The sequence below is a fragment of the Theropithecus gelada genome, chromosome 11 (assembly GCF_003255815.1).
Source record: "Theropithecus gelada isolate Dixy chromosome 11, Tgel_1.0, whole genome shotgun sequence".
Classification (NCBI taxonomy): domain Eukaryota; kingdom Metazoa; phylum Chordata; class Mammalia; order Primates; family Cercopithecidae; genus Theropithecus; species Theropithecus gelada.
Genome location: NC_037679.1, coordinates 8,821,182 through 8,962,327, shown reverse-complemented (window position 1 = coordinate 8,962,327; position 141,146 = coordinate 8,821,182). Strand labels below are relative to the sequence as shown.

Genomic DNA, 141,146 nt, shown 5'->3' with positions numbered 1-141,146 from the left:
TCAAACAAGATCACATCATTGACTGCATTTTCTTGATATGGCTTATAAGTCTCTTAATGTCTAGGTTTCCTTCCCTCTCTTTTTGGATTTGTTCTTTGCCATATTTTTTGAAAAAAGAAACCAGTTGTTTGAACTTAAATTTTTCTTTCTATTATTAATTGACAGATAAAACCATGTATGTGTCCAACATCTTTTGACGTGTATACACATTGTGGCATGATGAAATCTAGTGAACTGATGTATGTATTATTACCTCACATAGAACTTAATATGATTCAGATTCAATTTTTCCCCCAGGCTGGAGTGCAGCAATGTGTTTATGGCTCCCTGCAGCCTCAACCTCCCAGGCTCAACTGATTCTCCCACCTCAGCCTCCCAAGTAGCTGAGACCACAGGTGTATTTTTGTATTTTTGTATTTTTTTTGTAGAGATGGGGTTTTGCCATGTTGCCCAGGCTGGTCTCGAACTCCTGGACTCAAGCAATTCACCCACTTCAGCCTCCCAAAGTGCTGGACTTTCAGGCGTGAGCCACTGTGCCCAGGCCAGATTCAGTTTTTTTCTTTTTTGTTAAGAAAACTTCATTAGTAGGCTGGGCGCAGTGGCTCACGCCTGTAAATCCCAGCACGTTGGGAGGCCAAGGTGGGCGGATCACTTGAGGTCAGGAGTTCAAGACCAGCCTGGCCAATATGGTGAAACCCCATCTCTATTAAAAATAAAAAAATTAGCTGGGTGTGGTGGCAGGTGCCTGTAATCTCAGCTACTCGGGAGGCTGAGGCAGGAGAATCACTTGAACCTGGGAGGCAGAGGCTGCAGTGAGCCAAGATCGTGCCACTGCACTCCAGCCTGGACAACAGAGTGGGACATCTCAAAAAAACAAAAACAAAAAACCCACACTTCATTGGTAGTGTTTACTTCCATCAGGAGGTATGTGATGTCAGGTTGTCTGTCTCAATATGATGTTAGTGGCCTTTTTTTTTTTTTTTTTAAGACAAAGTCTCACTGTGTCGCCTAGACTAGAGTGCAGTGGCACGATCTCAGCTCACTGCAACCTCTGCCTCCCGGGTCGAAGCAGTCCTCCTGCCTCAGCCTCCTGAGTAGCTGGGATTACAGGGGCGCGCCACCACGCCCAGCTAATTTTTGTATTTTTAGTAGATGGGGTTTCACCAGGTTGGTGAGGCTAGTCTTGAACTCTGGACCTTGTGATCCGCCCCCCTCTGCCTTCCAAAATGCTGGGATGACAGGCTTGAGCCGCTGTGCCCAGCATTAGTGGCCCTTCTTTTTATTTTTTATTTATTTGTTTGTTTTTTGAGAAGGAGTCTTGCCCTGTTGCCCAGGCTGGAGTACAGTGGCGCAATCTCTGCTTACTGCAATCTCTGCCTCCCGGGTTCACGCCATTCTCCTGCCTCAGCCTCCCGAGTAGCTGGGACTACAGGCGCCCACCACCACTCCTGGCTAATTTTTTGTATTTTTTAGTAGAGACGGGGTTTCACTGTGTTAGCCAGGATGGTCTCGATTGCCTGACCTCATGATCCACCCGCCTCGGCCTCCCAAAGTGCTGGGATTACAGGCGTGAGCCACCACGCCCGGCCTAGTGTCCCTTCTTATATTATCATTACCTACCTTCATTATCAAAGGTTTTTTTTGTTTTTGTTTTTGTTTTTGTTTTTGTTTTGAGACAGAGTTGTGCTCTTGTTGCCCAGACTAGAGTGCAATGGCGCGATCACAGCTCACCACAATCTCCACGTCCCGGGTTCAAGCGATTTTCCTGCTTCAGCCTCCGGAGTAGCTGGGATTACAGGCATGCACCACCTTGCCTGGCTAATTTTGTATTTTTAGGTTTCTCCATGTTGGTCAGGCTGGTCTCAAACTCCCGACCTCAGGTGATTCACCCGCCTGGGGTCTCCCATATTGTTGGGATTACAGGTGTGAGCCACTGTGCCCAGCTTCATCAGCGGTTGGATGCAACAGTGCCTCATACCAGCTCTTCAGTAACTGTTGACTTACCCCCTCCATTTCCTACTAGTTTCCTCCAAGTTTCCTAGTCAGCAAAATCTGTTTTTGCAGCTCCTTCCTTGCACTCCCCGTGCTGGAGCGTACCCCTGTCTTTTCTGTTGCTAATCCCTTGATCAGAAACATCCATTCCCACTGCCTTTCTTCATCTCTTCACTTGCCTCATTTTGACTCAAACTTTGAGATTTAGACTTAGCTGAGGTGTCATCTCCAAAACACTTTCTCTGACCCATCAGACCAGGCTATCTCTCCTGCTGTTGTCTCATGACGTACTACGACGTACTACGCTTAACTCCTATTCACACGTAATGTTCACATGTGGCTCTCCAGCGCCGCTCAGTGGTGAAGGACTACAAAGCAGGAACTGTCTTCTACATCTTTATCCCCAGCTTGAACATAATGGATCCCCTCATTTGCTCACCATGCTTAGAAAGAACATACTGTTTCTTGGCCGGGCGCGGTGGCTCACGCCTGTAAGTAATCCCAGCACTTTGGGAGGCCTAAGTGGGCAGATCACTTGAGGGGAGATCACTTGAGGTCAGGAGTTCGAGACCAGCCTGAGTAACATGGGGAAACCCCCTTTCTACTAAAAATATGAAAAATTAGCTGGGCCTGGTGGCGTGCACTGTAATCTCAGCTACTGGACAGGCTGAGGCAGAATTGCTTGAACCCAGGAGGTGGAGGTTGCAGTGAGCCAAGATCACGCCACTGCACTCCTTCCTGGACCACAAAGTGAGATTCCATCTCAAAAAAACAACAACAACAACAAAAACAACAACAACAAAAAAAACCCATACTGTTTCTTCTTTCAACCCAGAGGACCTTCCACTTTTGCCGCCCACTAGGGTTTTCCTTGGTCTAGTTTTGGCCTGCAGGTCTGCTATACATGGGAAGAGCTGCTGTTTGTTATCCTCTTCCATTTAATTGGTAATTGGTAGGCTGGCTGGGGGAAAAAAGACTAAAAAGGTCGCTCACTCTTCTACGTTTCTTTGGTTCAAAGATTTGGGGTGGGGAGATTTTGTTCAAACCCCTTCACAATTTCCCTTTCCACCTTTGGCCAGAGCCATAGCCAGGATGCAGGTCAGGGTGGAAAAGGTGACTCCAGCGCAGCAGGACTAACCTTAATGCTGCTTACATGGGTAAACAGTGAAGGGTAGGGGCTCTGGAGACAGTGTGCCTAGATTCCTTCTGGACACACATCTGCCAGTCACTGCCTGCCGGCATGACCTTGGAAATAACTGGCGGTTATGTAGTAAATACACCATCTTCTTAAATTATTGGGGATGTTAAGCAATCCATCTAAGGCACTTTGTACACTGCCTGACCTTGTAAACACTCAAAACGTGTTGCACCTTGCACTTCTCCCCCAGCAAGGATAAAATGGGGGCTTTAAAGAGTCTTTAAGACCAGTCTTTGAGAGTGTCTCAAAGTCAGCAAGAGAGAAAAGATGCTTAAGAAATTATTTCCCAAGCTTAAGGAAAATGGCTATCCTTAGTTGGCATGGGCACATGTGGAGTCCAAACAGGTCAACTGGGAGTAACTTACATGAACCAGTCAGAATGGTCAAATTCTAACATAAAGGCCTGGGTCTACAATGAATATGCCAAGAACAAGCATGGTAAAATTGAGCAACTAGGCTGGGCACGGTGACTCAAGCCTATAATCCTGGCACTTTCGGAGACCAAGGTGCATCGTTTGAGGAACAGGAGTTGTAGATCCCATCTCTACAAAAACTAAATTAGCTGGGTGCAGTGGCATGCACCTGTGGTCCCAGCTACTCGGGAGGCTGAGGCGGATCACTTGAGCTCAGGTGACTGAGGTTGCTGTGAGCCATGATCGCATCACTGCACTACAGCCTGGGTGACAGGGCAAGACCATGACCCTGTCTTCAAAAATCAAAACACACACACACACACAGAATTGAGCAACCTGATTGTAACCCAAGTCCCAATTGATAATCTCCTATCTAAACTATGAGGACAAGGACTTTTTGAGATGGAGTCTCGCTCAGGCTGGAGTGCAGTGGCACAATCTCGGCTCACTGCTATCTCTGCCTCCCAGGCACAAGTGATTCCCCTGCCTCAGCCTCCCGAGTAGCTGGCACTAAAGGCGCCCGCCACCACGCCGGGTTTTTTTTGTGTGTGTATTTTTAGTTGAGACAGGGTTTCACCATATTGGCCAGGCTGGTCTCAAAACTCCTGACCTCAGGTGATCCACCCACCTCAATCTCCCAAAATGCTGGGATTACAGGCGTGAGCCACTGCACCTGTCCAACTTTTTTTGGAGACGAAGTCTGTCACCCAGGCTGGAATGCAGTGGTGCATCTCAGCTCACTGCAACTCACCTCCCCAGGTTCAAGTAATTCTCCTGCCTCAGCCTCCCAAGTAGCTGGGTTTACAGGTGCCCACCACTATTTTTTTGGGTGTATTTAGTAGAGATGGGGTTTCATCATGTTGGCCAGGCTGGTCTTTAACTCCTGACCTCAGGAGATCTGCCCACCTTCTCCTCCCAAAGTGCTGTGATTACAGGTGTGAGCCACCATGACTGGCCAACTTTTACACTTTTATTAACTAATGCACTTAAAATACAGCCTGGCAGCAGTGGGTCAACAAAATACTTGCAGAATTAGTGGGTATCATTTGCCTTTTTTCCCATTATGCATCCTCAAATTCCAAAGCTTGGCTGCACATCTGAACCAAATGCACATACCACCACAAACAACATACAGCAAAGGTGGCAGCGGGTGGAGAGGACTGGAAACAAAACTGGCCTACATATTTGACAGAGAAAATTCTCAACATTTGTGGCATGTTGGGGCTACAGAGTGGCAGGTCTAAGTGGGGGTCTTTGTCACCATTCATACTTATGACACGAACTCAATTGTGTCCCACTCCCAGCCCCCACTAGCAAACCTGGCAGTATCACAAGTTCCATGACCAGCTGTACCCTTGAATTTAACACAAACACCAGGAAAGGTTAAGGAATTTTCTTTATTTTTTACAAATTAAGACTACGTAGATTTCATATATTTCTGAATCAAAAACACCTTTGTCTTCACAGTATGAGTTAGAATGCAGCCTGAGCTGAAAATCAAGGAACTAGAAAATAAAGTGGTAATTAGAGATAACTGTATTAAAAATCTGTTAGGCATTTTCTTTAAAAGTAGTTTTTTTGTTGTTTTTTAATATCTTGTCATTCTTGGCACTGTTTCTAAAAGAAAAACTCCATTATCCCAAGCAAAAAAGCACAGAAGGTGGAGTTTGGCTTCAGGAGATGTAACTCAAATTTTTAGACCTGGCAGAGAATCACCAAATTTATGGAGAGCTGTTAACAGGGGTTTAACAGGAAGGAAGTCCCTTTAGTAAGTTCTCTAGCCAGAGGCTGGAGGCAGCAGCTACATCAGAGGACAGCATCCTCAGTCAAAGTGAGCCTTTTTGGGTGGCGTGTCACTTCAGGAATAAACACAACTTGGGAACAAATGGTTTCATGGGATAGCACAGTAACATGGTGCACTGTGAACCTGAGGCCACCGTATCAATCTGTGCACTGGTTGTGAATAGAGAGCCAAAAATTATGTCCTATTGGTAATGAGCTTTCAATGGCTCAATCCCCTTACACTGAGGCTCTGTAGAGCAGCTCAGAGCCACAACACTCCCAACACTGGCCCTTCTGTGGGCAGCTGTCTGTGGCAGCCCACAGTGAAGGAGCCGGAGATCCCCATCAGGACTGTCCACCCACACTGGAAGCCACAAAACTGCAGGGATTGGGGCTGTCACTGGTTTGGTCACCTAACTCCCGCCTAAAAGGCCACAAATTTCTGGAAAACAGGTAACAGACCAAAAACTAAAGTGCATCAGTAAAATGAACATTTATCTACTGCCCTGAGTCTCTGGCTTGACACTACCTACTGGTGGTCAGTTGGGGACAGACTAAAATGCACTGAAGGACTATTGGATTGCTGCCTCCTAAGTTATCACAGCCCCATTCTGTTGATGTGAACAAGGAACTGCTTGGTTGGTAAAGGAGATTTTGCTTCCCACCGCCCCAAACAGGTCCTTATCTAGGTTTGTTCCCTGCTGCCCCAAACAGGTCTGGCAGGATTGGTTACAATGAGCTCCAGAGGCTCAACCATTCCCCTTCCCTATCCTTGCTCAGACATTTAATCACAGCCACTTAGTAGAGGCCACTCAGTAAGGGGATAACCAACTAAAAAAACAAAAACAGGGCAAGTTTAGGGGAACCCTACGATGCTGTACCTTGATACACATAATCAGCCTTTTCAAAAATGCCTGACAAGAATTAGTCTTCCCTTTGTGCTGAAGTCTTCCCACCCATGGATGGAAGCAGGCTGACTCCCTGAGGATCAGGCAAGGGATGGGAAAGGGAACACATTACTTTTGTGAAGGCAAAGCAGAAAGGTGTTTGCCAGACCAGCATGGGCAGCTCAGAGGAAGCAAAGCATCCACCAGAAGAGGCTCTCCATTTTCTTTGTAGGGCCTGACAGTTCAGATATGAGGCTAAGTTAACAATGGAACCACTGAATTTCTTTCCAATGGAAAACTCATGGCCCAGTCCCACAGGAACTGTGCGCATACCAAACAGCGATGAGGAAGGAAGGGCCGGGTGGCGCTACCGAACAGTTCAGGTCCACTGGTGGGAAAGCGACTTCTGAAGTTAGCGCCCTCTGCTGGTCCCACTCCTCATCATAGCGGGTCGACTGCCTAAGTAGAGGAAGAGGCTACAGATGGGGTTGACAAAAAAGGGAGTGAGGAGAACCCCAGGAAGATGAAGCCAAACTCCAAACTATATTCTGCTAATCCATTTTTTGATCAAAAAATTCAAAATAGAGGAAACCACAAAGTACAAAAGCTTTTCTGATGCTTTTCATTATCACAGAACACACCACCTGTAATGTGTGCAAAAAGGAAATGAGGGGTGGAAGGAGAGGAAGTCAAATTGGGAAAGGCTGGATGGTCACTTCATTTCTTCTCTTTCTTCTTATCCTAGAAATAGAGAAAAATCACCCAATTAATTTTTGACATTTGACATTCAAGCTGAAACTCTTGAGTGAGCATGTACTTAGGGACTAGAAGTGAGCCAGACAATTAAAAAGAAATGAGAAATGCTTCCTTGGCTCAGCAAAAACTGAATCTTAACCACGTCTTACTGGTGGTTCCCAAAGTTGCCAACAGACCAACTGAAAATAAAGGTTAAGCAGATGTCCCCACCCCAACCCCAGGAGTGCCTAGGTGGGCTGCCTGACCGTTCTAGGCTATTCACAGCCACCACAGCTCAAATCCCAACAGTGAAGACTGCAGATGGCGCTCTATCCTAAAAGAGTGAAACTAGAGGCCAAGACCACCAACCATCCATTAGGCCTGAGAAGTGCTCCCCTCTGCAAAGTGAGCATGACTCTTTGGCATAAACTGACATTCAGAAATAATTTGGTCCAGCAGAATTCTTCATTCAATCTTGGGTGGAAGCCCAATGTATAAAGGAATAAAAATTGGGTTGCTCGTTCTGAAACTAGCACATCTGCCTAGTGCTCAGTCCAACCATGGCACAGCCCAGACAGAGCCAGCAACCCTATCTGGTCAGCTGCTCCCACTACCACTGTGCTATCTCTGAGCTCCATAAGGTCTGTAAAGGAAAGCTCATTTCAGTTGTTTCCCCCACTGCTGAACTAGACTATGTTGGATACTCATTAGCCCCATATAGAATGCTTCCTTGGAAAAAAAACAAAGACTAACAAATGGATAATATTAGTCTACTTCTGAAATTTGCAGTGTCCTCCACAATACCTTTCTGAGTCACAACTATACAGCCTTTAAATTATTCATATAGTAGGTTGTGTTTACTGCCCACTGAAGCTTTTTTCCCTTTTATGCTAAGCTCAGGAATTAGTTTAAAAAAATTTTTTTTTCACTTGTTGCTTTTTCTCTAACAACTGAAGACTTATAGTTTACCTCTTACTCAGTGGCCTGCTTACAGTTACCCTGGACCTAACACAGTGTGTGAGCAAGTTTTCAAATCTGAAGTATACACACATGCTAAGCTCAGAAGCCATTATTCTCTCATCTTTGGGTGACAGGGCTAACAAACCTTTTCATTCATGGCCAGGATCATCATGAGTTTTCTGAAGAGAGTAACAAAATCTAAGAAGAGATCAATGCAGTGCCTGAAAGGCAAGAACCAGATTAGGATCTGTACTTCAGACTTTCTTTTATCCACAAGCTCACAAAGATGCAGAATATAAACCCCACTCCCACCCCCACGAGCCAGCTTCTCCCACACTTTACCCCCAACTAAGGAAGTAAAACTTGGGTTTCTGAGATCCTTTCAGACTCATCGAAGTCATGCAGCATACAGAAAAGAGACTGGGCCGGGCACAGTGGCTCATGCCTGTAATCCCAACATCTTGGGAGGCTGAGGGAGGTGGATTGCTTGAGCCCAGGAGTTCGACACCAAGCTGGGTAACACAGCAAAATCCTGTCTCTACAAAAATTAGCAGGGCATGCTGGCATGCGCCTGCAATCCCAGCTACTGAGGAGGCTGAGGTGGGAGGAACACCTGAACCGAGGGAGACTGAGTCTGCAGTGAGCCATGACAGTGCCTCTCCTACTGTAGCCTGGGTGACAGCAAGCCTTGTCTCAAGAGCTTTGGACTCTGCAGAGGTCCAAGTCTGAACCTTTAACTACCACTAATTAGTCATGAGACTTTGAGAGAATCACTACATTAAAAAAGAAAAAAGTGCCAGGTGCAGTGGCTCACACCTGTAATCCCAGCACTTTGGGAGGCCGAGGTGGGTGGATCACCAGAGTACGGAGTTCGAGACCAGCCTGACCAACATGGAGAAATTCCATCTCTACCAAAAACACAAAATTAGCCAGGCATGGTGGTGCATGCCTGTAATCCCAGCTACTCAGGAGGCTGAGGCAGGAGAATCACCTGAACCCAGGAGGCAACGGTTGCAGTGAGCCAAGATCGCACACTGCACTCCAGCCTAGGCAACAAGAGCGAAACTGTTTCAAAAAAAAAAAAGTGAGCTGGGCATGGTGGCCCATGCCTGTAATCCCACCACTGTGGGAGGCTGAGGAAGGCAGATTGCTTGAGGCCAAGAGTTTGAGACCATGTCCTCAAGGGACAACATGGCAAAACCTCATCTCTACTAAAATTACAAAAATTAGCTGGACATGGTGGAGAGCACTTGTAATCCCAGCTACTAGGGAGGCTGAGGCACGAGAATTGCTTGAACCCAGGAGGCAGAGGTTGCAGTGAGCTGAGATTGTGCCACTGCACTCCAGCCTGGGTGACAGAGCAAGACTCTGTCTAAAAAAAAAAAAAAAAAAAAAAAAAACAAAGTAGCTGGGTATGGTGGCTCAAGCCTGTAATCCCAACACCTTGGGAGACCAAGGCAGGAGGAATGCTTGAGACCAATCTGGGCAATATGGTAAGACCCCATCTCTACAAAAAATAAATTACCCTGGCATGGTCACATGTGCCTGTTGTCCCAGATACTCAAGAGGCTGAGGCAGAAGGACTGCTTGAGCACAGGAAATTCAGGCTGCAGCGAGCTGTGTTCACAGCACACTACTTACTGCCTAGGCAACAGAGTGAGACCCTGCCTCTAAAAACAGAGTGTATCTTCTGCTCATTGTTTAAAGAATACAGAAGTATAGAAAGGAAAAGGATAAAGATCTCCCTCGCTTCTGTCTGGAGGCAGCCACTATGGGTATATAAATATATCAGCCACCCTCCAACACTTTTTTTTTTTTTTGAGACAGAGTCTCGCTCTGTCGTCCAGCAGTGGTGCGATCTCCACTCACTGCAACCTTGGCCTCCCAGGTTCACACCATTCTCCTGCCTCAGCCTCCTGACTAGCTGGGACTACAGGCACCCGCCACCACACCTGGCTAATTTTTTGTATTTTCAGTAGAGACGGGGTTTCACTGTGTTAGCCAGGGTGGTCTTGATCTCCTGATCTTGTGATCTGCCCACCTCAGTCTCCCAAAGTGCTGGGATTATAGGCGTGAGCCACTGCGCCTGGTCCCCACACTTTTTTTTTTTTTTTTGAGACAGGGTCTTGCTCTGTTGCCAGGCTGGAGTGCAGTGGCGCAATCTTGGCTCACTTCAACCTCCACCTCCTAGGTTCAAATGATTCTTGTGCCTCAGCATCCTGAGTAGCTGGGATGATATACATGTGCCACTACGCCCAGTTTATTTTTTAATATTTTTAGTAGAGATGGGATTTTGCCATGTTGCCCAGGCTGGTCTCAAACGTCTGAGCTCAAGCGATCCAGCTGCCTCAGCCTCCCAAAGTGCTGGGATTATAGGTGTGAGCCACCACATCGGGCCTATTAGGCCAGATTTTAAAAAAATGTGAAGTCTTTCAGGAATTGAGGAAGATTACGGTACACAGTTCCAAAACCGTGGGTTTCCTACCACATACACTCCCAAAGCTTGGCCACCTATGTTCAGCCAATGCCAACCTAAGTTCAGCTGTGGAACAGTATGCCTCAACCTTCATGCTTGTTAAAGACTAGTTCCCACACTCACCAGATATAATCTTGATCTCCATTTTCGGCCTTTTCAATAATGAGTTGAGTATCAAAAAGGACAAAGCCACACATGACCACCAGTCCCACATACAGGTTTGCCTAACAAATGTACGAGATGAAGTTACTATATAGCAGAAGTTGCAGTGAAAAAAAAAAAAAAAAAACAGTCATACTTTCTGGCTCATGGCCACTTGAACGTACATCAAATGTGAACCCTATGAACATTACCATTCATGAGAACTGCAGCCTAGGGAAGACCACATTACTTCCCTAGGCACAACACTGCACTGGTCACTGGAAGAGTTTCAATCATTTTAACAAGCAGCCACTGCCAGACTGGCCTTACAAAAATGGTGTCTGAGCAAACCATTCTCTCTTAGCAATGCCTAACCTTGTGCAGCCTGTTTTCACTTGTGGCAGAAGGCTCCATCCTATGAAGGATAATGGGAAGGCTTAGAGAGCACTGCCCAAAGTAGTACAGAAAGAAGTAGAAAGAAAAGGAAAGAAAGAAAGAGAAAAGAAAAGAAGTGTGAGGCAAACGGCTGCTAGCAAGTTCTAGGCAAAGTCTTACCTGGAAAAGCCAAATGGATCCAAAGAAAACATTCCCCACGGAAGACAAAAGCAACAGGCTCAGGGCTGACATCAAGATACCTATAAGACACAGCAAAAAGCTGTCTTGAGAAAAGCCAAAGCAAAGTAAAGCAATTCCATTAAAGCCATTCCTTAACTTTCCCCAGAATGAAGGTTTTTAATCTCAATTCAATAGTCGCAAAGGAGTTAGGGGTAAGGAAGGAGTACTAGTGAGAATTCTGGCTAAAGAGGAGCCCCCATTCCCTGTTTGCCAGTTCACACTTACCTCCCAGAAAGAGGTAGCTACGGCGCCTGGCATAGAGTGCACTGAGGGTGAAGCAGGTGAAGATCATTGCTGTGCCCATGAAAGCGGTGGGAAGGATGCTGTTAGAGAAAAAGACCATTAGATTAAGGGTATACATATTAGGAAGGTATATATATATGAAGGTATATTCATAAAGATAAAAGCACATTAGACATGACCAAAAGAGTTACCTGGGGTTGAGAGCAATACAAAATTCCAGGGCAGGGCCCAGGCCAACTCCTAGAAAACAAAAAACCCAGAAAACAGTATTACCATCAATTCTTGAATAGGATCCTCATCCAAAAGCTGATCCCAAAGTATAGGCATACTTATGCTCTTAACAAACGTGGACTAAAGAGTTAAATCTCTCTCCCCTCTGTAATTGTTTTCAATAAAATGTATACTTGGCTGGGCGCCGTGGCTCAAGCCTGTAATCCCAGCACTTTGGGAGGCCGAGACGGGCGGATCACGAGGTCAGGAGCTCGAGACCATCCTGGCTAACACAGTGAAACCCTGTTTCTACTAAAAAATGCAAAAAAACTAGACGGGCAAGGTGGCGGGCGCCTGTAGTACCAGCTACTCGGGAGGCTGAGGCAGGAGAATGGTGTAAACCCGGGAGGCGGAGCTTGCAGTGAGCTGAGATCCGGACACTGCACTCCAGCCTGGGCGACAGAGCGGCGAAATAAAAAAATAAACGTATACTTGACTGTGTTTGTTTTTGTTTCTTATTTTTTTTAAATAGAAATAGCTGCAAAATTGTGCTTTTAGCTGAAAATCATGAATGACCTCAGGGAGGGAACAGAAATTAGAAGAAAATAAAGCAGGCATGTCAAACATTTCAGAGCTAGAGTGATGTGAGATGGTAATATAGGCCAGATCAGGAATTAGAAAAAAAGGATAAAGAGCAAAACAGTGCCTTGTGGCCAGCAACCTTATTGTCATGGAGGACCGACTCCCCTTTGTAGCAAAGGCCAGACTGGTTTTGTAGGTGGACACCTGCCAACGGGAGGGCAACCTGTTCCAGCTTCAACATTTCTTTCATTCTAATTACTTTCCTCTTCCCTTCTGATAATTCCACCCCTTAATGCCTTCAAAAATTAGCTTGCCCTGATGCAAAAATCTTAATCCCTAAATCTCTTCCTTTCTAAAATTTCTCCAATACTACATATATTAGACTATCACTCAGAACAAGCTGTTCTAATTCAAATGTTGTTTTGCAAGTATTTTTATTACATAGCTTGAGTCTTGCTTCCTTTATGACAATTCTACAGGAGCTGTGTCTTTTTTTTTTTTTGAGAATCAGCAAAGTGTCCTGCACAATGGATCTCAATGTATAGCTTTAATGCACTGTCTGTAAGACTCAGAACAGAAGATAATTGCCAGTGTGGGTGCAACTAAGTCAGATTCTCAGGTCTAGTTTATTAAAAGTTCTATGTCTACTATTAATAGGTTATGCCACCTAAGCTCTTGAACCTCATTCATTCAGGTACACAATGGCTATTTTTGGACACAAAAGTAGAGTCATAGTGGTTACTCACAAAGAGTTTCCCCTAATAGATGGGGAAACAAAATGAACCTATGTGAAATTAGAAAGCAGGCCAGGAAGGCCAGGCACAGTGGCTCATGTCTGTAATCCCAGCACTTTGGAAGGCTGAGGCAGGTGGATTACTGAGGTCAGGAGTTCGAGACCAGTCTGACTAACAGGGTGAAACCCCGTCTCTACTAAAATACAGAATTAGGGCCGGGGCAGTGGCTCATGCCTGTAATCCCAGCACTTTGGGAGGCCGAGGTGGGCGGATCGTGAGGTCAGAGGTTCGAGATCAGCCTGGCCAACATAGTGAAACCCCATCTCTACTAAAAATATAAAAAATTAGCCGAGTGTGGTGGTGGATGCCTGTAATCCCAGCTACTCAGGAGGCTGAGGCAAGAGAATCGCTTGAATCCCAGAGGTGGAGGTTGCAGTGAGCCAAGATCATGCCACCGCAATCCAGTCTGGGCAACAAGAGTGAAACTCAGTCTCAAAATAAATAAATAAATAAAGAAAGAAAGAAAGAAAGAAAGAAAGGCTGGGTGTGGTGGCTCACGTCTGTAATCCCAGCACTTTGGGAGGCCGAGGCAAGCAGATCAGGAGATCAAGACCATCCTGGCCAACATGGTGAAACCCTGTCTCTACTAAAAACACAAAAATTAGCCAGGTGTGGTGGCACATGCCTGTAATCCCAGTTACTTGGGAGGCTGAGGCAGGAGAATCACTTGAACCCGGGAGGCAGAGGTTGCAGTGAGGCGAGATCACACTACTGCACTCTCTAGCCTGGGTGACAGAGGGAGACTGTCTCAAAAAAAAAAAAAAAAAAAAAAAAGGAGTGGAGAGCTTAGAGATACTGAAAATATAGTTCACCCCTCAAAATTAGACAAATCCCTTAATGTACCTGTAAGGAAAGCAAATCCAGCAAGAAGTCCCAGTCTTTTCTGCTCAGTTTCATGGCTATGAGGTGTTGCCATCAGCCAAATCATCAATATCAGGGAGCCCAAGGCAGACAGCAGGCCAGCCTGTCAGAGTCAGAATTAGTCATTAAACACTTGAAAGTTTCAAATTTATTTTGCAAGACATCTTTATTGGGTTCAAATACTCGTCTGAACTTCCTAACATTTGCTTATAACCTGGAGGCAGGAGAAAAAGTAGTGTTTTCTCAGGGATGAGGCTGAGGAGAGAACCCAGAAGCCCTGAAGCACAGAGTCAGGACCATGGTGGATACTGGAGGGTCTTCTGGCTTCAACTACAGTACAACTACCCAAGTCAAACTATGAGTGAGTCCTGCCCAAAAAACAGAAAGGATGAATCAACGTGACAAGTGCTTAAAGTAGATTCCATCTGTAGAAGAAATAGAAACGATCCCTTTTTGATCACTTAAAAAAAACATAGTGGCTCACGCCTGTAATCCCAGCACTTTAGGAGGCCAATGTGGGCGAATCACCTGAGGTCAGGAGTTCGAGACCAGCCTGACCAACATGGAGAAATCTGGTCTCTACTAAAAATACAAAATCAGCCGGGCGTGGTGGCGCATGCCTGTAATCCCAGCTACTCGGGAGGTTGAGGCAGGAGAATTGCTTGAACCCGCGGAGGTGGAGGTTGCAGTGAGCCAAGATCGTGCCATTGCACTCCAGCCTGGGCAACAAGAGTGAAACTCCGTCTCAAAAAAACAGAAACAAACAAACAAACCCCCCAAAACCAAAACACCAAGACACATACATATACAGAAGACTGTAAAGTACTAAAATGTTAACAGTAGTTATTTCTGGATGATAGGATTATGGAAGTTTTTAAAATACTTCCTTCTCATTGCTAGTCTGTTTTCTGAATTTTCTAAAATGAACGCATATTAGCTTTGTAGTAAGAAAAAAGTGTTTCTTTTTTTAAAAACGCAAGTGGGACAAGCTACAGGCATTAGAAAAAAGAGAAATCATTAAGGATGGATGTAGACACTGAAGTTCCTTCCTTCCTTTAAAGGAAGAAGTTTATTCTCATTATTCACAGTGTTTATGTTATAAAGTCACAGTGGACAATGAATTAGTAAGCCCTTGTTCCTGAGGGAAATAAAAGGTAGGTAGGTTCCTGCAAGCCTAAGGTCAAAACATTTTCATCAAATGATCAATAGATACCTTGTTTTATGTGTGCTTCTGTTTAAGGACACCTCATTTGACATTATTTTTTATCCCTTAACATTGAACTCACAGTCACAACAGCAGTACAACTCATGGCGGAATGAAGCTTATCTAATATACACATTTTCTTCATAAGGCACATTACGGTCTTTCTGCACTCAGGAATACTAGACAGCACTTCAGCACTATGCTGTTTGCATTCTGAACAGCAAAATTAAGCCAAGCACGGTGGTATGTGCTTGTAATCCCAGCTACTTGGGAGGCTAAGGTGCGAGATCACTTGAGTCCAGTAGTTTGAGACCAGTCAGGACAACACACCAAGACCTCCACTCAAAGAAACCCAGCAAAATCACCAATTAAAAGCACAAAAATACAAAGAAAGTGGCACTAAATGATCATGAAAAGAACATTTGTTTACAATATGAGAATTGAAACAAGGAGGCAGAACACTGTCTTGTTCAACCTCAGCTGAAAACACTGCATAGCAGGGTGACTCAACTTTTCCACCACTCTGTGCCTGTCTGCAAAAAGTGCCATGAGTATTGATTTTGGGGTTACAAATTTTAATGAGTAGGTGAATTCACAAACATAGAATCTGTGAATAACAAGGACTGATTGCATTTTACTACTTTATTTAAGGGCTAACCTTGCCTAAAACTCAAGCGATCAAAGCCCTATCTTTTGAGTGTCTACAGTAATTTTTCACACACTGCCAGGAGATGCCTGAACATAAAGATAGTTCTCAGCAGTAGCAAATGCCAACAGAGGCCCACCTCTACATTTATGCTAAAAGGAATATTCTACAAAGGGACAAGACTATGTTAGGAGTCTTCAAACTTTCTGGTTATTCCTCAAACTGTACCTTCTACTCCTGTTGACCAAACCCAAATTCTCTCTCAATACAGGAAAACAAATTGTTGAAGGTTTTTTACCCAACCATGCAGGCAACAGTTATCAGAAAATAAAAGGGGTCGATTCCTTAAAAAGATCTCAATCCTGCCTCTCCTGATAGTTAATCACACAATCAGAGTTTTGCAAAGGAAGAATGGTGGAAAAGATAAAAAAGGCTTCTGTGCAAAAGAATCCCAGCATGCACATCATGCGTCTACTCAGTGGGTGGGGGTCTTGTACGTCAGCAGCACACCATTCAGTGCCAAGGTTAAGGCATTCTGTTTTCAGTATCTACAGGGGGCACGGTTGCCAGAAAATTAAAATGGCTTTACATGTCCTGATTTAATGGCTGAGTTTAAATCCTAAACTACTGATAAAGATTAAAGAGAGGAACAGGGTCCCTGGACCACCTTGCTGAGCTGGTTTCTTCCTAATGTAATTTGTACCACAGCAACCAGGAGAGAAAATCGTTCTTACCTGAATGAAATGAGTGACCACATGGACATAGGACCCTGCAGCCGCCACAAACATACAAAGGGCAAAACTTGCATAGACCTTCTTCAGGTGCTGCTGCGTTGAGGGGGTTCTAAGAAAAGAATGTGAGTAAGAGCAATCACTCCCAGACCAATCTCATATTTAAGCTAAGAAGAATCACTTATCTCTTTGCCTTTCTGGGAATATGTAAAAGTTCTGTTACAAATAGTCTGAAATACTTTTAGGAAAGCATATTATAATAAAAAATAATATTTTGAAAATAGGTTAACAGAATCTTAAATGCTGAGGAAGACCAAATGCCCAAGATTATGAATAATCAGTACCCAAACTAGAAAAAATGCCTTTCCAATAACCACACAGCAACCTGTAGAATCTGGACATTTTCATCAGGTCCTCTGGATTCTGGCCAATTTATTAGCTTATACACACAAAAGTTATAAACGCGGAAAAGGGAAAAAGAGATATGACAAGAAATGCTGTACAAAACCAGTTAACGTCAAAACACTTACATATGAGAAAATTTTAAAAGCGCATCAAAGTTGATCTTTCGATCAAATATGTTCATGGTTCCAGAGTCTGTGCAACAGTCTCCACTCTGTAGAAGAAAGAAAGGTTAGAGTTATTGAGTCACACGGAGTCACACGAACAGCTTATTTAAAAAAAAAAAAAGGCAACATATAAGTTCAGAAAGATGAAAACTCGCCTAAAATTCTACAGCCCTAACACAACCATTTTTATTTTTATGTGTCCTACAATGTTATTTGCAATCATAGCCAACCATTTTAAAGAGGACAGAGGAATTGAATGCATCCTCTTCTCCCCCAAACTATTTTGTTACTACCATTTGATTTCTATTCTTTCAGAAGGCAATTTGCCCCTTTAAAAGGCAGAAAGTTTGTAAGACAGATTCTCAATTAACAATCTAGTTAAAAGCACCTAGACATTGGCACATAAAGCAATTTTGTCATTGTTTCAAGATGCTAAAGAATTCCCTCGGTCGGGCATGGTGGCTCACGCCTGTAATCCCAGCACTTCTGAGAGGCTGAGGTGGGCGGATCACCTGAGGTCAGGAGTTCGAGACTTGCCTGACCAACATGATGAAACCCTGTCTCTACTGAAAATACAAAAAATTAGCCGGGTATGTTGGTGCATACCTGCAATCCCAGCTACTCGGGAGGCTAAGACAGAAGAATTGCTTGAACCCGGGAGGTGGAGATTGCAGTGAGCCAAGATGCGCCACTGCACTCCAGCCTGGGTAACAGGGCAAGACTCCGCCTCAAAAACAAAACAAAACAAAACAAAACAAGACTATATAAAGCTGGGTCTGGCACTAAGACTTCCATTTTAAATATATGCATATCAAAATTTCTCACCTAATACATTTAAGAACTGAACTGAAAAGGATTCACAATTTTAATAAAAAGAAAGGTTTCTACCTCCATAAAAAAGGAATTTACGCAGAAAGGATAATTTTTGGGGGGTATTTTTTGACAGTTTCAGAACCTTTCCTACAGAAAGGCTGGAACAGTATCAAGAATTCCTGTACAACCTTCACCCAGATTTCCTAAATGCTAATATTTCACCATATTTGCTTCATCCCCTCTCTATATAGCAATATATAGAGAGATGTAAAAATATTTTTCCCTAACCACGAAGACACGGTGCTCCTAAATACTTCAGTGTGTATATCCTGAAAGCAATGATCAAAATCAGGATATTAATACCGATGCAATACTATTTCTAATCTACAGACCTTATTCAGATTTTTGCCAAGTGTCTCAATGTCAAAAACAGCATTTTTAAACTGAATTATATCCAGGTTAGATCATATCAATACCATAAAGTCAAGTTCTTAAGTTTTGCTCCCTCCCCCATTTCACATGCAATCCTAAGTAAACATGTACAATCTACAGTGCTAAAGATTGAGTCAAGATCTTTCATCTTTTCTAAATCTAAATCCTCCAAAGTCTTATCAGGGCCTTAATGCCCATCCACTTTAAATCTACCAGAAAAGGAGGGGCAGGGAGGAAGGGATTCAAACACAAAAGATAAGTTATGTGAAAGGCCACCTACTGAATGAAGCACTCTAATGAGCACCTAGAGCAACACTCAGAACAATTCATCCAGGTAATAAAAGTTACAGTCCCCAAACAAATTTCCTAAGGAATCCTGGGCCAGTGGAAAGATATAAACATCATTTGCTTCCTGAGGCTCTCTCCCACAAATGAAATACTCACAATGGCTGGCTTGCCTTCTCTGATTTCTCCTTTCCTTCTCTCATCAACATCACTACTCACCTCAGAACTTTTGTTAGTTCAGTTCTTAAGGACAGATACAGTGAGAAGCTGCAGAACCTACTAAGGTTGTTGCTCTCTCCTCTGAGTTACAGGGATCTGGGCCCTCTTGATCTAGATGGTGCAATTATTGCAGGTTGTTACAAGGCCACCCACAGCCTTCCAAAACCAAGATGAATATGAATATGTCCTCTAGAGAGCACACTTACAGCATGGCAGAATTCATCACCTGGAAAGTATCTTTGTTTAAGGTTTCCCATTAACACCCCTAATGACATCCCTAGACGGCACTTACAACAATACTGAAGCAACCTTCAGAGCCAAGTTTCTCAGTATTCACAACAGCAACGCTAAAGAACCTCTTGCTTCCAATTACAAGAATTAAAGAAGGGTGGGGGGTGGAGGGGGTGGATCCTCAAACACCCAGGGGATTCTAAGAAAGTGGCAACACTCAGGCAACCAGACACTGCTCAGTGGAATCTGTTCGAGGGGAGAATGGCAGAAACTCCCCTTTCTCAGATACCTCTCTGACATTTCCCAGGGGGTACTGACTGCCTCTTTCTGGTTCTCTCTTAACAACTGTTGATGGAAAATCCAAAACCATCAAAGGCTGTGTTGGTTGGGGCGGGGGCGCGGATGTGAAATAGCAATTTCACTTTAATAGAAGCTTATGGTTTGAAATCATTAAAAAATAACCAAAGCTTCTGTTTTTCAATATCACTATTTCAAAATTTAAGCAAAATATGTAACTACCAAATATTGTAGATGCAAAAGTGCACACAGCAATTTTAATAGCTTTATGGAGAAAAAAAGAAACCTGGTAAAGCACAGATGGTCCCTGACTTACCAGGGTTGACCTATCACTGGGAGAAATTGATACTCATTCAGTACACTCCTTGATTTGCGATGGGTTACATCTGGATACACCCATTGTAAATTAAAAGTTCATTAACTCAAAAATGACTTACAGGTTGGGCACGGTGGCTCACACCTGTAATTCCAGTACTTTGGGAGGCTGACAGGTAGATCACTTTGACATCAGGAGTTTGAGACCAGTCTGGCCAACACAGCAAAACCCTATCTCTATTAAAAATACAAAAATTAGCTGGGCATGGTGGCATGCCCCTGTAGTCCCAGCTACTTGGGAGGCTGAGGCAGGAAAATCGCTTGAATCCGAGAGGCGGAGGTTGCAGTAAGCCGAGATCACACTACTGTACTCCAGCCTGGGCAACAAAGCGAGACTCCATTTCAAAAAACAAACAAAAATGACTTACAAAAAGAAAAGGACTTACATTTTCGACTTACAATATTTTCAACATTTTCAACTTAGGGTATTTTCAAATTACAATGGGGATTTTCCAGATGCAGCCCTGTCTTGAGGAGCATCTGTATACATTTAATGTTTATGATACAATGTACTGATGACAATTTCAAAAACATTAAAACATGAGAGGGAATACATAGGTCTTAGAATCAAAGAAATGTGATAGTTTGCTCCAGATCTGTTCCAAACAGACAAGAATATACAGATAAATAATGAGATCAAACTGTTCTGACAAGTTTTGCCAGATAAAATAAACTTACCAAGTTTCAATCTTAGCTTCAACTAGTGAAGCTCAGAAAAGATACCTACATTTCAATGGCCGATATGCAAACTCAGCCAAACGAGATTAAGTTGCACTTAACTCAAAAATAGCAGCTCTCATATCAAGTATTTTCCATCCTAGGAGCAATCATCTCTTAACAGGGTTTGAAGTACTACATTCAACACCATTAACCAAGTAACTCACTAACTTCCCACATGAACCCACAGATAAATGAAAATCTTTGTTTTTAAAAAAACACACTAAAATGTTATGTATATTTTACCACAATAAAGAAAAAAAGTAGGCCGGGCGCGGTGGCTCACGCCTGTAATCCCAGCACTTTGGGAGGCCGAGGCGGGCGGATCACAAGGTCAGGAGATCGAGACCACGGTGAAACCTCGTCTCTACTAAAAATACAAAAAAAATTAGCCGGGCGCGGTTGTGGGCGCCTGTAGTCCCAGCTACTCGGGAGGCTGAGGCAGGAGAATGGCGGGAACCCGGGAGGCGGAGCTTGCAGTGAGCTGAGATCCGGCCACTGCACTCCAGCCTGGGCGACAGAGCGAGACTCCGTCTCAAAAAAAAAAAAAAAAAAAAAAAAAAAAAAAAGAAAAAAAGTAAATTACAAGCTGCTAAAAAATTCAATACAGCAGTCCTTTCACACCTCTAAGCCTATTACTTACTAATTCAACCCTAAAATAAAGAGGGGTTATTTACATAGAATACAGTGTGGGTAGTGCCTCCTGGAGTTGTGGAAATTTTGCCTATACTGCACTTGTAATGAGAAGTAAATGTTCAGGTGTTAATCATAACCAAATTCCTCTCATTGTATTCAGAGCCTCCTGTTATGCCTTCATCCCAGGAGAGGAAAACCTGAAGCTGTCAACATGTCATGTACATACTGCTAAAGTTTTGCTGAAGTGTCGTCATTCTGTGGTATCCATGATCAGCCTCCTCTGCCAGAGCCATGCAAAAACAAAAAGCTAAGAGTTTAATACACAGCTCTCCCAAGAAAAAACTCAAGTAAACATAATTATTTTGAGTTAGATATTCCTGTGGTCTGCTTCTCCTCGGGAAAGGAGGGACAGCAGGGGCTGGTAGGAGACAGGTATTCTTAGCAGTGGACACCTAGGTCATGTTAAATGCCTTGTTGTTTTGTTCTAGGTATCTCCCTTACCCTTGTCCTAAAATGAAAGACTATTATCAAGGGTCCAGCCTTAAATTTAAAAAACAAACAAACAAACAAACAAAAAACCAGGCTGGTGCGGTGGCTCACGCCTGTGCTCCTCCCAGCACTTTGGGAGGCCAAGGTGAGCAGATCACGAGGTCAGGAGTTCGAGATCAGCCTGGCCAACATGGTGAAACCCCGTCTCTATTAAAAATACAAAAATTAGGCGGGGCGCGGTGGCTCAAGCCTGTAATCCCAGCACTTTGGGAGGCCGAGACGGGCAGATCACAAGGTCAGGAGATCGAGATCATCCTGGCTAACACGGTGAAACCCCATCTCTACTTAAAAAAAAACAAAAAAAAAACAAAAAAAAAACAAAAAATTAGCCGGGCGTGGCGGCAGGCGCCTGTAGTCCCAGCTACTCGGGAGGCTGAGCCAGCCTCCCAGGAGAATGGCGTGAACTTGGGAGGCGGAGCTTGCAGTGAGCTGAGATCAAGTCACTGCACTCTAGCCTGGGCGACAGAGTGAGACTCCTTCTCAAAAAAAAAAAAAAAAAAAAAAAAAAACCCACAAAAATTAGCTGGGTGTGGTGGCGGGCACCTGTAGTCCCAGTTACTCGGGAGGCTGAGGCAGGAGAATCGCTTGAGCCAGGGAAGCGGAGGTTGCAATGAACTGAGATCACGCCATTGCATTCCAGCACAGGAGACAGTGCGAGACTACGTCTCTAAAAGAAAACACACACACACACACACACACACACACACACACACACCCCCACCCCCATTCTCTTCAATCCTATTCCCACACACCTAGGAACTACAGTCAATATGAAACATGCTGAAGTAGCCAAAAGCTATGCAAAACAAAACTATCATGGATTCAGTTTAGTATGCATTCTACGCATGCTGGAGGCAGGACAGACATAGCCTCAGTGTGTACAGCAACATTAAAACAGCAAGTCAAAGAAACACTGTTCATACATTTAATTAAATATGTTTATGTTTTATTATGAAGGCAATAAAATCTCAAGGTTGGCTGGGCGCGGTGGCTCAAGCCTGTAATCCCAGCACTTTGGGAGGCCGAGACGGGCGGATCACGAGGTCGGGAGATCGAGACCATCCTGGTTAACATGGTGAAACCCCGTCTCTACTAAAAAATACAAAAAACTAGCCGGGCGAAGTGGCGGGTGCCTGTAGTCCCAGCTACTCGGGAGGCTGAGGCAGGAGAATGGCGTGAACCCGAGAGGAGGAGCTTGCAGTGAGCTGAGATCCGGCCACTGCACTCCAGCCTGGGTGACAGAGCAAGACTCCGTCTCAAAAAAAAAAAAAAAAAAAAAAAAATCTCAAGGTTATGTTCACTTCCCAAAAAAAAAAAAAAATTAGGCCAGGCAGTGTCTCCCACCTGTGAGCCCAGCACTTTGGGAAGCCAAGGTGGGAGGGTCGCTTGAGCCCAGGAGTTCCAGACCAGCCTGGACAACACAGCAAGACCTCATCTCTGCAAAAAATTAAAAAATTAGCTTGGTGTGGTGGTGTGCGCCTATTGTCCCAACTACTTGGGAGACTGAGGAAGGAGAATTACTTGAGCCCAGGAATTTTAGGCTGCAGTGAGCCATCATCACGTCACTTCACTCCAGCCTGGTAACAGAGCAAAAATGTCACTGCACCCCAGCCTGGGCAACACAGCAAAACTGTTTTATAAAATTAAAAAAAAAAAAATTAGTTTGTCAATTACATGGTTCTTGTTTCCTGTTGTATTAATTCAACCATCCTGAACCTTGTTCCCACATATCTAGAAAGGACCAAACTGATACTTAGAAGAAAAATCTCACATGGTTTAAAAGAGGGGAAAGGGCTGGGCACGGCGGCTCGTGCCTGTAATCCCAGCACTTTGGGACGCCTAAATGGGTGGATCACCTGAGGTCAGGAGTTCGAGACCAGCCTGGCCAAATAAAACCCAGTCTCTACTAAGAAAATATAAAAATTAGCCCGGCATGGTGGTGGACACCTGTAATCCCAGCTACTCAGGAGGCTGGGAAAGGAAAATCGTTTCAACCCAGGAGGCAGAGTTTGGCAGACAGCCAGCCTCAGTCTCAAAAAAACAAAAGGAGGGGGAAGAACTGTTAGTAATTTTTCAGTAGTTCTTCCTCCTCTTCCTTTTCTTCTTCTGTGTTTTTGGCCAAGAAAGTTTTCCATTCATTAGTTTTTACTACTGAGTAATGTTCATACACTGTATAACCATGTCCCCTGCATAGTGGTTGAGAGTGTCTGCTACTTATGAATCCTAGTTATTTCCTTAGCAGTGGGACACGCAGCAAGCTTCTGGCACATAACCTCACTATACTTCAGTTTCGCCTACCATTTGTAAAACACTAATACATAACATTCCTTACTTCATAAGGTTGAAGATTAGGTGAGATAATACAAATAAAGTTCTTAAAATAGCTCTTTGTACACAGGATGAGTTCAATACATGGTAGCCATTGTTATTACTGGTGTACTAACGTTGTTATTACTGGTGTACTCATTACTACAATGTCTTCAGTAGATTATTCTCTCTTTTAAAAGTCTAGTTTTAGCCTGTAATCCCAGCATTTTGGGAGACTGAGGCAGGCGAATCACTTGAGGTTAGGAGTTCAAGAGCAGCCTGGCCAACATGGTGAAACCCTGTCTCTACTAAAAACACAATAAACAGCCAAGTGTAGTGATGCATGCCTGTAGTCCCAGCTACTCGGGAGGCTGGAGCAGGAGAATCGCTCGAACCCAGGAGGATGTGGTTGCAGTGAGCCGGGATTGCGCCACTATATTCCAGCCTGGGTGACAGATTAAGACTCTGTTTCAAAAAAAAAAAAAAAAAAGGAAAGAAAAAGTCTAGTTTTAGAATACATTTATCCCAGGCTAATTTACATGTCATGTAAATTAACTTTTTAAAAAATTACTCAACCATTAACTCACAGGTAGCTGTATCCTGAAGGCTTAATATTTACCCCAATATTAAGTAAAATTAATTTGGAGGGGCCAGGTGTGGTAGTTCACACCTATAATTCCAGCACTTTGGGAGGTGGAGGCAGGCAAATTGCATGAGGTCAGGAGTTCAAGACCAGCCTAGCCAACACAGCAAAAGCCCATCTCTACTAAAAATACAAAAATTAGTTGGGTGTGGTGGCACATGCCTGTATAATTCCAGCTACTCAGGAGGCTGAGACCAGAGAATTGAGTGAACTCAGGAGGTGGAGGTTGCAGTGAGCCAAGACTGTGCCACTGCACTCCAGCCTGGGTGAGGGAGTGAGACCCTGTCTCAAAAAAAAAAAAAAAATAATAATAATAATAATAATAGTAATAACTTCGGAGGCGGATGGTGGTAAGAAAATTATAGGCTGGGCACGGTGCCTCACACCTGTAATCCCAGCACTTTGGGAGGCCAAGGTGGGAGGATCACAAGGTCAGGAGTTCGAGGCCAGCCTAGCCAACACAGTGAAACCCCATCTCTACTAAAAATACAAAAATAAGCCGGGCGTGGTGGGGGGCGCCTGTAATCCCAGCTACTTGGGAGGCTGAGGCAGGAGAACGGCTTGAACCTGGGAGGCGGAGGTTGCAGTGAACCAAGATGGCACTATTGCACTCCAGCCTGGGTGACAGAGTGAGACTCCATCTCAAAAAAAAAAAAGAAAAAAGAAAAAAGAAAATTATAAACTGAAATGTAAAGGCACTTGAAAAATCTCATTACTAGTTAAAAGTACAGATGCTTGATTTACAATGAAGTTACATCCCAATAATCCCATTGTAAAATGAAAATATCGTAATTTATGCATTTACTACACATAACCTACCAAACATTATAGCTTAAGCCTAGCCTACCTTACCTTAAATGTGCCCAGAACGCTTACATTAGTCTGAAGTTGGGCAAAACTATCTAACACAAAGCCTACTTTATAATAAAGTGTTGAATATCTCATGTAAAAGCATCATACCAGATATCCCTAGTCTGGGAAAAGAAGGAAATTCAAAATTTGAAGGATAGTTTCTTTTTTTTTTTTTAATTTTTTTGAGACAGTCTCGCTCGGTCGCCCAGGCTGGAGTGCAGTGGTATGATCTCAGCTCACTGCAACCTCCGCCTCCCGGATTCAAGCGATTATCATGCCTTAGCCTCCCAAGTAGCTGGGATTACAGGCGTGTGCCACCACGCCCAGCTAATTTTTGTATTTTAAGTAGAGACAGGGTTTTGCCATGTTGGCCAGGCTGGTCTTGAACTCCTGACCTCAACTGATCTGCCCACCTCGGCCTCCCAAAGTACTGGGATTACAGGCATGAGCCACTGTGCCCGGCCTGAAGTACAGTTTCTAACAAACAAGTAGAACTTTCGTATCACTATAAAGTAAAAAATCTTTAAGTCAAATCATCATAAATTGGGGTCTGTCTGTACTTTTGTTTAAATGGCATACCTTTCCTCTAGCACATTTATACTATAGCTCTTCTCCCACAGGGCCATGGGCATTTTGAGACAGCCTAATAGCCACTAAGTGATAATCTGATATGGTAAAGGATTTGATGAAGTAAATGCTTAATAGCTTGGTGCTTTCCCTGCCACTCCCAGGAGGTAGGTCAGTTCAGTTTTGGAACAATCCAAGGAATTGTGTTTCATTCAACTAGGGCTGAGCTTTGATCTTCCCAGGTGGACACCTTAGATGTCCCAGCCTCTCCCTTAACTTGGACCCAAATCCCTGGATTAGCTAATACTGAATCCATCTCTCTAGGGCGCTGCCTCAAAACCAAACCGGTAACTGGAGAGGAAATGTCTACTGCCTTCAATAAATTATTTTTTGTACCAAACTTTGACACTACTGCATCTCCTTCTCTATTAACAACTGTTTGACAGATACTGAATCCTAAGAAGGCCCCAAAATCCTAAATAATCTTCTTCCAGTATAAACCAGTAATCCCTCCCCAATAACACCATATTTAGCCCAAATGGGAGCACACACAGATTAGGACAAACAGCACACCCACTTCACCCTCACTCTTGAAGCTCCTTTTTCAAGTGTTTTGGATTCCAGTTAATTGTGCAGAAACTTCTCACCCTGAGGGCAGAGTCTGCATCTGGTTCAGCTCAGCTATCCCCAAGATATAAGCACTACAGAGTCTCTAGAGCAAATTTAGAACCTATTATCAGATCAAGAGTGCTGTAACCTTAAGTCAACATTCCCCAGCTGGCTCAGAGTGGAACCTACCTCAAGGGGTCACTCAAGTAACCTTAAAGTCAAGGAGACAGGCTTCTCCTTGGTCTCGAACACCATCTTTGGAAAACAAAATGTGTATAAAAACTACGAAGGGCTGCATGCAGTTTGGTTAGAAACTCTGGGGGAACAAAACAGAGTGGCAGAAGACACTTCTACCAGATTCTACAACCAGGTCAAAGTAGTAAAGGAAAACACATTAGAAGTTAGAGCATCAGAATATTCAATGGTTTCCCTAAAGGAAATTAATACCCTTGGGTAGTTCACGAAATAAAATGAAACTCGTCAGGCCAGCAGTAGTACCTTCTATACTAATACTCCTGACTACATTTATATAAAATTTAAAACTTTTAAGGTGCTCTTATATACATATGCCTTTTAATCCTCACACATCAACCCACGAAGAAAGGGCAAGATTAGGCCCACTTTAAATATACATCTTTTTTAAGTTCAAAAAGGCAATGCAATAGTGGCAAGAGGACAGGATTTGGTGTCACAAGTGCTGCCACTTTCTACCACATAACCTAGGAAAAATCATTTTACCTAAGGTTATCTCAGCTTCCTCATCTGTAAGATAATGATGATTAGTACCTGCTCTACTGAATGCCAATAAGAAAATCTATGTGAAATCAATGTAAACTACTAAAACAAACATTAGTATTGATTTGACCAACATCAGAAAGTTAAATAGCAGAGTCAGAACCAGATTTGGGGTCTTCTGACCACTATAGTCTAGTGCTCTTTTTACTATTCCATCCTACAGTAAAAAAATAAGTTTTCATTTATATAAGCTTTCAAAAGTAAGTTTCAGCCATAGGTGAAGACAAATCTTTAAAACAAAAAACTCCCAAAACATACATTGATTCCTATGACATTTTTCCTGTATTTTCAGCGTTTGTATAAAGAGCATGAAGTATATCTTTAATCAGGGAAATAACTTGAAAATGCTAAGTATCTGGATTAATTTTACCTTTTCTTATTCTTTAGGAGAGACGACTCTTATTCTTTAGGAAAGGATTACACTTGTAATCCTAGCATTTTGGGAGGTCGAGGCGGGCGAATCACTTGAGGTCAGGAGTTTGAGACCAGGCTGGACAACATGGCAAAAGCCCGTCTCTACTAAAAATACAAAAATTAGCTGGGCGTGGTGGTAAGCCTGTAATCTCAGCTACTTAGGAGGCTGAGGCATGAGAATTGCAAAAACCCGGGAGGCGGAGGCTGCAGTGAGCTGAGATTGCACCACTGCACTCCAGCTTGGGTAAGGAAGTGAGATGTCTCAAAAAAACCATAATAGTAGTAATAACAATAAATAAATCGCTTGAGTACAGGAGTTGGTCATCCTGGGCAACATGGTGTAACCCCAACTCCACAAAAAATACAAAAATTAGCTGGAGTTGGTGACGTCCACCTGTGGTCCTAGCTACTCAGGAGGCTGGGGTGGGAGGATCACCTAAGGCAGGGGAGGTCAAGGTTCAAGTGAGCCATGATTGTGCCACTGCTCTCTAGCCTGGGCAACAGTGAGGCTCCGCCTCAAAAAAAAAAAAAAAAAAGAAGGAAGGTACTAAGCCATGTTTCCACAACCAGATGAATAACGGAAGAAGGAAACTCTGGATCCAAAGTACAGATTGTATTTCCCAAGGGTTCAACTATTCTGTCCCTACTGGAGGAAAGTGGCAGACAATCTAAACGTCAACATATTTAGGCCAGAACAAAAAATATTAGACAACAAAAAGGAATAAGAAAACACCAAAGAGTGTAATACAATAATTACAGGGGAAAAAAGTGTATACACAGGCCATAAGAAATGTGTTTGTGCAATTCCGATATCGTTCCAGAATTAAATTCTTAAACCACACATACAAAAGAAAAACCGTAAATATCAGTAAGTAACTAGAAAAGTCCATTTACCATTTATTTACCTTTGACCTTAAAATCCTTGTCTGTTTCAAGCACAGTCAGCCCTTCTACTGGGTTACACATTCACAAATTGCTGGAACACAGTCTCAAGTTCATAGTGATTTTTGTTGTGGGGGTGGTCAACGAAAGGCTGATGACCCCAAGCAGCCCAGGCTGGCACGGGATAGTAATTCTACACTTAGTAAATATACAAAGATACCAAAGCCTGTTACCACAGATCCAGCAAATAGGCCCAAGATAAAAACTGCCCAACGACGCCCTTCCTGAGCAGACTTAGACGCCCACAAAAGCTCAAGACCAAACAAACCAAAGCCACCTCACCTGCCCAAAGGTAACCAATCCGAACAGAGCGGGGCCTCTTCGTGGGCCTGGGAAGGCAGCCCCAGCCCCAGCCTCCTCTCGCCTCCCGCCTCTGCCATTGGCTAAGAAGTAACTAAGGAGCCTCGCGTGTCACAGAGAGTGTGACATCACCCGCCCGCCAGGCCCCACCTCGAGACTCGGCTCCAGGCCGCTCACCCAGGGTCAGCCCGACCCGAGGACCCGCCAGCAGCCAAACAGCAATCGGTTAGGTGGGGTTTCGCGTTCCTTCACCTCGGAAGGACGTGCTCTGAATTCGAGCGATCGAAGCTGGGCCAAGGGGCCCTGCGTCTACACTTAGTGGAGGAGGAGGAGCGGGAGAAAGGAAAAGGCGGGCTGAGAATGGTCCTTCGCCAGCGCTCTGGGGCAGAATAGGGGCCTCGACGCCCCCCCAAAACCCCGCAGACTCGCCCCCCCCCCCCCCCCCCCCCCCCGCTTCAGCACTGTTGCGCATGCGCAGCACTAGTTCCCTAGCTTCCCTCTCCGCCCAGTTTTCCCGAGTCTGGTCTCCGAGCAGGGCCTCGTTCCTTCAGGTGCCACCTGTCCGCAGACGGAAGCTACTCCCACTCTTGCTCAGACAGTAACTGCTAACTCCCTTTCCATTTCTCACTCCCAGTTCGCCCAGTACTAACGCCAGACGTACCTTCCTAACCAGCCTCTCCAAGGCCTACAGGCGCTTCTAACACCGGATGTGCTCTGACTCGCCCACGTCCGCTCCCGATCCTTTATCCGGCGTCCGCCTCTCGAGGGAAGCCCCGCCCTGTGGTCCGCTTAAAACCAGTCCTCATTGGCCGTTGACCGCACTTCTGCCTTTCCATTGGCTGTACCTGCAAAAACAACGGCTGCTTAGTTCAGAGGCCTGAGCTTGTCGATCAAGACTCTGGCCACCAACCGCCGTCGAAGCAAAAAGTCTCCGCCTTCTTACCGTAGTAAGCCAGGGTCACGGTGCGCTGCTTCCTCTAGTGGAGAAAGTGAAAATGGGCAGGCTACCCCCCGGACAGCCCCACGACTTGTGAAGGGGTAGCGCTGCAGTTTCGGGATTCTGGCTTTATAGTCTTGTCATGCAGTGTTAAACTGGGAAAGCGATTCAGAGAACACATTAAAAAAAAGCGCCCTCACAGGGGGCGATTTACTGTGAAACCAGTGAAGCGTAAGCTTCAGAGCACCTTTGAAAGCACTTCTCTAGAGTATGCGAGAAGGAAATAGCAAGATTCCAGGAGAACAGGAGGAAAGCCAGAATTTAGGAAACCACTTTCTGGAAAAATAGAACAGTTCTTTTCAGTAAGGAATACAAATATCCAGGGTATGATTCTCAGTACGCAAACCCAGGTATGCAATTAATAGAAGTTAATTTTCGGCCAGGATTGGTGGCTTACGCCTGTAATCCCAGCACTTTGGGAGGCTGAGGTGGGCAGATCACTTGAGGCCAGAAATTCGAGACCAATCTGGACAACATAGTAAAACCCCGTCTCTATTAAAAATTTCAAAAATTAGCCGGGCATGGTGGCGCGTGCCTGTAATCCCAGCAACTCGGGAGGCTAAGGCAGGAGAATCGCTTGAACCCAGGAGGTGGAGGTTGCAGTGAGCCGAGACGGTGCCACTGCCCTACAGCCTGGGAGACAGAGCAAGACCCCGTCTCAAAAAAACCAAAAAAGTTAATTTTCTGTAATACAATCTAATTTTTGCTATAGTACAACCTAATATATACTCTGAACCTCATTCCACCGGAATGGAAAAAAAAAAAGTATTACCAGTTCTTCATCGGACCCTTGGTCCCCAGCATAGAGGTCACTCTCTCAGGCCAAGTGGCAGTTGAGGGTGGACTAGGGTGGGTGGGCTAGGGGACGAGGGCAGTGACCACCAGACGGAGCTGTCTTAGCAGCCCCTTTGGAGACCAAGCCAAGGGAGGTCAAAGGGCTGGAATTCTCCCCAGGGCTTTCGTCAGCGAGAAGCACCACCTGTGCAAGACATTATAGTAAGGAGTTGGAAAGCTGATACTACAAAGTTTCGAGACTATCAATTATTTAAAATCTATTTTTGACTAATTTAGCTTTCTAACATCTCTATAAAAATGGTATAAAATGGTCATTTAGTTGCAAAGAGTATGCAACTAAAAAATGCAAGATGGGTGAAGACTTATAGCAGTTGCTAGGCAGTTATTATTATCTTTTGGACTTTGTGATGTCTGTGGTTTTTGTCAGTATTTCAAAATCTACAATGATTCTTCTCATTCTAAATGTTGACTTTATGACATCATTTAATTCTTTATTACATGTTTATTTACTCTAAATAAATATTGAATTTATTACATAATTTTAGAGCCCCACAATTGTATACGTTTCAGGCTCCACAGAGCATATATCCACTCTTTTTTTTTTTTTTCTTTTTTCTGAGACAGGGTCTTGTTCTGTCACCCAGGCTGCAGTGCAGTGGCACAATCTTGGCTTGCTGCAACCTCCACCTCCTGGGTTCAAGTGATTCTCCCACTATAGCCTCCTAAGTAGCTGGGACTACAGACGCACGCCACCATGCCTGGCTAATTTTTTTTTTTTTTTTTTTTTTTTTTTTGTGGGGTAGAGACAGGGTTTCACTAGGTAGCCCAGGCTGGTCTTGAACTCCTGAGCTCAAGTGATCCACCCACCTTGGCCTCCCAAAGTGCTGGGATTACAGGCATGAGCCCCCGTGCCTGGCCTGATCATATAGCCACTTTTTTTTTTTTCTTTTGAGACAGAGTTGTCGCCCAGGCTGGAATGCAATGGCGCAATCACTGCAACCTCCGCCTCCCGGGTTCAAGCGATTCTCCTGCCTCAGCCTCCCAAGTTGCTGGAATTACAGGTGCATGCCACCACAGCCGGCTAATTTTTTAAATTTTTAATAGAGACAGGGTTTTACCATGTTGGCCAGGCTGGACTTGAACTCCTGACCTCAGGTGATCCACCTGCCATGGCCTCCCAAAGTGCTGGGATTACAGACGTGAGCCACCACGCCTGTCCCCAAGATTTTTACGTTTGTACCAGTGTGGCCCTTTCAGGTGCTGCAGCTCTGTTTTCATGCCATACTTAAGGTTCAATTGACCTTTTGTCAGGCTTAAATTATGTGCCTAGAACAAGAACTTGCTAAGAGTTCTGCCTGCACAGTTTTTAGTGACATAAGTTATTCATTTATTGAGCACCTACGACGTGCCTGCTTTATGCATATGTGGGTATATCAGTGAACAAAATACAAAAATCACTGCCCTCATAGAGCTTAAATTCTAACAGAGGGAGAAAAACTAAATAATAAGCTTAATAAGTAAATTGTGTAGTATTGTTAGAGTATAAGTGCTGTAGAATAGAGTAGGATAATTAGTATTGGAAGTTCAGAGAGATGGAGGCTGAGGCGGGTGGATCACCTGAGGTCAGGAGTTCAAGGCCAGCCTGGGCAACATGGTGAAACCCCATCTCTACTAAAAATACAAAAATAAGCCAGGTGTGGCGGCACGAGCCTATAATCCCAGCTACTCCAGAGGCTGAGGCATGAGCATCACTTGATTCCAGGAGGTGGAGGTTGCAGTGAGCCGAGATCTTACCAGCCTGGGTGACAAAGTGAGACTGTCTCAAAAAAAAAAAAACAAAAAAAGGTTCAAAGAGATGAACATGTAGAAATTACAGAGGTGGTAGGCTTCATTGGGAAGTAAGACTTGAGCAATAACTTGGAGGAGATGAGGGAGGGATTGTGCAACGCAGGATCCAAGGAAAGAGTATTTCAGACAGAGGAACAGTAAGGGCAAAAGCCTTAAGTAGAAACATGCCTGGCACAGGTGAAGAACAGTAGGAAGGCCAGTGCCGCTGCAGTGGTATAAATTAGGGCAGAAGGACAGGAGATGCAGTCAGAGAAGTAGTGTAGTGGGAGCAGATCATGTAGGGGCTTGAAAGACTTAGGACCTTGGCTTTTTTTTCTAAGGAAAATAGGTAACCACTGCAGGGTTTTTAGCAGAGGACTAATATTATATGACTTACCTTCTTACAGTAACACTGGCTGCTGTTTGAAAATAAATTGTGGAGATTCAAGCGTAGAAGCAGTACAGTTAGAAGGTTCACACTAAAGTGGTAGTGGTGGAGGTGGTGGGAAGTAGATTCTGGATATATATTGAAGGTAAAACCAATATAATTTGCTGGCAGATTGGATGTGGGATGTAAGAGAAAGAGGAGTCAAGGATGACACCTAGGTTTTTAGTCATATGTATTATTTATCTACTGTTTTGTAACAGAGCACTACAAAACTCAGTGGCTTAAAACAATAATCATTTATTATGTTATCTTTGAGGCAAGGCATGGTGGCTCATGCCTGTAATCCTAGCACTTTGGGAGGCCGAGGTCGGAGGATCCCTCAAAGCCAGGAGTTCAAGACCAGCCTGGGCAACAAAGCGAGATGCCATCTCTACAAAAAAGAAAACAAGAATTTGAGAGCACCTTGCAGGTAAGTCAGTCAGTCACTCTTGCTGGCCAGCACAGTTCTTTCATAAAATAGTGTGAAATTGGGTCTCCAGAATAGTGTTGACATGCTTATTTGGTGTCAAACTCAAGATGAGTTCAGGTCTCTGAACTCAGAGGGCCAACCCTCAGTCATGACCCATGTGTTGGGGACCTTGTGCTGGCCCTCCCTTGTCAGTGTTCTGACTGTGGAACTGCTGGTGGTCCACAGCAACTGAGGACTACAGGGTGGTAGCAGACATCTTTTATTCCGTGTATGACTGCATGCCATCTCCCTTCTGCCCCATCACTCGCACCCAGGGTAGTTACCCCACCCCCACAGAAGATTCCATGACAGGTGTCAGGCAGTCCTCCCGGGGTAGTATAACCTTTCTCCTCCAAGATGAATGATTTTGGTATTGTTGCTACACAGTGCCAAAGAGCCCTTTCCAACCGATGTCTTCTTTTGCTTCTGACTGATGTGGTGATGCAATGCTCCCTCCATGTTTGTCTTAAGTCATGCCAAATGAGGCATGCAGGAATGGGATCACTCCTCTTGCTGCACCTGTGGGCCCTTCACACATCTTCCCTGTTGTTGATGGTGTCCAAAAGATAGGGATGTGGTCAACATTCAAATAACTGATAGTCTAGGAATGTTGTAATTATGGTTTAAAGTGTGCAAAAGAAGATAGGGTTAGAAGAAGTGATGCTCTATGTTTATTACATAAAATTCTGAGTGAAAATTTAACATGACCATAAAACAAATTATTGTTCACATTTTTGGGCATTCTCTGGATAAGACTTGCATTTGTGATCATAATCAAGAAAACACAGTAATAAAATAACATGAAATAAAATAAAAAATTAAAAAGAAAATACAATAATAATTTTTGAGAGAGTCATGGACAACATCATGAATAATGTATCATGAGTAATGTTGTAACCAAGAGTATTAAGGAACTCCAGAAACAAAAATGTCTATATTGTTTCAATACAAACAGGTTCCAAAGACCCATGGAATTATAATAACAGAGTTACTACCTTTTTCTCTTGGTGGGAGATATGAAATTAGCCAGGAATGGCACATTTGACAATAAAGAACATGAAGAACATGATTTTTGGACCTGAACAAGAAAAGGTGGTACCTGCACACTATGAAGAATCATCATATGCTCTGATATGGACAATAAGCTGATACCTCTTTTCTACCCATTATTCTAAGTCTTCATTGATATATCATTTTGCTATATGTCATTATGCTTCACATAGCCTCATAAACTTTTGTTTACATTTATAATTTTTTAATACATTTAAAATATTTAAAATGTATTTGTAATAAATTTAAAAATTGAGACATAATTCACGTATCATAAAATTTACCAATTAGGCCAGGTGTATTGGCTCACACCTGTAATCCCAGCACTTTGGGAGGCCAAGGTGAGTGGATAACTTGAGGCCAGCAGTTTGAGACCAGCCTGGAAAATGTAGTGAAACCCCATCTCTACTAAAAATACAACAATTAGCTGGGCATGGTGGCACACACCTGTAATCCCTGTTACTCAGATGGCTGAGGCACAAGAATCACTTGAACCCAGTAGGTGGAGATTGCAATGAGCCAAGATTGTGCTACTCTACCCCCAGCCTGGGTGACAGAGTGAGAGTCTGTCTCAGAAAAAAAAAAAAAAAAAAATTACCATTTATTGTTTAATTATTATAAATTACCGGCCCAATTATTTTTTTAATTGAGGTAGGGTCTCGCTCTGTCACCCAGGCTGGAGTGCAGTGGTGCAAACATGGCTCACTGCAGCCTTGAACTCCTGGGCTCTAGCAATCCTCCTGCCACAGCCTCCCGAGTAGCAGGAACCACAGGTGTGTACCACCATGCCTTGCAATTTAAAACATTTTTTTTTTTTGGCCAGGCGCAGTGGCTCACACTTGTAATCCCAGCACTTTGGGAGGCTGAGGCGAATGGATCACGAGGTCAGGAGATTGAGACCATCCTGGCCAACATGGCAAAACCCCATCTCTACTAAAAATACAAAAATTAGCTGGGCGTGGTGGAGTGTGCCTGTAATCCCAACTACTTGGGAGGCTGAGGCAGGAGGATCGTTTGAACCAGGGAGTCAGAGGTTGCAATGAGCCGAGATGGTGCCACTGCACTCCAGCCTGGCGACAGAGCAAGACTCCATCTCAAAAACAAAACAAAACATTTTTTTTTTTTTTTTCTGTAGAGATGGGATCTCACCATGTTGCCCAGGCTGGTCTCCAACTCCTGGACTCAAGTGATCCTCCTGTTTCAGCCTCCCAATGTGAAATTCACCCTTTTAAAGTGTACGTTTTAGTCATTTTTAGAATATTCCCAAGATTGTGCAATCACCACTAATTCCAGAACCTTATTTTCATTTTAAAAATATTTTTAACATTAAAATATTTGAGACAGGGAGTCGCTCTGTTGCCCAGGTTAGAGTACAGTGGTACAATAATGGCTTACTGCAGCCTTGACCTCCTGGGCTCAAGCAATCCTCCCACCTCAGCCTCCCAAGTAGCTGGGACTACAGGTGTGCACCACCATACCTGGCTAATTAAAATAAATTTTTTTTAATTTTGTAGAGACAGGGTCTCACTATGTTGCCTATGCTGGTCTTGAACTCCTGGACTCAATCAATCCTCTAGCCTTGATGTCCCAAAATTCTGGGATTACAGGCATGAGCCACCATGCCCAGCCCTCACAACGTTTTTATTACGCTCCAAAAAAATCCCTCCATTCATTAGCAGGGTTAATTTCCTTCTCTCTTTCTCCACAACCCCAACAATTACTAATTTCCTTTCTGTCTCTAGATTTGCCTATCCTGGAAATTTCATAGAATCATACAATATGTAGCTTTTGGTATCTGACTTCTTTAATTTAGCATAATATTTAAAAGTTCATCTATGTTGTAGCATGTATCAGTATTTCATTCCTTTTTATGGCTGAATCATATTCCATTGTATGACTATACTACATTTAGTTTGTCCACTCACTTTAAATGTCCAATGATGGATATTTGGGTTATTTCCACCTTTTGGCTTTTATGAATAATGCTGCTATGAGCATTCATGTACAAATTTTTGTGTGGACATATGCTTTCATTTATTTTGGATATATACCTAGGAGTAGAGTTGCTGGATCATATGGTAACTTTATTTTATTTTATTTTTGAGACAGAGTCTCACTGTCGCCAAGGCTGAAGTGCAATGGTGCAATCTCGGCTCACTGCAACTTCTGCCTCCTGGGTTCAAGCAATTCTCCTGCCTCAGCCTCCCAAGTAGCCGGGATTACAGACGCCTGCCACCAGGCCCAGCTAATTTTTTTGTATTTTTAGTAGAGACGGGGTTTTGCCATGTTGGCCAGGCTGGTCTCGAACTCCCAAACTCAGGTGATCTGCCTGCCTCGCCTCCCAAAGTGCTGGGGTTACAGGCATGAGCCACCGTGCCTGGCCATATGATAAGTTTAGATTTAACTTTTTGAGGACTTGCCAACCTGTTTTCCAAAGTTGCTGTACCATTTTATGTTCTCATCAGCAGTTTCTGGTCACTAATTTCTCTACATCCTTGCCAACATTCCTTATTACCCATGGTTTTGTTTATAGCTATCTTATTAGATATGAAGTGATATGTCACTGTGTTTTTGCTTTGCATTTCCCTAATGACTAATGATATTGAGTATCTTTTTTTTTTTTTTTGAGACAGAGTCTTGCTCAGTGGCCCAGGCTGGAGTGCCCGTGGCGCGATCTCGGCTCACTGCAAGCTCCGCCTCCCGGGTTCACGCCATTCTCCTGCCTCAGCCTCCCGAGTAGCTGGGACTACAGGCGCCCGCCACTACGCCTGGCTAATTTTTTTTGTATTTTTAGTAGAGACGGGGTTTCACCGTGTTAGCCAGGATGGTCTTGATCTCCTGACCTCGTGATTCGCCCGTCTCAGCCTCCCAAAGTGCTGGGATTACAGGCGTGAGCCTCCGCGCCCGGCCGATGTTGAGTATCTTATTGGCCATTGTATATTTTCTTTGGAGAAATGTCTATTCAAGACTTTTGCCCATTATTTTTTACTTGGGTTGTCTTTTTATTGTTGAGATATTAAGAGTTCTTTACATATTCTGGATACTTATCAGATATATAGCTTGCAAATATTTTTCTCCCATTCCATGGGATGTTTTTTAAGTTCTTCTTAGTGATTCTTTGAAATGAGAACTTCTTTTTTTTTTTTTTTTTTTGAGACAGAGTCTCACTCTGTTGCCCAGGCTGGAGTGCAGTGGCACAATCTCGGCTCACTGCAACCTCCACCTCCTGGGTTCAAGCTATTCTCCTGCCTCAGCCTCCTGTGTAGCTGGGACTACAGGCACGTGCCATCATGCCCAGCTAATTTTTTGCATTTTTAGTAGAGGCAAGGTTTCACCGTGTTAGCCAGGATGGTCTTGATCTCCCGACCTCGTGATCCGCCTGCCTCAGCCACCCAAAGTGGTGGGATTACAGACGTGAGCCACTGGGCCTCGCCCTTTTTTTTTTTTTTTTTTCCCCGAGATGGAGTCTTGCTCTGTCACCCAGGCTGGAGTGCACTGGCACAATCTTGGCTCACTGCAACCTCCGCCTCCCATGTTCAAGCAATTCTCCTGCCTCAGCCTCCCAAGTAGCTGGGACTGCAGGCGCCCACCATCACGCCCGACTAATTTTTTTTTTGTATTTTTAGTAGAAATGGGGTTTCACCGTGTTCGCCAGGATGGTCTCGATCTCCTGACCCCATGATCCACCCACCTCGGCCTCCCAAAGTGCTGGGATTACAGGCGTGAGCCACTGTGCCCAGCCTTTGTTTTGTATTTTTAATACAGTCGGGGTTTCGCCATATTGACCAGGCTGGCCTCGAACTCCTGACCTTGTGATCCCCTCATGTTGGCCTCCCAAAGTGCTGGGATTACAGGCATGAGCCACTGAGCCCAGCCAGAACATTTTTAATATTGATGAAATCCAATTTATCCATTTTCTTTGGTTGCTTGATAAAATCTGTGCTGCTTGAGCTTTACGTGTCATATCTAAGAATGTAATACAGTTTAAATCAAATCATTTATATAGATGGGATCTCATAAAAAAAAATTTGCCTGGGGACCCACACACTGTAAGACTGGCCCTGTTTCCATTACTGAGTTTTGTCTACTTTCGAAGGGAAGGGAATTAGACTATACCTTTTGAAGGTGGGATATCAAAGAATCTAAGAAAATATTTACAGCCACCACTTGAACACCTAGAATGATGGAGTTGCCATCAACTGCAGTTTTTTACACTGATTTTTCAAATGGAAAAAATAAAATACTTGGAAGGCTAATGCTTCCCCCAAATGGGGGAAAGCATACTTCTGGAAATTAAAACTGTTTGAGGTAGGTTTTTTTGTTTTGTTTTGTTTTGTTTTTGTCATTCTATGAGTTTTACACTGATAAACATGTTTACTAATCATTTATCACAAATTAAATAGTAGAGCAAATTTCTAAACAATGCCCTACAGATAATAAATATCTTTTGACTATGCATATAAAATGCTGTACCTCAATTGTTCCCAGTCCTGGTTACTCTCTCAGCAGTAGAATTAGAAGCCACATTTGAGATGGTTTTATTCATTTATTTATTTTTTGTCTTTCTGTGTCTGGTTTATTTCATTTTACATAATGTCCTCTAGTTCCATCCATGTTGTTGCAAATAATAAAATTTCGTTCTTTTTATGATGTGATAATATTACATTGTGTATTAGTACCACATTTTCTTTTTTCACTCGTCTATTGATGGACACTTAAGTTGATTTCATATCTTGGCTATTGTGAATAGTGCTGCAATAAATATGGGAGTGCAGATATCTCTTCAATACACTGATTTCTTTTGGATGTATAAGCCAGCAGTAGTAGCTATACTTATATCACACAAAACAGATTTCAAATTGCTGGGTCATATGGGGTAGCTCTATTTTAATTTTTTTAAGGAATCTCCATATTGTTCTCTATAGTGGCTATACCAATTTACATACATTCCCTCTAACAGTATGTGGATTATTCTTTCTCCATCCAAATCCTTGCCAACATTTGTTATTGTCTTTCTTTTTTTTTTTTTTTTTGAGACAGAGTCTTACTCTGTCACCCAGGTTGGAGTGCAGTGGTGCGATCTTGGCTTACTGCAACCTCTGCCTCCCAGGTTCCAGTGATTCCCCTGCTTCAGCCTCCCGAGTAGCTGGGATTACAGGTGCCCGCCACCATGCCTGGCTAATTTTTGTATTTTTAGTAGAGACGGGGTTCCTTTTTTTTTTTTTTTTTTTGAGGCGGAGTCTTGCTCTGTCACCCAGGCTGGAGTGCCGTGGCGCCATCTCAGCTCACTGCAAGCTCCGCTTCTTGGGTTCACACCATTCTCCTGCCTCAGCCTCCGGAGTAGCTGGGACTACAGGCGCCCGCCACCAAGTCCGGCTAATTTTTTTTTGTATTTTTTTAGTAGAGACGGAGTTTCACCGTATTAGCCAGGATGGTCTCGATCTCCTGACCTCGTGATCCACCCTTCTCGGCCTCCCAAAGTGCTGGGATTACAGGCATGAGCCACTGCGCCTGGCAAGACGGGGTTTCACCATGTTGGCCAGGCTTGTCTCGAACTCCTGATCTCAGGCAAACAAGATTTTTTTTTTTTTTTTTCCGAGACAGAGTCTCGCTCTGTCGCCCAGGCTGGAGTGCAGTGGCCAGATCTCAGCTCACTGCAAGCTCCGCCTCCCGGGTTCACGCCATTCTCCGGCCTCAGCCTCCCGAGTAGCTGGGACTACAGGCGCCCACCACCTCGCCCAGCTAGTTTTTTTTTTGTATTTTTTAGTAGAGACGGGGTTTCACCGTGTTAGCCAGGATGGTCTCAATCTCCTGACCTCGTGATCCACCCTTCTCGGCCTCCCGAAGTGCTGGGATTACAGGCTTGAGCCACCGTGCCCGGCCCCCACAAGATGGTTTTTTAAACATGATCTTCAATGCTTTGACATAGATTTCATTGAGAAGTTGAGTCCATATCCTCTCTCCATGAAGGTGGGTAATTTGTGGCTGTTTCAATGAACAGACTACAGAATAAGTGATGCTGTGTGACTTCCATGGTTGTGTCATAAAAAGCTATTCAGTTTCTGCCTAAGTCTCTTGGAACATGCTTGTTCTTAGGATACTTCCTCTTAGAACCCAGCCATGAACTTGTGAGCCCAAGCCACTTGAAGAGGCCATCTTTAGGTGCTCAGGTCAACAATCCCAACTAAACCCAGCTTTTGAGTCATCCTAGCCCAGATGCTACACATGTGAATGAAAGAGACTCCAGATTATTCTGGTCATCTGAGTCCCTCCAGCTGATACCCTGCTGTGCCCAGTCCAAATTCCTGTTGCGTAAAATCTATGAGCCAAATAAAATGGTTGTTGTTTTATGCCACCAAGTTTGGGGTCGCATAGATATTGAAACAGTGTACTATCTTTTTTAAAAATTGTATTTATTTATTTTTTATTTCAATAGGTTTTGGGGGAATAGGTGGTATTTGGTTACATGAATAAGTTTTTTAGTGGTGATTTCTGAGATTTTGGTACACCCATCACTAGAGCAGTGTACATTGTAACCACTGTATAGTCTTTTATCCCTCACCCCTGTCCTACCCTTTCCCGAGTCCACAAAGTCCAACTGTGTCATTCTTCTGCCTTTGTATCCTCAAAGCTTAGCTCCCACTTATGAGGGAGAATATAACGATGTTTGATTTTCCATTCCTGAGTTACTTCACTTAGAATAATGGTCTCCAATTCCATCCAGGTTGCTACAAATACAATTATTTAGTTCCTTTTTATGGCTGAGTAGTATTCCATGGGGTGTGTGTGTGTGTGTGCGTGTGTGTGTGTGTATTATTTTCTTTTTCCACTCATTGATCGATGGGCATTTGGTCTGGTTCCATATTTTTGCAATTGCAAATTGTGCTGCCATAAACATGTATGTGTCAGTATCTTTTTCATATAATGACTTCATCTGAGTAGACACCCAGGAGTGGGTTTGCTGGATCAAATGATAGATCTACTTTTAGCACTTTAAGGACTCTCCACACTGTTTTCCATAGTGGTTGTATTCAACCAACAGTGTAAAAGTGTTCCCATTTTACCACATCCATGCCAAATCTGTTATTTTTGATTTTTTGATTATGGCCATTCTTGCAGGAGTAAGGTGGTATTGCATTTCCCTGATAATTAGTGGATTTGATTTGCATTTCCCTGATAATTAGTGGTTTTGATGTGCATTTCCCTGATAATTAGTGATGTTGAACAATTTTTTTTTTTTTTTTTTTTTGAGACGGAGTCTTGCTCTGTCGCCCAGGCTGGAGTGCAGTGGCCGGATCTCAGCTCACTGCAAGCTCCGCCTCCCAGGTTTACGCCATTCTCCTGCCTCAGCCTCCTGTGTAGCTGGGACTACAGGCGCCCGCCACCTCGCCCAGCTAGTTTTTTTTGTATTTTTTAATAGAGATGGGGTTTCACCATGTTAGCCAGGATGGTCTCGATCTCCTGACCTCGTGATCCGCCCGTCTTGGCCTCCCAAAGTGCTGGGATTACAGGCTTGAGCCACCGTGCCCGGCCTATGTTGAACAATTTTTATATTTTTTTTGGCCATTTGTGTATCTTCTTTTGAGAATTGTCTATTCATGTTCTTAGTGTTTTTGTTTGTTTGTTTGTTTTTTGAGACAGAGCCTCACTCTGTCGCCCAGGCTGGAGTGCAGTGGCCCGATCTCAGTTCACTTCACTGCAGCCTCCCCCTATAGGGTTCAAGCAATTCTCCTCCCTCAGCCTCCTGAGTAGCTGAGATTAGAGGCACATGCCACGTGCCCAGCTAATTTATTTTTGTTTTGAGACAGAGTCTTGTTCTGTTGCCTGGGCTGGAGTGCAGTGGCACACTCTCTGCTCACTGCAACCTCCACCTCCCAGGTTCAAGTGATTCTCCCTGCCTCAGCCTCCTAAGTAGCTGGGATTATAGGCGCCCACCACCATGCCCGGCTTTTTTTTTTTTTTTTTTTTTTTTAATTTTTAGTAGAGACAGGGTTTCACCATGTTGGCCAGGCTGGTCTTGAACTCCTGACCTCAGGTGATCCACCTGCCTCAGCCTCCCAAAATGCTGGGATTACAGGTGTGAGCTATTGCACCCGGCTATTTTGTTGTTGTTGTTGTTGTTTGTATTTTTAGTACAGACAGGATTTCACTATGTTGGCCAGGCTGGTCTTGAACTCCTGACCTCAAGTGATCCGCCCACCTCAGCCTCCCAAAGTGCTGGGATTACAGGTGTGAGCCACCATGCCTGGCCTGAAACAGTGTTCTTTCTACAAATCAATAAGAAAAAAAAACAAACAAACATAAAAGTGGGCAAAGGGTATAAATGCTCAAAAGTATAAAACTCCTAGAAGATAACATAGGAGAAAATGTAGATGGCATTGGGTTTGGTGATTCCTTTTTAGATATAACACCAAAGGTATAATCCTATGAAAGAAATTATTGATAAAGGTTGACTTCATTAAAATGAAAATTTTCTGCTTTGCAAAAGACACTGTCAAGAGAACGAAAAATTAAGCTACAGACTGGGAGAAAATATTTGCAAAAGACATAAGTACTATTAACCAAAATAAACAAAAAACTCTTAAAACTCGACAATACGGAAACAAACTATCCTATTTTTTAAAAATGGGCCATTTTGTTTACTTGATCTGAAAGAAGATAAAATAAAAAATTTAAAATGGGCCAAATACCTTAACAGACACCTTACCAAAGATGATGTACAGATGGTGGACAGGCGTGGTGGCTGATGCCTGTAATCCCAGCACTTTGGGAGGTGAGGCGGGCAGATCACGAGGTCAGGAGATTGAGACCAGCCTGACCAACATGGTGAAACCCAGTCTCTACTAAAAATACAAAAATTAGCTGGGCGTGGTAGCACGTGCCTGTAATCCCAAATACTCAGGAGTCTGAGGCAAGAGAATCCTTGAACCCGGAAGGCAGAGGTTGCAGTGAGCTGAGATCATGCCACTGCACTCCAGCCTGGGCGATAGAGTGAGACTCCGTCTCAAAAAAAAAAAAAGATGTACAGGTGGCAAATACATATATGAAAAATGCTCTAGGCCTACACAGTGGCTCATATCTTTAAACTCAGAGCTTTAGGAGGCCCAGGCAGGGAGATCACTTGAGGCCAGGAGTTCGAGACCACCTTGGCAACTCTTGTCTCTGCTAAAAATTATTATTATTATTTATTTTTTGAGATGCTGTCTCGTACTGTCTCCCAGTGTGGAGTGCAATGGTGCGATCCCGGCTCACTGCAACTTCCGCCTCCCAGGTTCAAGTGATTCTTCTGCCTCAGCCTCCCAAGTAGCTGGGACTACAGGCACCCGCCACCACGCCCAGCTAATTTTTCATATTTTTAGTAGAGATGGGGTTTCACCATGTTGGCCAGGCTGGTCTCGAACTCCTGACCTCGTGATCCACCCGCCTCAGCCTCACAAAGTGCTGGGATTACAGGCGTGAGCCACCACGCTCAGCCTTTATTTTAGACTTAATTTTTGAAAAATTGCTATCATTTTTGAGACTGGGTCTCACTTTGTTGTCCAGGCTAGAGTAAAGTGGTACAATCATGGCTCACTGCAGTCTCAAACTCCTGGACTCAAGTGATCCTCCCACCTCAGCCTCCTGAGTAGCTGGGACTACAGGTGTGTGCCATGGACCTGGCTAACTTTATTTTTAATTTTTTTATAGAGATGGGATTCCATTTTTGCCCAGTCTGGTCCTCAACTCCTGGACTTAAGCAACTCAAGCAATTCTCCAGCCTTGGCCTCCCAGAGTGCCAAGATTATAGGCATGAGCCACTGTGTCTGGCCGAATTTTTTTTTTTTCTTACCCATTTTTTTTTTTTTTTTTTTAAAGTAGTCAGCATTTAATGAATCTCCCTCCATGTGACCTCAAGCCACCAGGACACAGGCCCCCCCAACACCCTTAATCTTCTCCTCAGCAATTCTGCTGAAGAATTTGGCCTTCACGATGACAGGCTGCTTTGGGAGCTTTCCTTTTCCCAGAACTTTGTAGTAGCCCGATCGCACCACATCAATAATGGGAGCAGCCCCAGTCTTGTTTTTAGCAGCATTCACCCGTGTCTGCTCACTGACCAAAGTCCACAATTTGTCAAGGTTGACAGTTGGGCAGAAGCTCTGGTTCCTCTTTAAGTGGTAATGCCTCATACCAACTTTCCCAAAGTAGCCTGGGTGGTATTTGTCGAAGTTGATCCGGTGGTGATGCAGACCACCAGCATTACCGCAGCCTCCGGGGTGCTTCCGGTGCTTGCCTATGCGGCGGTGGCCGTGGCTCACGTGGCCCCGTAATTTCCGGGTCTTCCTCAGTCTGGATGGCATGTTGGCAGCCCAGACGAAAAAGCACCCATTTTTAATTGAGCTCTTTGTTTATTCTTTTCTTTTTCTTTTTTTCTTTTTTCTTTTCTTTTTTGCAGAGGCTGCTTAATACCTGCTGCTATTGAGTTGGGTGTTTGTTTTCTTTTTCTTTTTTGAGATGGAGTCTCATTCTGTCGCTCAGGTTGGAGTGCATTGGTGCAATCTCAGCTCACTGCAACCTCCACTTCCCAGGTTCAAGTGATTCTCCCGCCTCAGTCTCCCGAGTAGCTGGGATTACAGGCGCGCACCACCACCCCCAGCTAATTTTTGAATTTTTTAGTAGAGACGAGGTTTCATCATGTTGGCCAGGCCAGTCTCGAACTCCTGACCTCAAGTGATTCGCCTGCCTTAGCCTCACCAAAGTGGTGGGATTACAGGCGTGAGCCGTTGTGCCCAGGCAGGTTTTGAGAGTTCATTATATACTCTGGATACAAATCCTTTGTCAGATAGGTGATTTGCAATATTTCCTCCCGGTCCTAGCTTGCAATTTGTTTTTAGTTCTCCTAACAGTAGTTTTCAAATAGTATTAATTTTTAATTCTGATAGAGTCCAATGTATCAATTGCTCTTTTACGGATTGTGCTTCTGGAATCGTAGCTAAGACATTTTGCCTAAACCAAGTTGCAGAAAATATCAAACTGTAGCCTGAAGGAGCTGACTAAGGGCAAGAATCAGAGACTAAACCAGCCACTGAGGCAGGTACTGGGCAAGGGGTGTAGGTGTAGAGGAAGAGATTCAGTTGTGGATGGTAAGACAGTTGGGTGGATTTTCAGACAAGCAATGTGGTAGATATGATTGGTTAGCATTCAGCATCCATTTTCATCTCCTTTTAGCATACTTTCCTGAAGAGGCTAAAAAGCTAAGGATTGTATGTCTCAGAATGCCTTACAGCCAATCACATGTACTTGGGTGAGATTTCGAATGCAGAAGTGAGGCTGGGCTCATACCTGTAATTCTAGTAATTTGGGAGGCTGAGGCAGAATGGTTGCTTGAGCCCAGGAGTTTGAAACCAGCCTGCACAACACAATGGGACCCTGTATTACAAACTTTTTTTTTTTTTTTTTTTATAAATTAGCCAGTGTGGTGGTACATGTCTGTAGTCCCAGCTACTTGGGAGGCTGAGGTGGGAGGATTGTGTGAGCCCAGGAGTTCAAAGCTGTAGTGAGCTGTGATTGCGCCACTGCACTCCAGCCTAGATGACAGAGTGAGGCTCTGTCTCAAAAAATATATATAATAGAATGTAAAAGTGAGACAAAGGCCATCACCCTGCTACTTTGACTATTTCTCCTGGCCAAGCAAGGTTGTAGAGAAGTGTCATGTTTCTATTGCAGTGATACTGTTAGGTCTCTAGCTTTGCAAATATTGAGAGGTGGTTGCATCAGAGTTAGCAGTGGCAATGTCCTGATACAGCTGCCAGCTCCCTGGATCACAGCTGCAGCCCCTTATTCTTAAACCCAATTAGTGGAGACTTTCAGGTGCTTCACCCTCCCTGACAGTGGTAGAGGTAGCAGCTTCCCTTACCATGTTCCGGTGGTTATTCTTGGAGTTTCAACCCAAAGCTAGCTCCTCTAGACTTTCTTTCTTTTTCTTTCTTTTTTTTTTTTTTTTTTTTTGAGACGGAGTCTTGCTCTGTCACCAGGCTGGAGTGCAGTGGCATGATCTCGGCTCACTGAAACCCCTGCCTCTCGGGTTCAAGAGGTTCTCCTGCCTCAGCCTCCCGAGTAGCTGGGACTACAGGCGTGCACCACCATACCCAGCTAAATTTTGTATTTTTAGTAGAGACAGGGTTTCATCATGTTGGCCAGGATGATCTCCATCTCTTGGCCTCGTGATCCACCTGCCTCGGCCTCCCAAAGTGCTGGGATTACAGGCATGAGCCACCGTGCCCGGCCGCTCCTCTAGACTTTCTGAAGGATTTTGTAAGCACTTAATTCTTTGTATCCCTAAGATAGTTGCAGGGGTTTCTGTTTTCTGCACCAAATCCCCTCCAACTATCCTGAGTGATACATGCAGTCAGGATGTATCTGGGAGGAATGATAAAAGAATCCAACATCTTCAGCTGGGCACAGTGGCTCATTCCTATAATCCCAGCACTTTGGGAGACCAAGGTGGGCGGTTCACTTGAGGCCAGGAGTTTGAGACCAGCCTGGCCAACATCGTGAAACTCCATCTCTACTAAAAACAAATACAAAAATTAGCCAGGCCTGGTGGCACATGCCTATAATCCCAGCTACTCAGGAGGCTGAAGCATGAGAATCGCTTGAACCCCGGAAGTGGAGGTTGCCGTGAGCTGAGATCATGCCACTGCACTCCAGCCTGTGCCACAGAGTAACTCTGTCTCAAAAAAAAAAAAAAAAAAAAAAAGAACAAAACATCTTCTATCATGGGAAAAATGGGATTGTGGAAATGCATTCATTTGTTCAACAAGCATGTAACAGACATGGAGTGGGTGCTATAGCTAGATATCAAGAATACCTATCTTCCCTGAAAGAGCTTACATGACCTGATGATTTCATGGTATGATGATAGAGATATGTTAGAATACTATATGCTCACAGAGATGTTCTCAATCAGACTTGGTAGGATGTCATCAAAGAGGTAACCTCTAAGCTTGATTTTAACAGATGAGTAGGAATTGGCCAGCAAAGAAGGAGAAGAGCATTCTATTTTATTTTATTACTATTTTTTGAGACAGGATCTCTGCTGTCCCCCAGGCTGGAGTGCAGTGGTGCAGTCATGGCTCACTACAGACTAGACCTCCCAGGCTCAAGTGACCCTCCCACCTCAGCCTCTTAAGTAGCTGGGACCACAGGTGCATGCCACCGTGCCCAGCTCATTTTTGTATTTTTTGTAGAGACGGGGTTTCACCATGTTGCCCAAGGTGGTCTCAAACTGCTAGGCTCAAGTCATCCTCCCTCCTCAGCCTCCCAAAGTGCTGAGATTACAGGTGTAAGCCACCGCCTGTAATAATTTGCTAGGGCAAATTATTAAGTAAAACTCTTAAATATCTGTGTTCACGCTTCTCCCACACCTTCCTAGGAAAGAGATGGGGAGAGGAGGTGTGTGTTTCTAAAGACTAGGCGCTAGACTAGGAGGTAGGGACAATGTAGAAGCTTCTTCGATGGGTAGGACAGGGGTGGAGGCTGGAGTTTGAAAGTGCTATCAGTAAGGAGAGGGAAGCAGTTGACCTAAGAGCTTCCCTAGAGACTAAAGGTAGGGCATCCTTAACCTGTCCTAAACTCTTCAGTCTTCTTTACTTCCTCAGTTCTCGTTAGATAATCAGATGGCATCGGATTCTGAAACAAAGCCTGGGTTCAGAGCCAGGGATACCACTTACTCACTAGGTGATCTTGTTCATATGACTTCACTTTTTAAAATCTGCCTTCTCATCTATAAGATAAGGATAATGATAATATCTCCATTGTATAGTGTTGTAAAGATCTAATTAGATAATGGATGTGAAAAAATGTTGAAAATTGTAAAACACTATAGTAATACCTACCAGTCACTTTTTTTTTTTTAATTATACTTTAAGTTCCGGGGTACATGTGCAGAATGTACAGGTTTGTCACATAGGTATATACGTACCATGGTGGTTTGCTGCACCCATCAATCCATCATCTACATTGGGTGTTTCTCCTAATGCTATCCCTCCCCTAACCCCCCACCCCCAGACAGGCCCCGGTGTGTGATGTTCTCCTCCCTGTGTCCAAGTGTTCTCATTGTTCAACTCCCACTTACGAGTGAGAACATGCGGTGTTTGGTTTTCTGTTTTTGTATTAGTTTGCTGAGAATGATGGTTTTCAGCTTCATCCATGTCCCTGCGAAGGACATGAACTCATCTTTATGGCTGCATAGTATTCCATGGTGTATATGTGCCACATTTTCTTTATACAGGCTATCATTGATGGGCATTTGGGTTGGTTCCAAGTCTTTGCTATTGCAAATGATCAGTGTGCACACAATAAACATACGTGTGCCTGTATCTTTATAGTAGAATGACTTATAATCCTTTGGGTATATACTCAGTAATGGGATTGCTGGGTCAAATTTTTTGTTGTTGTTGTTGTTTTTGTTTCTTGAGACTGAGTCTCACTCTGTTGTGCAGGCTGGAGTGCAATGGCACAATCCCAGCTCACTGCAACCTTCCCCTCTTGGGTTCAAGTGAGTCTCCTGCCACAGCCTCCCAAGTAGCTGGGATTACAGGTGTGCGCCACCACACCTGGCTAATTTTTTTTATTTTTACTAAAGACGGAGTTTCAGCATTTTGGCCAGGCTGGTCTCGAACTCCTGGCCTTAAGCAATCTGCCTGCCTCTGCCTCTCAAAGTGCTGGGATTATAGGCGTGAGCCACCATACCCAGCCCCACCAGTCAGTATTATTATGTAATAAGCAATGAAGTCTGGTTGATTGTATCTCAGGTATATCTCCTTCCCCAACTTTACTTCGGTTCATCCCCCTGCTCTGATTTGGTTCAGGCTTCTATCTTCTCTATGTCATTTCTGTAGACCCTCTGTATTTTCAAGTGCTCCTAAAGAAATTTTTCCATAGATCTTACTTAAAAACTGTCTAGGACACGCTACTATCTACGTAATAAAGGACAAACTCAACCGGGCATGGTAGCTTGTGCCTATAATCCCAACACTTTGGGAGGCTGAGGCAGGAGGATCGTTTGAGCCCAGGAGCTTGAGACCAGCCTGAGCAATATGGTGAAACCCCATCTCTACAAAAAAATACAAAAATTAGCTGGGCATGATGGCACACACCTGTAGTCACAGGTACTAGGAAAGCTGAGGTGGGAGGATCACTTGAGCTAGGAGGTTGAGGTTGCAGTGAGCAGAGATTACGCCACTGCACTCCAGCCTGGGTGACAGAGCAAGACCCTGTCTCAAAAAAAAAAAAAAAAAAAAAAAAAAGGACAAACTTCTTACCTTAGCATAGGGCTCTTTCTGAACTTGATCTGACCTGTCTTTCTAGATTTATCTCCTCTCTTCCTGCTACACACACTACTCTTCAGCTTCACTGAATTTCTTACTATTGCTCAAACAATCCATTTTCACCTGTATCGTTCCCCCTTTTGGAATGCCTTTTCTCCTTCCTGATCATCCTTCTTTCCATCACCTTCTCATCACACTGTTCTCTCTTTTCCATTTGGCACATCTATTTGCCCGTAAGCACTGGCTCAAGTGTTATCCACTCCCCAGTTCTCTCAGTAGCACTTTGCATGTCCCTCTATGACAATACTTATCATACTGTTTTGTAAACATTAGTTTGAGAGGCTTTTAGATTCCTACTAGGTTGTAAGCACAGGGAAGAAAGACACCTATTCATAGATGGATCTTCCTTAGTACCTGAAACAAAAGAGGTACTGGATATATATATGTATATATGTGTTTAAATAAACAAATAAGCTCCACAGACCAGACAAGACATAGACAAAAAATTAAACAGCTTCGGGAGGCCTACACAGGTGGATCACCAGGAGTTGGAGACCAGCCTGGCCAACATTGGTGAAACCCAGTCTCTACTAAAAATACAAAAATTAGCTGGATGTGGTGGTACACATCTGTAATCCCAGCTACTCGGGAGGCTGAGGATGGAGAATCACTTGAACCCAGAGGTGGAGGCTGCAGTGAGCCAAGATTGCACCACTGTACTCCAGCCTGGGCAACGGAGTGAGACTCTGTCAAAAAAAAGAAAATAAAATAAACAACAAGGAAGTAAAGGAACCAAGAGTTGCATATCTATAAGTTCTAAATGAAAAGTAGAGGAAACAAGAGTCATGATCATTTGAATTTGGGAAAACTCCAGGATGGGATTTGAAACTTGGCACCCACCAATATAATACCAATGATCTTATGTGGTTCCTTCAAACTGGGTCCATACTCCTTCTCTCTACCTTGCCTCCCCTGCTGCAGACTTGGAGCTCTTTTGAAGTTGGCAGCAGGTCTCTTATTCATCTTTTTATCTTGCATTCATTCTTTATCTACTGGTATCTAGTCAGATGTTTTGTACATAAGCACCCAATAAACCTAACGATTGTATTAAGCCTGGGTAGGATTTGGATAGATGGAGTAGAAGGAAGAAGAAATCCAGATCAGGGACGCAGCAAGAATATGTTAGTTTTCTGTTGCTTCTCTAACAAATTATCACAAATCGTGGCTAAGAACAACACAGATTTACGATTTTATAGTTCTAGAGATCAGAAGTCTGAAATTAGGTCTAACAGGGCTCAAATTAAAGTGTTGACAGGGTCATGTGCCTTATAGAGAATTGAAAGGAGAATCTGTTTCCTTGACTTTTTTCAGTTTCTAGAAGCTACTGCATTCCTTGGCTCATGGCCCCACCTCACCCTGACCCCTACTTCTGTCATCACATCCCCCTCCCTCATTTTGGCCTTTCCTCTTATACAGACTGTTGTGATCACATTGAGATCATCTGGATAATCCTTTTATCTCTAGATCTGTAACTTAATCACATTTGCAAAGTCCCTTTTGCCACATAAGATAACATATACACAGGTTCTGGGGATTAGGATATGGATACTTTGGGAGCCATTATTCTGTCTACCACAAAGAGCAAAGCTAGACATAAGAATGAGCAACTAATGTTTGGAGATGGACCTTTCCAGCTGAAGCAAAGGGCTGATTTGATTAGAATACATTAAAGTTTGGAGATAATACAGACCCTCGAATATCAGAGTAAGGAGTTTTAGTTTTATCCTATAGAAAGTAAGCATTTGAAGGTGGGTGAACAGGGAGTTAACAATGAAAGCAGTAATCTAGCAGACCCCCAAAGACCCTAGAGTATATAAATCTGGTGGTTATGCTTGAGGTAAGCAAAAACAGAATTAAAAGGCTAGGGATCAAGAGACCACACAAAGGTGAATACACTGCTATTCGCTGTCCTATCAAGTTTCTTCTTTTTGCTATATGTTCCTTGTGCATCCATGATAAATGACTGATGAATTATTCCCTTCTTGAATTCTCAATTTTTGTCTAGTGGAAGTCTACAGTCTTGGTATAACACCTCTGCTTAGACGAGTCTGCTACAGCAGTTGGGAAAGCACGTATTTAGGCTAAGAAATAGAGAGGAAGAAAGGGGATAAGATGTGAACTGATTAATTTTTTCACTGATTAGAAGAGGCTGAGCTTCACAGAAAAGGGTTTCAATGGTTTGGAAAGACCATTTCTACCTCTAGTTTCTACCTCTTGGTTGTAAACAACAGGAACCCAATGCAGAGTGAGTTAGAAAAAGAATTTACTAGCTTTAATAGCATCTATATGATGATGATTTCCAAATTTACATTGCCAAATTGCAGAAATTAATAAGTAGAGCTGCTGCTTGTCGCAGGCATGATGGCTTCAAGGTTACTTTGCAGAGCTGGAACGCTGGCCATGTAGGCTTTGAGGGCTTGCAGTCCCAGTGGGGTGCAACTGCAATAAGACATATATGAGTCTGAAAAGCAAACTCACATATATCCAGTTGCTTAGTGGTTATCTTTACTTGGATGTTCGAAAGGCAAATCAAACTCAACATGGCCCAAACTTGTTCCTGACCTTCCCTTTCCAATTCCCCTCACCAAACCTACACCTCCTATCATTTTCCCCATTTCAATTAGTGAAAACTCCACCGTCTTTGTTGCTCAAGTCAAATACTTTGCAGTAATCTTTCATTCACCCTCCACATTCAAACTATCAAGAAATTCCATCAGCTTTACTTTAAAGTCTATAAGGAATCTGACCATTTCTTTCCACTGGTACAGCTACCACCCTGGTGCAAACCATCTCTCACCCAAATGATTGGATTAGCCTGCTAACTAGTCTCCCTGTGCATACTTCAGTTGGTTTGTTTTCAATGCAAGAGCCAGAGTGATCCCTGTTAGAAAACATGTTAGATCATATCACTCCTCTGCTCAAAATCCTCCAATGGCTACCTATCCTACTTAGAGAAAACCAAAGTCCTCACACAATAACCTACAATATCCTACACAACATGGCTTCTGGTTACCTTTCTGACTTCATCTTTCACTACTCTTTTCCTTGCTCATTGCACTCCAGCTACACTGGCATCTTTGCTGTTCTTCTAATACATCAGGCATAGTATGCACTTGCCATTCCCTTTGTCTGGATAATTCTTCGCTAGATAGTCATATAGCTTATTTCCTTACATTCTTCAGATCTTTACCCAAATGCTATCTTATTAGTGAGTCCTTCCTTGATCATCCTATTTAAAAAATTTCTTATGAGGGAGGGGAAGAAGGAGCCAATGCAATGGCTAGTCTTTATTGGAGAGAAGATACTTTACAGCACATTTTTGAGCAATTACTGCCAGGGCTCACTGGGCCAACTGGTGGGGCATCAGCTTGTAATGGGTTCACACTTAGAGCATCGCTGGGTCTCGCCTTCGTGCAGCCAGAACCAGTTGACAGCACTGTTGTCCTCTTCACAGATGCAGCTCGCTATTCTCTTGGTGATGGAGGGAGCTGTTAGGGTCTTCCCTGGTGCCTGAAGTTGCCTTTTGGGGTAGTATATTGTATGGGTCCAGTCTCATACATGGCTATCATGACCTCCCTCTCCAGCCCAGTCATCTGCTCGTCATCAGTAGCAACACCACCTCCAGATGCCATGAAGCATGCTGCAACCACCCCATTGGGACTGTAAGCCCTCAGGCCTATGTGGCTGGCGCTCCAGCTCTGAAAACTAACCTGGAAGCCATCATGCCTGTGACAAGCAGCAGCTTTATTTACTTATTTATTGAGACAGAGTCACCCTGTCACCCAGGCTAGAGTGGAGTGGCATGAACATGGCTCACTACAGCCTCAACCTCCTAGGTTCAATTGACCCTCCTGCCTCAGCCTCCCAAGTAAGCAACTCTATTTAAAATCTTAATGCCTCTTCCATCTCTATCCCCTTTCAGTTTTATTTTTAATACCACTGATCACTAACATCTATACATTTTACTCATCTAGTTTATTGTCTATCTTTCCTTCTACACAGATTGTGAATTCTAAGAGGACACAATGTATATGCTGTTTGCAGATGTATCTTCAATGCCCAGAATAGTATCTGGCATAGAATAAGCTTTTTCAAATAAATGTTTGTTGAATAAATCAATGAAAAATCTAGGTGATAACTTCAGGCATGGTTAGATCCAGGTTTTTGGCATGTCATTAGAATTTTCTTCTGTCTCGTAGCCTTTCCTCTGCATTGGCTTCATTCTCAAGCAGGCTTGATGTGTTACAGGTGATGATAAGAGACCACCAGCGGCTGCAGGTTTACATTCTAACAATTTTGCAGCCTAAACGGAGAGAGAGTGAGTGCCTCTTTCCTGATTGTTACAGAGAAAGCCTTGGATATATCATATTGTCTGGGTTTGGGTCAAGTGACAATCCCTAAAACAGTGTCTAAGAGTAGAGGAGGAAAATGTTGTAACTGACTGGGCCTAGGTCTTGGGGCCCTTCGGAACCGGGGATAAAGTTCAGCTCCATTTAGACTGAGAAGAGGGGAGAGGTGGTTTCCTAAAAGAAAAGAGGATGCTATCACTGGAAGAAGATGGCGGCTAGACAACAAATGTCCACCGCATCATCAACGACCCACCCGCCGACTGAGCCCAGAACAGCGTTCTTCTCCCGCCTCTCCATTTTCACACGCAGCCAGATGAGCCTGTGACCATGGTTAAGCTCCTCTCCTCCTAAATGTCTTTTCCCCTGCCTCTGTCGGGCAAGGGCTTCCTCATCCCTCAATGCCTGGTCCAACCATGATCTCCCTCACCCCGACTCTTTTTTTTTTTTTTTTGAGACGGAGTCTCGCTCTGTAGCCAAGGCTGGAGTGCCGTGGCCGGATCTCAGCTCACTGCAAGCTCCGCCTCCCGGGTTTACGCCACTCTTCTGCCTCAGCCTCCCAAGTAGCTGGGACTACAGGCGCCCGCCACCTCGCCTGGCTAGCTTTTGGTATTTTTTAAGTAGAGACGGGGTCACCGTGTTAGCCAGGATGGTCTCGATCTCCTGACCTCGTGATCCGCCCGTCTCGGCCTCCCAAAGTGCTGGGATTACAGGCTTGAGCCACCGCGCCCGGCCCCTCACCCCGACTCTTAACGGATACTGTCTCTCTCCCTCTTCTGAGTATCCTGCTTGTTTCTACTTCTCTTGTAGTTTTGTACGCCATGCCTTGTATAATATTTTACTTACTTGTATACATCATGAGTTCCTTGTGAAAAAGGGTACGGCCCATTCCCGGGGTGTCCAGGCCAGCGCCTCACGCCCTCTGGGAACCGCGGTGATTCGATCCCGGCTGAGGCCGCCAGGGAACGCTCGGCGCCCTGCACGAGGCCGTCAAGGGCGGGAGGACCTGTGATTGGCAGAAGCGGCCGTCAATCGGGCGCAGGCGGGTCGGGCCGGGTCGCCTGGGAGGCCTCTGGGAGGGAGGCGGGGCCTGCATGAATGGGGCGCGCGGCGGGCTGGCTGCAGTCGGCGCTCGCGGGGGAAGCCCGAGTCCCGGCCGGGAGTGGGTGGGAGGAAGCGACGTTGGGTGGGGGGAAGGGAAAGAGCGCGGGGGGCGGGGAGGGGCAGCGCCCGGGCAGCTAGCCGAGCGCGGCGAGGCGGCGGGTGTGAGCAACAGCCGGCTGCCTCCGTCCCCCTCGCTTCGGTGCGGCTGTCCGCTACGCTGCCTTCGCCCTCGCCGCGCGCCGCCTCCTGAGGGACTCCAGGGAACCACCGGCGACCCCGACGGGGCCGAGGAGTCGGGACTAGGGGAGCCGGCGCTGAAGGAGGAGCCTGGTCGGAGCCGCAGAGCCGAAAGCTCCGGGGCGTGGAGGTGGGGGGGCCGAGGCCCCTGAGGGGGCCCCGCAGCGATGGGCAACCTGGAGAGCGCCGAGGGGGGCCCGGGAGAGCCGCCCTCTGTCCCTTTGCTGCTGCCGCCCGGCAAGATGCCGATGCCTGAGCCCTGTGAGCTGGAGGAAAGGTTCGCCCTGGTGTTGGTGAGAGCTGAGCCCAGCCCCTTCCCCCGCCTTCCTCAGGTCCCGACGCCCGAGCTGGGACTTTGTCCTGAGCCCCCGTCCCGCCCACCCTTTCAGTCGGGGTCCCGGACGGATCTCAGCCTCCAGTTTCTTCCCAGGAACCTCTGAGCAGCTGCTGGCCGGCCCGGACAGTCCCGTGGGGGATCTCGGGACCGACGCCTCCACCGCTGGACGCTTAGGAGACGTCCCCAGCTCGAGACCGTCCTGGGAACCAGGCTTCTCCCTCCTTCTTCCTCCCCCTTCTGCTGCCCTTCTGCAGTCTCCCTGCTTCCTCGCCAGGCTCCCTGTCCCTAGCATTCTCAGCCAGGAGCCTCTCACGGTGGGGGGAATTCAGAAGCGCGGCCGGGTTCTTAGCAGGCTTCCCTGAGTGAGGACACCGCCTCTCCTGCGAACATGGAGGCTTCCCAGGGAGTGGGTCCCGCTCCCAGCCCAGACCAGATGTTTGGGGGGAGAAGGGTATAGGGAAGGGGCTGGCAGCTCCTGAAGGGGTGGAATAAGGAGTGTGCCATTCTGCTTATTTTCAGAACGGCCTGCAGGCATCCTGCTAAGTTATAGTGGATTTGCCTAAAAGGCTGAACATGTGGATAAACCATTTCACTGGGGTATTTTTCCAAGTGAAACAATACACAAACCATCCCGCCTCCTCCCCCACTTTTCATGTTAAGCCACCGTGACTGGTTTGTGTTGTTTAGCCTGTGCTTTTTAGTCTTTCTGTAGATTTCAAACGGTCTGTGTAAATGGATTTTTAGAACTGACTTTGGGATTCTTCTTTGGTATGGGAATTGGACATTGATGTCAGTGGCTCTATGAAGCGAGAGGTTCTGAGCTGGTATCACTGGGAAGAAGCCAGAGAAAATGTTGCCGCTGAAAATGAAGTTTTGCAGAGCGAAAACATTGGTAAACCAGGGTTAATCTTTGAGAAACTTGGGGAAATAGTTCTCAGTTCCCCAAATAGTTATCTGAGAAGCAGTAATAATTCTGGCGTTATTGTTGGTATGGCCTGAAGGGCCGACTTTGCCTTTGCCTCTGCCCGTGAGGAGGGATAAGTTGTGGACTTAGCAGCCTTATTGGATTTCATCTGCCTTGGAATAAGGAGATTAGATCTATTGGCAACAGTGGAGCTGTCTAGAGATCTTGGCCTCTTCGAGGGTAGAGAGCCTGACATCAGCCCACTGGTACCAGAGCTGGCTCAAAGAGGGTCTACAGTGTTCCAAGGGGAAGTGGTGTCGCTGGCACCTCTCTGCCTGCCAGCTCTGCAAAGGGCCAAAGGGATGTGGGCCATACATCCTGTGGCCCTCTGCATTTCCCCTAAGCCTCCTCAGGGGGATCGGGTGAGTCAGTGATTACCAATGTGCTGTGACCATCTCACAGGCTGAGGAAGAGACGGACTTAGTGGCCTTGAGAACAAGAGCCCAACTGTTGGGGAAAAGAGTGGGAGGGGATCTGCACTCCAGTGGGGGTGTGAAAACCCCCAGCAAGCTGACACAAGTTAGCTATAGAAATTGGGGAGAAAGGGATGGGGTGAGGTGGATTGGGTGGAAGGCTGCCTTAGGTAGGAGCTGCCAAGCCATTTTTTGTGAGAGCTCAGAACCAGAATCCATCATGTTCTCATTGGCCCTTGGTTGACCAATTTGTTTAGTTAGCAAACGAATGGCTTAATATTCACAAAATGCACGTGGTGTCCTAGTTAACCAGAACACCAGAGCACCAGGAGAACCCAGGTCAAACGGGGGACTGGACCACCCACTTGCCTGCCTGCTTTTCTGTATAAAATTTTGATTTGTTTTCTTGTGCCTTTTATTTTGGTCTTGTTTTTGTGTGCCTGAGCTGCTGCTGATGAAGGGTTGGAACAGGGCAGGCCAGAGCTAATTAGTTGTCTCAGGAGACGAGATTTCACTTCAGTTTTCCAATACAGGGAAATTATCCCTTCTTGGGGATTTGAGTTCTTCTCTGGGGGCCCTTAAGTGTCCCTGTGTCCACTGTTCTGAAAGGTACCTTTTCTACCATGCTTTGGGAATAGTACTGACTGTGAGTTAGATGTTTGACCCAGGTACAGGCTCAAGTGTATTTCCTGAACAGTCAGGAGAAGCATAGTGTAGTTGAAAAAGTAAGGACTCTGGCTTAGCAAGTATCTTAACTTCTCTGAGCCTAGACTTTTTCCTCATCTGTAAAGTGGAGGTAATCTTGTTCTGGTGAGATTGTGAGAATTAGGTGAGCCCCTGTATATAAGGTGCTCAATGTAGTAAGTACTCAGTAAGTACTCAATATAGATTAGCTTTTTTTTTTTTTTTTTTTTTGAGATGGAGTCTGACTCTGTCACCCAGGCTGGAGTGCAGCAGCACAATCTCAGCTCACTGCAAACTCCGCCTCCCAGGTTCAAGCAATTCTGCTTCAGCCTCCCCAGTAGCTGAGATTACAGGCGCGTGCCACTATGCCTGGCTAATTTTTGTATTTTTGGTAGAGATGGGGTTTTGCTATGTTGGCCAGGCTGGTCTCAAACTCCTGACCTCAGGCGATCCACTCGCCTTGGCCTCCCAAAGTGTTGGGATTACAGGCATGAGCCACGGTGCCTGGCCAGATTAGCTTATTTTTGTTGTTGGCTTGAAACAGTCAGATAAGTTGTTCCTTTATCACCTTTTTCTTTCCCGGATTGTCAGCTTCATTATAACTGGTTTGGTTTTTTGAAAAAGCTATTTGGGAGGTTTGTTGAGGTGACATAGTGGTGTCCTGGTTAAGCATACGGACTTTCAAATCAGAGTGGATTCAAATACTGTTTCATCCATAGTCTTCGGTTAGAAGAGTGTTTGACCTCAAGCAAGCTACTTAATCTGAGTCCCAGCCTCCTCTTATACATGGGGATAATAATAGCATTTGCCACATGAGGTTGTTGTGTGGATTTAATGAAATTGGAAGTCAAATACTTAGCAGAGTCTGGCATCTACTATATGCTTAGTAAATGGTAGCTTTTAAGTTTGTACCTCTCAGCAGTGACTCAGATCTGAGATCACTTGTGTTCCCAAAAAGGGGTTTTAAAGTTTAAAAATCTGATAAAACCAATTACCCTGTTGTGTATATCCAGTCTCAGAATATGGCTGCTGCTGTAAGCTGGAGGGCTTCCTCAGCCCCCGTGTGTCTGTGGAAAACCCCCTGAAGAGTATCCTCCGCTGGGGAAGTTGTATCAGTGCTGAGTCAAGACCACAGGCTCCCAGCTTTCTGTTCCAGACATATGATCTGTCAGCCCAAGTTGAAGAGCTTGAGATGACGGCTATGAGAAGATTTGATGAGGACATTGATTCCAAGAATCCTAACCCAGCCCAGTGCCTTAATTCAGGGCTTCCCTACTGGTGTGTTGCAGATGGGTCACAGGTGTGCTGGGATACTGATTTCCCCTTATTCCTAGGGGCAGCTAAAGTTCCCAGTCAGTTCCCTCTGGATGGGATCAGCTTCTACCCCATGTACTGTACAAACAGTATTATTTTCTAGGTGTGCCTCGATGTGAAAAAGGTTGTGAAGCTGCTGTGTTACACTGCTTCTTGGCATCCTTCCTTACCCCCTATCTGAGCAGCACTTCCCATTCTGTTGGGTATTGAGAAGTTTGGGGTTGGGGCAATTAATGGAGTTCATCTTTATGAATACCAGAATGAGAGCCAATCTCTGGTCTGATACAGTCCAAGTCTGTGTTTTGGTCCAAACTAGATTACTACCCAAACTCAGTTGCTCAGAAGCTAGTATTCTGGCCAGTACTGGATTTTCCCTAGAGAAAGGAGGCAGAGGGCTCTAAGGTCTTTGAAAGGATAGCTCTCTGTCTTTGTTGTGATTGTACTCTGATTTTTCTCTTTGTTGATTTAGTACAGATTTGAAATGGAGTCTCAAAGTTCTGATGCCAGAAAAAGCCCTGCATATCCCTCAGGAGGAGGCTTTCAGGGCATGAGGGTAGGGTTGTGTGACAGGGGCTATCCCTGCTGCAGTTCCTCCTCTCACATTTCCCTGGTGATGACTGACAACTTGGGGGTTTTTCTGTAAATGTAGCATTGATGTGGGAGCTAAGTTGGCCTGGGTGCTAGTTGTCTAAGAGGCTTTGAGGGGCCTCCTTTGACACAGAAAGGGGCTGGGAAAAACGGACTAAATATCAGGTTCCAAATCGCCATGGTGGAAATTTTTTTCCCAGCCCTCAGGATTGTGGTGAATTAGTTCAGGCTGGAATAGAACTTGGGAGGGGGCGGGGAAAGGGCCTTTGACAGCAGCTGGTCAGAGGAACCTTCTTCTTGTTCAGAGACCCCACAGAGAAGACCCTAGGCCACAGAGAGGAGTCTTGTTCCCTTGACCTCCTGATATGACCCTGCTTTAGTCTGGGGGAAGCCTGCATGTTGGGAAGGGACTGATAGAGTGGACTCTGTCATTTGGGAATGTTTTCATTGCCCAGAGGGAGATTCAGCATTTTTTGTTTTTTTCCTCTTAAAGTAATACTTATTCTCTAAAGAAAGTATGGGACAATTCAGAAAGAAGAAAAGACTAAAGATTTAGGTTAAAGAAAAACATCCATATTTTCTCTAGTTTCTTTACCAAATGCAAATATTTTCTTAGTTCATTTACCAAATGCAGCTGATGTGCTTTAAAACCTTTATATTTTTTTCTCTGCATAGAGTTTTATACAATGTTTTGATACTTGATTTATTTACTTAAGACAGAGTCTCGCTCTGTCACCCATGGTGGAGTGTAGTGACATGATCACGGCTCACTGCGCCTCACTGCAGCTTTGAACTCCCAGACTCGAGCAAGCCTCCTGCCTCAGCCTCCTGAGTAGCTGGACCACAGGTGTGCACCACCATGCCTGGCTAATTTTTTCATTTTTTGTAGAGATGGGGTCTTGCTTTGTTGCCCACATTGGTTTCAAACTCCTAGACTTAAGTGATTCTCCCACCTCAGTCACCCAAAGTATTGGGATTTTAGGCATGAGCCACCATGCCCTGCCGGTATATATGTTTTTTATCCTGTTTGTTTGTTTGTTTGTTTTTTGCTTTTGTTATTTCATTAGTTTTCCCAGGTTAGTAATTGTACATGTTTTGTTTTGTTTTGTTTTTGAGACAGTCTTACTCTGTCACCCAGGCTGGAGTGCAGTGGTACTATCTCTGCTTACTGCAACCTCTGCCTCCTGGGTTCAAGCGATTCTTCTGCCTCAGCCTCCCAAGTAGGTGGGATTCCAGGCACCTGCCACCACGACTGGCTAATTTTTGTATTTTTAGTAGAGACGGGGTTTCACCATGTTGGCCAGGCTGGTCTCAAACTCCTGACCTCAGGTGATCTGCCCACCTCGGCCTCCCAAAGTGCTGGGATTACAGGCAAGAGCCACCGAGCCTGGCCTGTAAACATTTAAATGCTTGTATGATGGTCCATCAAGTCAATGTACCTTTGTTTGCTTACCTATACACCTTTTCTTAGACATTTAAGTTTTTTGCTTCTGTTTGCCATCATAAACAATGCTGTGATGAACATCTTGGCATACAAAGTGTTTTCAATATTTAGAGTTTTCCTTGGGATAGAAACTCAAAACTTGCTAGATTGTAGGATATAATGGTTTTTATTTCCAAATAGTTTTTAAAAGAGGGAATAATGTATGAAAGTGTTTTTAAAAGAATGGAAGAGGATAGAGAATAGCTTCTTTTCTCCTGATTATGAAAATAATACATGTTTAATAGGTAAAATTGGAACTTACTGAAAATTATAAAGAAGACAATAAAACCTGTAATCTCACCATCTACTATTAATACTTTGATGTACATGTATATATATTTTTTAACAATTGGGACCATACTGTGTATATTGTTTTGTAAACTGATTTTTTCATTGACTATTTTAAGCATTTTCTCATTTGCTTACACATTCTTCAGTATCATGGTTTTTTTTTTTTTGTTTTTTGTTTTTTTTTTTGAGATGGAGTCTCACTCTGTTGCTCAGGCTGGAGTGCAATGGCCCGATCTCGGCTCACTGCAACCTCCGCCTCCTGGGTTCAAGCAATTCTCCTGCTTCAGCTTCCCAAGTAGCTGGGATTACAGATGCCCACCACCATGCCTGGCTAATTTTTTTGTATTTTTAGTAGAGATGGGGTTTCACCATGTTGGCCAGGCTGGTCTCAAACTCCTGACCTTAGATCTACTCACTTTGGCCTCCCAAAGTGCTGGGATTACAGGCATGAGCCACTGTGCCCGGCCCAGTATCATGATTTCATTACTGCATAGTACTCTGTAATATTTTATCACTGCCTTATGTTGCTTTTTTTTTTCTTTTTTTGAGATGGAGTCTTGCTCTATCACCCAGGTTGGAGTGCAGTGGTGCAGTCTTGGCTTACTGCAACCTCTGCCTCCTGGGTTCAAGCAGTTCTGCCTGAACTTCCTGAGTAATTGGGATTACAGGTACGTGCCACCACACCTGGCTATTTTTTGTATTTTTAGTAGAGACAGGGTTTTGCCATGTTGGCCAGGCTGATCTTGAACTCCTGACCTCATGCGATCCACCAGCCTCGGCCTCCCAAAGTTTTGAGATTATAGGCATGAGCCTCTGTGTCCAGCCTATCTTACCCTTTTAAAATCTTTTTTTTTTTTTTTTTGCTGTTACAAATAATGCTGTGTTGAACATCCTGTGCATAAATATTTGTGTCCATCTCTGATTATTTCTTTAGGATAAATTGCTAGAAGTGGAATTATTTGGGCCAAAGGGTATATGGTTTTTAAAGGCCTTTGAGACATATCTTCTGAAAAAGTTTTATCAGTTACCTTTTCCACTCTTAGTATATGTGTGTCTACCTTTCTCTGTAAGCCAACCATTACTGAGTGGATTAATGTTTTTAAAGCCTTTGCCAGTTTGATTAATTAGACATGGTATCTTGTTTTACTTTGCAGTTCTTTGAACAGTTCATTGCAAGTGTTTTGGCCATCTTTTATTTGCGCTCTTTGCTCTCTGTTGGAGATTTATTATATACATATGTCAATGTAATAAATGCATACATTTCCTATGCTTTTTCATTATAAAATATTTTTCACATATGAAACCATTGTAACTATTATGTAAAGTTAAAATAATAAAATGGACACCAGTGTATCCACTGTGGAGTTCTTAGAATTGCTTCCTGCCCCTTATTTTCTTCCTGCTACTTTAGGATAAAAAAGCCCTTTCTCAGGACTCACTGGGTCTGTGTTCTGCAGCTGGGACAGTCCAGGTGGCAGCCACACCAGTGCTTCATAATTCTGTCTGTGGGGAAACAACTGCTACAGCTGGTGAGAACAGGAACTGGTCTTGGTGGAAATAACTAATCTTCAGTGAAGTGAAAAAAGAAGCCAAAGTGGGGAGGAAATGAGACCACAGATCCTCCTCTGCCCCTGAGGTTGCTTGGGGAGGCTGGGCAGAGCCAGGGTCCTGGTTCTGTGGTCAGCATCAAAGTATGTGCCCCAGAAGTGACTGTAGTAAGCCCATGGGACAGCAGTGCTGGCTGCCTGAAGTCAGCGTGTCATCTGGTCTGCCAGACCATTCACTTCCATTCTGGGGAAACATTTCTCCCACGTCTGAGCCGAGCAATAGCAGTGCCAGGGAAAGGCTGGGGGTTCATCGCGGTTCGGAAATGACTTTAAAGAACGGGGAGGACCTTTTACTTTGAAGATAGAGTAGGGGAGGGTCCTGTCAGCACACAGGCTCTCCCTCTCCTCCTTCTCGCTGGGTACTTCTGAATAGCAGCAGGTGAGAACTTCAGGGATTTAAGGTTGTTATTCATGAAGAAGTGAAGTGGATTCCAGAATAGAACTGAGCTGGGCAGCTGGAATTCCTGCATTCCATTTCCAGTCTCTCTCTTTTGCCTCTCTGGGCAAAGTTATGTCTTTGTATCTTGTTTTCGTTCCACATGGAGAGTGAGTCAGTCCCCCAAGAAAGGTGTAGAAGTGTCAAGCTCCCTCTGTGTCCTGGAGATACTCTTGTTGTCTTTGCCTCCCACTTTCTTCTCCCCCTCTCTTTTCCTCTTTTAGAATCTTCCTCTTTCCAGGTTCTCTTACCCTTTCTGTCTTCCATCACCTCACAACAAAGTTGTGGGTTGGGGTTTGTGTGTTGGGTAGGGGAGGGCATGGATAGGGTGTTTTGTTTTGTTTTTTGTTTTTGGGTGGGGTGCAGTATCTCCCCTCCTTCAGCTTTACTATTACGCATACTCTTCTTAGTTTATAAAGTATTTTGAGGTCCTTCAAAGATGTTCTCAATAATGTCCAGAACCACGAGGGGCTAGCAGAATTATTTACATGGCAGATTTTGCCAGTAGAGGACAAGTTTAGGCTCTTGTATATTAGTGATGGTTTAATTCTTATCCTCATACCCCACCCCCATCTCTTTTACCACCTTCCCACCCTCACCCAGAGTTACGGCCAAAGCTGGAGTTGGGGCTGGTGATCTTGACCTCTGGGTCCCTTATACACAATAACAGGGAAGATATGTACTTTCTTTCTCCCCTGTTTGCTCATTTCTACTCAAATTCAGAATGGAGAATATCATAGTCCTCTTTTAATTGTTCGGTGCCTAAGAAAGTTGCCTGGTCGTTGGGTACTTTAGGAGATGGATATTTGGTTTTAAGAACTACCTATAGCTTAGAGCAGTTTCTGCTCTTGTTTTTGCACAGAAGCTGGGGAGCCAGTCAATAGATTCCCCCTAGTGTTTCCCATGAAACCTTAAAAAAAATTTTGTTCTGGAAGGAAGCAGTAGACCATTGGTTTTGGAATCAGAAGACTTAGGTTCTGATCCAGCTTTATAGTCTTTTTTTTTTTTTAGCTGCACCTTAGGCAAATCCTGTAACTTTTCTGAGTCAATTTCATCGTTTATGACATGTGTGAGGATAATACCTATCCTACAGATTTTTGAGGATGCTTACAGGAGACAACATAGTGAACATACTTTGTAACCTATAAAGGTGCTAAAAATATTTATTGTATATACTTTACCCACTTTATCTCCTCTCAGAATTCCATAAGTTAAAGTAGCTTTCGACTGAGGGAGGTATTGTCCCAGGAGGGAGTTTTTGGAAGCACTTGAGGATGTTTTGATTATCATACTGACTGGGAGTGCTAGGCTTTCTACCTGAGGGCCAAGGCTGTTAACCATCCCTCTGTGTTTGGGTCATGTTTGGGTCAGTCCCACACAATGAAGAAGGATCCTGCCCAAAATGTGGTTGGCATCCCTGCTGAGATTTGCCTTCCACTTATCTGTACCTCTTTTGTCCTGTGTGCCAATTGAGGATGAAGCTTCAAGAGCAGTAAAAGGAAAGACAGAGCCATGGTATGTCGCGCTTTCTTGGTTTTCCGATTTCCTGGCACACCTTTAGGAAAGAGGTGGACCTCTTTTTATTGCCTCTGCCTGTCAGTTTAATACCTGATTCCTCTGTACTGTGGGCTCTACCGTAAAACTCATCAAGGGGCAGTTTGGGGTGTACATACTACACTCACCCCCTGGTCAGTTACTCAGGCCAGAGTAAAAGTTTTTATAAGTTGGGAATATGTTTGAGACATCTCTCAACAGTAGTTCTGAATCTTTTGGGTAACAGATTCCTTTGGAAATCCAGTTAAACCTGTGGTCCCTATTTCCCCCTCCCCCTCCCATGTATATATGAACACATGTAGTACTTTGGGAGTTTTAAAGCCCATTTTTGGATTTGCTAAGGAAGCCCTGGCTTCCAGCCTGGAGGAATGGGAAGTGATAGCTGGATGAGGAAACTCTACTGCAGGAACTCCTTGATACAGTTAGTACTCTTGATCTTTGGTAAGAAGGAGCCCTGGTTATTGGTTCAGATAAAATAATGCCGCTCTTGGTGGTTCCAACAAAGAGAGCTTGTTGAAACTTGGGTGATTCCCATTCAAAGGGAGATATTCAGGCCCTTGGACAGTTTGATTTAACTTTGATTAAGGATCCTTTGTGGTGGGGTCTACCCCTTTGAACTAGGGCCCTAGCCCTCAACCTTTGGGAAAATCCAGGTGGAGATAATAGGATGTACAGCTGGCCCTCCTTATCTGTGGGTTCTGTATCTGTGGATTCAACCAACTTCAGATAGAAGATATTTGAAAAAATTGTGCATGTACTGATCATGTAGCCTTTTTTTCTTGTAATTATTCTGTAAACAAAAGAGTATAACAACTGTAGGTGAACCTTAAACAACAAGGCCTTGAATTATGTGGGTGTGCTTATACACAGATTTTTCAGTCAAATGAGAATTGAGTGGTAAGAATTGAAAACCTTATAAGGAGGGCAGACTTTTGCATACAAATGGGTTCTATGGGGCCTGTGGAATTTGAGTATGCTCAGATTTTGGTTCCAGGACCAGGCTTGGAGCCATTTGGTCGGGTCCTGGAACCAATTCCCCGCGTATACTGAGGGACAACTGTATTTACATAGCACTTAATTGTATTGGGTATTATAAATAGTTTAGAGGTGATTTAAAGTATACAGCAGGATGTGTGTAGGTTATATGCAATTACTATACAATTTTATATCAGAGACTTGAGCATCTGGGGATTTTGTTATTCTAGAGAGGTCCTGGAACCAATCCCCTTCGGATACCAAGAGACAACTATACTTGGACAAATCCCAGGAACCCAGTGGCCTCTTGCAGTAACGGCCAAAGGTTAGGTAATATCCTGTGTTTGGAGGTACTACCTGCCTAAAGCAGCAACTCTTTCCTGCAGGCCTGAGGTCCTTGGGGAATATCTGGGTAGTGGGCTTCCCAGCGTGTGCCTGGGAGAAGGATGGAACATTTATTTCTCTAGCAATGCTTAAATCCTCTCTTCTACCTTACCAAAAAAAAAAAAAAAATGACCTGTACCTTTTTTGACTGCTCGGATATTTCATAACAGAATCTTTGTAGGAAAATTTACATCTTTTGGGGGACTTATGAAAAAAAATCTTTTTTAAAACAACACTCTTTTTTCTGGGTAGAGTCCCTCATCTCATCTCTTCAGGAATGGCTCAGTGTCTGGTCCTCACCAAATGCCTGGATTTAACTTGTAGAGATTAAGGAAAGACAGTTAACATTTGTTAAATGTATGCTGCGTACTTTAACATGTGTTATCTCATTTAACTTGACAACAACTCTGTGAGGCAGTATTTCACTGCAGTGTTTTTTTACAGGCAATATGAAGCTAACACTCAGAGGGGTTAACTAAGCGGGGATGGTCTCAGCTTAACTGTCACTTAGGCCTTAAGGAAAATATTTTTGGTTATATTTTTTTATTCACGCTAAAAGAACTGTTGGAAAAACAACTTCTAAAATATGCTTAATCTTTTATTTTTTATATATAGATTTTAAATTCATAAAAAAATCTGTAAGGGTACAGATAAAACCGATAACACTAGTTAGTTACCTCTGGGATTTGGGGGTAGGGGAGGAACCATGATAGGAAGAACAGATTCAAAAGGAATTTAGCTTTATCTATAATGTTTACATCTGAAATTTTTATTTGTATATTTTTTAGAGACAGTGTTTTGTTTTGTTCCCCAAGCTGGACTCAAACCCTTGGGCCCTCCCACCTCAGCCTTTGGAGTAGCTGGTACTACAGGAGTGTACTACCATGCCTAGCTATAATGTTTACTTTTTTTTTTGGCAAGGATAATTCATTTATGTATTAGTTATATAATTAAAAGTTAAAGAATAGAAAAATTTTTTTAACTTCACTGGAAATCAAGGAGATGAAAATTTAGAGGATATACTTTTTTTTTTTTTTGAGACCGAGTTTCACTCTTGTTGCCCAGGCTGGAGTGCAATGGCGCAGTCTCGGCTCACTGCAACTTCTACTGCCTGGGTTCAAGCAATTCTCCTGCCTCAGCCTCTCGAGTAGCTGGGATTACAGGTGCCTGCCACTGCAGCTGGCTAATTTTTTGTAGTTTTTTTTTTTTTTTTTTTTTTGAGACGGAGTCTCGCTCTGTCGCCCGGGCTGGAGTGCAGTGTCCGGATCTCAGCTCACTGCAAGCTCTGCCTCCCGGGTTCACACCATTCTCCTGCCTCAGCCTCCCGAGTAGCTGGGACTACAGGCGCCCGCCACCTCGCCTGGCTAGTTTTTTTGTATGTTTTAGTAGAGACGGGGTTTCACCGTGTTAGCCAGGATGGTCTCGATCTCCTGACCTTGTGATCCGCCCGTCTCGGCCTCCCAAAGTGCTGGGATTACAGGCTTGAGCCACCGCGCCCGGCCTTTTTTGTAGTTTTTAGTAGAGACGGGGTTTCACCATCTTGGCCAGGCTAGTCGTGGAACTCCTAACCTGGTGATCCACCTGCTTTGGCTTCCCAAAGTGCTGGGATTGCAGGCGTGAGCCACCACGCTCGGCCTGATATACTTATACTAATTATCTGGTGAAATTTTGAAGACCAACAATGTCCATGGTCAATATTAATGGCAGAGTAATTCGGTACAGACATTTTAGGAGGCATCTTACAGGGTCTATCCATTTAAAATGCGCATGTTCTCTAACTCCCCCACCTCACTTTTAGGAAACCATTCTGCAGAACAGTTTACACGTGACGGAAGGTGCATGTAAGGAATACTCAGGGCTACATTGTTTAACTTAAAAAAAGGAATGGGGAAGAGCCTGATTGTCCATTTCTTGCTTAAATTTACTGCTCTCCCATTCACCTACTCAGGGCAAATCCTGGGAGTTATTTTTAATTTTTTCTTTCCCTTTCTCCATACCCACTTTATGAGTAAGTCTTGCTGATTTCATCTCCAAAAATAGGCCGGGTACGGTGGCTCATGCTTGTAATTCCAGCACTTTGGAGGCTGAGGCTGGAGGATCACTTGAGGCCAGGAGTTCGAGACTAGCCTGGGCAACATAGTGAGACCCTATCTCTACAAAAAATAGAAACTAGCTGAGTGTGGTGGCATGTTCCTGTAGTCTAATCCCTGAGGATTGCCTGAGCCCAAGAGTTTGAGGTTGCAGTGAACCATGATTGTGCCACTGCACTCTGGTCTGGGCCTCTGAATGAGACCCTGTCTTTAAAAAAAATAAGATTGTAGGTGGCTCACGCCTGTAATCCCAGCACTTGGGGAGGCGGAGGTGGGCGGATCATCTGAGGTCGGGAGTTTGAGACCAGCCTAACATGGAGAAACCCCACCTCTACTAAAAACACAAAATTAGCCAGGTGTGGTGCATGCCTGTAATCTCAGCTACTCTGGAAGCTGAGGCAGGAAAATTGCTTGAACCCAGGAGGCAGAGGTTGCAGTGAGCCGAGATTGCGCCATTGCATTCCAGCCTGGGCAACAAGAGCGAAACTCCGTCTCAAACAAAACAAAACAAGATTGGGAGGCTGAGGCGGGTGGATCACTTGAACCCAGGAGTTCAAGACCAGCCTGGCCAACGTGACAAAACTCTGTTTCTGCTAAAAAATTACCTGGGTGTAGTGGCACATGCTTGTAGTCCCAGCTACTGGGGAGGCTGAGGCATGAGAACCACTTGAACCTGGGAGGTAGAGGCTGCAATGAGCCGAGATGGCGCCACTGTACTCCAGCCTGGGTGACAGAGTGAGACTATCTCAAAAAAAGTGAAAAAGAAAAAAAACTGTTTATCTCTGTATGTATATGTAATCTGCCTGTCCCTTTTCTCTCTACTGCCACTGCCCTGGTCTAAGCCAAGATCAGCTCTTACTTATATTGCAGCCAACCAACTGGCTTTCCATTTTCCTCTCTTATCCCTATCTCCATCTTCCCATCCATTCTCCACAAAGCATCCAAATTTAAAATATAAATCAAATAGCATCATTCACTGACCTAAAAACCTTTAATGGCTTCCCTTTCTATTATACTAAAAGGAAAAATGCAAACTCCTGACACGGACCCTTAGGACTGCATCATTTGACACCTGCTGACCTTTTTAACCTTATTGCCCTCTTGTTTATGAAGTTCCACATTAGCCCTCTTTCATTCAGGACAAACTCTTTTCTATCTCAGGATCTTTGCACAAGCTGTTTCCTCTCCTGGGATACCCTTTGCCTGGATATTAAAATGACTCATTCTAGTTTATACTTTAGCTCTCAGTTTTTAAAAATGCCACCTCTCAAATCTTCCCCACTTACTATTCTTTGTCTTAGTTAGCAACCTATTCATTCTTTTTCCATTTTACAATTATTTGATTACTTGTTCATTATCCATCTCCCAGATTGTTGACTCATGAGGGTGGGGACATTATGTTTGCTTATCACTGTACAGCCAAACACCTGGCACAGGGTAGGCACTCAATAAATGGTTGTGGCAAATGAGAATCTCCAAGATATATATAGGTGTGTGTAAATATAATATAAAAAGGCAATTAGAAGACTGTATATATAGTGCTTTATAAAAACCACATGTGGTTGTATATAAATACATAGAAAAAAGGCCTAGAAAAATAAAGACCAACCTATGAACTGGTGAACTATGGAGAGGATTGAGTGGGTTTGGAGGCTGAATAGTGACTGATTTTTTATTCTGTAAGCTTTGAGTTGGTTGGAGTTTTTTCTTTTACATTATCTACTTGTGTATTCCTCCTTTAAGGGAAAAGGAGGAATAAAAATGGGGTGGGGAGGGGGTGGACTGAAGTTTTTTTTTGGAGACAGCTCAGTGTGTAGTAGTGTGATCACAGTCTCAACTTCCCAGGCTCAATCAGTCCTCCCAAGTAGCTGGGACTACAGGCATGCACCACCATGCCTGGCTAATTTTTGTATTTTTTGAATAGACAGGGTCTCGCTATGTTGCCCAGGCTGTTCTTGAACTCATGGGCTCAAGCAATCGGCCTGCCTTGGCCTCCGAAAGTGTTGAGATTACAGGCATGAACCACTGTGCCCAGCCAGACCCAACTTTTTTTTTTTTTTTTTTGAGATGGAGTCTTGCTCCGTCAGCCAGGCTGGAGTGTAGTGGTGCGATCTTGGGTTCACTGCAACCTCTGCCTCTCAGGTTCAAGCAATTCTCCAGCCTCAGCCTTCTGAGTAGCTAGGACTACAGACGTGCACCACCACGCCCAGCTAATTTTTGTATTTTTAGTAGAGATGGGGTTCGCCATGTTGCCAGGCTGGTCTCAAACTACTGACCTCAAGTGATCCACCCGCCTTGGTCTACCGAAGTGCTGAGATTATAGGCATGAGCCACCGCACCCGGCCAGACCCAACTTTTAATGGGGAAAAAAAAAAAAAAGCTCCTCTCTTACTTTTTGCACTAAGCCAAAAGAAAAATGCAAGAGAGAGAAAGGGCACCAGTGGGGTCAGCAACTGGCCACTGCCCTGTGCCCTGTGCTGAGCTTGGCACTATTTCCACAGTGAAAAGAATCCTAAGAGATGCTCTTTTGCCCTGAAGCTATATTTTGAATTCTTTAATGTAGGCATGATCCTGGTCCCCCAGACACAGGCAGGCTATATATTTTTAGCCTCTTTCATTTTCAGGCCAGTGAAAGCTGTCTCTCCAGCCTTGGCAGAGCCATAGCCCTTGAAGTCAGCAAAGAGAATAAACCTGAGCTCTAGGCTGTGCTGCATCTCAGCTTCTCAAAGTCAAGTCAGTTCAGCAGCTATGACCACCATGACAATCATTTTCTCTAGATTCTTGCCTCCTAGGAATAAGGATAGCTAATAATTTTAATAGCTAACATTTATGTGTGATGATGGTATACCAAGCACCATGCAAAACACTTTACACACATTATCTCATTTAATCATCACAACTCTGTGAAGTAGTTGTTGTTAATCTCCATTTTATAGAAGAGGAAACTGAGGTCCAGGTAGGTTAAATAACTCACCTAGGATCACACACTAGTAGGTGGCAAAGTTGGGATTTGAATCCAAGCAGCCTGATGCCAAAGCCCAGTTTTTTTGTTGCTGTTGTTCAGACAGGCTGTCACTGTTGCACAGGCTGGTCTTGCACTCCTGCCATGGCCTCCCAAAGTGCTGGGATTATAGGCATGAGGCACTGCACCCAGCCCCACTTTCTTAACTATAGTTTCCTTTTTGCAGGGTTGATTCTCCTTTGCTGTTATTACTGCTTTGGAGTGGATTGAGTGGATTGTGGCAGAATATAGGGGAAAGTTTACCAAACAAGTTCTCCTTTGCTAAGGGGTGTGGTGGAAAGATTTGAGCTTTAGAGTCAGCCAGATTTGGGTTTGAATCTTAGCCATCCCACTAGGACATTTGCTATTCGAGAAGTTTTTTATTTTTATTTTTAATTTTACTATGTGCTCCTGATATCACTAGGTATATAGTGGTGAAAAAATCAAAGAATTCCTTTGCCCTCGTAGAGTTTAAAGGAAAAGACAGATATTAAATAAATATTTAATTATGATATATTCTTGGAAGGCAAAGAACAGGTTGTTAAGAGTGTAACAAAGAAGGCTTTAGGTTGGGAAGTCTTGGGTCTATTCTAAATGTTCATTCCATTTTCTTTTCTTTCATGATTTATTAAGTAAATATGTCATAGGTGCCTGCTGTATACACAGCACTTTCCCTAGTGCTTTGGGGTATACCAAAGAAATAGAAGATAATGCTTGCTATCTAAGTTGGAGAGACAAAATATGTACGTACTTAAAACTGTATTTTGAACAAGAGAATTAAAGCAAGTGCATGTCCTCAGGTTGTCTATGAGACTCTATGTGCCATAGTTATTTATCTATAATGTGGGCATACTGTTTGTCTTGCCCAATCACATGTTTTGTGAAGACCAAGTGAGATCATGAGGTGATAGGGTGCCACACAGCTATAAACACAGAAAGATTGGAGAGCTAAGGGAGGATCAGCGTGGTATAGGAGTGCTAATTAGGCAGTGCTTTAAGGAGGACAGGGGCTTTAGTCAGGTCTTTAGTCAACTGTAGATCAGGAAAGAGGAGATTGTTGCAGGGCAGAGCCGTATGGGAGGGGATTATGGAGGAGGAATGAAGCAGCTATATGAGGGGCAGCCAGGAGCCCTGCTGCTGGAATAGAGGAGTTTAGTTATAGACAGATGTGAGCTTGGATCAGGACAGATGGCCAGTACACACTGAGTTTTGTCTGAACATTTCTTATTTTTTTGAAACGGGCTTGCTCTGTCACCCAGGTTGAAGTGCAGTAGTGTGGTCATGGCTCACTGTGGCCTCCAACTCATAGGCTCAAGCCATCCTCCATTTCATCCTCCTTAGTAGCTGGGACTACAGTTGTGCTTCTTACTTTTTTGTAGAGATGGGATCTTGCTGTGTTGCCCAAGCTGGTCTTGAACTCCTGGGCTCAAGCCATGTCTGCCTTCCTCAGCTTCTCAAAGTGCTGGCATTATAGACATGAGCCATCGTCCCTAGCCTGAACATTTCTTGATTGTTAGAAAAGGGACTTTCCTGCCCAGGGTTTCAACAGGGAATAGAGAATAGTTGGTAAGTAGTCTCTGGCCATTCATGAGTTTGCTTATTAAAAGTTGAATGATTGAAGGCCGGGCGCGGTGGCTCAAGCCTGTAATCCCAGCACTTTGGGAGGCTGAGGCGGGTGGATCACGAGGTCAGGAGATCGAGACCATCCTGGCTAACATGGTGAAACACCGTCTCTACTAAAAATACAAAAAAAAACTAGCCGGGCGTGGTGGCGGGCGCCTGTAGTCTCAGCTACTTGGGAGGCTGAGGCGGGAGAATGGCGTGAACCCGGGAGGCGGAGCTTGCAGTGAGCCGAGATCACGCCACTGCACTCCAGCCTGGGAGACACAGCGAGACTCCGTCTCAAAACAAAAAAAAAAGAAAGGTGAGCAGGGCCCAGATCATGTGGGATCTTGTTGGCCTTGGTAAGGAGTTTGGAAATTAATTGTAGGGAAACTTCTAGGTGTGCTTTATAAGGTTAAGAGTTCTCTTGTTTGCTGTGTGGAGAATCCTGGAATCTGTCTCCCTTATGGGCAGCAGGTTGGCCTGAGTGAGATCCAGGCTCATCGCTAGACTGTCCCCAGTGGGGTGATGGTGCCTTCTGCCCTTTCGGGTTTGACTGGTGCTCAGCCCTCACTCCTGCACCCCCTCACAAGCCAGAAGGAGCAGTGCCTCTTCTAGGCTAAGCTGGCCCCAGTGTTTGGCGTGCCTACCAGTGGCCGGAGCCTATAATTTGATGGGTTGGCTGGTTATAAAAATAAAAAGTGTGACCTATAACTATAGCTGAGTGGATTCAGTGAAGAGGGAGCTTTTAATTTGCAGAGGTTCTAGACTGTACTTAACTGGAGGAAAAATGTGTCTCCTCCCTGGGTGCTGCTCCATTTTCTCTCTTTAATACTTGCTCTGGGGTGGGTTAGGGTTTGTGGGCCTGGGAATGAGATGTGGAGGACTTTAGGGAGATATTTGGAGGAGATGTTAGGATTCAACAACAGGTTGATAGGGCTTTCTGGGAAGTAGGCATTATTCAGTCTTGCTTCTCATATAGCACCACTAGGATGGAAGCAGAGTTTTAAAATGTTTGCATGATCACTTATTTATTCATTCAACAACTATTTATTGAGTGTTTACTCTGTATTTTAGACATTAGTGATACCACAGGGAACAAAAAAGACAAACCAGTCTCATAGCATTTGCATTGCTGTTGGGGAGAACAGTAAACAAATTTACAGGTATATAATATAATGTTAAGTAGCAAGAAGTACCATGAAGAAAAAGAAGGTAAGATAAAGAGATAGATGGTCATTGGGTGTTATAGCCGGGTGTGGTGGCATGTGCCTGTAGTCCCAGCTGCTTGGGAGGCTGAGGCAGGAGGATCCCCTGAGTTCCAGAGGTTGAGTCCAGCCTGGGCAACCCTGTCTCTTAAAAAATAAGAGAGGGGCCAGGCGTGGTGGCTCACGCCTGTAATGCCACTTTGGGAGACCAAGGCGGGTGGATCACGAGGTCAAGAGATCAAGGTTGTCCTGGCCAACATGGTGAAACCTCGTCTCTACTAAAAATACAAAAATTAACTGGGCGTGGTGGTGGGTGCCTGTAGTCCCAGCTACTCCGGAGGCTGAGGCAGGAGAATCGCTTGAACCTGGGAGGCGGAGGTTGCAGTGGGCCGAGATCGCACCACTGCATTCCAGCCTGGTGACAGAGCGAGACTCCGTCTCAGAAAAGAAAAAAAAAAAAGTAATGGGGAAGATATTCAGATAAGATGGTAAGATTATCAGGCAGTTTTGGGGGTTGAGCTATAAGAGAAGGTGAAACTTTCCATGAACTTTGGATCCCAGTGCCTGAGTGTGTCTCCGAGGAAGGGGCTCCCTATGGCACTGCAGCCAGTCTGGGTGGGGATCAGAGTCAGTACTCATCTGGGGGTCCAACTGGTTCCTAGCCCCAGGTGGGCCCCAGCCAGAGCCTGTGGTTGCTTCTTCCTGGCTCCAGTTGTCAGAACTGTCTGCAGGGCTGGGCAGGGTGCTGATTAACTGTAAAGAGATACTTGTCTTTCCTAGGCTTCTCAAGTCTGATTCTCAAGATTTCCTGAAGTCACTCTGCGTGTTCTGGTCTTGAAGAGAAGTACGAAGTCTGGTCTGGGAAGCAGCTGCAAGGAGTGTAGGGATGGATTCTTTCTGCCCATGTCTAGGTGCTCAGCCCGGACTTTTGTAAGAGTTTTGGGGCTCAGTGACTGGCATAAAGGGTGCTCAATACTTTTTTGTTTTGTTTTGAGACAGAGTCTTGCTCTGTCGCCCAGGCTGGAGTGCAGTGGTGCAATCTCTGCTCAATGCAGGCTCCTCCCAGGTTCACTCCATTCTCCTTCCTCAGCCTCCCTAGTAACTGGGACTACAGGCACCCCCCACCACGCCTAATTTTTTTTGTATTTTTAGTAGAGACAGGGTTTCACCGTGTTAGCCAGGATGGTCTTGATCTCCTGACCTCATGATCCACCTGCCTCAGCCTCCCAAAGTGCTGGAATTACAGGTGTGAGCCACTCTGCCCGGCCAGGATGCTCAATACATTTTAAGTAGAAGGCTGGACACAGTGGCTCATGCCTGTAATCCCAGCACTTTGGAAGGCTGAGGCGGGAGGATCGCTTGGGCCCAAGAGATCGAGGCTGCAGTACGCTATGACCATGCCACTGCACTCGAGCCTGGGTGACAAAGTGAGACCCTGTCTCAAACCCTCCCCCACAAAAAACCAAAACATTTTAAATAGAATTTTTATTTATTTATTTATTTATTTATGTAATTTTGAGACTGAGTCTCGCTCTGTCGCGCAGGGTGGAGCGCAGTGGCGCAATCTCAGCTCACTGCAACCTCCACCTCCCAGGTTCAAGTGATTCTTGTGTCTCAGCCTACCAAGTTGCTGGGATTACAGGCGCCCGCCACCATGCCTGGCTAATTTTTGTATTTTTAGTAGAGACGGGGTTTCAGCATGTTGGCCAGGCTGGTCTCAAACTCCTGACCTCAAGTGATCTGCCTGCCTTGTCCTCCCAAAGTGCTGGGATTACAGGTGTGAGCCACCGCACCCAGCCTTAAATAGAAATATTATTTGAAGGTCATTAACCTCTTGAATCAGAGATCTGGTATTGAGGAGCCTAACAAAAATATTTAAGAAATAAGAATTATTGTTGAAGGGTAGACTGTTTCTCGGTTCCTCGAAGTTGTAAAGTCACTGAATGGCACATACTAGTCACCTTTGTTTTCTACTCAATAATGTTGGCCTAGTCATGACCTTTCCACAGGCTTTAGGGACCTCCAGGTACTGGGGTAATTCTTGACTTTTGTTGGCCTGCACTTTAGCACATTTTGTCTCTTGTGCAGCTGTGGAGGGACCTTATTATTATTATTTATTTATTTATTTATTTATTTATTTATTTATTTTGAGACAGGGTCTTGCTCTGTCACCCAGTCTGGAGTCCAGTGGCACTATCTTGGCTCACTGCAACCTCCGCCTCCTGGGTTCAGGTGATCTTCCTGCCTCAGCCTGCCAAGTAGCTGGGACTACAGGCAGCGCCACCATGCCCAGCTAGGGGTATCACCATGTTGCTTAGGCTGGTCTCGATCTTCTGGGCTCAAGTGATCTGCCTGCCTCAGCCTCCCAGAGTGTTGGGATTACAGGCATGAGCCACTACTCCTGGCCTGGACCTTATTTTAAAAGCCTTCTGAACTGGGGGCATTTACCAAGGTTAAAACCATCATACACCAGCTGAGGTTGAGACCTGTGCTCCTGGGATTTTATTGAACTCTGGGGTGGTAGAGTTGCTTTTATATGGGCTCATTTTGTAGACTGGAGATCACATACTCCCCTCCCTTCAATGCCAGCCCTGAAGTGAGGCCCAGACAATGTTCTAGAATGGATGGGCCAGAGATATCTAACCAGGAAAGAGCATCTTTGTTTGGACCCCTTCTGTGTCCAGAGTATGCTTGGGCCCCTTACTTTGGACAGACTTCTCGTTTGTGGTTGTGGTTATTTTGTTTTTACTTGCCACTCAGCAGAATCAACATCACATAAGCACTCATTATCCTCAGGCCCTTGGCAGGCAGGGCACTTGGTGAATCTGCTCCCTCGTGAAGTGCTCATGTCTGCAGATTATTTTCTGATGGCATCTGGCATGAGTTCCAGATTGATGGTCCAATAGCAGCTATTAATTGCTCCCTTTGGACTTGTTTAATTATTGCTGGCATGGTGACTGACTAAGGAATTAAGAATCTCTTGTGCATTTATGGGGCAACAGCTCCCGGTGGCGTCCCAAAGCATTAATCTTTCATTTCCCTAGAATATCCTTGTTAAAAGTTTTGAGCATCATCTCAGAAGCTGGAGGATAACCAGCTAGACAGTGTCCAGTAGCATTTGGCTTCTCAGTTGATTCTTTCCAAGAATTGTAAAGAAAGTATCTAGTGTTGGCCGGGCGCGGTGGCTCAAGCCTGTAATCCCAGCACTTTGGGAGGCCGAGACGGGTGGATCACGAGGTCAGGAGATCGAGACCATCCTGGCTAACACGGTGAAACCCCGTCTCTACTAAGAAATACAAAAAAACTAGCCGGGCGAGGTGGTGGGCGCCTGTAGTCCCAGCTACTCGGGAGGCTGAGGCAGGAGAATGGCGTGAACCCGGGAGGCGGAGCTTGCAGTGAGCTGAGATCCGGCCACTGCACTCCAGCCTGGGCGACAGAGCGAGACTCCGTCTCAAAAAAAAAAAAAAAAAAAAAAAGTATCTAGTGCTTGTTGCCCACAGATCCAGGGCAATGTCAAGTTGGTGTCGTAAGAGTACAAAAGCCCTACCAGCTGCTTCTGATTGTATTGGAGGCAAGAGGGCAGAGAGAGCCTTATTCTGTGGCAGGGCAGCTAAAGAGTCACATCAGCACTCAGGAGGGCCTCTGAGGTGGTTAACTGAGAATGGTTAAGGTGTCATTTTGCCTGCCTAGAGACAGAGAGGGGGCAAGATAGTAGCCCTCAAAGACTCACCAAGTGCAGCCTAGTACTCATTCACTCAACAAGTGCTTAGAATTGTGTTAAGAGCTGGAGAAAGGTGACTAAGACAGTCATCCTGCCCCCAGGAGTTCAGTCTGGAGAGGGAGACAAACACATTAAACATGTAATTATAACATACAGCTGTCTAAGTGCAATTCTGTAGAGATGCAGGAAGCATCGGGAGAGCACAGTTGAGAGGTGGGCTTGGGGAATATTGCCCAGAGAAGGAAATCTCTGCTGGCTGAAAGGGTATTTAGAAGTAGGACAGAAGTTTGGGAAAGAAAGCATTCCAGGTAGAGAGGACAGCATGAGCAGAGGCATTAAATCGAGACATGATGTGTTCAGAGAACCCTCACAGAGCTGCTCAGTGCCGTTGAAGTGTGAAGTGTAAGGCAGAGACTCATGGTAGGCAGGGCTAAAGTGGTAAGGAGGGTTTTGAATGCCATGTGGAAGAGACTGTACTTCATGGGTTTCATAGTCAGATTGTGAGTTGTGGGTAGGTCAGTCTGGCAACCATGGGAGGGACCAGAATTGGAGGTGGGCAGCTGAGTGGAAGGCCTTTACTCTGTGGTTGTGATGATGGGAGCCTAAACTGGGACAAGTTTGCACAATGGAGATGATGGGACAGTCAAGTAAATGTTAACTATTAATAAACAGTTAAATTTTAATGACTGATTAGATTTTATTTCGATTTTTGATGGCTGATTAGATTTTACATTGTGAGGATAGAGATGAGGGAGAAGGGAGGCATTGAGGATGGCACCCAGATTTCTAGCTTGCTGATTAGAGTTAACGACTCTAACAAGGGAACACAGTAGAAGAAATACGTTAGAAGGAAAAGTGATGAGGCCACTTTGAGACACATGAGGTTGCAAAGACTGTGGAAGTCTGGGTGGAATGTCTAATGGGAGTTGAATATTTAAAGCTGAATCTCAAAGGAGAAGTCTGGGATGAAAATACATATTTGAGAGTCATCTATGCCTACTCTCAATAAAAATGTGAGCTTTTCTCCAGTCTCACAGCACAGCCCTTCAGTGATGGGGAGGGACAACTCCTAGGACTTACGTAATGTCACAAGGAGAGAAGCACAGTTGTTGAGAAGAGTAGTTAGTTGCGGGGGCCGAAAACAGATTTGTGGCAGAAGTGGACCCAAGGAAGTTAGGAGACAGTTGAGGAAGTGAGGAATCTGATTTGAGGTGGGAACACTAGAGATAACCTGGCAAAATCTCTCCCATATCTCTCCATCGATAACAAAACCTTGGCCCCAGAAGGTTAGAATTGTCCCAGATCACTCAGCTGCTCAAATAGCAGAGCAGCTTAGTGACTTGACTTTGTTTCACTAAGTTCTGGTCTCAGTTTTCCTGTGAATCCCCTGGGTGGCTGTTGGTTTCTTGATTTTATCTTTTGAAGGGGCAAGGGTGCAACTGCTCTTACCTACAGAATTATTAGATCACATGAGATGAGGGAATTGTACTTTACGTATGTTTAACCTATACTATTCAACTATACATATATACTCTTTTATACATTTTAAAGTACTATGAAATTAGGCTGGGCAGAGTGGCTCATACCTGTGATTTCACTGTTTCAGGAGGCCAAGGCAGGAGGATCAGTTGAGACCAGGAGTTCAAGACCAGCCTGGGCAACATAGCAAGACCTTGTCTCAACCAAAATAAAAAATTAAAATAGCCATGATGGCACACACCTGTAGTCTCAGCTACTTGGGAGGCTGACATGGAAGGATTGTGTCAGTCCAGGAGTTCAAGCTTACAGTGAGTTGTGGTCATGCTGGTGTACTCTGTCTCTAAAAAAATAGTATGAGGGCCAGGCGCGGTGGCTCACGCCTGTAATCCCAACACTTTGGGAGGCCGAGGTGGGCAGATCACGAAGTCAGGAGATCGAGACCATCCTGGCTAACACAGTGAAACCCCATATCTACTAAAAATACAAAAACTTAGCTGGGTGTGGTGGGGGCCGCCTGTAGTTCCAGCTACTTGGGAGGCTGAGGCAGGAGAATGGCGTGAACCCGGGAGACAGAGCTTGCAGTGAGCCGAGATCGCACCACTGCACTCCAGCCTGGGCGACAGAGCGAGACTCTATCTCACACACACACACACACACAAATAAATAAAAGTATGAAATTGTCTTTTGCATATGTACTTAAAAGCTAACTTGAGTCAAATGTGACTCCTGGAGTAGGTCATTCCAGTTACCACTTACAGAGTCTTTCTCCTGTGCCAGGTACTGTGCAAAATCCCTTTTATTCTGTATAAGAGGTGGATATTATCCATATTTTGTAGATGAAGACACTGAAGTTCAAAGAAATGTCATAGCTTGCCCTGGTTGGGCACAGTGGGTCACACTTGTAATTCTAGCACTTTGGGAGGACAAAGTGGGAGGATTGCTTGAGGTCAGGAGTTCAAGATCAGCCTGGGCAACATAGCAAAGCCCCATCTCTATAAAAAGTGAAAAAAAAAAAATTAGCCAAGCATGGTGGCACATGCCTGTAGTCCTAGCTACTTGGAGGCTAAGGTGGGAGGATCACTTGAGCACATGAGTTTGGGACTGCAGGGAGCTATAATCGCACCACTGCACTCCAGCCTGGGCAGCAGAACGAGAACTTCCCGACTGTCTCATGAAAAGTAACAGGATTCAAATCCAGGTCATCCCTGATTCCAAAGCCTGTGCTGTTCTGGAAAGTTTAAAATGCTACTCAGATGTAAGGGATTTGTCACCAGGTTGTGTCCAAGATGACAGATTCCTTGTCTCTGTGCTGTGCACAGTCTCTCTCTTCCTCTGTGAAGCCTTGAACTTCAGATGTTCAGCACACATACTTGGTTAAGCTGGTTTCATTAGGTTGTGCAGAATAGGGAAGCATTGTGTAATGATCAACCAAAGCCAGTCAGATAAATGAAGTTGGACCTTCTCAAGTTAGAAAAAGAGGTTTGTTTTCTTTGTAAGGAGATGGGTAAACATGGTAGAAAAGCCTGTTTGTTGGAGGTCACATATCTGGGTTTGAATTTGGGTCCTGCTACTTTCTGTGTAACCTTGAGCCAGTTGGTCTCAAATTCTTAATTCCCTCAATCAGTTAAACAGGTATAATATTTACCTCCAGTGGTTATTGAGAATAGTAAGTGAGAGAATGTTAGAGAAGTGCCTGGCATATAAGAGATGCGCAGTAATGTTTTTCATCCCTGTTCCCTGAGTGAATATAACACTTAGGACACCAGACATTTCCAAGAAGCAGAGAAGATTTGGGTCGTGGGGAGGGAACTCTCAAAGGCTAAGTCCAAAGAGGTGTTTTTTTCCTACTCGCTGGACAATCAAACGAGTTGTAAAAAAGCTGGAACAACTCAAAAATAGCATTGGGCTGTGGGTAGCCTAGACCTCTATGTCAAGTTCTGGCCTTCAAAGCGTGAGAGGGGACAACATTGGGAGGACAGCTCATGGATCTAGAGCAGACTGAGGTCATTATGATTCCTCCCAAAAGAGGATAGAAGCACTGAGGCACTGAGGATGTACCTCCATTTGAAAGCAAGGAGAGGCAGGACTTGTAGAGCCTCTCCCTGGCTGATAGAACTTGTGACAGATGTGTGCCTGTGCCAAACGTCAGTTTATCTTTCTATAAAGCAGGGGTCATGCCTCTCCCACATGTGTCTGGAAGTAGGAAGGGATTCATTAAGTTTTATGGCTTTATAATAAGCTGTTAGATGTGTCATGAGATTCATGGAAAGCCAGAGCTGGGCCCTAGGCCGGTGTACTGGGTTCTGTCCCCCAAAATGGCCTCTGCTGTCCCTTTGGGCAGCCCACAGTATCTATTAAGCTTTTTCTGTGTGCCAGGCCTACTTGTCTAGGAACAAGTGTATTCAAGGCAAAATCCTCAAGGAGCTTATAGTCTAGTTCAGGAAATAATATAAAATGTGAAAAATGAATAACAATAAGAGAGAATTGACTTTTCCATGAAATCTTGTAATTGAAGGGTCTGGCACCATCCTGGCCCAGAGTAGATGTTTATAAGCTTCAGGTTCCCCCTTCTTTGTAAATACAAGAGTTATCACAAGGCAAAACAGGTCCCCCAGCTGGCACAATGCATGGTACATAGAAGACATGAATGTTACTGGGTGTGGTAGCCTACGCCTGTAATCCCAACACTTTGGGAAGTCAAAGTGGGTGGATTGCGTGAGCCTGGGAGTTCGAGACCAGCGTGGGCAACGTGGTGAAACCCGTCTCTACCAAAATAAATTTACACAGGCATGATGGTGTGTGCCTGCAGTCCCAGCTACTGGGGAAGCTGAGGTGGGAATATCACCTGAGCCCAAGAGGTCGAGGCTGCAGTGAGCCTAGATCTTGCCACTGCACTCCAGCCTGGGTGATGGAGTGAGACCCTGTCTCAAAAAAAAAAAAAAAAAAAAAAAAGACACAAATGCTGTTCAAAGAATGATTGAATATGAGTGCTAATGGGAGGTTAGAGCAGAAAACCCACAGAAATTCAGAGGAAGGATGCACAGAGATCTGGGTGGTTTGGGAGAGGTTCCATGAGGAAAGTTGAAATGGTACTGATTGGTCCTGAAGGATGCATACAATTTGGAAAGGTGCAAGGGCTAATACAATTAATTGTCTCAGAGGAGACATTGTGAGGAGTTAAAAGCTCAGACTTTGGGTCAGACCTGGGTTCAAATCCCAGCTCCACCATATGCTTGCTTTGTGATGTGGGGCAAGTTCCATGGCCTTTCCAGGCCTTTGTTTCCTTGCTTGTAAAATAGGGATAATGATAGTCCCTACTTCATAGGACTTTATATCATCGTTTTGAGAATTAGATGAGATAATTCATATAGAGTGCTTATCACAGCTCTGTCAATAAATGTTAGCTTTTTTCATTATTACTGTTTTCATTTTAGTTGTGTTATTATTATTATCCTACTTATGCCACCTACTTACTTAACTCATCATATCCTTTATCACCTGACTTTTCTGCCTGCTGTAATTTCTTCATACATACTTTCATGCCTTTGTAGTAAATCACTTACAGACTCCTGGATTTGTAATGGTGTTTTGTGTTGCCATGTATTTGCGAATACTGTCTCCTTGCCTAGAATATCACCGTCTTCCCTTCTGCTCTTGCCTTTTTCTGATTCCTTCCCGCTTGATGTTTAAGACTAATTCTAGGTGGGGCGCTGTGGCTCATGCCTGTAATCTTAAAACTTTGGGAGGCCAAGGTGGGTGGATCGCTTGAGTCCAGGAGTTTGAGACCAGCCTGGCCAACGTGGCAAAACCTTGTCTCTACTAAAAAAACAAAAATTAACCAGGTGTGGTGTTGAGTGCCTGTAGTCCCAGCTACTTGAGGGGCTGAGGCAGGAGGATCGCTTGAACCTGGGAGGTCGAGGCTGCAGTGAGCCAAGATTGTGCCACTGCACTTCAACCTGGATGACAAAGTGAGACCTTGTCTCAAAAAAAAAAAAAAAAAAAAAAAATTGCCGGGTGCAGTGGCTCACGCCTGTAATCCCAGCACTTTGGGAGGCTGAAGTGAGTGGATCACGAGGTCAGGAGCTTGAGACCAGCCTGGCCAACATAGTGAAACCCCATCTCCACTAAAAATATAAAAATTAGCTGGGCATTGTGGCATGTGCCCATAGTCCCAGCTCCTCAGAGGCTGAGGCAGGAGAATCACTTGAACCCGGAAGGCGGAGGTTGTGATAAGCCAAGATCACACCACTGCACTCCAGCCTGGGCAACAGAGTGAGACTCTGTCTCAAAAAAAAAATAAAATAGGCCAGGCGCGGTGGCTCAAACCTGTAATCCCAGCACTTTGGGAGGCCAAGGCGGGCATATCACAAGGTCAGGAGATCGAGACCGTCCTGGCTAACACTGTGAAACCCCATCTCTACTAAAAATACAAAAAATTAGCCGGGCATGGTGGTGGGCACCTGTAGTCCCAGCTACTCGGGAGGCTAAGGCAGGAGAATGGCATGAACCCGGAAGGCGGAGCTTGCAGTGAGCCGAGATCGCACCACTGCACTCCAGTCTGGGCGACAGAGCGAGACTCTGTCTCAAAATAAATAAAATAAAATAAATCCTGTGACATTTCTTTTAGAAAGCCTTATGCCTTACTTGACTCCACAGTCTAATTAGATGTTACCTCCTTGGGATCCCACAGTACTGTATGTGCCTCTTTCACAGCAACGCTGTCTATACTGACCCCTGATTTGCATGTCTATCTTTCCTCAGGATATAAACTTTCTGAATGTAGTGACCATACTCTGTTTATTTTGATATTGCCAAATTCTAGCTTGTGCTTGGCATAGAGTTGTTTCCCAGCTAAATGTTGAATAAAAAACCAAACCAAAAAAACATAGCTAGTATTATGTGTGACATTTACTATATAGGTTCTGATTTAAATTATTTACATATATTAACTTATTTAATAATCACAGCAACACTATGGGGTAAGTACTATTATTCCTGCCTCCATTTTACAGGTAAGGAAACTGAGGCTTGCAGAGATTAAATAACTCTCCCAAAGCCACACAGCTAGTAAGTGGTGAAGCCAATATTCAAACCCAGGCAGTGTGGCTTCACAGTTAGTGCTTTAACCACTACATTGTATATGTGCCTCTAGGAGTGTCACTGAGGTTTATGATAAACATATATATTGATTGTCCAAGAAAAGGTGAAGAAACTTTAACCATAAGTCACAATTCCATGAACACATTTTAAAATAATTAGTAAATGTGCAGAGACACTGTTGGGAGAGTGGATGTTACTCTCTCATTTATGAAGGATTTGCTAGAGATGGTAGATTTCACCTGTTGTGAATTGGAGGGGAAGCATGGCTGGCAATTCAAAAGGAGGTAGTGTCTCTGGGGTACAATGGAGTAAACAACTTAGGGATATATGAATGAATATATGAAGGAACATGTGAATGGAGAAATTCGATTTGCCCAATCTTTATTGCTCACCTATTATAGTGCTAAACAAGCTGATGATGATTCCTGTGCTTAGAAGCCTGTGTTCTAGCAGGTTATAAGAAGATGAGTCTGGTTAAAGAGAAGAGCAGGGAAGTGGCTTAGATTATGGCATAAACTGAAGACAGAGTTGAAACTCAGAATGAAAAGTAGGAGTTTGCTGAGGGGAAAGCAATATATAAAGTGATTTGGGCTATAGAACATAAGACAGATTATAGATAAAAGAGCCCAGAAAAAGTAAGGACAGTGGTAAAAAGTTAAAGGATCCTCTCTTTACCCAGTTAGCCAGGAGACTGAGTAAGGGACTTGGTGGTGGGAGTGGTAGGAGCAGGATCAATCACTTACTTATTAAGCACCTGCACATGATTCAAAGAAGGGTAAGACATGGCCCCTTCCCTTAAGGAGTTTATGTTCTTTCTAGTTGTGAATAGAGAAAACATGTGCAAAAAAACCCCCACTATGAAACATTCAATTTGTGCTAAAGGTCCATGGTATCAGTGTCCTGGTATTTTCTCTCTTGTTATTTCATCCATGTGGATTTCATTTCCAAAGTCACTTCATGGTCTAAAATAGTTGTTGAAGGTTCAGCCACTGTTTGTATTCCAACTAGCTAGAAGCAGAAAGGAGAAAAGAAGGGTATATTCCCTCCCTTTAGTGACACTTCTCAGAAGTTGTGCACACGACTTCTGTTTACATCCCACATGGTCACAAAGCCATACCTAAATGCAAGGGAAACCATACCTAAATACCTAAATGCAAGCCATACCTAAATGCAAGCCATACCTAAATGCAAGGGAAGCTGAGAAATGTATCAATTCTAGGCTGTCAAGTGTCCAACTCAACATTGGAGGTTCACTACTAAGGAAGAGGAGGAGAAGAGGTCGGGGATAACAGGCAGGTCTCTGCCATTTTATTCTTTAAATATTATGCTTGGAGCTCAAGAGAGGGGCTGGTTATTTTAGGTTGGATAGTCAGAGTTGCTGGATTTTAAGTCAGGTAGTAAGTAGTAGGTAGGGAGTCAGAAGATTGGGGAAACATCAATAACAAGCAAATCCTAGGGTTAAGGAGTGGGAAGAGTGGCTGTCCCCGGAGAGAGATTCCACAGAGTGGGAGAGGATGAGGCTGGTCAGAGAAGCTGGGGCCAGCCTGGAGAGAATCTTACCTCAGAAGCTCAAGATGCTAAGAGCAATAGGCCAAGGAGCTCAGGTTTTCTCATATAAATGGTAAGGAGTCAAAAAAGATTTCTGAACCAAGGAGAAACATGATTTATGTGCTTAGAAGTTTGAAAGTTTCATTCATGTGCAGGATGGCAGGGAGGAAAGTACTGGAAGTAGGGATGCCAGCTAGAAGCTTATCCCAGAGGGCAGCGAGTGAACAATAACGGCCTATCCAGGTGGTGACAGTGGGAACAGAAGGGGAAGTATAGATGAGAGACCTTGGGAGGGAGACTCACTGGGCCTGTTGGTATGGGGAGAGAGGAAATGTGACCCCAGAAATACTGTGTCCTCTGAGAGGTAGCACTGCCCATTGGGCTCCCCAGGTGGGAGGACAGAACCTCATGAAGAGAGGGAGGTCGTTGGTTGGCTGCAGGGAGAATGCGAGGCTTTGCCCCAAGACTCCTTGGCTTTGGAAAATAAGCTGCCCCCAGCGGAATAGTTTCCATTCTGCGTAACTGGGGAGTGTGTGGGTCTGGCTAACCACGAGGAGGGGCCGAGGAGCCAATAGACAGATCAAGTTGCTGTGGCAGTAGCTTTTTACTAGGGCCTGGGTGCTCAGTTGGGAAGCGCTGACAGAAGCTCCTATTGGAGATTATGTATTTTTTGACTGGGCAGGCCAGAAAGGGTGGCCTTAATCAGGGTTTGGGGGCCTCAGGGTTACCTGCAGAGGTTATCTGATGTCAGGTATGAGGCCAACAGTGTGGCAAAGGGAAGAGTTTGAGGCTTTACCAACTTTGGGGACATGGCCAATTTCCTTTGCCTTCTCAGGATCCAGTGGAGGAATTCTCTAGGGTGAAGAAGAGGCCCCAGGGGTATAATTGTATTTAGAAAAAGTCATCTCTTTGTTTGAATGATGCTGGCCTTTTAGGACCTCTCCTTTATCCAACTTCCCTGGTGTGAACTGCAGAGCTCAACCAGAGACATCTGGTGAATCCATTTCTTTTTCTTCCAGGCTGCTCAGGGACTTGGCCCATAACTGCTCAGCAAGTCATTTCTGGTTACAGAGTCCTCAGTGACCACAGAAGCACGTTCTCCAGACATGGTTCCGAGCCTGTGAGAGCTGGCTTTTCCCTGGCAGCTCATCCCCAAAGTGGTAGTTTCAATTAAACAAAAACAGCAAGCCAGATCTAAGCTACTACAGACACTTAAGGAGCACCCACTTTTCTTATGCCTTTTGTCATGTGGTACCTAAGCAGTTTGTTCAGATGTCTAATAGGGCAGCTGGGGCCTAGAGAAAGCTGTGTGTGGCTAGACTTGTATTATACTCACATGCTCCTGCGTGTGGGATGACATAAGGAGGGAGATGAGCACTAATGGGGAACTGCCCTGGGGAGGCTGTAGAGTTGGGCAGGACCAGGGCTGGAAGCCTAGAGTCCAGGGAGGTAACTGCTGCCTTCCACCTTTTCTATTCTTGAGTACTTTGGTGTGGTGGTGGGGTGGTACAGCTGAAGTGTTTGCCCCTACTCTATCAAGGCAGGGCAGGGGGTTGCCTGTCCTTCCAGCCAAGTGTCATTGACTGTTCTTGATTTCCTTTCTGCCACAGGATATAGATCTTTGCCCAGAACCTTTCACAGTTGACTCAGCCCATTTCAGGCTGTGTGTCTCAAGTTATCTTCTCCAAACCTGGGCTCTGGAGAGGAGGATGGGAGGGAGTCAAGGCAAGGAGAGCAGTCTTGAGCTTTGTCTCCCCAGGTTGGTGGCGAAGCCAGGCTTGGCCTTGGTCTGTGAGAGCTGCAGTGAGATCTGACCATCCATCTGTTCCATTTCCTTCCCTGTGCTACCCCAGCCAGTCACAATGCTGGGGAAAAGTGTGGGTGTTTGGAGGGGCTGCCGTGCTTCCCATGTCTGGACCTTTTAAAATTTTAGCTCTTGGACCTTTGATCAAACTCTCTGATTTTTTTGATTCCCTTTTACAAAGGATTGCAGTTTTGTGGGGAGTTAGAAGGAGCTGTGCTGGAACAATGAGATAAACAAACAGTGACATGGAGGCGGCGGCGGCGGCAGCAGCAGCAGCAGCAGCAGCAGCAGCAGCGGCGTAGGCAATGGGCTGGCCCGGCTGGCCTGCCGTCTGGGCGGGCTGGGTGGAGGAGGACTCCCGCCCTGCACACTAGCCAGCTGGCTTGTGTTAAAGCGCTGGCTGAAAATAACTCTCATTGTCTGGGAGCTGCTACTGCGGCAGGACTGGCTGTGGCCGCCAAGGGGCCAAGGCAGCAGGAGCTGGTACCTCCCACCTCCTTGGGCTCTCGCCCTTTGGGAGCAGTGCCCAACTGGCCACAGCTGTGCCTACTGCCCACCAGTAGAGACATGTGGAGGCCGTTCCTTACACTCTGTCCTTTTGGCAGCTAGTAATGGGCCTTTGTGCCTTGTGTTGCCTGCTTTGCCATTGGCTTGGGGCAGATCTGTTGGTTTGTGAGGGGGATCCTAGTGGGAACATGGGAACATGGGGTGGGAGCACAGTGTTACAGCTCCTCCTTCAGCAGTCTTCTGGACTTCCAAATTTTGTGTCCTCTTGCCACTTTCCATCTCTGCTCATCTGCTCAATGGGCTGATTTGTGGATGCCAGGGAGGACTTGGACCTGCCGCCAGGGGCTCAGCAGCATGTTGAGAAGTGTGTGGTGCCCAGGATGGCATTCATTTAATCTGTGGGGCAGTTTCAGATTCAGTTTCTCAGGACTCCCTGTCCCCATGGGCTGAGCATGGGGGCTGAGGCTACCATACTTGGAGAAGACAGCCATAGGAAACCTGGTGGGAGGTGGTTCAAGAGGGAAAACATTAATAAAACTACCTCTCACTTTCTGTATTTTCTCAAAACAAACAGTCCCTGCTGGAGCTTCCCTAAAGCCTCCAGTTTCTTTCTCAGGAACGTTACAAACGTCTCTCTCCCTGTCTCTCGAAGCTGTGCCATTTTGGTCTCTGTTCCTAAGATATATCATTGGGACCAACAAAAACAGTTGGGAATTTTTTGTGGTCCCTATTTCTGTTTGTTGGGTTTTCCCCAGGCCTGGCTCAAGAAGACTGTCAGAGTAGGGGCGAGTCCCAGAGCAGAGCTCACAGCATTGAAGGAAACTCCAAACCCGACCGGCATTTCCCTTCCCCTGCAGTGGGAAGGAAACGAGGAGGGGCTCACTGGGCTGAGGGTGCAGATCGGGAAAGGGAAGGGAACCTCTGCCACCAGAGCTGCCTCCCTCCTCCTTGGCTTGACTGGGGCTGTCAGGGGTCAGGTGGAGAGTTAGGAAACCTTGCTGGAGGAACCGGGCCCTTGCTCACATGCACCTCAGTGTGCAGGGAGATTTGCCTGGCCTCAAACTGGCAGTAAAACCAGAGGAGCCTTGCTGGAGAAGCACCAGCTCCATGCCTTTAGGCTTCTTCCCGTTATAGGTTTTTATTATTAGACGTTTTGCTGGTTCCCTGTGATTTAGGAATCACTCCCAGAGTTGCTTTCAGTTTGAATTCATCTTCCACTTTTCCTCACATCTCCTATTGTAACTGTTTTGGCTGTGACTTACCTCCCTTACTTCTTCCTTGGAGTCTCTTGCCATGTCCCCCACCCCTCAGGATAATGATATTTAAATTGGCACCTAGTCTTAGAGGAAGCCAGAGCAGTTATCAGTGAAAGGATAATGGATTGCTCTGTAGGCAGAATGTTGAGAAGCAATTGCTGAAGGTGGGATGGAGGCAGAGAGAGAGAGACCGCCTAGAAGCAAAAGGGCAGGTCCCTCAGACATCAGAACATTACACAAGATTTTCAGGAGGAAGTGGGGCGGGGACTGTGTTGAACACCCACAGTGTTCCAGACACATACAGACATAAAATATTTATCATTTAATCCTCAGTTAAAACCCTGTGAAGTAGTGAGATTATCTCCAGTTTATGGATGCGTTCACCAAGGCTCCATAACTCTGAAGAGCCCAAAGTTGATCTTGGGCCCTCTGACTTCACCCACATTTAGTGCCCTCTCCTTTCCAAGACAGCCACTGCCTCCTTTCTGCTCAGCAAGGGTCTCAATGAGGAGTTAGCAAGAACTTAACTCAGCTTCTGCCTTCTTGGAGCCTACAGTCTCTGTGGAACCACTGAAGAAAAAATATCAAGGAAACAAACCCTTTTGACTGAGACCGGAACTGTGTCAAGTTTGCTCCTTTGCTGTCCCCGGAACTCAGGAAGTTGTCATTCCTAAGGGCAGAGTGGCTTCCTCAGGACATTGGAGCCCTGCCAGACTCACACACATTATCAGGTGGAGGCAAAAGCCCTGATGCCCTTGTCTAGCAGGAAGACAACTGTCCGGGCCAGGCTCTGGTTTATGCCCCCTTGGCAGGTGGCTCCCACTGGCAGCCAGTGACCCGTTTCTTCTGAGAATGCTGGAGCTTGGGGAAATTCCCCTTACCCATCTCCTTCCCCATCACACTTCAGCCCAGAAGAAGCAGAGAAGTCTGAGACCACTGTCAAGAAAGTGCCACCCAAAGCTCTAGACAGGAGGATGTGGCTGTGGTCAGAGCAGATTCATGCCTCTACCACCTGTTTCCATAATTTGGGGTCACTCCTTCCTGGGGATCTAGAGTTTGACCGGGTCTCTGCTGTGCCTCTTCCATGCTCTTAGGCTGGGACTACCCAAGGGAGTGACTTTGCCCAGTTTTTCAAACCGAGGGGACCAAGTGTTTCCTCCTCAGTTCACCTGGTGGAGAAGTGTAAGCCACAGCAGCTGACAGTGGGTGGCTGAGGGAGGAAGTTGGTATAGACAGGATGCGATGTCTGCCACAGCAGTGCCAGGCTGCCCCCTCCCCCATTCCAGCAGCTTTCTTCCAGGGGAGACAACAGAACTGTTTTCATGGCACAGACTTAGGAGAAATGGTCAGATGGCAGCGATGTGTTTAGGATATGCACAGAGCCAGGACCAGTCCTGAGGACTGTTTCTGCTCATTTCTGTCTTGAGTTCAGCTGGCAGCAGCCTGGCCCCAGTTAGGCTGAGTTAGGAGACCTGCTCTGGGTTGACCTTTGAGTCCTTGTTTTGTTGAGGCCTCTTGCTCCTATCTTGCTGTCCACACGGATATGCTGAGATTGACCCTTAACAAAGTAGTTTCAGAGAGAACATTCCAGGCTTGTGTTTGACCATCTTGCCATCCATACTACATAGACTGTGAGGAGGACTCAGCCTCACTTTCCTGTGGAAGTTCAGGCAGATGCATGGGGCAGCAGGAACCATAGGGAGAGGTGTGATGTGGGGCTCTCTTCCCCTTCTTTGTTTCTCTCACCTGCCCCACTTTCTTCTCTCACCTGCCCCACTTTATAAATTCTTCCATGTATAAATTCCAACCGAAGACTTCAACCCTACTTCCTTTTTGAGCCATAGTGACCTCATTTCCAGCTAGTAGCTGGGCTTGTAGCTCAGACCTGGGACCTCTTACACATGGTTTATTATCACCTTACTGTCCCTACTAGATGCATGTTGGGAGCTGAAGATGGTAAGAATAGACATAGCACTTTAGGGGCTAGATGAGTATACAGCTGATTTAAGAGTATATCTGCATTATGTTTATAATAAATAGATAGTGTGACAGAATAAATGTTTAAGGATTTTCTTTTGATTCCATCAAAAGTTGGAGGACCTCCTTTTAGGATTTGTTTGCTTCTTCTGGAATAATGCAGGGCCTATGTGACTCCTCAGGGACCCTGGATGCACACAGTTCGTGTCCCCAGGGATGAGAATGCCAGGAACTGGGCAGAGGTAAATGAGTGGTCATGCTTGGGTTACCAGAGAGTTAGAGCTGAACTTGGACGGTAGCTAAAGGAGAGAAGGATGAGAGGCAGCCTTCTAGGTGGCTGGCACTATGCTGGGGAAGAAGCTGAATTTGTGGGAAGTCACATGGGTTATCATGCAGCTGCAACACCTCGGGTAGGGGATCATATTTGATTCAAGATTACAAGGGAGCAGGTACAGTGATCTGATTAAAGTGTCAGACTGCCTTTAGTCTTTTTTGTTTGTGTGTTTTGTTTTTTTTGAGATGGAATATTTCTCTGTTGCTTAGGCTGGAGTGCAGTGGCGTGATCTTGGCTCACTGCAGCCTCCACCTCCTAGGTTCAAGCAATTCTTGTACCTTGGCAACCTGAGTAGCTGGGACTACAGGTGTGCACTACTGCACCCAGCTAATTTTTGTATTTTTGGTAGAGACGGGATTTTGCTATGTTGGCCAGGTTGGTCTTGAACTCCTGGCCTCAAGTGATCTGCCTGCCTTGGCCTCCCAAAGTGCTGCGATTACAGGTATGAGCTACTGCATCTGGCCCAGACTGCCTTTAGAGGTAAGGGCTGTGACCTGGAACAAAGACAGCCAGCCTGATGAGAAGAAAGGTTTGGCTGAATGGGGATAAAGGTAGGGAACGTAGCCTCTAGCATGGGTAGGGCTAGTCCATGGATGAAGTCCTTAGGCTTCATCCACTCATTCTCTCATACCTTATTCAGTCACCAAACAGTGGTGAACAAAATAAAATGATTCCTGGGCTGTCCTTCAAATAGCCTATATTAGAGTGGCTTGCCAAGGGGTTAGGGTGCTTTGCGGTGTCTTAATTAATTGGGAGATGTGTCATTAGTAATTTGCTACTAACAATTAAAGTCTGGTACTTTTGTGAATTTTTGCCTAAATATTTTTTTCCTAAAAAAATTTAAGCAGTTATCTTCATGCTAATGTTCTTCTCATTCACTTGTATGCTGATATGGGCAAGAGGGTCACAGTTATAGCATCTACATAGGTTGTGGGTGGCTCAGGATTCACCCGTGGGAGTGGGTGTTGTAGGCAAGTTACCTGTCTCTCAGGTTGTGGGGGAAAAGCAAACTGAAAAAAATTGCTGCTTTAACCTGGTGGCTTTTCAAATTTTTTGACCCGTCTCATGTTCCCATCACATTTTATGGTATGATGTATGTATATGACACATTTGTGTATATACATAAAATATAAAAGAAACTAAAGCTTCACAAAGCATTATTTATACTTCCTATTTGCAATGAATTCTGGTATCTTCTATTCTATTTTAATCTGCTCGTTTTCATTTAAAATAGAGTTAATTTTGACTCATTAAACTGATTCTATGACCAGAGGTTTGGAAAACATTGCTCAACCAAACTCAACTAAATATGAAGGGGAGGCTGGAGGACTGCTCCACTTTTCCAAGCTTGCCTTATCAGCGATGGAGTGTCAGGGTGAAGTCTGAGGGCCCAGTAGCGGAAAGGTGTGGGCGGTCTAGTCTCTCTCTTTTCCAGATGAGGGGAGGTTTCAGCCTTGTTGACTCAGGTTCTCTCCTCAGAGCTCCATGAACCTGCCTCCAGACAAGGCCCGGCTTCTGCGGCAGTATGACAATGAGAAGAAGTGGGATTTGATCTGTGACCAGGTATGGGGTTTCGGAAAGAGGAGGGAGGTGGGGAGTTGTGCCTTGGGCTAGCTAAGGCTGTGGGGCCAGAGACATTGAGTGCAGCTCTGGGTCCCTTGAGGAACCCTGGCCTAAGCTTGGCCTCATCTGTGTTCACTTTCTTTTCCAAGAAGATTCTCGTAACAGAGACAGAGCTAGCAGGCCAAGTTCTCCTCTAGCTCCCACAAAGAGCTGTCTTGATTTCTTCCAATGGGCAATAGTATAAGGGGGTTTGTATAGATCGGGGTATAGGATTGGCTGTGCAGGTTCAGGGCTATGCCTGGCAGGGTGTTCAAAGGACTGTTGATCCCTCACTCTGTCTTAGCCCTGGCAAATAGCAGGGTCTTTCTCATTATCTCGGGGCCTCTAGGAATGAGAAGCCCCAGGCTCTAGTCTTTTGTTCCAAAATCTCAGAAGAGTCAAGGTCTGAAAACTCTCCCTACATGAACTGTGTTGAAAGCTAGAAGAGAATAGAAATCATTACTTTGCTCAGAGTTGAGAATCTTCTAACACATATGACCTGGCTCTTTCCCTTGCATGCATTTGAAGATCATGAGTCACGAGTCTGTGAACTCAGACAGGCCTGTATGCAGGGCTGGGAGAGTTACCTTTTACCTTTTTACATCTTGGTAGAGATGGAAGTATCTGGCAGTGTGGGTAGTGTGTTTACCCAGCACTTTGCCATGTACAGTTTTATTATTTCTTTTCAGGCTCTGGGTGAAATAATAATAGGTAATGTTTATTGAGTGCTTGTTATGGACCAAGTACTCAACACACTGAAATACCTCATTTAGTCGTCACAGAACCCTCTGAGGAAGGCAGTGTTGGCATTTTACAAATGAAGAACCCAAGGCTCAGTAACTTGCCTAATGCTAGTAAGTGATGAAGCCAGGGCTGAGCTCCGGCAAGCAGATGCCAAGTCTGTGCTAACTGTTCTGTTCCACTGCCTCCCCAGGTCATGCTGCTTGACATAAGCTAGGAGTATGCTTCAGGGATCTTAGTCCAAGTCCCTTCTCCACCAAAGGTCAATTTCCTTGTGTTCTGCATTAAGAGGAGTTGCTTAGCACCTGCTTGGGGTTTGGAGAATAGTAACCCTTTGGTATTGAGGTTCTTTAATTGATGATCTCTCAGTCTTTTCTAGGTCAATTTCAGCTGTTTCTCAGACCTTTCGTTTTTTTTCTTCTACTTGTTTTTAGGTCCTATTCTCTAACATTATATCATTCTCCTGGACATTTTTCAGCCCCTCCACTCTTCAGATATCCAGCTCTTCAGATATCTTGGTGGTGGCAGCCCTAATAGGACCAGAATGCAAAGGGGTACTCCCTGAGTTTCTTTTTGGGTCAGATGAAGGGGTTGGGCCAAAGTAGGGCGTGGTCCCAGGCTCTATGTAGAAGGGAATCGAGGGATGACCTTGCTGAACGCAGCCTTCAGTATTTGAGGTTGCTTTGGATTGCTGGGGTCTGGGCAAGGAGCAGTGTTTGCAGCCCTGAGCTGTGTCAGCTCAGCAAAACCATTCCAGTCCCAGCCGCAGAGTTCATTGCTGAGAAAGGTGGATTCTACAAGGCCAAGCTCCTCTCCCCTTGGCATTCCTAACCCATATCCATTAGTTGGCCAGGCAGTGAACAGCATTTCCCAATCATATCTTTTTTTTCTTTCTTTTCTTAGAGAGGGATCACACTCTGTTGCCCAGGCTAGAGTGCAATGGCATGATCATATCTTACTGTAGCCTCAAACTCCTGGGCTCAAGGGATCCTCCCACCTCAGCCTAAGTAGCCAGGGCTACAGGCATGTGGTAACCACCATGCCTGGCTAATTTTTTAAAGTTTTTTGTAGAGACAGAGTCTTTCTATGTTATCCAGACTATTCTGAAACTCCTGGCCTCAAGCAGTCTTCCTGCCTTGGCCTCCTAAGCCCAATCAATTATGTCTTTGTTTTGGGTGCTATTCACAACTCTGTAATCCTCAATATCTTTGTAGCAAGCAGCACACTTTAAAAATACTTTTTGACATAGAAAAACATTTTAGGCTCAGGGAGCACTAATTGGAGGAGGAGGAGATGGCAACAGATGGCAACACCTGGGGATAAGTCAAGGAAGGTAACCTCAAGTTTAGGTGATGTCTAGAGCCAGGTGACAACTTGAAGAGGCTGAGTCCCCTCACACTGAACACTATGAGTGCTCTTCTTCCTCAGTGCCCTCCTCAGGTCTCTGGTTGTCTTTGTGGATACGCATATGCATGTTTCCCTTACAGGAACGATTCCAGGTGAAGAATCCTCCCCACACTTACATTCAGAAACTCCAGAGCTTCTTGGACCCCAGCGTAACTCGGAAGGTGAAGTATGAGGCAGAGAGGCCCCGTCTTGCCAGCCTTTATAGTCCTGTGGGGTTTGGGGGCAAACCCTTTGACTTGGATATTGGACATCTGTTTCTGAGCCTTGGGAGCTGGATTTCAGGGTTCTGTGGCCAGGGACCTGGAATGGCTGGCCAGTAATGGAGGGAAAATCTATAACTGCCCTCTTGTATTCTTCTCCTTCTCTACCCTTTTTTACAGAAGTTCAGGAGGAGGGTGCAGGAGTCAACCAAAGTACTAAGGGAGCTGGAGATCTCTCTTCGCACCAACCACATTGGGTGAGTTGGATTGGCCACAGTAGCCTCTTCACCTGGCCCCAGGCTGTTGGCTGGGCACACAGGATCTGCTGTCCTCTGGGGATGGTGTTCCTGTTCATCTTCCCTGCCATGAGGTAGAGTTGCCCCTTGAATGGCTTCTGGCTCCCCAGAGCTTTGGACTGTTTCTTTTCTGACTTTTCTGCCCCCTCAGCTCTGCCAGCTGCTGACTAGATGTTTCTGGCAAGCTTGAGGCCTCTCCTGGGGTCCTCCGCCTGTGGCTTTGAGTGGAAGACATTCCCACAGCAGTTGCGACTGGAGTCTGCCTGTGGCCTGGTGCTGGGCCAAGCGAGGCCCAGAGAAGGCTGAGGGTGGGGGGAACATACTGTATTGGGTAGCTGAGACCTACTTCCCGTTCTGTGACTATTTGGACTTTTTGGTGCCTGGGAGAAGATAATCTTAGTTCATGAGCAGAAGAAGCTTCCTTAAGCACCAGGAAAGATGTAAGGCAATGGGGGCCAGGAGCTGAATGTTTTCTATATTCACAGACCGTGGTGCTCCCAACCCATTGACAGGGCCCTTAGGAACTGTGTGAGTCTTTTTTTTTCCGGTCCCTGAGTGGGAAACCAGGAATTGCTGAACAAGCAAAAGGCTAATGTGTGAGGTACAGTGAAAGAGGGTATTGGCCTCAGTGTTACGAAACTGTAATCAGCAAAGATATATGAAAGTGAGAGAGAGAGAGAGAGAAAGTGTGTATATGTGTGCGTATGTGTGCTCATGCAAAAGGACAGTGAGGGACATGTGATGTAGAACTGCAGGCGGGGTTACAGACCTGATGGAGGGCCTGGCACAAATGTCCAGTGCTTATGAGTGAGCAGTGGAGGCCCGGGTGGGGGTGGGGTACCCAGGCTTCCTGACAGTGGGGTAGAGACAGCCAAATGACATCATCAGCCTTTCCCCTCCTGTTGTAGCAGCAGCCCTCATCCACCCCCAGGGCAAGCCTTCCCGGGGTTCTTTAGAGGGAGAGGACACCTGTGTGTGTAGCCAGTTGTAGCAGCAATCACAAGGGAAACAGCACAGGAGAGAACAGGAAAGGGATGGTTCCTGGCCTCAGTAACTGTGCTCTGGTGGCCCGAGTATGGCTTCTGTAACTCATCTGTGAATCAGACATTGAAAGCCAAGCCACTGAGAAAGGTGTGGCCAAGCCTCTTCCTTTGTTTGGTGAATCCTTCATGGAAGGACAAAGTGGCAGGGGCTGCTTGTGTGTGAGGGCAAGAATGACACCAGTGGCAACCCTGAGTGCTACCTGCCACCCGAAGCCACCTACCACTCTGCATTCCTCCATAGTCCCTTCTGTCACTCTCAGCCCTTCTGTCTTCTTTTTGTTTGTTTTTAAAGACAGGGTCTTGCTCTGTTGCCCAGGATGAAGTACAGTGATGTGATCATGACTCACAGAAGCTTCAGCTTCCAGGGCTCAAGTGATCCTCCTATCTCAGCCTCCCAAGTAGCTGGGAACACAGGCACACACCCATGCCTGCCCATTTTATTTTATTATTTATTTATTTATATTTTGAGACGGAGTCTAGCTCTGTCGCCCAGGCGTGATCTCGGCTCACTGCAACCTCTGCCTCCCAGGCTCAAGCCATTCTGCCTTTGCCTCCTGAATAACTGGGACTACAGGCGTGTGCCACCACACCCAGCTAATGTTTGTATGTTTAGTAGAGACAGGGTTTTGCCATGTTGGCCAGGCTGGTCTCAAACTCGTGGGCTCAAGTGATCTGCCTGTTTTGGCCTTCCAAAGTGCTGAGATTATAGACGTGAGCCACTGTGCCTGGCCTGCCTGTCCATTAAAAAAAATTTTTTTTTAGTAGAGACAGAGTCTAGCCTTGTTGCCTAGGCTGGTCTTGAACTCCTAGGCTCAAGTGATCCTCCTTAAGAATCCCAAAGTGGAGCCACTAGTACCCAGCCTTGTTTTCTTGATTAAGTCTTGCTGTAGTCATCTGAGGATGGGGGTGTGCTTTCACTGGGAGAAGGCCACAGAGCAGTTTATGACAGTCCCTGCTGCCTGCCCCCTCTACCTGGTGCCTGCTCCTCTGGCTGCTGGCCAGGAGCTAGGTCCAAAGCAGCGTGGTTCCCAGGCCTGGGGCCTCTTGGCAGTTGGCACACAAGTTAGAGGTCCTGGACATGGTCCTTTGTTCCCAGGGAATAGCTCAGTGCCTGGCATTTTAGGCATGCCTGCCATCTGAACTGCAGCTTCTCTGGGTAGAGTTATGTGGAAGGATCCTTCCTGGATTTCTGGGAAGCGTTTGTCAGATTGTGGGTGCTTCAGGGTGGAAGGAACCCAGGGCAAGGTGGGGAGAGGAGGATCCTGCTTTGGTCACAGCCTGATCAGCCCCAGGGCTTGCAGAAGTTGGGTGTGCAGGAGCAGCAGATGGGAACTCAGGTTCTGGAGAGGGACAGGCTGGGAAGTGGGATTCCGGAGCCTCTCCAGCTCCTCTTTCCCTGGTTTGTATTGGTTTCTGTGCCTTGCCTAAGCACCCTTTAACCTCTCCTCAAAGTGTCAAGATCCCGAAATAGCAGTATAGACTCAGACAGGAAATGAGAAGGGGGTGGGGAGCTGGAGAGCAGACAGACAGGAAACGGGAGGCCTGTTGGCCCCCAGAGAGGAAGCTAACTTCAGGCAGCTCCGGTGTCAGTCAGCTTCAGCCAGAGCCTGCTGCCAAATCTCAGCTGGGCCTGGTGTTGTAGCTCCAGAGTCTCTCCGTAGCTTGGGGTGTGGCTGGCCAACATGGCGCTGGTTTTCCAGCTGTTGGGGAGAAGAGGCCCCACATGGCAGTTTGGGCAGAGCTTTCCTATAAAGACCCCCAGAAATTCTGAAGGAGTAGAGCACTCTAGATTAGGGTTTCATCCTGAGCGTTTTATGTTTCTGCTATGGAATGAACCTGTCATGTAACAGTTCCCTAGATTTGCCCTTGACTTTCATTCCAGGAATATCTCAGCCCAAAAGGACTGAAAGCAGAAGGGAAAATAATGCCCTGGGATATGGTCCCTAGGTGCTTTGTTGTCTACCTTCCTGGCTGAGGGGGGGCCCACGTCCTCAGGTTGACTCAGAGTGGTCATAGACATCCTGGAGTTCCTCGAGTTCCTGATCACCCCCATGCTTTTTCAGGTTCTGACAAACTCAACATGACTAAATACAGAACTCCTATACATCTCTGTTTGCTCACTGCTTTCCAAAACTCCTCTCCTTAAACTTGGTAGAGAGTGCTTTGCCCCAGGATACTTCTGTTCCAGAGCTCTCCTTGACTCTTCCTGCTGGTGTCTTGACAGGCTTCAGTCAGGTTGGAGACTTGCTGGCTTCGGTCAAGCACAACTCTGCACACAGGCCTGTGGTCAATGCTCTTGATACTTCCTAAATTCTTCCAACAAACACTGAGCAAGGACATGTGGAGGGATGCAGAAAATAATTGAGCCAGGGTCTGGCCCTTAAAGAGGGAGTACTTGAGAGCTTGTTTGTCTAAAGCACCTTCGTGATAAAGCAAGTGGTATTAGAAGGGCCTGTACTTTCCCCATCCCTGGCTTCCCTGCCTAGGGGAAGTCCATGACTGTGGATGGGTCTGTCATGGGTTTTGATCTTCAGAATTTTCCTAGCCTGGTGCTGGGTTCCAGGAGGAGGAGGTGTTGGATCAGAGGCATGTCACCCTCCTGATCCTTGACCCACTTTAGCAGACCCCTTCCACTGTGTTTCCTTTATCTGCAGGTGGGTACGGGAGTTTCTGAATGATGAAAACAAAGGCCTGGATGTGCTGGTGGATTACCTGTCCTTTGCCCAGTGTTCTGTCATGTGAGTACCACCCCGGGGCTAAGGTTGGGGACCAGTTGGGGGAGGACATAGTTCTATTCTGCTTTGATAAGGAAGGGTGAGAGTTCAACAATGAAGATGGAAATGGGAATCCTGGACAGGAGGGAGTAGCCCAAGCAGTGGTGTGGAAGTAGGCAGGCAAGCCCAGAGATGTCTGGGGATCAGTGAAGAATGGTACTAGGCTGGAGTAGAAGATAAGATGCATTTTGGAGAATAGGAGAGAGAGATGGAAAGGGAGCTTGGAATCAGAAGCCAAGGCATCCAAATGCCAAGCTGTGAGCAATCCAGGGAAATGTCCTGGCTTCTGGTAGAGATGCCTTGGTGGGATCCATTCATCTTTGCAGAGTTGAGTCTTCCAGAAGCAACTTTGGGTTTCCAGACGTGAGAGGGTTATTACTCCAGGTCATTGTTGAAGAACCCAGGAACAGTGAGCATGACCTTTTGACCTGGATAGAAAAATGAAGTATTCAGGAGTCTTTTTCTAGCAGGCATGGGGGCTTTGGAGGCAGCCAGAAGTGAGTTAGCACAGAAAAGGTGGCCTGGTATAGTGGAAGGAATGAGAGCTCTTGAGTCAGACAAAGCTGAGGTTGGGTCTCAGTTCTGTTATTTACTATCTGTGTGACTTCAAAGCAAGTTTTTAATCTTCTTCTATGAAAGGAGATCCACATTCCAGGGTTGTTGTGAAAATTAGATGATGACGTGTTAAAACACTTAGTATTGTTTGGAACATACTAGGTCTGTATTGTGGTAGCAGATCTACTGTTAATTTCATTATTATTATTTAAAGTGGCATACCCGACCACAATTACCTGAATATATGGAATTACATAATAAACATAATGACCAACACATTTAGACTTATACCTAGGACAGGTCAGCATTAGGGAGACCAGTCTTCCCGGTTTGCCCATGACTGTCCCTAGTTTTCCCCAGCGTCCCAGGAAACTCCTCCATCCTAGGACTCAGCCCTAACATTTTTTTGAGACAGGGTCTTGCTCAGTTGCCCAGGCTGGAGTGCAGTGGCACAATCTCGGCTCACTGCAGGCTTGACTTCCTGGGCTCAAGCAGTCCTCCTGCCTCAGTCCTGCCTCAGTCCTGCCTCAGTCCTGCTGAGTAGCTGGGACCACAGGTGTACACCACCATGCTTAGCTAACTTTTTGTGTGTTTTTAGTAGGGATGGGGTTTCACCATGCTGCCCAGGCTGGCCTTGAACTCCGGGGCTCAAGCGATCCAGCTTGCCTCGGCCTTCCAAAGTGCTGGGATTGCAGGTGTGAGCCACTGCTCCCAACCAGCTTCCACTTTTCTAACTACTGTCCTTGCCCCCTTGGCCATTCTTCTTTTTCCAGCAGGTCTTCAGAGTCATCTCCTTAGGAATTTGAACTGATGCTTCTTCTACGTTCAGTGCCTCTCTCACCTTTTCCAGGTTATCCTCTGTTAAAGGCAAGAGTGGCCCACTTTCATTCTTGTCTCAGCAGAAGTCATACCTCGTGTGATTGTCCTCTCTCTTAAAAAAATTCTTTTTATAGAAAGAAATGAAAAACATTTGGTGAAATAATTTTTCTTTAAAAATTCAGAGCTTTTATAGTAAAAAATGTAGCTCATTTTTCCAAATAAGCCTATCTCTCTTACTTGAAAAGCAAACAAATTCTAGCCGCCCTAAACCAAGAGTACCCTGGAACCTCAGTATTGTAGTGTCCATGGCAGTACCTTTGACTCTGTTTTTAAAAAAGAAGGACTCTGTGTGGGGGAGAGAGTGTGTGTTTTGGGAAGGATTGAGAGGGAAAGGGTGAGGCCAAATAGAGTTTGAGTGAAGATACTTGTTTGTAAACTGCATATACCAGTACAAGAGGATACAGTGTTGTTGCTGATGGAGTCAGCAAGCTGTTTCCCTGTCAGGAGATTCCTCTGATGTCTACTTGAGAGCCCCATTAAACACCTCCTGATCATGAGGACACTAAAGCCTGCTCCCACTTCCTTTGGAATATTCTGACATCTGTAGATATCCCTTCCTATTCCAGAAAGCCTCAACCTCTGTGCCTTTGACCCCATATCTGAGCAGAATTCTTCTTGGGGGAGAAGAACCTGTAGGAGATGCTCCCTTAGTCTTTAATGACCTACATGGAGGAAGAGGACAAGAAGGAGAAGGACAGTTTCTCAGAGGGGTATATCCTGAAGTGAGGATGTATAAGAGAGGAGTCTCTGTGAGTTTGTGATCTTGGCCGTCTTTCTTGTCCTGGCCACACTGACAAACTGCTGATGGTTGACTGGGCGAAGTGGCTCACATGTAATACCAGAGCTTTGGGAGGCCAAGATGAGAGATTGCTTGAGCCCAGGAGTTTTAAGACCAGCCTGCACAACATAGCAAGACTCCATCTCTACAAGAAAATCTTAAAAAATTAGTCAGGCATGGTGGCACGCACCTATAGTCCCAGCTACTCGGGAGGCTGAGGCGGGAGGATTGTTTAAGTCCAGGAGTTAGAGGTTACAGTGAGCCACGACTGTGCCACTGCATTCCATCCTGGGCCACAGAGTGAAACCCTTTCTCTTAAAAAAAAATAATAATAATTGCTGATGGTGGAAGACATCTGGTTCCAGGATCAGGAAGTGACAAACCATTCAACTCCTGCAGAGGCTAGACTACAGGACCTGGTCCACAATCTCAACTTATAATTTCCTCCCCCAGGGCAACTGAAGCCCAGGGAGCCTATATACCTGAAAAACCTAGAAACCTCAAGTAGCCAGAACCATAGAGAACCTGGTCATTAAAGCCCAGTGCTAAGATGGGGCAGTGGTGCTCCTCCAAACAATAAAGGACTGTCCCACTCTGGGTTTGGCAGAACCCCCTTTCCTTTCCATTCAGTCCTGCCATCCACAATCAACTGGACTCCTTCAAGGCACTGAAAGGCCCTTTGGGTGCTGGCATTTGCCAACTAGCAAGACCTGCAGTTCGCCCATTCCCCACCATTCCCTCTACGGGGGCAGATTCTTCATGGGGGGGCCACAGCTTCCTAGAGATGTTCCATCTAAGCTGAGAGTGCAGAAAGACTGCCAGCTCCTGAGTGGCCCATGGGGAGGACACTCCTCCTGGAGTTTCCTGGCCAGTGGGGAGCAAAGGAGTTGGCCTCCATCAGCTTCCCATCTCCTTAGACTCCCCTCCTGGTTGCTGCCTGTGCTTCTTCTGCCACTGTTCTGTGTTAGTGGCTCTTCCAGCTAGGATCAGGTCTCTGCTGCCCAGTTCTGCTTTTTCTCCTTGCTACCCCTGCTTCTTGTTGCCCTGGAGGCCTGAAGGGTGGGGGTAGGCTCGCAGGGGGCCTTGGCACTGAATTTCTCCCGCGTATGTGCCTGTGTGTGCGCACGTGTATCCTTTCATGCTCCAGGTTTGACTTTGAGGGTCTGGAGAGTGGTGACGATGGTGCATTTGACAAACTCCGGTCCTGGAGCAGGTCCATCGAGGACCTGCAGCCACCCAGCGCTCTGTCGGCCCCCTTCACCAACAGCCTCGCTCGCTCTGCGCGCCAGTCTGTGCTCCGGTATGTGTGCTCTTGCTCTGCCCGCCTGCCTCCCACCCTACCCTTCAGTGCAGGTTTCAGGTTCAGCGGTGAGTGCTCATGCTCCTCCCTCCACTCTTGCTTCCAGGCTCAGCTCTCTTGCCCTCTGCCTGCCAGTCTGTCTCTGGTCTGTCCTCTCTGTCTCCTTGACTCTGCCCAGCGGTCTGTCCTGGGTAAGTACATGGTCTCAGCTGCACTCACCCCACATGGGGTTCCAGCTCTCCCCACTCCTAACCCCTCTCTGGGGGGCCCCTTCATTCCTCACTCACACTCTGCCATTCCTCCTGGGTCTCTTGAGCAGGGCACATCTCATACAGGTCCATAGCCTTCACTGGGTGATCCAGCTCCTACCCTCATTCTGTTTCCCTGTAGTTCTTCACTCTGCCCCTTCAGCTGCTTGGAGACCAGCTCCCACCCAACCTGGCTCCCCCTTGCATTCCCTTCACCTCTTCCTTCAGGACTTTTCTCTCTAAGGGTGCAGCGTGCTCATCTGTCTGTCTGCGGTGTCTAGAAAGCTGTCCTGCCTGGAGGTAGGCGGATGGACTGGATGACTTCTCAGAGCCCCTTCCTACTCTGGGAGGCTTCCCTTTGGGTCCAATGGCCCTTTCCTTGGTTTCTATCTCTCTTGTGGCCATGCTTTTCTCCTAGTCTCCTTTGGGTTGTGTCCCTTGGATACTGTTGATTATTCTTGTCATGCATGAGCAGACAGTGTCTCCTCCCTTTTCCATGAAATATCACTGAGAGGGTGGAGGGGTAGTGCAAAGCCAGACATAGCCCTGTGGCCCCACTAAAGCCTTTGGGGGTCGGCTCTGCCTTTTCTGTGATACAGAAGTGGGATGGGAACCACGATGCTCTTGTCTCACAGATTGTGCAGAAGGTGCAGCAACTGGAAGTGGGTGGAGGGAATGCTCAGATGACTGTGTCTCTGGACCCATCTCAGGGACTAGGAAGGCCTACACAACTACTACTTGTATTTTGAAGGATCTCTAGGTTTCGGGCACTGGTTATAAAGCCGGGATCCTGAGTAGTTGCTGATAAAGGCCTACTTAAGGAGGTGAAAACAGGCTGAACACTCTACCTCCTGCACGCTGTCCCTCTTGGCTGTTAGTACTATTCCCTATTTTTTGCCACTGCTAAGGAGCAGCCTGCTCTCTGGGTGATGGTGAGTGCCCCTAGATGCTTCACTGGCAGCCTCAGCTCCCACCTGACTGCCTGGCCCATCTCCCCAGGTATAGCACTCTCCCTGGGCGCAGGGCCCTGAAGAACTCCCGCCTAGTGAGCCAGAAGGATGACGTCCACGTCTGTATCCTTTGTCTCAGAGCCATCATGAATTATCAGGTAAGGGGGAAGCACTAGTCGTGGGTGCTCTACCTCTTCTGCCTCATCTGCAAAACCAGGAGAGCTAGGAGGGCACCAGCTTATAAAAGACAGGTTTGCTGGTGGGCCTATGGTCAAGGAGATCTGCTGGGCTCTCTCTTTCCCACCATCAAGGTCTCCTCCTTCTGTCCTTTCTCTTGTAGTATGGATTCAACCTGGTCATGTCCCACCCCCATGCTGTCAATGAGATTGCACTTAGCCTCAATAACAAGAATCCAAGGTGAGTTCCTTCCCTCCCCTTTCCTCCTCACTCTGTTCAGGGCTCTGGATATCTGTATTCCATGTATTCCTGACAAGTCCTGCCTAGCCTTGGAGTCCTGTCAGAGCCTTGGTTTGGACCCCCTCACCTCTGCTGGAGGAGAAGTATCCCTGGCTCTCCTCTAGTCTATACAGCTTAGTAAAGGAGCAAGCCCGCTTTCTCCCACCCTCTCTCCTCACCACTGAGGCTTTCTCCACTCTCCAAAAGGACTTACCCAGCCAGGGAAGTGAGCTGTGTAGTTGTCAGGATGGGGAGCTAGGGTGTTAATCTTCCTTCTTCACCCCTTAGGACCAAAGCCCTTGTCTTAGAGCTTCTGGCAGCTGTGTGTTTGGTGCGAGGAGGTCACGAAATCATCCTTGCTGCCTTTGACAATTTCAAAGAGGTCAGTCTTTTGGCTTTGCGTGTGTGTGTGTGTTTGCAGGGGAGAAGGCAGGGAGCCAGGTAGGTAAGCACCATTTCCTGTGATCTGCAATGCTTTTTAACATTCCAGTGCTTGGCTAAGCAACCTCTCTCCTGAACTCCCACTGTTTTTAATACCAGAACTTTAGTCTTACTAGATCTTCGGGCCAAGAAACCTCCTGCTTGGCCAGCTAAAGATACCCTCAGCTAGCTGAGGGCTATAGTCTAATGGTCCTACTTGGGCCCTGCATCCAGATCACCTAAGGAGCTTGTTAAAAGTACAGATCCCTGTGCTCTAGTTCAGACCCATTAGAGGCCTGAGTGTATGTACTTACGTGACACCCCAGATGGGAATCTGATGCGGTGAACCACTGGTAGAACCCAAAGCACATACGTTTGAAATGGGAGGAGAAGGTAAGCAAGGATGTCTCCTGGGTTGTTGGCTGTTACTGGTGAGGAGAGAAGGAACTCCTTTGTGGCATTTGCCCCAGCTCCTGGGCCTGCCTCTGAAACCCCTATCTACTTGAGCACAGGATTCTTCGACATCCAGCCACAGCTGGTGGTCCCACCCCTTCCTCTTCTTTGGACCTCTTCCCTAGCATCCATTGTTCAAGCCAGGAAATGGCTCTTCCTCCTTGAAGCCCAGAGGCTCAGAGGAGCCTCTAGACCCCTCTCAGAGAGGGCTTTCCTGTACACTGGCCCTTCCTCTGTATCCCCACTAGGACTGCAGCCTCCTGTCTTAGCCGTGGCCTTCCTCCCTTCCTCCTTCTTTCCCTCCTCCCTTTAGTAACTTGGCAGCATCATATCCCTGTGTTTCTTCTTGACCTATCCCCAGAGGCACTCAAAGCCCAGCTTAAGGGCACAGGCTTTACTGAATTCCCTCAGCAATTTGGTGGGGGACCATAGACCCAGAGCCAGATTGTAGGTCCCAGTTTTCTTTCTTTTTTGAGATGGAGTCTCGCTCTGTGGCCAGGCTGGAGTTCAGTGGCACAATCTCACCTTGCCGCAACTTCCACCTCCCGGGTTCAAGCGATTCTCCTGCCTCTGCCTCCCAAGTAGCTGGGACTACAGGCATATGCCACCATGCCCGGCTAATTTTTGTATTTTTAGTAGAGATGGGGTTTCACCATGTTGCCCAGGCTGTTCTTGAACTCCTCACCTCAGGTGATCTGTCCATCTTGGCCTCGCAAAGTGTTGGGGTTATAGGCATGAGCCACCGCGCCCGGCCCCAGGTTTTCTTTTATAGTGTCCAGAATGCCCTATTTCATATATAGAGTTGTGGTTAAGCTTGGTCTGAACCAGTCCTTTGCCATGATGTTCCTGGGAGCCAGAGCATAGGGGCTTGGGTTCTGCACAGAGCAGATCCTTTCACTGAGAAAGTTTGCTCATTCAGGTATGCAAGGAGCTGCACCGCTTTGAGAAGCTGATGGAATATTTCCGGAATGAGGACAGCAACATTGACTTCATGGTGAGGAACTGGGCCTGGGTCCAGCACCAGGGCTGTGTGTTCCTTGACAACAGGGGTGAGGCCAACAGCGTATCTTGATATTCCATGTAGAGCCCAGAATGATTGTATTCAGCAAATGCTTCTTGTCCACCTGCCCACCCCAGAGAGCTCTTAGAAACTTCAGGACATCATTTGTCTATATTGGATCTATCTCCTTTTCCTCTTTTCTGTGGCCTTTTTGTCCTTGAATTGGATCCTTTTTGAGCTGCCCTCCCTTTCCTAAGCTCTTCCTCTAGCTTCTCTTCCCCTCAGTGCAGGGTTTTCGACTAGGTAAGGTTTCCTTGAGGAGTACCTGCTGATGTACAAAGGAAATCAGAGAGCTATATCTTCACTTACATCTGTTTTTCATGTAATTTACTTGTCTTTATACATTGAATATTAAATGACTTTTTAAAAATTAAAATGCTCTTATTGCCCCCATAAAGGCTTAACTCTTTAATTGACTCCCTGTAATTATCCACATGATGATGATATTCTAACAGCCACCTATCCTCCTGGTCTCTTGGCTCTCATCTGCCCTTCCTGTTGCTGCTTCTCTGGGCCTCCTCTTCTTCAGGTGGCCTGCATGCAGTTCATCAACATCGTGGTGCACTCGGTGGAGGACATGAACTTCCGGGTCCACCTGCAGTATGAGTTTACCAAGCTGGGGCTAGAGGAGTTCCTGCAGGTGAGCTGGTTGGGGTCCTTGTAAGGTGAGGTGCGTTGGGATCCGTTTAGCCATATCACAAATGATTTTTCTTTTATAAGTGCCTAGTCCTTGATGCTCTTGGGACCCTGCCTGTCTTCTGTGGCCTGGGACTCAGGACCTCTGCAGATAACTCCCCAGTCAGGCCACTCCATGGGGCGAGAATCTGACATGGCCTGCAGCAGGAACTCTTTGGGAAGTGGTGGCGAAGGGGGACGAGGACTAAGTCTTTCTCAGAAAGTTCCCCTGATGATCTGCCTGCTCCTACAACAACTACTACTCTCTGCTCTTCCCCCAGAAGTCAAGGCACACAGAGAGCGAGAAGCTACAGGTGCAGATTCAGGCATATCTAGACAACGTGTTTGACGTCGGGGGTTTGTTGGAGGATGCGGAGACCAAGAATGTAGCCCTGGAGAAGGTGGAAGAGTTGGAGGAGCATGTGTCCCATGTAGGTGGTCTTTCTTTGCCTGCCAGAGCCACTGTTGATGGAAGCTCAAGTTACCAGGAATCCTAAGCTGACCCATTGCCTCCAGATTGAGTCCCAGGGAGGCTTTAGAACCCACCAGGGCTCTCAAGAGCATACTCAGGTCTGAGCCACTGGATCATCCACCAATTGGAACACACACCGACCTCCAGGGCTGGGCATGAGGTGGCATTGGTCTTGAGACAGTCAGAATGTGGCCTTTGTCTTGTATCTGTTATCCCTTGTGTTGAGGGGTTGGACTCAGGTCTTGACTAGGGTTCAGGCTGTGCTGAGTGCCCAGGCTTTAGGGCCAGCACAGAACCTGCCCTTCCTGTTGTGCAGCTCACAGAGAAGCTTCTGGACCTAGAGAATGAAAACATGATGCGGGTGGCAGAGCTAGAGAAGCAGCTGCTGCAGCGGGAGAAGGAACTAGAGAGCATCAAGGTACAAGTACTCTGGGAAGGTGGTCCCTGACTGATCCTGGGCTCCAGGGCCTTGGGGTTTTGCTTTTTTTCCCTGAGTCATATCAAGTTCTTTAGGATTTAGATCTTGATTCACCCTTGAGGTACTCAGGTCTGGGTGGGCTGATGATTTCACCCCATGTTTCTAGTTGGAGAGGAAAGCTGAAGCCAGTGTGAGCCAGACACACACTTAAGAGGGTGGGAGCAGCTGGGGCACCCAGAGTATTCTGGAGTTCCAACCCAGCCTCCTTCTACCAGCCTATCCCATTGACTTTTCTCCCGTCTACCCCCATGTTCCTCCCCAAGCCATGGTTAATGAGCAGGGGCAGAGGGACCAGGTGCTCCGTGTATTAGGATGTCCACCAGGTATCCTAAATTGGCAGGGCAGGTGCTCTTCATATTTCATTCTCTCCTGTATTCTCACCTGACTTTTTGTTCATTATAGTCATGTCCCCATCCTACCTTCTCTTCCAGAAGAATATATGCTGGCTGTGTTGAGCTCAATATGTATCTGCCCAGCTTCTGCTAAGCATTGTATTGGGAGCTATGGAGAATACAGAGGTGGTTAAAACAGGGTCTTGTTTATAGGGCGCTTCCAATTGAGCCATTATACAGGGTCAAGTGAAAGTAAAGCAAAATGAGGCCCAAAGGGCTATGGAGAGAGCAGCTATTTTAGACCGGTGGTAGATTAAGGAGAGTTTCACAGGGGCAACCTTTTTCCCTGGGCTTTGAGAGGTCCATGCAGTGAGAATTGGCTGGAGCAGAGAGGACACTTGAGGGTGCCAGCAGAGGGAGGAGGCAGCTTCTGCTTGCCTCTTTTGTTTTGCTGCCTTCCAGCTTCCCCATTCCCCCACCTGGGCTTCTGCCACTCTGAGCCTCTGAGTACACTCACAGAGACCCTAGTTAAGAGAACCCTGGGTAGGAATTCTCACTCTAGGGGCAATGACTATTCCTTCAGCCCACTTTTCCCTTAATGGTGCTGTCTGCCTGTCAGGAGACATACGAGAACACAAGCCACCAGGTGCATACCCTGCGAAGGCTCATTAAAGAGAAGGAGGAGGCCTTTCAGCGTCGATGCCATTTGGAGCCAAGTGTCCGGGGCCTGGAGTCTGTGGGCAGTGAGGCCCTGGCCAGAGTAGGCCCTGCAGAGCTGAGTGAGGGCATGCCACCCTCCAACCTGGATCTTCTGGCTCCAGCCACACCCCCTGAGGAGGTCCTGCCTCTTCCTCCACCACCAGCTCCGCCCTTGCCCCCTCCACCTCCCCCATTACCAGGTAACCACCACCCCTGGGAACCAGCAGGGGCAGCCTCTTTGTGGGGACCAAAACTGTAGTCAGCAGTGTCTTCCTCAGGGAGAAACTGGGAAAATGGCATCATCTGAGGACTAGGGGGATATAAAATCCGGGTGAGGGAGGGCTGGAATCTGAGAGGAGCTCAAGTTATCAGCACAGGGATGCCCAAAAGCAGATGTGGACCTGTTTTAAGGGTCATAAAGATGTTGCTCCCAATTCCTTTGAAGACAGCCAAGGAGAGGCTTAGACTATAGCCGCAGAAACTGGGTCAGAGACCAGCAACAACTGCCCTGTCAGAGTTAGAATTTCTGGGAGCAGCTTGAGCAGAGTTCATGTAGGCTCCTTCTCTGAGAGTTGTTTTTTTTTTAAACTCTCAGAGAAGGTGGGGCAGGCAGAGGGGAGGGAAGCCTATGAAGAGTCTCTTGACCCCTGGGTCACTGTATCTTCTTTCCCCAGACAAGTGTCCCCCAGCCCCACCTCTCCCTGGTGCTGCACCTTCTGTGGTGTTGACAGTGGGCCTGTCAGGTGAGTGTCCCCAAGGCTCTGGGCAGGGCTGGTGGGACCAGGGGTGTGTGTCCTTGGCCCCTGTGTCACTGATCCTCCTGCCAAATTAGCCATTCGAATTAAGAAACCTATCAAGACCAAGTTCCGGCTGCCTGTCTTCAACTGGACAGCACTGAAACCCAACCAGATCAGTGGCACTGTCTTCAGCGAACTTGATGATGAGAAGATCTTGGAGGTAACAGGGCCTGGGGTCCATAGGGGTAAGGTTGAGGGCTAGGAACCTGGTTGCCTTTTGAGGAGATCTGGTCTTAGAAAAGCCATCAGACAGGGTGAGGCCAGGCTCAGCTCCACGAACCCTTCATTCTTGAGTGTATATATATTTCTAGTTGTGTCAACACTTTATTTGTGTTTGTATTCAGGAAATATTCCAGAGTGACAGAGCTCTGGGCCAACGCTGGGTGGGCTGTCAGGAGGTCCTCCACTAGTATGAGGCTACAGCATTTTCCCTGCTCATCTATTCCTGCCAGGACCTGGATCTGGATAAGTTTGAAGAATTATTCAAGACGAAAGCGCAGGGCCCTGCCCTTGACCTCATCTGCTCCAAGAACAAGACAGCGCAAAAAGCTGCCAGCAAGGTGACTCTGTTGGAAGCCAATCGTGCCAAGAACCTGGCCATCACCCTACGCAAGGCTGGCCGCTCGGCTGAGGAGATCTGCAGGGCCATTCACACGTGAGGCTCCCACTGACCTGGGGTTCTCCACCCAGGAGCCTGGGTTTCCCTAGATTCCAGGTCATCTGACAGAACTCCCTCCTATCCCCCTAATCATCCACTGGCTTGGCTTGGCCAGAATTTACTGCATCTGTGCTGGCAGTTCAGCCCAGACCTTCACCCAAGGAGCTCTCAGTCTATTGGGAACAGTGCAGTAACACTGAGTGATACCACCAAGATGGTAGAAGTATACAGGCAGCTTTGGGAGAATATGGAGGTTCATGTAGCTGAGCTTGGTGATGAATGAGGGAAGCCTTCCCACAGGAGGTAATGTCTCAACGGGGACCTGAAGAAAAGATAGGAGTTAGTCCAGTTCAGGGCCTGGAGGGAGAAGCATAGTGCCTTGGGTACTAAAAATGGAATCTGGCTTTAGTGTAGGGAGAGGAGCAGGAGAAGGTAGAGAGTCAGTCAGAAGTCTTGCAGGCTGGGCCTCATAAGCCATGCTCAGGTGTTTGGACTTCACCCTAGGTACAGAGGGAGTACATTAAAGGGCTTATTAAACAGGAGCATGGAATGTTCCCCTAGGATCATTGCTGGTGCTGTGACAGATGAGGCAATGGGTCCTTTGCCTTTGGCTGTGTGCTGTGTACAGTCCCCTGTCCAGTTCTTCTAGGAGCTTGGAAAATAAAAGGGATGAGGGAAAACGTGGAGAGATGGGAGAACTGACGTGGTCCCTTCCTCCTCCACAGGTTTGACTTGCAGACACTACCTGTGGACTTCGTGGAGTGCCTGATGCGCTTCCTGCCCACAGAGGCTGAGGTAAAGCTGCTGCGGCAATATGAGCGTGAGCGGCAGCCCCTGGAGGAGTTGGCGGCTGAGGATCGCTTCATGCTGCTCTTCAGCAAGGTGGAACGGCTGACCCAGCGAATGGCTGGCATGGCCTTCCTGGGGAACTTCCAGGATAACCTGCAGATGCTCACACCGGTACAGCCCCCACCCAACTCATGGTCCTGGACAGCTGTCCCTCCACCCTCCATCTGCTAGTCACCTCCCCTGCCCTTCCAGTCCTTCTGACCCCTCCCTGTCTTTACTGCATCTCAGCCTGGGGTTACTTCAGTGTTCATATTGTCCTACAGCAACTCAATGCCATCATTGCGGCGTCCGCTTCCGTCAAGTCTTCACAGAAGCTGAAGCAGATGTTGGAGGTGGGAAGAGGTTGTGAACAGGGGTGCTTGGGGTTCTCGGGTCCTAGGTGGGAGCCTGGGGCTATACAGAGAGGAAGAAGGAGCCCTCAGGACCTGAGCCTGACCTGCCTCCCATGCATTCTTTGGACAGATCATACTTGCACTGGGGAACTACATGAACAGCAGCAAGCGGGGAGCTGTGTATGGCTTCAAGCTCCAGAGCCTGGATCTGGTAAGATGGTGAGGGCCAGGAAGCCTGGGGGGCAGCAGTTGTGGAGCCAGTGTGCTTAGCTTTTATGCACTGCCCTGACCCCCTCTCCTAGCTGTTGGATACCAAGTCCACTGACCGGAAGATGACATTGCTTCATTTCATCGCCTTGACAGTGAAGGAGAAATACCCAGACCTGGCTAACTTCTGGCATGAGCTGCACTTTGTTGAGAAGGCTGCAGCAGGTGAGGAGAGCCTGGCTGGGTGGGCCTGCCCTCACATCCAGCCCAGGACAATCCCAGGAAGCTATGAGGAGAGGGAACACTTGGGTCCATTTGTTTCTGGCTTTTGTTATCTTCTTTCTGACCACTTCAAAGCTTTCCGCTGGAGCCTTAAGCAGGGGCCACTCCAGAGGGAGCCTTCCTCCAGGCGCCAGGCCTGGCCCATCCCAGCTCTTCCCAGCTAGGTACAGTGGGAGCAGGAACAGGAAGGGGAGCAGTGACTCTTTACTCCCAACTCCCTCAAGCTGGCCCCAGAGATCTTGCGTTTGTGTATGATGTATGTGAAGTGCTTAGAAAAAATCATAAAGCCCTCTATAGACATGAGGTAGCTGTTATTTCTGCCCCACCCATGAACACTAGGGCAGGCCTGAGGCAGTTTCATTGTGGAGACCAGCAGTCTCTGTGGCTTGCCTGCTTTTGTTTGCTACTGTGTTCTTTGGGGTCACAAGCTCAGTTTCCATTCCATTCCCTCCCCTTGTGAGGGATCAGCTAGCTTGGTGTGTACTTCCTTATGTCCACACAGATATGTGAACCTGAATGAGCCCATGCTGAGGGGGAGGGCCAGAGTTTGATATAGCTCTAGGCTGGGAGGTGGGCGTGCCAGGCCCTAGGCATCCTCAGCCAGGCTTTTGGTGACCAGTGTCCCTGGAGAACGTGCTGCTGGATGTGAAGGAGCTGGGCCGGGGCATGGAGCTGATTCGGCGTGAGTGCAGCATCCATGACAACAGTGTCCTCCGGAACTTCCTCAGTACCAATGAAGGCAAACTAGACAAGCTCCAGCGGGACGCCAAGACGGCTGAGGCAAGCACAGGGTGCAGGCGGGTGGGAGCAACCAGGGCCAAGGCTCCAGGCCCCTCTAGGTGGCCCCAGTTCTATTTTTTCTTTTAAATCAAGCAGCTGGCTGTCTATATGTAGGGGGGAGAGCGCGCTTTGGGAGTGGCAGGCAGCTGCCTCTGGAAACTGGTTATTGGGAGCTTTGGGAGCCCCAGGTTCTCTCCAGCTCACAGGGGCCTGGGTGGTTGGTTTTCCTCCCTTTGGCCCTGGGCTCTGCTTTCTGCAGGCCACTCATCCACGGTGTGGGAGCTGGGCTGCCCCTTCCCGCCAGTGACCCGTTCTGCCCACCCCTTCCCCAGGAGGCCTACAATGCAGTTGTGCGCTACTTTGGTGAGAGTCCCAAGACTACACCTCCTTCTGTATTCTTCCCAGTGTTTGTCCGATTCATTCGTTCTTACAAGGTAAGCTGCAGATAGCTTTTTAAGAAGTTTGGTTGAGAGAAAACTGACTGAGGGAGAGAAGCCTGGGTTTAAAGTATGGGCCTTTTCCGACTCCTCCTTTGAGTCCTGGGAAGGGAGCGATGCAAGCTGGCGACAGGCCTCTTAGCTGTGAACTGGTGGGCAGGGTGGGGCCCAGGACCTTCCTGTCATTGTTTGGGGCAGGAAGTGCCCCTCCAGAGGGTGGCCACCTGGAGTTAGCGGGTCTCACTGCCACCCACTCTCCACCTCAGTGTGAGCCCCTCCCCTCACAGCCTGTGAGCCTCACCCCCAGCCCCCACCCATCTTCCATGGCTCTTAGGAAGCAGAACAAGAGAATGAAGCCCGCAAGAAGCAGGAGGAGGTAATGCGGGAGAAGCAGCTGGCTCAGGAAGCCAAGAAACTGGATGCCAAGGTGGGTGGGACCAAGAGCTGGGGCCTGGAAGACGACAAGGCAAAAGAGTGGGGGCTGGGGGTCAGAAGGCTAGGGGAGATGAAAACTTGGAGTGGACAGACCACCCAGAGGGCCAGTGGGCTGGCATCCAGAGGGATGGAGGGAGGGCCTTTGGGGATTCCTAGCAGTGCACAAGCAGTGGCATCCTCAGACTGCACCTTGGGGCAGGAACCAGTCCCACATTAGGTCAGTGATGACTTCCTTCCCCCTCCACATTCTTGGCCCTAGACCCCATCCCAGCGGAACAAGTGGCAACAGCAGGAGTTAATAGCAGAGTTGAGGCGGCGCCAGGCCAAGGAACACCGGCCTGTTTATGAGGGGAAGGATGGTACCATCGAGGACATCATCACAGGTGGGGCCCTTTTTCACTCCCTGGGGCCTGGCCATTGCACCCAGCTCCCAAAGCTCAACCTAACTCCTTTGGGCTCTCCTCCCATCCCACCCCCCATGAGGCCTGACCACTGTGTCTCTCTCCTGGGCCACAGTGCTGAAGAGTGTCCCTTTCACGGCCCGTACTGCCAAGCGGGGCTCACGCTTCTTCTGTGATGCAGCCCACCATGATGAGTCAAACTGTTAGCCCCCAAGGCTGGGGCCCGACAGGTACTGGGCACCGCGGCTGCCCCCTCTGCATGCCCATCTCCCAGGATTCCTGCTGGAGACCACAGGCACCTCCTTTCCTGCATGATTTGCAATCACCCTCTGGCAGCCTCCCAGCGATGGGGACACATACTTCTTGCATGCCCCATGCTCTGAGAAGTGTGGCATATCCCCTGCATGTGTCCTTAGGGAAGTGGTCTCTCCCACTAATGCTGTCCTGGCTTCTACTAAGACCCAGTGGGTAGGGAGTCGCCAGGCCAGTGTTGAGGACAGGCCAGAGCAGGCAGGACCAGGCCTACAGTTCTGATCTTTGAGACTGAGGTTGAGGGTCCATTCCCAGGCCTAAGGAACCTTTCCCTAGGGTTCGGTTCTCTTACAAGAGCTCTGGTAGTAGCTTCTGACCAGGAGGTATCAGATGTCCCTTGATCTGTTTCCTAATGTCCAGTCAGCCTGGGGTCTTTTCCTTCTGGCTCTTTCTGAATGCATCTACCTTGTCTCTGTCCACTGCCCAGTAGCCTCTAGTCACCCCCAACCTGATCCACTGAAATGCAAAGCCCAGCAATCTCCCCAGCTGGGTACCCCTCAAGCCTCTAAGCCTCCTGTTTATCTGCCTCACTGCTGGCTCCTCCCTGGCCCTACCTGTGGGGCTGCTCTTGAGGACACTATCCTGGCTCAGCCTACCATCCTGTTCACAGGTCTCTGTCTTCCCCTACAGGCCTCCACTGCCAGCCTATGGTTGTTCGCCACCAAGCCAGGAGTGCTGCGCCACCCAGTGGTCCCCCTCGGGCTCCAGGCCCCCACTGAGACCCTCTTGGAGGCAGAAGCACTTCAGCCCTCAGAGTCCTACAAGTCCAACCAGTGGACCTGGAATTGGCCAAGGGCCCAGGAGAGGGCTGTGTTGCTCTCAACTATATCCACCCCAGCTCTTAAGGCTGGATCTTTCTACTTGTGCCACTATGGGCACTAGGTCTGTAGGTCCCTGGTGCCTCCAGTACTGCACTTTGCCCCCAAGGTCTTTGACTTCGTTTCCTGAAGGGTCACCAAGGGTCAGCTCAAGGCTGGGAAAAACCATTTCCAGCTTTAGCCTAAACAGGGCATGTAGATCTTTCTCCCACTAGAGCCCAGAGGGATGAGAGGAGAGAGCAACTGTCCTTTCTTTTTTTTTCCCTTCCTTTTTGCAGGCCCATGGTCAGCTCTGGTCTAGACGTATCTAGGCTTAGGGAGCCCTGGGACCCTGCCAGTCTCAGTTCATCTCTTACCAGGAGCAAGGCCCTCTGAAGCATGGGCCGTGCCAGCTGTGCCCTAGTGATAAGGGTAAGAGGAAAGATGTCAGACTCACTGCCCTTATTTCTCTGCCCATTTCATTCTAGGCTCACACTGCCCTTGTCAAGGTGGGCAGAAAAGCAGAGGTTTTCTCTGCACCAACCCCTCTCTGCAGATGGCTGGAGAAAGGGTGGGCCAACTCTTCACCTTCTTTCCTCAGCTACGTTTTTTTGTTTGTTTGTTTTTTGGCAGGGGACAAGGAGCATGGTGGTCTTGGCTGACTATTTGCTCACCTTCCTGTTTCTCCTCTGCCCCTGGAAGGGAATGTGGGGGCCCACTTTTTTGTACATGTACCACCTCCTTTTCCTCTTGTACATAAACCTCAGACTCTCCCTCTCTCAACAAAGGCTTGATGCACCAGGCCTGACTTTGTCTCCTGTTTCTGAGCTTAGGGGTTTAGGGTGTCCACTTAGCCCGACCTGGGCCATGGGGACAGAAAAGAAATCTTTGGGGCACTGCATCTTTTTCGGAGATGAGATCAGAACTCTGGGGAAAGGAGAACTGGCTGGGTGGGCTCTAGCCACACAAAGGGAAGCAGGCCTGCCGTGAGACACTAGTGCCCTCTGCTGGGCATGTGTCCAGTCCCCAGCCTGCCCCAGTAGCACATGGAAAAGAGTCACTGGCCATGTTATAAATATTGTTATTTAAAAAACAAAAACAAAACACACGTACATTAGGTCCTGGGTGGAAGAAGAAGTGGTGGAGCCTCAGGACCAGGGCAGGCAGGAGCAGGCACTGATGCTAGAGGGTGACGACCCTGCCCTCTGCCACCCAGGCTGTGTCCATCAGCCTGTCACTCTTCCCTGGAGACCCCTTCTCTCACACTTTTATCTATTGGCATCACCCACCCCACATGGCACATACCACCCATCTCTGGTCTGGGGCTGAGGGCAAGGACTGCACTAGTCCAGGGAGTAGGGGAACCTTGAACACCAACAGCAACCTTGAGAGGTGCCAACAATGGTGTGCTGGGGGTGGGGTTACTTTAGAAAAAGTGGACACAGACCAGACTAAGGAAGAAGTCTGAGGCAGATGGTGAGGGTGGCCCAGGAGCCACGGCCTCACACAGACCCGAGGCAGAGAACAGCTCATCGGGTCACTGGTGATCGTCCAGCTGCTGTAGGAGTGTCCGCCGCCGCCTCTCCAGCTCACCCTCACTCAGCTCACTTTCTGACGTGTCCCAGCCTGTCTGTTGGAGCAAAGGCACAGCTCACCCTTAGCCGGCACTGAGGGCCGTGGAGGCTTGACCAGCGTGCTGACTGGCCTAGGGCCCCTGCCCCTCACCTTCTCCTTCTTGATTCCAAAGCCTGGGGAACGGTTAGGGAGCTCTGCCTGCCGGAGCTCCCTGTCCTTGTCCTGTTCTTGTTCTTTCTCATCGCTCTCCTTGCCAGCTTTCTCCTCAGGGTCTGTCTCACTCTCAGGACTGTTCTGTAAGAGTCCAGAGCCCACCTCCTCAGTTCCTGTGGATAGTCTGGGAGTCAGGTAGAACAGAGCTCACAAAATAGCAGGGGCTTAGGTAGAAGTTCCTTCACTCACCGACTTGTGTCTTCTCTTCTTAGTTTTCTTTTTTGGTTTCTTGGCTTTCCGAAGGCCATGATCTGGAGATAGAAAAATCCCTACTAAGTCCCAACAGGAGAAAGGAAGGCTCTTCTTTTTCTTTGTTCTAGCCCGTGTTCATTCTTCACAGGCAGGAACCTCATGCTCTGAGGAATTCCAAGTCCGGTTTTCCTTCTCCAGCTTCTTGCCTGGACAGGTAGAGGAAGTTCTTTCTACTCCCACAGGTGCAGCCCTCCCAATCCAGTCTACCCTCAAAGGAGCTGGGGCTTGCGGAGGGCATCCTCTCAGTCTGGGACAACAGTTCTCCAGCTGCTAGGCTCATAGCAACTGCTTACCTGCTCCAAGAAGATGGGAGGAAGGGGAGCCCCGTCCTCCAAGGGCAGCACCCCCACTTTCAACTGAATCAAGTGAGGAAGAGGGCTCAGAGCCTGACTCTGAGGGATTCCGCCGCCTCCGCTTGGGGGGCCGGAGAGATGGTGGGGGCAGCTCCTCTTCTTCTGACTCAGAGCCCTGGGCAGATCAGCAGATACGTATCAGTACAGAGGTTATCTGCCCTCCAGAAGCCCTCATCTGGGAATTCGAGAGAGGAGGAGGATCCAGGGCCAAAGGAATCCTCAAATTTCCCTCCAATGGAGATAATGTAAGGGGAAACCAAAAGTGTTTATTTCCCCAAAACAACCCAGCTTCCCCCACGTCCCTTCTACCCGCTTACTCACTGAGGGTGAGTGGGAACGCTTGCGATGGTGCTTCTTGCCTTTCCTGCCATGCTTTCGGCCTTTGGTGTGGAGGTGCTGGCATTCAGTCTGCTAGAGGCAGAGGAAGAAGGGTGAGGACGGCACCAGACTTAGCCCCAGGAAGGACTCTACCTCCTAAAATCTGGCTTTGCCTCCCTTTCTCAGGCTAGAGCCTTCTGCTTATCCCAGGGATCCTTCAGGCCTCCCCTTCCTTAGCTGGCCAGGAGTACCCTAAGGGTAAGAGGGAGGCCACTGAGGTCTCTGTTGAACTGGTCTAAGGAGTTCAAGGGCCTGGGGCAGATCCAGAGGACAAGCCTGCCTCACCTCCAGCACCTGTAGGAACTCCCGGAAGAGCCGGATCCGCTCCGACTCCAGGGTAATCTGCTCAAAGGCTGAGTCACACACAAAACGCTCACGGACCTTGAACGAGGAGAGCACTGCTGATCAGACTAGGCCCCACTCAGCCTGGCCTGGACACCGCCATGAGCACAGGGCAGGGCTGGGGCAGAGAAAGGAAGGGAACTGGAGCTGGCCCAGGGCTGTGACGTGACTGGGGTGGGCCCTCAGTGGTGAAGCACCGCTGCCCTCAGGCTTGAGGGGTGTTTGGGGCCAGGCTACGCTCCTGACCTCTTCCCAGGCAGTGCCTAGCTCCAGAGCAGGCACAGCCTGCCTCAGCATGCTTCGAAAGGCAGCTTCCCTGCGCCGCATCCTGCGTGCCTCCTCCTTCTCCCGCTCCCTCTCCCGTGCCTCTGCTTTCTCCAGCAGCTGAGAAAAGAAGGGACATGGAACAGGGTCACCCAGGAGGGTGGATGCCGGGTCCCACTCAGGCGTACCTTAGGAGGTGGAAAGTTAGGGTCTGGGCTTCTACCACCATCCCCTGAATTGGGAATATAGTCGGACAGTGAGTGAGAAGGAGTGGAACAAGGCACTGGGATGAATTATAGAACTGAGCCCCATGCCCTGCCCAGCCCCTCACACTATTGAAGGTCAGCTTGATGTTGCCTGCGTCCAGTGCGGCAGCCCTCTTGTCAAAGCTTATGACGTGGGCGAAGTCCTCAAAGGCCGTGTTCACCTCCACACAGAAGCCCCGGTCCTGTGGGCACAGCAGTACATGAAGCAGGGGTACCACGTGCCTTGAGGCCAAAGCTGGCAGGCAGAGTGGTCACACTACAGATGGTCAAGAAGGCCCTTGCCTCCAGAAGAGATCCACAGGACTGTGATATGCATTAGAAACCAAGTTATCCAAGTCCTCATCACTTGACAATTAAGCCCCCATGCCTAGCCTTGGTTTGGATGTCACACGGAGCTGAAGGGGTTGGGAGATGTCTCCCAACTGCTGATTAATGCATGAGTTTCTCAAAATTAACTTTTGTTCCTTTGGCTTAAAGCTCTGGCCCCAGCTGGGCCCTCCTGCTGCTCAGTAGAGCTTCCATGCATTCTCAATCAACATTTGCTGACCCCTACCCTTTGGCTCTATTTATTGAGTGCTTACTATGTACCAGGTACCACGATGAGTGTTTCACACATTATCTCATTTAATCCTCTTGGTTCTACATTTAAGAATAGGTCCTAGTATCCTAATTTTACACAGAAGGAGAAACCAAGCACTTGCCCAAGGTCTCACAGCTGATGTATGGCTAGGCAAGAACCCTACCCTGGGTCTCTCTATCCCCAAAGTCTGTGCTTTCAAGCACCACACCAACCCAGGTAACTTAGTCCATGGGAGAAATGGAGGCCACCAGGTGTGCAGCTCCCCACCAATACTAAAAATATCTCCACAGACCAGGCTCTGTGCTTCTCATTTAGGCCTCACAACATTCCAGTGAAGCAGAGGCTTAGAAAAGTGATCTCAGTTGGCCCAAGATGACATGAGTGGTAAAGGAAGCCACTATAAGTTCAAAGTCTGGCTCTCACGTCAGTTAAGCCCAGGCCAGATTCCCTTCCTCTCCCTCCACATAGCTCTCACCTCCCCTGGCCTTTCTGCTGATGGCAGAGGTGTGTTCCTCGCATTGCTTCTTTCCAAGGGTACTTCCTCAACCCTGCCCCAGTCCTTATCAACACAGCATTCATTCTCAGCTCCAAGTCACCCTCGTCACTGGCTCCTTCCATCAAGGAGACACCTCACCTAACCTGGAACATCCTTTCCACCATGCTGTCCCCTTCATCAAGCTAACTACCTCTGCTGTTTTCCTTTGTTTCAAAACCTCTTGAAATGCAGCAGAAAGGAAAAGGAATAAACATTTATTGAGAACCTATTAGATACTTTACAAATGTTATTTAATTCTCACAACCTTACCTATGAATTATCCGATTTACAGGTGAGCAAACAGGCTCAGAGACATGGAACTTACGGAGATCTCAGAGCCAATAAGCAACCAGGAGTTATCTGACTCTAAAACATGTGTGGTCCCTATGCCGCCTCCATGACACTACTCTCCCAAAGGTTGCTTGTGTCTGCTAGCCAAATCCAAGGCCTCCTTCTTGCTCCTCACTCATCTGGTCCTCAGTGCCTCTACCAATTACTTCTTCAACACTCCCCTCTCCAGGTCGACTCCTCTCTCACCTCTTATTACTTCTCTTGCATATGCATGTTCCTGAGAATAGCACTTAGTCCTCTTTCACTACTCAATTTGTACTCCCTAGCAATCTCATCCTTCATCTCTCCTGATTTTCAAACTCATCCTAGACTGGATATTTCAGACACTTCAAATTCAACAGATCTCAAGAGAATATATTTCTCATGAGCACCCTCCATGGATCTCCCTGACCCAGATCTGTCTGCGTGTTCTAAGTCCAGGGCTCTTTGCATTATCCTATGGGATGAGAGGCACCATTATGGTCTGCCTGGCTGTGGAAAGCAAGAGGGACTCGGCTCATCTGCCCTCCATAGGCAGGAACCCAAATGGGGAAAGAGGAAGGGAACTGTCTAAAAAAGCTGCTTTCTCAGGTGGTGTGGAGAGACAGGACTCAGGATAGGCCCCTACAGGCCTATCAATCAGCCACTCTGGCTAAAAGTTAATTGTCCAATAAAATTTAGCTATCCCAGGATAAAGCATTTCTACTTTATATGATTATTTTGTTTTAAAATATGATATTTGCTTTGAGAGTAATTCCCCAAATAGAATTCCTGTTTTCTACAGCCTTGCTCTTCTTGTTTTATCCTTATCAGTGGTGCCATCATCCACTTCCCTGACACCTCTGATTCCTTCTTTTCCCTCCATTTCACAAAATCTGTCAGTTCTACTTAGTGACTCTATCCCACTGGTTTTAAATTCTCCCCCCCCCCTTTTTTTTTTAAATAGCAGAAACAGTTTATTAACATAGAAATCTTATGTAGAACCTCTATGCATAAAAAAGATTCAAGCTGCTTCACTTGAAAACAGGAAGCAGCACAAAATCCCCCCATACTCAACCCCAACCCTTGCTTGTCTCAAGGCACCTATACAGAAACCCAGAGTGTCTCAGAAGCACAGCTGGAGTGCTATAGCCTGCTCTTTTCTTCTGCTGTCCCCACTGCCCTGGCTAGGATCACCTCCTACCGAGAGTCCTGCACAGCCTACTGACTTTTCTCCTTACTGACCCTCTTCCATCCCTCTAACCCAGCTCCTAGCAGCTAGTGCTTCTTGGACTTTTGTACCAAGTAGCCCCAACAGTAGGAGAGAGGTCTGGGGATAAGTGAGAAGAATATGACTATTTGAATTACCACTATCAGTTTTAGTATTCTGAGGCTTCAAGAACTGCTCTACCTACCACCACAACCTTCCCTAAGGACATACTCTAGACTGAAAGGTTCTACTATACACCATCTAATCTGATCATTCCCTGGCTCCTTATTACTTACGAGAGAAAAATCCAAATTTCTTATTTTGGCATTCAAGGCACTTTACATGCAGGGCTCTACTTCCAAACTGGGGCATATGGTTCCAGAGAAAGAGGATACCTCAGGACAGTATGATATATCTTACCTAATGGTAAGTAATTTAAAATATTAAATTTATATTAAATAGAGAGGTAATATGATGTCAAAATGCAACACCTACGTGAATTTGTAAGGCAAAACAATACTTCAAAGAAATAGATGTGCAGTGAGACATTTCTAGCTTTATTTCCAGATCCCTTTCAACCCAGGTACCATTTAATCTCTGTAATTAGGTGTACTCTGGTAGAACACTCACCATTTTTTAGATGAGGAAACAGGGTCAGAAAGGTCAAGTGACCTGTGCAAGGTCACACAACTAGCAAGCAGTTAAGCTAGACTTTTACTGTAGACAGTCTGCCTCCAGTCCTGCTCCTAACCACTGTACTGTATTATCTCCTCAAATGCATTAGAATCTTCACTTCCATAAAGAAATATGCTTTCTCTTTGTTTTTTCTTTTGGAACACAAGTTTAGTCCATCACTCACTCACTTTTCCACTTTTGATAAGATGTAAGTATTGAGAACTATTTCTCTTCTCCAGTAGAAGAAAAGCAACAGGCCATGAATGATGGTAAATGGCAGCTGACACTTATGACAGTATCAAGAAGGCACTAAGGAATGGTGAGAAGGATGACTTGCCCTTTCTAAAGTGGCATCTCAACTTGAGTCTGCAGAATGCCTTGCAAATCCAGCTCAATGCTGCTAGATAATCCATATTGACAAGAGAAGCTAAAGATTCAGATTTTTTATGTGACGTTTCCTGGTTTTAAAACGTTAGCAACAAATTCCAAATTTTTTAAAAAACACTGTACAGGCCAGAACAATCTGTGTGCTACCAGTTTACAATTAGCTATGCTTCTTCCTCCTCAGACCTGGCATGCCCTTTCCACCCCCTTGCCTTTGCTCTTAGGACCCTGGGTACACTCCAACCTCTTCCACCTACTGATTTCTAAATGTGCAGTTCAAATGTTAGCTCTTCAGATTCCTGTCTCTGTAGTAACACTTGCCCCTTTGTATAACAGTTCTCATGTATATCTTCCTATTAGACCATGAACTCCTGTGGGTAGAAATTGTGTATTCATTACGGTATCCCTAGTGCACAGTAAAGGATCACAGTAGGTATCTGCTGAACCAAGCTGTAATGCTCCTGCAAAACAGGACTTATCAGGGAGTCCTCTGCAGGGAGTGTGCCCTGCGTCCATCCTGTATCCATCCATAACCCCAGCCTCCCTCACCTTAAGGATGTCCTTAATGATCTTCTTTTCATCATGGAATCGTGCCTTCAACTCCTCCACATAGAACTTGAACAAGTCCAGAGGCGTGGAGCCTGCAAGGAGGGAGGGAGGGGGGCCTGGCGGGCGGCAGCTTCCCAAGGCCTGGGGGCTGCGCCGAGGACAGGACCAGGGAGTAGGGGGTACAGAGAGGCTGGCAGGGCAGGAAGCCAGGCCAGAGAAGGGGGAGCCTGGCTGCCTAGCCTGGCTGCCTTACCCGGCTGTCCCAGCATGTTGGCAAAACGGACATCAGTGCTGACTGCTGGATATAGCTCCATCCAGGTGGACATAGAGTGCAGCTGCCCTGTCTCATGCAGCTCATCCAGGAAGGTCTGAGCAGGGAGAGGCCAGTTATAGGGAGAGTGAGACAAGGAGGGAGGCAGAGCCACAGAATGAGGGGGAAGAGAGGGAATGGCAGAGGAAGAGGCAGGGACAATCAAGATTGAGGAGATGCAGGAAAGAGGCAGAGATGAAGAGATGCAGATGGAAGGCTGAGAACAATGCAAAAGGAGAGAATGTAAATACACAGAGAGGGACAGAACAAAAAAGTGAGAACAAGCCATTCCCGGGAGGCAAAGAAACAGAAACCTGCCTGCAGTAACCCGTAGCACTACCACCCCCACTACCACCCGCAAGGTGGGGGAATAAACTCTGCCTGTCTGGCGCCCCACCAGGGGAAATAAACATGGCCTAGCTGCCAAGTCGTGCCTGTAGGGTGCTCTCTGCTGGCAGTTTCTGGGTGGTGCATACATCTAGTCTCCCTAGAAGAGCACAGTCCAGAATTGAGGGGGTACAGCAGAAACAGACTGCAGGCAGAGAGAGGTCTCATGGAGCTTGGACAGGCTAGGCACATAAAGAACAGGCAGCCTATCCAGAAAGGGGCAGGGAATGGGTGAAGAGGTGCTCTAGGGCAGAGCCGAGCTCTGATCTAGAAAGGATGGCAAAGATACCTGGAAGGCCTCCCGATTCTTGCGTTGTTGGCGTCGCTCCCGAAGCCGGGCCCGCTCCCGTTCCTCCTCCTCTTCCCTCTCCAAAGCTCGAATGTGCTCCTCAAAACAGATCAGTGCATCTTCCTTGTCCATGTCTAAAGACAGGCAGGAGGTTCAGCGGGCACTGTACCAGGAGGACACCCTCTCAGACCCCAGCACCCCAATGTTTCAACGATGCTGTCCTACAGGTGCTAGGGATACCCAGGGTGGTGGGGGAAGGGCCTGGAGAGGGCTCTGTGGGAGCAGCCACTGGAATGGTGGTTCTTAAGAGGGAATCATTAATTGTATAAGAATAAATGAGCAAGTATTCAGCTCTTGTGAATTCAGTTATTAGAAGCCATAACATGAAACCAGTTGTCTTGGGATCTGACGTTTCACATCTTAGGGAACTGGGAATCAATCAGGCTTTGATGCAATTTTAGAAAGCGAATTTCAGTATCATCAGTGACTACAGGCCAACAACAGTCTATTGTAACATGTGACCACTTGAGGTGTGTAGTGCTATGATGCTTTAAGACCATATTCACATGAGCTAAAACCATCATCAATGACATCTCTAGGACTTAAGATTCCTATCCTAGAGCTCCTCCTCCAAGGACACACAATGTCTAGCCCAACAGTGGACCCCAGAGGCAGGGGTGTCCTGAAACATTCTGGTATCCCCAGAGTCCAGAGAAGTACAAGGACTGGGTGAGTGTTGAGTACTCCTAGGGTGTCCGGGAGGGCAGGAGGTACAGGTGAGTGGGGTGAGGCAGACTCTGGGGTCCCAGGTCCAGTAAGGGAAAGGGATAGCTGGGATTGGAGGCCCAGGCTTACTCTGCAGCTGATGGTCCTGAGCAAAGCTGGGGTTATCCATGAGGTACTGCTGGGCCTGGGACCATGTGGTTTGGAAGTTGACACTACTCATCCCATCCAGAATGCTCTTTAGGGCCTGGATATTGCGGCGCCGGAGCTGCTTGGCCTGTTCCTGGGGAGCCACAGGATCAGGGTGAGGCAGGGCAGGCCAGAGCTACCCAAGTAGGCCTGGGCAGAGGAGGACCTGGGGAAAGGTAGCTAGGGAACCCTAGGAAGAAGGCCATACTCAAGACTTTCATGTCTCAGGGAAGGGGAGGGAGTACAGGTTACAGACCCATCTCTCAGAGACTTCTCACTACACCCAGGACTATAGGCCCAGAGCAGAAATGGGATGTGCAAGTCCCATGCCAGCTTCCAAGTCAGAAGCTGGGACACTGGGGAAGTGGAGAAGTAAATGGCTAGGGTCCATAACAAAGCAAAGACAAGGAAAGTCCAGGATAAGATGGGCTGATGGATCCTGCCCAGCAACCATTACCTTCTCCTTCTTGGCCAGGAAGAAGAGGACATCATCATAAACCTCTTTTCGATCCCTCTCAGGAACCACAGCCCAGACCTCCAGGTCTCCAAAGGTCTGTTCTGCCCGCCTGTAGAGCATATGAGCTGTGAGTAGGTAGACAGAGAACAGAGACCCTGGACCTCTGTGTTCTCAGGGTTCCCAAGCCCCCAGTCCAGCCTGGCCCCCTGACCGGTAGCGGGTGGTGGAGGTCATGCGTTCATGCTGCTCCAGGAAATGCTGCAGGGTCTGCTTGGCCTCCTTGGCCCTTAGACGGGCCTCCTCCTTCTCCTCCTTCTCCCGCTGCGCCTTGTAGGCATTGAATGCCTGCTTTTTCTCACTCAGTTTGGGCAAGGCACTGGGATAAAGGGTAGGAGTGGGATGGGGATAGAGAAGTCACCCTGAACCACCCTGCACAGCCCACACTGGAGGGTCATGAGACACTACGGGCTGCAGCGGCTTCAAGGGCACAGATGTCTGGGATCTGAACACCATTCATGGAGAAGTAGGGATGACAGGAAGTGAGGGGAAAAGATGCAGCTCCAAGACACTGCAAATACTGGGCCCTTTTGCTTTGGGGTTCTCAAGTCACCCTATCCAGCACCCTCATTCCCCAATTAATTCAATTCAGTTTGATTCAATCCAATAAGCATTTATTGAATGTGTTGTGTCAGATACCTTTCCTTTCCTTCTCCTGGAGGCCCTCCAGCTTTTCTTCCCCTTGCTCCCCAGCCCAATCTATCATTGTCCTGACTCTGGTTCCCTTAGGGCTGAGTGTTGAGCTGGGGTTTCTTAGAAAGTCCCTAGCATAGCAGCTCTCATGAACAGGGCCTGGCTCCCTCTGCCCAGGCCTACCTGTAACGGGGGTCGGTGACCACCATCTTCATGGCCTGTTCCCATGAGGCGTTGGAGGGGACAGCCTGGAATGAAGCAGGTGGGAGTCATGGGGCCTGCCCTGCTCCAGCCCCCTCCAAACCTTCCCTGGGAGCCCCACTCCAGCACCTTGTCCCTCAGCAGTTCCTTGAATGCCTGCTTTGCCTTCTCCCGGTTGCTCCAACTGAGGCCAGACCTCTCTGGTTCTGGCTTTGATTCTTCCTCCTCCTGCTGTGGCTGATGCTGTCCAGAACTGGAGGGCACAGGGGACTCAGCCACAGGGTCCCCCAGCCCTCACAGCTTTCAGTGCCCTGAACTCTTGGCAACCTATCATCTCCTCCTTGTTCCTCAGGGCAGCCTTTTTCTGCCCTTCAGAGGTCACACCCAGATCTTCAAACCCCTCCTGAGAGAGAGGCCCAGCAGAGGACAAGGGTTGAACCAGGCTGGGAGTCTGAGGCCAACATCGGGAATGCCATGGGGGGCAGCCCTCACCTGCTGGGGCCCTCCTCCAGCTGCTGCAGGAACCCCTGTTCCAGGGGCTGGGTGGCCTCCGACACATCACAATCTTCACTCCCACCTGGCTCAGGTTCCAGGAGGCCTGTGGGCACTGGGGTGGGGCCAGGAGGTGCAGGTGGGGGGTCAGGCTGTGGCTGAGGCGGCTGTGGCTGAAGTGTCTGTGGCAGCTGCTGCTGCTGTTTCCTGCAGACGAGCCAGAAGGGCAGTGTCCAGGAGGAGAGCAGGAATGGAGGAGTTCAGGGGCTGGCTGGTCTCTCTATCCTGGGAAAGACTGGGGCCAGAGGGGATGACTCCACAAGGAGACAAAACTGGCTCTTCCTCCCACAGTGTAGAAATCATAGCAGGAGAGTCTATTCCCACACTCCAGGTGCCCCAACTATAAATGGATAGTTGGGCAAGTCACTCACCCTGCAGCCTCTTGTTTGACTAGAACTGCGATGGGAAAAGATAACACAGTCAGTCACAGGGGCAACAGAGAACCTCCAGAACTCCTGACCCGGCCCACTCGTAGGACGTCTCACCCTCTAGGTCATCCAGATCCTTGGGCCGGGTCCAGCGAGACTCTTTACTCTGGTTGTTATAGTAGTAAGGTTTGCCTGTGTCTGACTTGTACTCTTTCCAGGGACATTGCGACAGGAGCAGCTGCAAGAGGATGGGATAGGAGCCATCAGTGGGCTGGCCATGCTCTCCAGCCAGTCAGGGGAGCTAAGGAGACCCAGTGAGTAGAGGACACAGGAACCTTTAGCTACCACCTGGCCTGGCTCAAACTGGGGAAGGTGGACTTCTTGAGATCCTATGGAGATATTTCCAGGGAGGGTGGGGAGTGGTCAGGGACCTTGGACCTTGGGATCAGAGGAACCATCATGAGTATGGTTAGAGACTAAGGGAAGGCCAAAGACTTGGAAGGGTCAGGGCAGCTGAAAGGAAGGGCCAGAAAGCCCAGCTCAGGACCTCTGCCTTGGACTTGAGCACGCTGGGCTTCTCCCACACGGACTGCTTGTCGTCAGCATTGTAGTAGTAGATGCGCCCATCTGGGGCCACATGCTCACTCCATAGGGCCCTCTGGGTGGGGGGGGGGGCACAGAATGGTAGTCAAGGCCCCTTTTCCAAAGCCTCTCCTCACCCCAAAGACGTAACCATCAGTCCCCGACTCTCAGGCTTTCTACCCAGAGACCCCTGAGCTGGAAGAACTCACCGGAGGGCCTGTCCCAGCCACAGCAGCTAGAAAAAAAAAAAAGCCACAGGATACATACTAAGTCCTTGCTCCAACCTCCATCTTATCCCCACCTATGCCTCCCGTATTCCATCCCCAGTAAATATTCCCCTGGTCCCATCAATATCCCAGGCTCCCTGGCATCCCAACAGGCATGATCCAGGGTGGGCTCCAGTCCACGGTCCCCTCTCCCCTATGCCCCCCAACCTCCGAGCCTGGGGGGAGCAGGCCCCCAGAAGACTCACAGCTGGCGGTGTCCGCACCCGGAGCCGTCTGCCGAAGAAAGAGGAGGGGGAAGGGTTGGGGCCAAGCCCAGTGGCCCCCAGGACCCAGGCCATGGGGGATAGAGAAGCAGGCCAGGCCAGAATCCATGTGTCCTGCTCCTAGAGATGTCTGCTCCCTAACAGGCTTCCCCCACCCTTTAGGGCCGTGGCTCTGGGATCCCAGGGGAGAATCACATAGCAGCTCCATTCTTCGTTCTCCTCAAGTGAGAGTATTTGGTTGAGACAACTCCCAAGGCACATTCCTTCACAGTGGATGCCAAATTCTATATCCTACCCAGACTCTGCTACACTGAGCAATAGCATAAGAAGGCACAGCAAGATCCCCAGGTGCTACTGACTCTTCTGGGGACAAAGAGGATGTGAAGAACTGTATTCATGTGTCCACAGTGTGTGGCTCTGTGAAAATAAGTGTGCTCCTTAAGGGAGCTGGACAAGGCATGGGAGTAACAAGAGAATGTATATGCCTTTGGGGATGAGTGGGAAACTAGAAGAGCTGAATACATGGCTGGCGAGGAGGATTTGAGTGTGGGGAGTGCTGCTGGGGACCTGGGTGGATGCGATGAGAAGAGGGAAAGAATGGAGGTTGTAGCCCTGTATTCCAAGTCAGACTCACGGGACTGCAGGGCAGAGCCTGCTACCTGCTGGCCCCTAGCGCTTACCGCTGCGGTGACAGGCACCGCTGGCATCAGCATTCCTGGCATCATCGGAGGTACCATTCCTGGTATCTGAGGATACAAAGAAGACAGAAACCAACCACCAAGGTAAGGGCTGGAACAGGAGGGACAGGGTACCTCAAAGGGTCCTGAGAGATCTCACTGGAGCCATGACCCTCACTTGGGCACTTCCTCAGGCAGTCCCCAGCTTCTGGCCTCTCACCTTGCCTGAGAGTTGTCTCAGTCATTCAGCAGACAAGTCCACATGGATCTGCCCCAAAGCTCCCTTCCTTCCCCAGTTTCTGAGGCCCACATGCCCACTCTTATCTCCACCCCCAGCTAAAGTGACAGGGTTTTCTGAGGCCCCAGGGGAGGAGAAACAATTACCTGTGTGAGTGGTGGTGGCGCCCCCATTGGTGGAAGCATTGGGGGCAGGATGCCAGGTGGCATGGGGGGGATAGCTGGTGGTCTCTGACTCATGGGGGGTAGCCCCATCGGAGGAAAGGGTGGGGGGATCCCTGGAGGGGGCATCTGGAAATGAGGAAAGGAACAGACACTGAGCAGGGAAGACATCGCCTTGTCAGAGGAAGAGAGGACCTGTCAGGAAATATCCACCGCCTCCCTCCCTGACCCTCCACCCTCCTCTGAGGCAATTCCAAGGCTTTAGTTTGAGAAGCACAAGGCATGAAACTGCCTCCCTCCTCACCACTGAGAAAGACTGATAACTGGGGTCTAACAGGCAAGCGCACAGCTTCTTAATTATAATGGGAAAGGAAAGGAATAATAAGGGAAGTTTAACAGCACCAGACTGAGACTGGAAGGCTCCACCTCTTCAGCAATTCTCCCCCAAAGAGGCCTCTCAGATGAAGGGGCAGAAGGCAGGTATCCAGGTACCCAAGTACCCCAGTCCCCTGCCTCCCATCCCTTTCTCTCCAACTCATGACCACCAATGCCATTCCAGCCCGAATTCTGTGGCATATTTAAAGAGCACAGATAAGGAGTAGTGAAAGAGATAGATAGTCCCACCCTGCCCTCACATTAATGGGGTCTTTTCCCTTCCACTTCTCCTACCTCCAGCCCCAGTGTGTCCTAAGGTCAAAAAGACAAAGGGGGAATTGTCAATGTTATGTACTGAGAGCTTCACAACAGCTCTCCCCACCCCAATGCCCAAGTAAAACCATCCCTCTTCCAAGGGCAGCAAAAGGGGCATTACAGGAAAACTGTGCTGGTGATGCAGCAGTGGCTAGGGGCTGGGGAGCTGGGGGTGCAGGCTGGAAAAGCCAAGCCCAGGGAAAGACATAAAACTTACGAAGGGTGGTGGCATCATGGGGGGCCCCGGTGGGAAGGGGGCAGGCGCTGCTGGGGGCCGGGGACCAGAATCGGGAACCGACTGTTGAGGGAGAGAAAAGTCATAGGACCCAGGATGGGCACAGAGATGGGCTTTTTGCAGAAGGGAAGCAGAAGTGGTGAGGATGAAAAAGGAGCACAAAGTTCAGGAGGGTCTTCAAGTCCGATTTCCTGCCCACCCCAAGCCCTGAGCCCTTGGTAGGTTTGCTCTCTCGTGCCAGCTCAGAGCCAGCTGGCTGAGTCCCTTGAATGTCATCTTTATTTTGAAAGTTTCCATTTTGCCAAAGCAACAGAAAAGATGAAGGAGGCTTCACTACAGGCAAAGACTGGCTCTACCCAAGGATTCTAATCCATTCTCCTGCCTGTCGGCAAGGCTGTGCCTCTCTCAAATAACTTAGAAGTCTCTTCTATTCCCAAAGTATCTAGGGAGGGAGTCACCTCTTTTCTGGTTTCCCTACCTTAATTAGCCCATTTACAGAGATTCATTCCAAAGCTCTCTCAACACAAATAGTCGCTATTCTTTTAAATGCTTGTCTCCCTAATTCTCATCTCTTCATGACCAGTTTCCTGCCCTAATTGACCTCATCCTTAGCCACCTACTTTCTTTGACATCTTCCACATCGAATTGCCAACTTCATCTCTTTGACTTTACCTCTATCCCCTTTTTGGTGTCCATCCCCTCCTCTACAAATCCTGAATTATTTCCCTGTGGATGTAGGCTTTGAACAGCTTAGGTTGCCCTGTCCTACCCCGAATGGCTGTCCGCATCCCATTCTTTAGTTCTCAGCTTAAGTATCACTTATTTTAAGACGACTTCCTGACTCTGTTTAACATAGCTCCTTCCTATTTCTCTATCTGATCCCCTTTTTAGTTTCCTTATGTATATAATTTTGTAATTATTATGTTTGCCTGGATATGTTTTCCCCAACAAGAGTGTAATAACATTCCATGAAGACAGGGATCATATCTGACTTGTTGGAAGCTGGATTCCTGGTACCTACCAGCATCTGGCACATAATAGGTATTCAGCAAATATTGAATGAATGAAGAACAAATGGAACAAACCTCTATATAGAACCTTCTAATTCTAAAAATTCATTTTATAGGCATAGCCCTACATGGCCAAAATGCTATATGTTTAAGGTTTTCATTTCAGTATTATTTGTAAAAACAAAAGATTGGAATCAACATGAATAGCCACCAGTAAAGGGCTATGAAATTATACACATACATAAAATACAATACTAAACAATTATGAACAAGAATGAAGCAGCTTATTGTCTCAATATGATCTCTAAGATATATTAACAAGTGGGAAAAAAAGCAAGGTGCAGCAAACTTTTATCATTTGTATAAAAATCAGAGACAAAAGATGACACACAAGAAATGGTAGAAAGGGACAGAGATAAAGGGGAGACTTTTCCCTGTATGGCTTTTGTATCTTTTGAATACGCAGCCATATGACTGTATTGCCTATTCAAAAACAAACAAACAAACAAACTCATGTAAGTGAACCGAGGCTTGGAGATGGAGCTAAAGGGCCCAGCCCTTCTGCCTCTTTGCCTGAAAGTTAGTGGGTGATAGGGAGGAATTCCAGGGAAAGGTGGTATCTGGCTAAACAGAAGGTACCTCACTGCTGCCAATTTCCCCTATGCTGAGAATGCTCAGCATTTAAAAATGCCCTCTCATGTCTGCCTTTAAAATATCTGTTCCTGGCCAGATGCAGAGGCTCATGCCTGTAATCCCAGCACTTTGGGAGGCAAAGGCGGGCAGATGACAAGGTCAGGAGATCGAGGCCATCCTGGCTAACATGGTGAAACCCCATCTCTACTAAAAATACCAAAACAAAATTAGCCAGGCATGGTGGCAGGCGCCTGTAGCCCCAGCTACTCAGGAGGGGTGGGAGAATGGCGTGAACCCGGGAGGCAGAGCTTGCAGTGAGCCAAGATCGTGCCACTGCACTCCAACTCCAGCCTGGACGACAGAGCGAGGTTTCGTCTCAAAAAAAAAAAAAAAAAAAAAATCTGTTCCTGGCCTGGTGCGGTGGCTCACACCTGTAATACCAACAGTTTGGGAGCCCAAGCAGGCGGATCACCTGAGGTCAGGAGTTCGAGACCAGCTTGGCCAACATGGTGAAACCTCTACTAAAAATACAAAAATTAGCCAGGTGTGGTCGCATATGCCTGTAGTCTCAGCTACTGGGAAGGCTGAGGCACGAGAATTGCTTGAACCCGGGAGGCGGAGGTTGCACTGAGCTGAGATTGCACCACTGCACTCCAGCCTGGGTGACAGAGTGAGACTCTTTCAAAAAAACAAAACAACAACAAAAAAAACTATCCTTCACCTTGTCCTAAGAAGAAAAGGGTATGAGCTAAACTACTCCAATGTGACTCACCTTTTCTAAGTGCTCAACTGCTTTAGTTCTGTATTCAGACCTGCTCTTGCCCCTGACGCTTTCCTCAGCATGGGAAGTCAGAAACTAATCAATAGTGGTGGAAATACAATTTTCTGTGTCACACTTTCCTATCTCAAGCTGCCTCAGGAGCCTCTCTAACATCTTTGGGTCCTACCAGGCTCCAGGGAAGCCTGTCTCAGAGACTGGCACTGCACCAATCAGTTGTCCAAATGGAAACCCATGACTCACTCTCTACAACTCCTTCTTCCTTGCCAATAAATCACCAAGTCTTGTTAACTTTACCTCCTCAAGATTTCTTGAATCTATCCATTTCTCTCCATTTCCTTTTCCACCCCCATCTTGTCCAAGCCACCATCTTTTTTCATCTAATTGCAGTGGCCTCCCAACTGTTTTCCCCACATCCACTCCAATCGGCAGCCATAACAAGCTCTTCAAAGTGCACCTCCGACTGTTAGCCCCCTGCTTAAAACTCTTCAATGGCTTCCCACTGCTCTTAGGGTAACTAGTAAACCCCCTGCCCAGTGAGGCTATGAGGGGGTCTGCTACCCAGCTACATTGCCAGCCTCCCCCATGCTGAGCTCCTGGGTCTCAGCTCCAGCCCTACTCACCTTCTCTCAGCTCTCCCACCTCAGGCATCCACCTTTGCCTGAGAAAACCGGGTTGGCCCTGCCGACTCCACACACCTTGCCTACATACACTTCACATCTACCAATCATTTCTTCATGAAAGCTTTTCCCAACTCCCTGAACTAGTCAGAGCCCTCTTTTATATACTTGTACAACACCATATACCTTCTCCTTCAGCAAGTATCCACTAAGATTTTATAGTTATTTGTACAATCCGGATTATATTATTATTCTATTTGGCATGAATAAAAAACAAATGCTGCCAATCAAATTATAATATCCTGTCAATTTAAAGATGCATCCTGACTTGACAAATGTTCAAATATGAGTCTCAGAATTATTGAAATATAATATCCGTGGCCCCTACTAGACTGAAAACACTGAAGGGCAGGGACTTCATCTGTTTTTGCTCACCTCATATCCAGTTCCCACTGTGTTTTCCTTACCACCCTCTAAGTAGGTGCTAATAAATATTTGTTAATTTAATGACTAAATGGTCTTGGCAAGTCCTACAAAACAGTAGGGGGCCACTGGTAAGTTAGGTCTAGTAGTTATTCAGGGAACATAGAATGTCAGAACTGGAGGAGACCCTGGCAGTCACCCCAGGTATCCCCCTTTTTCAGGGAATAATCTGTCCAAGGAGCCACTGCTGGTTAGGGACAGAACCAGGAATGGATTCAATCTGCCCTCTGGCCCTACTCCCTTAAAAGCAAAACTCCTGGCCAGGCGCGGTGGCTCAAGCCTGTAATCCCAGCTCTTTGGGAGGCCGAGACGGGTGGATCACAAGGTCAGAAGATCGAGACCATCCTGGCTAACCCGCTGAAACCCCGTCTCTACTAAAAAATACAAAAAACTAGCTGGGCGAGGTGGCGGGCGCCTGTAGTCCCAGCTACTCGGGAGGCTGAGGCAGGAGAATGGCATGAGCCCGGGAGGCGGAGCTTGCAGTGAGCTGAGGTCCGGCCACTGCACTCCAGCCTGGGCGACAGAGCGAGACTCCGTCTCAAAAATAAACAAAACAAAACAAAAAAAACTCCTACCACATGAAGCAGGTCTGTTTGCAATCTAGTATATCCCCTGCAACCTAAGTGGTTAAATCACCAACGACTCAACATGTTATTGATAACTTACAGGGTTCCCAATTGCCTACCCTACAAAATCTTTCATCTAACAGTCAAAGCCTTGCAACGAAGGCCACCCCACACTCTCCTTTACTCATCCTGACTCAATGGCTTCCCTCCTCCTCTTTTTGCACAGAATTGTTAGATTACCCTCAGGTGAAACACATTTCTTTTATTCTACAGTTTCATGCTTTGTTCAAGATGATCCAATATTCACCTCCTCCAGGTTACCCTTATGACTATCCCACACACATACACACACTCCTACCTGTGTCCCTTCAGGATAAATGATGCACTACTTTGCAGAGTGACATGCTACTCTGTGAATGTTTGCTGGGTGTTTCATGTGGGACTGCTTGTCTCCCACTCACGTGGGGATTTCCCTACATTCAGGGATTGAGTTTTCTCCTTTTATACCTCCCCCAAGTGTTTAGTCAGGCCCTGCACACAAAGTGCTGTGATCAAATGCAGTCTCATCTCTAACCTTATTAGATTTTTGCATACTGGAATATCCTAAAATGCATTTTGAAAACAGCGAGTACACGTGTATGTACATCTGTATAAATTATCTGACTATAGGCTGTGACAGAGAGAGGTAGCTTGACAGAGGTCTTTGTGGCTTGGAAAAAAGAAACTGGAATGAAATGTTGGCATGGGAAAACCTAATAAAGCTAACGGTATACAGTCATCTTCAACTTGGGATGAAGACCTCTGGCCAGGATTCAGACACTGGCCTATTCTGGACAGTTCCCCAGAGGACAGAACAATGGAATAAACATAAACTACTATGGAACTTCCAAAGGCCTTCCTTTCCTGAGATTCCAGTGTTGCGTCCCTACTTTCCTGCAACACCCCGTTCCTCTCCTACCTGCTGCGGTGCCATAAAACTTTGGGTCTTATTTTATTTCTGGGTGAGAATATGAAGAAATAACTAGTGACAGGGAAGGATATAGAAATGGTTGCTGAAAGAGAAGCAGATCCCGTGTCTTCCCTGGAACAAAAACACATTTGTGGGCTGAGAGATGATGAAGAGACACTTGATCATCTGATCATATGTTCACCGGGGCCAGTGAGGGGCCACCCCTTCCCCACCACCAAAGATGCAATCAACATTTCTGAGACTTCACATCTAAAGGGCATCTCAGAATTGAGCACTCAGAAGAACAAAAGGAGAAAAGGACAAGAATGGAGAGACAAAAGGAAAAGAACAGAAAAAGGGAACGATAATAGCTAATAGCTAATATTTACTGAGCACTTATTATGAGCCAGACACTGTGCCAAACACTCATTTAATCCTGGCAACCATCTTAGAGGTTATTACTCCCATTTTACAGATAAAGAAAATGAGGTTCAGAGATTAAGTAACCTGACCAAGGTTCCAAGACATTAAATGGGAGAGGCAGGTTTGGAATCCAAGCAGTCTGACCCCAAAGCCTGTGCTTTCAACCAGTTCACAAAGCTGCCTCCCAGCAAGGATGATGGCGCCACAGATGATACGTCTTACATTGAGATACATTTTCCTTTTTTCTTTTTTAACCCCAATCCTTATACAATCCAGAAATCCTCAGCGAGCCAGGTGTTCCCAAGGTCCACTTGGTCTGACTCAATCCCACTCCCTGAAGTGATATGTGTTGGAAGATGAAGGCTGGGAGGCACATCTCTCAGAAAGTGGCAGCCATCATCAAAAAAGAAAAGGCTGAGCGACCAGCTGGTTATCCTGTGATCTACCTGCGGTCCTTCTTCAGCTGCCCCAAACAGCATCTGCCCTTCCGTTTCAGACCATCCTAGTTTCCAACTTTCCTGGACCAGCCCTACTCTTCCTCTTGCTCCCCAAAGATCTGCCTTATTAGAAAGTATTCCTGTTGTTGTTTCCCCCCCCCCTAGACAGAGCTTCGCTCTTGCTGCCCAGACTGGAGTGCAATGGCGCGATCTCAGCTCACCGCAACCTCTGCCTCCCGGGTTCAAGCGATTCTTCCGCCTCAGCCTCCAAAGTTGCTGGGATTACAGGCATGTGCCACCACGCCCGGCTAATTTTGTATTTTTAGTAGAGAAGGGGTTTCTCCATGTTGGTCAGGCTGGTCTAAAACTCCCAACCTCAGGTGATCCGCCCACCTTGGCCTCCCAAAGTGCCGGGATTATAGGTATGAGCCACCGCGCCCGGCCCCTGTTACTTCTTTCTGATCCTGCCATCTCATCACTCTCCCTCTGAAGAAGCGAATGGTACTTTTGGTCTCCATCATTGCGGAGTTAGGTTTCAACCTCCTCCTCTCCTTAGAGTTCTTCCATCCCTCCAACAGGATATGGCTAGCCCGCCCCAGCCCGGCGGGCCTTCTGTCTACCATCCCCCCCGCACCCGTGGGGATTTCTCCCGCCCCAGCCCAGGGCCTCGCCTCCATCTTCATCCTTTCCTTTGCTTCCCTACCAAACCCATTCTCCTAAACTTCCTCCTCAAAAACCTCTTCATTATGACCCTGGAAGAGATTTGGGATTTAATTTTCATGCATTTCCTTTTTAAAAAAATTGTTGGGAAATCTGAGGCCCAAAGAAAGGTAGTGACTTGCCCAAGGTCACACAGAGTCGTTAGTTTGTTGATGGCCAGGGCTGGGAGCCCCTTTCCTCAGAGGCCCCCTCTTCGCCTCAGGAGACAAGCTCTCGCAAATGCGGGAAGGTGAAGCAAGGAGTCCCAAGTGGTCTGAGGAGCACCCAGGCTTCCAAAGGAAACGGGCGCTGGGGCTGGGGGAGGGGCATGTCGCACGCCAAATATCCCAGGAGGGGAAACTGGTCCCCACCTGTACCCTGGTCCCCTCATCTCCGCCCCCTCTTCTTTCCAGATCTTTCTCCGCGAACCCACCCCCACCTCTCCCCTTCCCACTCCTCACCCCGTCCCGCCACTCTCGCCCCTTTCGCCCCCGGCCAGGCTCCATCATGGCCTCCCCCGCCCCTTCGCCCCCAGTCCCCGCCCCCATCCCCCCTCCCGGGCTCTCTTCCCTCACCCTTGGCCCCCCATGCCCTCCCCGGGGTCCCAGCTATCCCCAGTGGCCTCCCCGCCCCCTCGGCCACGGCCCAGGCCGCAGGGGGCGCTGTGGGACCGCCCCGAGCCCCTCCACCCCCGCGCGGGGATGTTACCATGCCAGAGCCTCCGAGCAGCTGGGCCGGCTCAGCCCACCCGCCAGTAAGAGCTGCTCTGATTGGCCGGGCTGCAGCCGGGAGGGCGGGGTCGGCAGGGGGTCGCACCCCTTCGTGGCCGGGGCTCCGGTGGCTCCCGCCGGCGAGCGGGGCTCCCAACCGGCCCGGTGTGTTCGGTCCCGGCCCCGCCCCCCGGCACGGAGAACCAGGCCCCGCCCCCGAGCCGCCGAGTTCCAGGTCCGCCCCCCGGGGGGCGGGGCACGCCTGCTCCCGCCTCTGACTGACGGTCAGGGGCCGGCGCCTCTGCCTCTCCCCGCTGCCTGCGTCCTGGCTTTGCCGTCGCTCCGGGAGCCCAAGCGTTCACGCCGTGTGTAGGGTGCCTTTGCGTTGCACAACGAATTTAATTTGCTGTAGTTCTTTTACAGTACTTTTAAGTTAATTAACTCCAGAACTATTTGTTGAGCACCTGTGAGGTGGCAGGGACTGTCTCAGGGACTGAGCACACAGCAGCTTGGAAAAAAAAAAAAGCAGACAAATCCCCGAAATCATGCCCTTGTGGGGCGTACAAGTGCTTCTCGCGTGACCCTGAAGTTCACTTTTGGGACCTGGCCCCCACTGAGCGCCGAACTCATGAGAGCAGGGCCCACTCTTTGATAGAAGTTAAAAATGTGAGGTACATGCTGTGCTGTGCGGCCGAGGAAACTGTAACCTGGAGCTGTGCGGTGAATGCGCTGAAGGCCTTGGGGCTGGAGAGTGACGGGCCACAGGCACACGGGTGCAGAGAGGCGCTGACCGCCAGCCTGCAGAGCCCCGCAAAAGGGGCTTCCTGTTCCCTTTATTCCCCCCTCAACCTGAGCCAAGACTCGCGTGATGCTGTGCTAGGTTCCTGAGATCAGATAACTCGGGAAAGGTAGAAAAACTCCTGACACGGAGAAGTCCTGAGTTTGAGGTGACACCTGGGAGGAAAAGGAAATGGGATTCACCCTTGTGGGCTGCTGTAGAGAGAAAACTGCTTTATGATTTAATCAAAACGATACCCACATGGCCTCAAATGAAGGCCCAGCTCTGCGGTTTTCTTATTTGAGGCAGCGAATTGATCTGTCACCCAGGCTGGAGTGCAGCGGCACAATCAGGGCTCACTGCAGCCTCAGCCTCCTGGTCTCAACTGGTCCTCCTCCCTCAGCCTCCGAGTAGCTGGGACTACAGGCGTGTGCCACCAAGCCCAGCTAATTTTGTAATTTTTTGGAGAGGAGGTCTCCCTATACTGCCCAGGCTGGGTCCTGCGGTTTTCAGACTTTTTTGTGGGGGTGCGGGGACTGGCGCCCGAGAGAGGGTAACGGAGGGGGCGGGCAGGGGGAGGGGGATGGACTCCCGCCGCCTCTCGACTTCTCCCATCTTCCCCCGGGGACTGCCGCGACGCCCGCGCAGATGGGGAGATTTTCAAACTATTATTGAGATCTGTAAGTATAGCAGAAGTGGTCCAGAGGTTCCGTGAACTTTTATGAATTGCATTTTTATTTTTAAAATGTTATTTTCTTTAATGAAATATTTCTTAGAACATGTACACACATATAGAATCAAATAATTGTACCAGATTTGTTAGACAAACAGCAGAGCCCTGCCCCCATCGTCTTCCCCTCTCTAGAGGCAACGTTTTCACCTCTTATAGCTGTTTCTTCTGGCATTTACTTTCACATCTCCGGCCTTCCTCCAGCTGCAGCCCTCCCCACAGGGCGAGGGGTCTGAGGGGATTTGCCCATGCAAAGTACACTTGCCCAGGAACAGACTATATTCTGAATACCTGGGACCCTGGAATTCCCTGCTCAGCTTCTTCCTTGCGTCTGTCCTCCCCAGGGAGGCCTTGCGTTTCTTCCTGCACAAATTTTTATTTTTCCTGGAATTAATAATCTTGTTTTTAAAAATCATTTATTTTCTATGTATTTCTCAGAAAATCTACCTCAAATTCTTCCCCCAGTTGTTTAAATTTCCTCTCAGAAGATCTAGATATAGCAGAGAATTCTCTCCATTTCATCTTCTTGGAGACATCACTGCTGGAGACTGCTGACCTTCTCCAATCTGACTGTTCATCCCCTAACCTTGCTGCATATCTGGCAACCTGGCAAATCTTTTCTCCTGGGCATGTTCTTTGCCTCATTCTTTTGTTGTTGTTTTGTTTTGTTTTATTTTGTTTTGTTTTGAGACAGAGTCTCGCTCTTGTTGCCCAGGCTGGAGTGAAGTAGCCCACTGAACCTCTGCCTCCCAGGTTCAAGCTATCCTCCTGCTTCAGCCTCCCAAGTAGCTGGGACTACAGG

At 47.0% G+C, this 141,146-nt stretch overlaps 4 protein-coding genes across 10 annotated transcripts; 1 reads left to right on the top strand and 3 right to left on the bottom strand.

Moving 5' to 3' along the window:
- Window positions 1–4,981: 4,981 nt before the first annotated feature.
- On the bottom strand, window positions 4,982–29,785 carry TMBIM6 (transmembrane BAX inhibitor motif containing 6). 4 transcript variants are annotated; one of them, XM_025403537.1, is made up of 10 exons: window positions 29,684–29,785; window positions 17,001–17,086; window positions 16,474–16,582; window positions 13,872–13,992; window positions 11,634–11,682; window positions 11,425–11,522; window positions 11,140–11,219; window positions 10,567–10,667; window positions 8,109–8,188; window positions 4,982–7,007 (listed from the first exon to the last, which is right to left on the bottom strand). In XM_025403537.1, coding segments are annotated over exons 2-10 (696 nt in total). In that variant the 5' UTR covers window positions 17,057–17,086; window positions 29,684–29,785; the 3' UTR covers window positions 4,982–7,005. The 4 variants fall into 4 exon arrangements, with proteins under 4 accessions (XP_025259322.1, XP_025259319.1, XP_025259320.1 ...); XM_025403534.1 differs by having other exon boundaries at window positions 5,188–7,013; window positions 8,113–8,188; XM_025403535.1 differs by having other exon boundaries at window positions 5,188–7,013; window positions 8,113–8,188; window positions 29,005–29,737.
- A 14,614-nt stretch (window positions 29,786–44,399) lies between these two features.
- Window positions 44,400–44,996, bottom strand: LOC112635406 (60S ribosomal protein L27a-like). Its single transcript, XM_025403538.1, has one exon. It carries the CDS (start codon window positions 44,922–44,924, stop codon window positions 44,478–44,480), a length of 447 nt encoding a protein of 148 aa, XP_025259323.1. The 5' UTR covers window positions 44,925–44,996; the 3' UTR covers window positions 44,400–44,477.
- Window positions 44,997–55,525: 10,529 nt separating this feature from the next.
- On the top strand, window positions 55,526–121,391 carry FMNL3 (formin like 3). Of its 3 annotated transcripts, XM_025402505.1 has the most exons (27): window positions 55,526–55,935; window positions 93,779–93,862; window positions 96,130–96,210; window positions 96,430–96,506; window positions 100,243–100,326; window positions 103,722–103,874; window positions 105,122–105,230; window positions 105,413–105,489; window positions 105,817–105,910; window positions 107,321–107,395; window positions 107,991–108,101; window positions 108,418–108,567; window positions 108,925–109,026; window positions 110,038–110,317; window positions 110,792–110,860; window positions 110,950–111,074; window positions 111,367–111,569; window positions 112,298–112,532; window positions 112,685–112,753; window positions 112,884–112,964; window positions 113,056–113,185; window positions 113,862–114,022; window positions 114,355–114,456; window positions 114,794–114,886; window positions 115,154–115,277; window positions 115,411–115,525; window positions 116,238–117,205. In XM_025402505.1, the coding sequence occupies exons 1-26, from the start codon at window positions 55,810–55,812 to the stop codon at window positions 115,500–115,502; spliced, it is 3,087 nt and encodes a 1,028-aa protein (XP_025258290.1). In that variant the 5' UTR covers window positions 55,526–55,809; the 3' UTR covers window positions 115,503–115,525; window positions 116,238–117,205. The 3 variants fall into 3 exon arrangements, with proteins under 3 accessions (XP_025258290.1, XP_025258291.1, XP_025258292.1); XM_025402506.1 differs by lacking the exon at window positions 115,411–115,525 and having other exon boundaries at window positions 116,238–121,391; XM_025402507.1 differs by lacking the exons at window positions 103,722–103,874; window positions 115,411–115,525 and having other exon boundaries at window positions 116,238–121,391.
- PRPF40B (pre-mRNA processing factor 40 homolog B) lies at window positions 117,469–139,009 on the bottom strand. Of its 2 annotated transcripts, XM_025402508.1 has the most exons (26): window positions 138,835–139,009; window positions 131,511–131,591; window positions 130,589–130,732; window positions 130,208–130,273; window positions 129,510–129,537; window positions 129,247–129,272; window positions 129,003–129,113; window positions 128,573–128,693; window positions 128,459–128,483; window positions 128,028–128,234; window positions 127,665–127,788; window positions 127,518–127,582; window positions 126,856–127,020; window positions 126,645–126,753; window positions 126,131–126,281; window positions 125,276–125,409; window positions 124,543–124,657; window positions 124,290–124,381; window positions 120,113–120,229; window positions 119,764–119,901; window positions 119,461–119,556; window positions 119,119–119,205; window positions 118,738–118,912; window positions 118,382–118,443; window positions 118,130–118,273; window positions 117,469–118,034 (listed from the first exon to the last, which is right to left on the bottom strand). In XM_025402508.1, the coding sequence occupies exons 1-26, from the start codon at window positions 138,835–138,837 to the stop codon at window positions 117,942–117,944; spliced, it is 2,679 nt and encodes an 892-aa protein (XP_025258293.1). In that variant the 5' UTR covers window positions 138,838–139,009; the 3' UTR covers window positions 117,469–117,941. The 2 variants fall into 2 exon arrangements, with proteins under 2 accessions (XP_025258293.1, XP_025258294.1); XM_025402509.1 differs by lacking the exons at window positions 131,511–131,591; window positions 138,835–139,009 and adding an exon at window positions 138,270–138,808 and having other exon boundaries at window positions 119,119–119,208; window positions 120,113–120,208.
- Between the last annotated feature and the right edge of the window lie 2,137 nt (window positions 139,010–141,146).

Coding starts and splice junctions, on each gene's coding strand:
- TMBIM6 (XM_025403534.1), bottom strand. CDS start 17,056: ATGAACATATTTGATCGAAAGATCAACTTTGATGCGCTTTTAAAATTT. Junction 13,993..16,473: donor TGGTCACTCATTTCATTCAG/GTAAGAACGATT, acceptor TGACTCTGACAG/GCTGGCCTGCTGTCTGCCTT. Junction 10,668..11,139: donor GATCCATTTGGCTTTTCCAG/GTAAGACTTTGC, acceptor TACATTTGTTAG/GCAAACCTGTATGTGGGACT.
- LOC112635406 (XM_025403538.1), bottom strand. CDS start 44,924: ATGCCATCCAGACTGAGGAAGACCCGGAAATTACGGGGCCACGTGAGC.
- FMNL3 (XM_025402505.1), top strand. CDS start 55,810: ATGGGCAACCTGGAGAGCGCCGAGGGGGGCCCGGGAGAGCCGCCCTCT. Junction 105,231..105,412: donor GAGCCATCATGAATTATCAG/GTAAGGGGGAAG, acceptor TTTCTCTTGTAG/TATGGATTCAACCTGGTCAT. Junction 111,570..112,297: donor ATCTGCAGGGCCATTCACAC/GTGAGGCTCCCA, acceptor CCTCCTCCACAG/GTTTGACTTGCAGACACTAC.
- PRPF40B (XM_025402508.1), bottom strand. Junction 127,583..127,664: donor AGGAACTGCTGAGGGACAAG/GTGCTGGAGTGG, acceptor GCTTCATTCCAG/GCTGTCCCCTCCAACGCCTC. Junction 124,382..124,542: donor CAACATGCTGGGACAGCCGG/GTAAGGCAGCCA, acceptor CCCTCCTTGCAG/GCTCCACGCCTCTGGACTTG.